The sequence below is a fragment of the Ricinus communis genome, chromosome 4 (genome assembly GCF_019578655.1).
Source record: "Ricinus communis isolate WT05 ecotype wild-type chromosome 4, ASM1957865v1, whole genome shotgun sequence".
NCBI lineage: Eukaryota > Viridiplantae > Streptophyta > Magnoliopsida > Malpighiales > Euphorbiaceae > Ricinus > Ricinus communis.
The window spans coordinates 25626178-25764171 of NC_063259.1; the positions used below are offsets into that span (position 1 = coordinate 25626178).

The window sequence follows — 137994 nt, forward strand, 5'->3', positions numbered from 1 at the left end:
TGGTTGTTCATCTGATACTTCTTGTATCATCTCAATTTCTGACAAATAAATTTCTGTCTTTCATTTTTTCCCTGTAGCAAATTTTTAAATTCACTTTCATCATGAATACAAGTGATAAAATTGTGCAATGATGATCTTAAACCTTCTCCAAAAGAAGACATTAAAAATAATATAAAAATAAGAAAAAAAAAGACGCTCTTTGTCATCAAGTCAACCATTGGTGTCGTGGATGCCACACTCCTCCCGGGTGTGGATCTGGAATCCACATGCTCATTTGTTCTCTCTCTCAAAATGTCCCACACCAATTAATACATATATGTCTTGTGATGATATTATACAATGAAATATAATATAATCTAGCCAATAGAATACAATATTGAGGCTTGAATTTTAAATATATTTATTATTAGTCGGTTGTTATTTTTATTTTTTCTTAAAAAGCTTAAATATCTTTTTTATTTTTAAATTCTTTTAGGAGGCTTAACTAATTTTAAATTACACATTAAGTATTTCTCTTTTATACTCTCTATAAAAAAGATAATTTGTGAATAAATTTAATTTTAATTGTAAATTTTTTATTATTTTTATAATTATGACATTGGTTTTAGGTTAACAAATTATAAAGTTACTATTTTTAGAACAAGACATATTATTATCTATAATGTCAAATATCAAATAGTTTTTTTAAAAAAATCAAAACTTATTTTTCTTTTATTTAAAATTTTATTTTATTTTTTTATTTTATCAAAAATTTGAAAAAATTTAATGATCATAGACTATATGAGAAAAATAATAAAGTATTTACTAATGTTAACAAATAAAAAAGACATCTTCAACCTTAAAAATATTAATTAACTTTAGAACTCTTCTATATTTATAAATGGATTTAAAGTTAGAGAATTGAGTTCTTATTTTTTTTTTAAAAAAGAAATAATATAATTAAATGAGACGAGATGTTAAGTAAATAATTTTATTTAGTTTTTTATAGAAAAAAATAAAAATGATACTTTTTAATTTCAAAATAATAATAAATTTTTTAATTCGTTCTAAATTACAATTGAATTTCTTTTCTTACTTATTATTTAAGTAGCTAACTATAAAAATAATTTTTATCAATTCTTACAAAAAAAATTGCGATAGTATTTAAAAAATAATAAAAATTAATTTTTTAAACGATTATATAAATTAGAAATAGATTATTTTTCTCCGATATTAGATTTAGATGGACGGTTGTAGCTGACGTGGCAAGAAAGTGTATGAAGCAGATGACATAAACATTGACAAGTAAAAAACCACAAAAATACAAAAGAAAATAAAAAGAGCGCGTGTCAACCTCGAGCGTATGGATTCAATGCATTGAAAAAGCATGTTCCCTCCACACGCTCTCCTGCGTACCGCTTGTTATACTCTCCCGCCACGCACACACATCACACACAAACCAATTAAACTGTTTTCTTTCTATCGACTTAACCCTAATTCTTTTTCTAATTTCCCATCAATCTCTCTCTATTTCATTTTTCTTCCATGATTTTATTCTTTTTCTTTCACCACTTTTTGTTTTTTAAAAAATTGATCTTTTTTCCTCAGTTCTTTGCTTAGCCTGGCCTACCCTTTTTGCCTTTGATTTTACAGGTAACCTTTCTTTGTAAAGATTCGATCTTTATTTATTCAATTGTCTTCTCTCTCCTTTCATTTTCTCAATTACGAATTTCGGGTTTTGCTTATTTGTGCTAATCTGTTTGGTTCTTGGGAAAAAAATGGGAGTGACATTATCTTCTATTGCCATTTTGTGCATTATTAGTTCTCGCTGCAACTTGTTTTTTATATCTTTTCTTTCTTCGATAATGAACTACTTAATTATGATAATTGCATTTGTTTCCATATTCATTACTTTAGTTTTAACTGCTTTTGTAGGTTTGATTTGTTTTTGGAAATTTTACCTGGAAATTCATGTGTTTGATTTTGGATATTTAATAGGTGGAGTTTTGGTTAGCAGATTTGAAGTTGATTCATTTGACATAAGCATGGCTTCTGACATTTCTCCATCTGCTTCTGATGATGTGAATGTAACAGTTGAGCCAACTAAAAGAAGGTCAGTGATTATAGAACCTTAAGTTTTGAGTTTGGAATACTTTTGCCAGCATTTCTGAATTTGCCTAAACTTTTTGCTGGATTATTTATTGATGATTGAAGTTGAATGGATGGTTAACAAATCTCAATATTACCATGAGGTGGGGGGCTTCTTTTGGAAGTTGTTGAGAAATTAGGAAATAGAAGGCGTGGGATTAATAAACCAGATGTGCACAGCAAACTCTGATTAATTTATGATATATAATCTTTGATTTATTATGACTATTTAATTAAAATAAGACGCCATTCTAGAAAACAGTGTTTTTGGGAATTCTGGATAAGCTAATCATGATTGATGCTATCATAGTGCCCATGCTCTCCATAGTTGATGAGTTGCTTTAGACTGGCTTAGATTATTGTGTCTGTAACTCATTTATGATTTCTTAATACCGTACGGGCCTATTAAACCAATGTTTAGCTTCAAAAATCCTCCAACGAGTCTTAAGGACAACCATTTTTTTTAAAATGCCAAAGCATGTAGGACCACTTGGATCCTATTTTGTTGGACTCCTTACTATCATATCCAAATTGTGGTGTGAGGTTCAACCTTGATATGTGTGATTACCTGAATTTCAGCATATGATATACTGTCTATTGGCCAATTTTGGAGCAATTGCCTGCAACATCCTTATGGTAGTAAATCACTTATTTGCTTAAAGTTTCCAGTCCACTTATGAATATGTTTCTTTTTGCCTGTTATAAAGTATCATAAAGTTATGCATGGCTGAGGATTATTAGTTGATTGTCATTATAACATAAGTGTACGTGTGATGCAGTTGTCCTGGTAAGAATAAAGGGAAAGTTCCCAAAAGAATACACAAGGCTGAGCGAGAGAAACTGAAGCGTGAGCAATTGAATGACCTCTTTCTTGACCTAGCCGATGCTCTTGGTAACTTTTGTTCTCTTGTGCGATTTTTGGTGCCATCATTTTTTATTTTAAATTTATGTAAAAGCCTGTCCGTGGTCATGGTCTTTTATTTTGGCAGACTAGAGTTCTGATTTTGTAGATTGTTGCATTATGTCTCACTGGAGGAATTTTCTTTAACAGATTTGACTCAGCCAAATAATGGGAAGGCTTCTATATTGTGCGAAGCTGCTAGACTGTTGAAGGACTTGTTTGGACAGATTGAGTGCCTCAAGAAGGAGAATGAATCTTTGTTATCTGAATCTCGCTATGTAAGGCTCTTCCCTCTGTGTAGTATTCTTCTCTAACTTAAGACATTGAAAGCAGAAATTAACCTAGTAAAATAGGACTCTGTGAACCAAAAGAGGTTGGTTAGTTTTTGATGCCTCGTTCTTGTCAATAACAATATAAACTGTGCAAACTATTACCAGGTAACCGTGGAAAAGAATGAGCTGAGGGAAGAAAACCTGGCCCTGGAAACTCAGATCGAGTCTCTGCAAGGTGAGCTGGAAGCAAAGGCAGTCCAATCAAAACCTGACCTGAATATGCCTCCTCCTGAACTCCATCATCCTGAATTGGCCCCACATTTTACTGGGGAGTCTCTCGGCTTGCCTGTGGCAGATGGTATACCGCAGCAAGCGCCAGCTGTCTTTGTTGTTCCACTCCATCCTAGTCTTCAAGCTTATCCAAGGACTACCACAAATGTGAGTAAACCACATGCTAGATACGCAACACCTGCAGATTCATGGCCATCCCAACTTCTTGAGGAGCAGTTAACAATCAGAAAGGAAGTTCAATGACGATAACTGTAACAGTTTGGATTGAGGCTTCCCTAGTGTGTAAACATTCTCATGTCTAGTAATTTATAATAGCCTTGTTCTTTATTGATTGGAAATTACCATTTTCTTATAGAGTTTGTATATTTCAGAGTGGATGTACTGGTAACACAGTTTAAAATGGCTGGTAGATTCTGAAATTTGGCCGCGGGTCATCCTAGGTGGTGGTGGGTGATCAATTTGAAAAGCTTTAGTTAGTTGGTAGGATGTTGATAGGTGAAACTTGGGCAAAATTTTGGGACAAATGTAGGAAGGAAAGTTGCTTTGAATTGTATGGTGAAATGGTAGAAAATGAATAATCCTGCACTTCATGTTCATACAGTGGTCATTTCAATTTTACTAGATATTTCAATGGATCATAAAATGGCTTACATTTTCATTTCAATATAAATTTTAAAGGTGTATACTACCCAAATTACTTCTCAACTTAATCATTAATGAAGTTGAACTTTTCCTGAACTTTGTTTTGTCCAATCCAACTGGTAGTGAAAGAATAATCACATTATTGTAATCTGTAAGTAAAAAGTAATATTTGATGCATCAATCATTTTTGCACTATAATTGCAACCTTATTTAACCACCTTTTTGTCTTCTTTTCTTTTTTTTCTTCTTTTTCCTTCTTCACTGCCACTCACCGCTGGTGCTGCTTTAAGAACTATCCAGAGGTGGCAAATTTGTAGTTATACAAAAGGAATGGTCTCTTTTAGAGATTCGACACCGTATATTGTACCCAATCCACTACATCAAGGAAATACTACCTTATATCAATGGTTGTGATCAACAACAATCTTAAAGAGGAATATTAATGAAACCTCCACGATGCACTAAATAAAAACCGGGCAGCTTTTCTATATTACTTCGGGGCTGTAATATGTAAGCTTCTAACTTAGCTGTCTGGTCTCTTCTCGCAACACACGGACATATTAGACACACTTCTCTTTGCCAAACCAGAAACCTCCCCTTTAGGAAAAAGGAAAAACAAAAAAAACACAGAAATAAGGAAAGAGTTAGAACTTATAAAAAAAACCCTAGCTAGCCAGGTACACTCTTGCTGCAAGTATTACGAGATTAAGAAAGAAGAGAAAGTGAGAGAGATGGGATCTGGTGCTGGAAGCTTTCTCAAGATTCTCCTTAAGAACTTTGATGTCCTTGCTGGGTGTGTTTCTCTTCTCTTCTTTTTTAGATTTTTACTGGTAATTTGCTTAAATACACACACATTTTTTTAACTTTGGGCTATTGAGATCAATAGATTTTATTTTCTTTACTCATAGAGACATGTTAGATACATTGAGTTGTTAATGGTGAAAATAACGGACCTTTCTTAGTAGTTCTTTTAATTGGATTTATTTCTTCATTTTGCAGGCCTGTGGTTAGTCTTGTTTATCCTCTGTAAGTACCCTTTTTATCCTTTGAATTATAGTAATTGTTGCACACCCTCTTGTTTCTTTGTTTCAGCAAGCTGTTTGGAATTAATTCGTTGGTTAAAGTTAGATACTTAAGATGTTTGCTTTAAATGTACGGGTTTGAAATTTGAAAAACATTTGATTTTGTTATAGTTAATTCGGATTTTCTTGGCAGATATGCCTCAATTAGGGCGATTGAGACCAAGTCTCCCATTGATGACCAGCAATGGCTTACTTATTGGGTCCTTTATTCTATGATTACATTATTCGAGCTCACCTTTGCCAAAGTCATAGAATGGTAAGAAGATTTTGTTTTACTATTTGGTCATATAACATACTCGTTTTCTGCTTATTTCATTTTTGCATTTATAAATACTTATATTGAAATGGGAATCGCATTGAATGATATTTTTGGCATATTTTGAACAGCTTTGGGAAGCTTAAATTTTTTCCCTTTAATGGTAGACTTTTTGAATATTTTTCCTTCCTCACTTTGACCGAAGATTTACAAAAAATTTCACTCTGTTCCTTTATCGTAATCAGGAACAGTAATAAGCATTTATGCACTCCCAGATTTAGCAATAGTTATCTTTTTGAGTCTGATAAGTGATCCTTTTTTTATTCTCCAACTTGTGGGAATTTTGGCTATTGAGCTAAACCATCTTAATTGTATATATCCTAATGTCACTCTTCTTATCTTGGTAGAGTTTAGTAGTAAGTTTATTTTGGTAATCTCTCTCGTCCTTGAAGGGCGGCACACAATTAATTCTGACATTGATGTTTGCTGCAAATAGTATCTAGTTTTTGTTGTGAACTGAAATTCTATAAATAGTCTGGAAGTTCAACTTTATAAGTTTCACCAAAGTACAAAAGCTTCATATGTTGATGAGGTATTATTTATTGAAACTATTTAAATTCTGCTAAAATTTTCTGCTGTACTGCAGGATACCAATCTGGTCATACGCAAAGCTCATTGTGACCTGCTGGTTGGTCATCCCATACTTCAGTGGTGCTGCATATGTTTATGAGCACTTTGTGAGGCCTCTCTTTGTTAACCCACAGCAAACCATTAACGTCTGGTACGTCCCAAGGAAGAAGGATATCTTCAGTAAGAAAGATGACATTCTAACTGCTGCAGAAAGATACATTGAGGAGAATGGGACTGAAGCATTTGAGAAGCTCATTCATAGGGTATGCAATCAATTACTAATAACTGGTCCTTTTCAGGCTTATTACTGATTTTTGCAGCCAACTGACTCTTAAGACTACTAATGAGAGGCTAATTGATTAAAAGGATCATAAACTTCACCCAACCTATAGTGAGACTAGATAATCTATTCATAATATGTGGCATATTAAGTATTGTAAAACAAGAGAAAAAATCTAATCCATAAATGTTGTTATTCACTGTTTCTCTTCCTCCTTGTTTACAGGCTGATAAGTCCAGGAGTAGCGGTTATGCAAACACCATCTTCGATGAAGGATTATAGATACTAAAGCTTGTAAAACTCAGTTTGCTCTTCTAAGAAGTTTCTAGTGGTCGCTTGAACCTGTAGTTTCTCTCTTTTTGTCTGATATGTGTTTGCAGTCTGAAGAATTTTGGGTGCTAATGTTATAGTATGTGATTATCATGTCATTCCTGGCGTCCATTCTTCATTATACCATGCGCATAACTTTCTCATAGAAGATGGTAGAAGTAAAAAGAACATGTTAAGCAAAGATGATATTGAGAAGTCCTCCATTGAATCCCATGGGATGGGAAAGACAGGTTCGGAAATGGCCGGATTAGCAGGAAAATGAATTCTTGGGAGGACATAACTCCTGAGCTTTGTACTTCAACCATTTATCTTCTGTAGATATCTGTGCCAAAAAAAAAATTGGGAGGGTATAAAAAGAAAAAGAAGAAAATTGCTATCTGCCCATCTATTCACTTACATTAAAGAAAAAGAAAAAGTTACAATAGTTGGAGACTAGTTTGCGATTATGAGCTTTCGTTGTTCTTCGTTTCTCACCTGCCCTTTCATAGAAAAGTTGCCCAATAATTGTCACTGCGTAATCCTCTTCCTAGCCATTTTGCTAGAGAAAAGCACAAGGGTCCCCGCCCCAGTAAACCATTAATGATTAATATTCAGTATTTCCTAATATGATGCAGTTATTTAAGAAAAATTAATTATAAAAGTCATTATACTTAAGAGCTACACTGTTATGAACTTACCTAATTTATTTTTTTCCTTTTCGTTTCATTTCATCTCCTCTGTATGCCATTAAGTTTGTAAACGTTCTCCTTTTTGTTAATTTGTCTGATTAAACTTATTCAATTAGTTTCAAAGAAAGTCTCATGAGTAACAACAGAAAATTTTTAGTGGCCCAGGGATAGATTCTTCCTCATTTTCCTTTCCTCTCATTTCTGCTCCTCTTTCCACCATTTCCAAACAAAGGGTAAGTCCCTAAGATTTACTGCATTTGATACTTGGGTTTCCTATATTCTTAAACATTCTACTTTTAGTTCCTGATTTAGATAGAAATTTGATCAACCCCAACTTTTATTAGTGGAAAATAAGCAACATGCGCCTGTTTTTTGTTTAAAATAAAATGTTGGTCAATTTATTTATATTCAACGAGCACCTCTAATTCTTTTACTTGCAAAAAGAAGAATTGAAGTGTTAGGTCATTTGCTTAAATTTAAAAAAAGAAAAAAGTGTTGGCTCACTTGCAAATGCAGGATGAAAAGTAATTACTTTTAAGAAGTACAGGGATCAAAGTGTCTATTTCTCTAATTTCAGGGACTTATTTATAATGTTCTCTTTTATCCTTTTCTTTCACGACAAACGACGAATCTGTTATCTACGTGGCGGGAAAGAATATGCAACTAACAGAAAACTATTTTGATAGCAATTTAAAGAAAAAACACGAACGCAGAGACAGAGCAGCGCACCTTAAGGCGCATGGTGTTGATCTTCAGGAGAAAAAAGAAAACGTTTAGTTCAATAAATAAGCAAAAGAATCGTAGATTAACAATTTTTGCTTTTTCCTTTTTGGCATTTCTGTTTCGCAATAGCAATGGTAGCAACTATGTTTACAATCATTAATCTGAGAGCAAAGTTGATCCTCGATTCATCCATAACCCATGACTAATCACGAGTCTTACCAAATGTTAGATCCCAATTAAGGTTTGCTTCATTTCTCTCCAAATCTTATGCAGATTTTTATGTTTAACAAGATGATCTATGCTCTGTTTCAATTACTTTTTCACGGTAACGACTGCTAGGTTCTTGTTTCATTGTTTGTGTTTGAATGACTGATTTATAGTAATATCTTGCTGACCTAAAGTGATTGTGAATTTTGATGGCTGATTATTGTTTATAATCCTATTTGATGTATTATTTTTCGAGTAACTAACATAGCATAAAATAACACTGACTTGGCCTTTTGTTTAAATGGCCAGGGCTTTGTACTTGATATTACTATTCTGCAATGTAAATAAATGGCTGATAATACCCTAAGGACTAGTTCTCCCGGTCGGGATATTCTGCAGGTAATGTTATTATCGTGTTCTTCTTTTTCTTTTTCATGAATATACAATTTATTAACACTTCAATCGTGTATGTATGTATGTATGAATATGCATATTAATCTCCTTATGCAGGCAATTACAGCTATTAAAAAGGGGGCATATCTGCTCAAGTATGGTCGCTGGGGGAAGCCAAAATTCTGTCCGTTTCGTCTTTCTAATGTGAGCAGTCTTGTGTGTATTCAAGGATGTATTACTTCTTTAAATTTTGTACAAGCCGCATCAAATAACAACATAAGCTGGATGCCGGGATCATCATGTATTCCAGTATATGTATATATTGAAGGGTATTATATTTTGATCCAGGATGAGAGATTTTTGATATGGTATGCTGGCAAACTGGAGAAGCAACTTAAACTAAGCCATGTTTCCAAGATTATGCCAGGACAACATACTGTGAGTTTATTTTCATTTTCTTTTCGGAGCGGGGCAATCTGTTAGAATTCAGTCATAGGAATTTACCTTTCAGTTTAGCACCTTTAAGAGTTAGGTTCCTGGAATCATTGAATTTGAAACTATTTTCAATAATGAAGCCATAGCACACGTCATTCTAATCACGAGTCCTGCACTTTATGAAGGTCTGCTACTTCTGAAACTTGATCGACTAGGTTCTTCCTATCTTGCATTGATATATAAAATCACAATGACCAAATCCTTTTCAGTGGTTCCTTAGTTAACCAAGTACTTTCGCCATTTTACATGGCTGTACAAGCAAAAAGAACCAGATGCGTGATTTTGTGGAAAAATCTGTTGACAAAAGTATTACTACTACGATATAATGTCTAGCAATCGACGTTAGTATTCAGTACTATTTGTGGTTTTGCAGGCAATTTTTCAGCGCTACCCTCAGCCTGAAAAGGAGTATCAGTCATTTTCTCTTATATACAGTAATAGATCCTTGGATGTGGTTAGTTATCATCTCTAGCTTTCGGGCAGAGACCTCTTTACAATGGAAGTATAGATTCCGTTCTTTTAAGTAATTTTAATCCATGTAATGTTTCTTTAATTTCTTCATTTACCATTAGACAGTATTTGGCAATATCAAAAATAATTATCTGCATTCTTTGAGCACCATGGGCAGATATGTAAGGACAAAGTTGAAGCTGAGGTGTGGATTGTTGCCCTCAGGGCTTTAATTTCACAGAATAGCTGCTGCAAACGGATAGGTGATCCACAAAGCGATGCCAATAGCCCAAGAAGCCATGCACGTAAAAGCTCTCTATCAAATGTATCATGTACTAGCAGCGATATAATCTATAAGGTCTTCTTGCCTCGATATTCATGAAAGTTGAATAGTTCATTATTTTTTCATTCTGACCTCATCTGACATGTTCTATTTATCACAGGATCCAGAGGACACCCATCCAATTCTGGTCCCTTATGAGACTTCCCCTCAGAATAGACTAGGAAAAGCTTTTTCTGAGGTCTTATCATTTACTGCAGCAGCAAAGGCTTACACTCAGGCTGAGTCAGTTGCCAGGTCGCTCAGCAACTTGTCATCTGGGATATCTGATGATGCAAATAGTCACAGTTCTGCAGTCGATGCATTTCGAAACAGTTCATCAAGTGCTGTGAGTTCATCAGGCTATGTATCTTCTCACGAAGATGTTGACGGTCCTGGTGATGTTTTATTTTTGGGGGAAGGAATCAGTAATTTGCCATTAGGTGGCAATATGTATGATGTCAAGAGTTCTCCTATAATGAGAATGGACGCACTTCTGCCAAAGGCATTGGACAGAATAGCAGCGCTAGATGCCCAAATTATTGCATGCGGTAGTAAGCATGCTGTGATTGTGACAAAACAGGGCCAGATCTTTAGTTGGGGTGAAAGTTCGGGCGGTAAACTTGGGCATGGAGCCGATGCTGATGTCTCCCAGCCAAAGGTCATTGATGCTTTAAGCGAATCAAACGTAGTATTAGTAGCTTGTGGGGAATTTCACACTTGCGCTGTAACAGTTTCAGGGAATCTTTATACTTGGGGTGATGATACTCATAATACTGGTTATCTTGGCCATGGTAGTGCAGTCAGTCACTGGATCCCCAGAGAAGTAATTGGTCAAATAGAGAGCGTGCGTATATCATTCGTCTCTTGTGGACCTTGGCACACAGCGGCTGTTTCATCACAAGGTAAGCTGTTTACATTTGGAGATGGAACTTTCGGTGCCCTGGGCCACGGAGATCGTAGTAGCACGAGTAAGCCTAGGGAAGTTGAGAGTTTGAAAGGCCTACGAACACTTAAAGTATCATGTGGTATCTGGCACACAGCAGCAGTTATTGATTTTATCAATGAGAGTGACAGACTCGATACTTCTCTTTCGGGAAAGCTTTTTACCTGGGGGGCTGGTGAAAGGGGCCAATTAGGACATGGTGATGAAGAACCTAGACTAGTTCCATCTTGTGTATCGATGCCAGCGGGCGTTTGTCAAGTTGCTTGTGCACATAGTATGACCATTGCTCTAACTGTACTGGGTCAAGTATATACTATGGGGGCTGCTGATTATGGACAACTTGGAAGTCCTTGTAGTGTTGGTAAGCTTCCCATTCATACTGATGGTGATATTAGAAATTGTCACATCAAACAGATAGCATGTGGTTCGCATCATGTTGTAGCTCTGAGTTCAAATGGTGACGTATATACTTGGGGAAAAGGTATAAATGGTCAATTAGGCCATGGAGACATCAAGGATAGACATACTCCTACACTTGTTAAAGCTTTGAAACATAAACAGGTGAAGAGTGTTGTATGTGGCTCTAATTTTACTGCTGTTATTTGTCCTCACAAATGCGTGTCTAGTGCTGATCAATCCATATGTTCTGGTTGTCATAATCCATTTAATTTCAGAAGAAAGCGTCATAACTGTTACAATTGTGGGCTACTCTTTTGTAAGGCATGCAGCAGTAAGAGATCTCTAAAAGCAGCTCTGGCACCTAACGTCAACAAGCCTTCTCGTGTGTGTGATGAATGTTTTGCCAAACTAACGACAGCCATGGAAGATGGACCAAAATTACAAGTTCCTAAAAGTTGTAGAGGAAGTCTACATTACAACTGTAAGGAAATAGCTGAGGCTGAGAGCATCACTTCTAATCCTTCTCATCAACACTGCAGGCTTTCCTCTCTTGATTCATTTAAACAGGCACTGAGGCAAAACTCCCAGCACAATAAGAAAGCAGAATCATGCCAGTGCCATGTCTCTCCAACCCAAATTGGAAGTTTGGAATGGGAACTGACATATGAATATGAAGATTTAGGGGAAATGTCTGCCTCTGATCCTGGATCAGGAATGCTTTCTCGAGCAACCTCACCTGTCTCAAGGAGGTCAAGTCAAGAGCATTCTTTGCGATCAGCTTCGTCTTTTAATAATTTTGCACATGCAGAACTTTTACCGGATAACTCAAAACAAAGAAATGAGAGCCTTAGCCAAGAAATATTGCTATTAAGGGGACAGGTGCGTTGAAGCATAATCATAGAAGAAAAAAAATACATATATATAAATTCCTCATGCATGAAAGTATTTAGGTCGGAAACGAAAATTTTCTACAATGTGGAAGTCCACGAATAATTCCTTTTCCAGAAAGAGCACAACGCTATTTACATGGTAGTACTATTCTTGCATGTCGATTAATTATCTTTAGTCTATTTTCTACTTCTATTATCTCAGACATAAATTCCCGAATCTATCTGGTGGAAATGTTGCCCACTGTAAGTGTAGATGAAAATATCATAGAATTTGTGTCCTTTAAGTTAACAAGCTATGGCAAATTCTCAGATACTTCGACCTGGGTGTATGCGTATTGCTGTGCATAAATATTTCTGTAGGTAGACGAATGCATATAATGTTGTAATCGTTTAATCCTATCCCAAATATTTGTTAACAATGAGAAAATTCAAAACTGCACCAACTTCATGGCTGCCAATTAGGTATTAGTGAAGCATAAGCACTTTGTTATTCTTATTTCAAAAAGGAATTCATATAGTTATTTCCATTACCTTAGAACTTAATGAAGTGTTGACTTGCCTCAGTAATGTTATTGAGTAGTCTCTGAACCATTGGGAGTATGTCGCTAAGCAATATCTAGATAAATTTATTTGTTTCTTCCATTTTCATGACATTTCCTTGGAAGCCCTTATTAATTGATAACTGTAACTCGCCTTCTAAAGGTGGCGCTTTATTCTGGTGGGTGAACTATTGATTTGCTAGGGATAATAGGATTAATGTAAATTGTTACAAAGCATCATAGTGAAAATTACTCGGTGTCTGCTTTCTGTGAATAAGAATTCAGACTCTTGCTTGTAACTCAGATTAATGGTGCCATACATTTGTCTAGCTACATTATGTAAGGTCATCAAATCAATTAGAAAATTCATGTACCAAAATTTCACATGTGATAAGTTACTGTAGACTTGTGCTCTGCATTCTACATATAAAGAAGCAACAGATTTCCTGTTCAATTGATTATTCTCAAATTCAAATTTGTAATGTGGGTATGTAGGTAGCGGATCTTACCCACAGATCCCGGGTGCTTGAAGCAGATATTGATAGAACATCAAGGCAGCTGAAAGAGGCAACTGAAACAGTAAAAAAAGAATCTGAGAAAAACAAGGTTGCGAAGGAAATAATTAGATCTCTAACTGCACAGGTGATATTTTCTAGTTGTTGTGTGTTTTATCGAAGTATAAACTTTATTTCTTTTTTAGAATTTGCACTTAACATAAAGTGTCAATTCCTGAATTTGTTTGTTGTTATTTTATGTCTGATCTAGTAAGCTAATACTGTTAAAGGGATCTAATAATTGTAAGTGGACCCTAACACAAGCAGGATGAGGCATAGAAGATATGCAAACCCAAATTCTAGGATTCATGTAGAGGTCTTGCAATGCAGATACACATGCATGTTTTATGTGAGTCACACAGAAAAAGTGAGCTCCAGTCCTTCTGATATGATATGAATTGGAGTTAGAAGTGCTATTTTGTTAGAGCATCCAACTAAAGCTAGCAGGTGTACAATGTTATTTGGATGAAAAATTTATAACTGAGATTCTAGGAAGATTCTACAGAGTGGAACGAGAATTGAAATATATGCTTGTTTCAGAAAAGTTCACTGAAATACCAGCACATATTAGGAAGTGCGAATATTGGGAATTTATGTTTTATATTCCATTTTCTTTTACTATTATTGTTTGGAGTACAGTGACTGATCCACAAATCACAATGTGTGCGCGTGTTTTTTTTAACAGTTAAAGGATATGCCCATAAGCATACCTGAACAGTGCGTTGAAAGCACAAAGCCAGGTTCATTTGTTGAAATGACGTCCATTTTCCTGAGCGGGGCCTCTAGGGAGAAACTTTCAACCAGCGCCACCTATTTGGAATATGAGTACAATGGCAAGCTAATAACACCAATTTGGAAAAGTAGAAGCAAGAAAAGATCTGCAAAATTAGAGACGGTAATGAAAGACAAGCCTAGCATGTATGTTATGCGACCCCCTTTGCCACAGGTTCAATTCAGGTACAGGTGGTATTCGATTCCTCTTCTCCTCTTATTCATTTATGTGTTCAGACATTTACATAAAATGGTGGGACATTAGATTAGAATGGTATGATAAAAGCACCATCATTCATATGGGATCTGAAATATATGAGGATTTCACCAGTATGCATGTATGTTCAATATGAATCCAACAAAGGGGGATATCTTCTATCTCTCTTATATTTGCTCACCTTGCTTTAGTTCCTTTTTCTCTTTTATTTCTTCTCTGATTGCTGCTGGTGTGAAATCGATAGAAGGGACCAGGACATCCAAGAATTCCTCTTCGGACGCATTAGATTGAGTTCACATTACATGCTTATAATATAACCTTGATGTAGTTCGTGAAAGAGGAATATCTAGATGGTCTGACTTCTCGTGCCACTATATAAAGTACCTTCTCTCATCTACACAAAATACTGTGGCATATCTTAATTATTCTCATCTTTTACCATTTCCTTAGAGTGAAATTAAGTTTTAGAAAGGGCAGATTGTTGATGAATGTTCAGGCCTTTAACTTGTACCCAGGAAATTAGACCGTCTAATTATATATAAGCATTCCTTATAATATATCAACATATCATTTTAAGATAGTCAAAGCATGACCATTCGTATGCTGTCATTGGTTTATCTTGGAAATTGCCACTTAGTGTTGTTAACATGCTGCTGGACATAGACTGAAAGTACTCAGTCACTGCTATGATGAAATCAAATTAACTGGTAGAAGTAAGAAATGATAGTGATCAATGCCATTCACAGTTTTCATAGTCTACATGGTTTTGAACCTGCTTCTTCTAGAGGAGTCATTATGAAGGTAGACCAGGGATTTGCTGCCAACATATGATAACTTGATATGGAGATGCTCGATTGTTATGGATTTAATTTTTGGTTGCTGTTTTTATGAAAACCTATTTACCCCATCAAATGTTTTTCTGCAGCTGAATTCTTTTCAGAAAGGTAAGAGGCAGAGAAAAGGAGTGAGCATTTACTATGAAGATATTCAAGTGACCGCAATATCATGAACATGAGATAGTTTCTTTCCTACTTGTGTCCGCAGAACGGGAAAACAAAAGAATCAGGTAACTGAGATTAAAGTTTTGCAACAGCTCACTCCTCGGACATTAGTTTTCAAAGTTCTTTCGGCTGACAGTTAAGCTGACAGCACGACTGATAGCATCCTTGCCAAGAACCAAATAAGTAGATATCCTTCTCTTTTTTCAGAGTAGATTTTTCATTGTTGTTTATTCATCTTCTGGTGTAGTATATAATATACTGTAATCTTACATATAAAGTTATTTTCGGGAAGTACAAGAAAAGCCCTTTTAAATTTAATATTTATTATGGCCAACTTTACTACTAGTTTTTCCAATTTGCAACTGTGGCCACAATTTGAGGAGCTAAATTTCTTTTGATATGTCACGTAAAATTTTTATTTTAATATAGATATTTATTTATTTTGATATATGTATTTATTTTTTACATATAAAATTTAAATTAACGTGTGATTTTATAAATTTTACTATCTTGATTAATAAGTTATATATATATATATTAATTTTTAAAACTTAAAATTTTTTGACATGTAATTATTAACATGTAGAATTTTTATTTTGATATGTGTACTTATCTTTGACACATGAGATTCAAGTTTATGTATAATTTTATAATTTTTTCTATTAACTTATTGATTAATAAAATATATTTCTAATTAAATACCAACTCTAATCCTAAAAAATAAAATATTAATTATATCTTAATATTATATTAACTAATAAATAATTTTCTAATCAAATAAAAATACTAATTTTATCATAAAAAATAGCATATTAATTATATTTTAATATTCTATTAACTAATATATCAGTTTTCTAATTAAATAATAATTTTAATTCTAGAAAATAACATCTAAAATTATATTTTAATATTATATTCAATAATAAAAATTAATTTTTTAATTATACAATAAATTCGTAATCCTAAAATAGTAATATCAATTATATTGATAGTATTAATTTATAATACTATAGTTAATTAATAAATATTTTTAAAATATTTTTATATTATTACACTAATAAGATTTTAAAATTTTAAAAAATTAAAAAAATATATTTAGAAATAGTTAGTTTGTTATTAATTTTAAAATATTATTAGTTAATATTAAATATTAAAAAATTGTATCAATCAACTTAATTTATAATCAAAATAATAATAACAGTAATGCAGCGTATGGATAAACGACTAGTTTCTAATTAAATACCGACTCTAATCCTAAAAATAAAATATTAATTATATTTTAATATTATATTAACTAATAAATAGTTTTCTAATCGAATAATGATACTAATTCTATTCTAAAAAATAACATATTAATTATATTTTAATATTATATTAACTAATAAATTAGTTATTTAATTGAATAATAACTCTAATTCTAGAAAATAATATCTAAAATAATATTTTTTATTATATTTAATAATAGATTAAATTTTTATTATGTAATAAATTTTTAATCCTAAAAATAGTAATATCAATTGTATTGATAGTATTAATTCATATAATATTAGAATTAATTATTAAGTATTTTTAAAATATTTTTATGTTATTAAACTAATACAATTTTAAAATTTAAAAAAAAATTAAAATAGTTAGTTTGCTTTTATTTTTAAAATATTAACTTAACTTTATAATAAAAAATAATAATAACCACCGCGTACGCACGGGTAAATGACTACTTCCAATTATTAAAGAAAATAGTAACTATTAGAATCGCTAATATTTGTTTAGAGGGCTATGAATTTGCAATTTACCGATTGCAATTTAATAAAATCCCATACATCAAACACATTGATAGAAAAATTAAGGAATGTTCTATAAAGTTGAGAACAACTCTCACTAGTTATGTGTTTTATCATGGGCACAATTGCTAACATATTCATTTATTATGTATTCAAGAGATGGCCTTTGCTTATATAAGGTCAAACAATGCCACTCCATAGCTTTAACAAACACCTTTCGTTTTCTTTGTTCTTTTATTAAATTGGAAACAAAATGCCAATGAGCCCTACGGTTTGTCGTGCATTTCTACCTGCTCCCAGGAACTGAAGCCATCACTGTTACATAGCTAAATCACAAGAGGAAGAGAAAATGCAAAGGCAAGTACCTTGCAACATTAATGGCACCTCAGAAAACATAGAATGAATGAAACGGCTTAAAAACTGGGAAATATATGCAAAGAAAAGAAAGGGAGCACCAGCAGACCCTATCGATAAGCAATTAGTCATTGCTTCAGTTCAAGATAACCTATCCGGGAGGTGCAAGAAAATAAAGGCTTACATTTATTTTCGTTAAAACAGTTTTAAGAGTCTAGTTGTGAAAGACCACTGGTACCCCCATGATAAATACAACCGAAAAGAGCTTGTTTAATAAGGCCCTGAGAGTGTCTTCCCCATTCTAAGCAAGCTATCCATTGCTAATCAACATTCAGGCTTCATTTTCAGCCTCAGTTTCACCGCTATTCATAGCTTGATATAAATATTCTTGAGCTTCTTCAAGTGCAGATTCCTTTGCATCTGCAGCATATAATATCTTCTTAATTGCCACTGCCATCTGCATGCATATAAACAAAAGCATAAATAAAATATTTAAGGACTTAACACCACCAGGTTAAATCACTAATCCTGTCTTTTCTCATTTATATCAATAAAGGTATCGCATTTGTCTTCAGAAATCATACCGGGATATCCTCCAATTCAGGAGTTTGACAGAGTAGTTCTATATCCCTTAACTTTGCAAAGTAAAAGTCTCTTTCTTTTTCCAAATGGTCCACAGAGAGCTTCAGGTCAGTGACCTATATGCAAAAATAAAATATTAGATCTCACAGCATTACATATCTTCACATTCTACAGGGCCCATAAAAGGGAAAACCATAACAAAATATGCAACTCAAACATTGGTGATGGAAATGTCATTGGTGAGAACAGAAAGATGAGTACAAAAATTGGCAGTAGAGAAAAATTTAAATAACATAGAAATCAAAGACAGCTACATCCCCTGGTACATAATCCTCATACATTAAGAAGAGATAATTTATGTGTCTTAGAGGCCACTTAGACACAAAAGCAAGGAATAATGAAACTCTGACCACTTTTCAGATTAAAGCTAGAAGAGAATTTAATGCTCCATACTTCCTTAGACAAAGTCTGAATCTCCACTGAAGAATTAGCTCCACCTGCCACAGTACTTCCCCTCCCTTGCTTTGGTCCTGTAGTAAATGAGCAGAACCAAACAGGAATCACGAGTTAAATAAAAATGCATGGCACAAGCACAATGTACAACATAGAAGAAGTTGTACATCACATACCAGACATTTTACTCAGGCCAACTGGCTCCCCAGAGTTGTGCATATTGTTTGATTGCAGTGATTTTGAGGTCTTCTGACAACCCTTTGAATTACGATCCTTTCCACCCTTAATTCTCCGTTCCACAGGATTATAGTTCCTATGATAACATAAAAATGCAAGAACATGGATTCAAGGTTAAGATAATATAAAGAACATTCAGGTCAAAGGATAAAACAAAATGAAAGAACAATGAAAAGGAAAGCAACACACTCATTCATGATGCCACCATTAACAGAATCACAGTATCGTTTCAGCCACTGTAAGAACTCTAAGTTGTCCAAAGGTCGTCCTTTAACAAGCTTGTTGACTTCAATATGCTGCCATATAGCCCAAAGTAAAGGAATGTTAATGCAAATATAGTTTCCCCCCAAATACTAAAATTAACTTCATCAAACCTATTTCCCAACTTGTTAAAGCGAGCTGAAAACTAACAGAAACAATCACTTAACATCTCAATACAAACAATCATCTCAATCTTATCCTCAGTCATACAGTTACTACAGAAGCACCAACACAAACAATAACATCGGCAGACATACCAAGAAACAAGACTTAGCTAACAAGATATAAACAGGCGAGTCATCTATAAATTTGTGAGCTAATATTTGATCAGCTAAAGCAACAAGGAGTCCTCCAGAGCTAATATTTGATCAGCTAAATGCTGGGCTGAGAGATGTAGCCCACTAGCACCATAAAATTATGAAATCACATAAAAGAAAATCCAAACTCCAAACAGTATCTAAGGATAGAGATTACATTCCCATCTTTGGTCAATCGTAAACTTCCTGTTGTGCATCCACTTATGAGTCCAAGGCTTTGCATGAGACATGAAACTGAGCAGTGAAAAGTTCACATATGAAATTATACAATACAAATCTATCTCAAATTTAAAAACAAAATTACTTTATCAATTTTCAACTTGTTGAATACATCCTGCAGAACCTTGTAATTTTGAATCATATCGTATTCCGTCTTCGCATCAAAGTTCACCTATGAATGATAAACGGCATTGATATCAAAGGTAAGCTATTGCACAATTTGAAACTTGATAGATAAGACAGGCGGGTATGAAAAATAAGAAGAAGACAAAATCTCGTCACCTTGTGCATAGGAACAACTCCCGGATAAGTCATATCCATCATCTGACACTGCACAGCACCAGATGCAGCCTAGCCAAGGGATTTGGACAAGAAAAGTCAAAAAGATCAGCAATTTAGAGTACTAAAAATGCGGAATAAAACATAACATCATGCAAAATCAATGTAAATGAAAAAAAAAAGATTGCAAGAGCTACAAAACTAGCCTTCATTTATCTGTAATGATAATATCCAGAGAACAGTATATTGACAACTGAACTCATATACGGCTTAGTACCAGTAAACAAAAACTCAACTACGCTTTAAATCCCAAACTAGTAGACAAGAGATTATCAGCAATTGAGCAGAGAATAGCTGTATAAATACACATAAAATCCAAGTTATCTGTAAAGCCAATCATCAAGAAGCATAACTGAAAGCTGCTTCAGATCCTTGTAATAAATTTAAATGTCCTTAAGGCTCAATTATGAGTCAAGGCATCATCAGCCTATTTATCCAAAAAATGGAACTGCAATACAAAGATTAAGGACATCGTAACATTGACTACAAGGTCCACCCTCATAAGGTTTAGAAATGGGATAATGGTTAACACATCTAGCAAAAAGGTCTTGGCACTTTTTATGCTTATGGAAATAATAATGAGATAATAGGGTACTTTAACTGTGATGATTTGTAAATAATTCCCTGCCAAATCAACTGAAAAGTACTATTAGTATTTTATTTTTTTAAATGAGTACGGGATCTTAACAAAAGAAATTCCTAATACACCAAAAGAGGTTATTCTATAAACCCAGTCGAAGATATGGCAAAGAGGCAAAAGCATCTACCCCATGATAATAAACTTCAAAGCTACGGAACAATTGCTATCAACACAGAAGTCGATACCATGTACCGTAGTCGCTAGCTTAAACTGAGCCAAGAAAAATGCACCACAAGCCATCAAATTTTTTTCTTTTTGAAAAGAGAATAGCAGAAAGCACGAAACGACATCAACATTGTAATAATAACAATCAATTTTATTTTTTAAATTTTCCTGCAACAGTTACAAGTCCATAATTTGACTAATTCTCATAGAAAAAACAACAAAATTAGGTAATAAAATGTAGCGCAAGGAAAGAAAAAAAAATCACAAAAAAAGAAAGAATTACATTCAGTCATTGCTAAAAAGGAGAAAAGAAAATTGAAAGAATAAAAACATAAAAATATGTTCAAAGGGGCTTCAATGGAAAATAGAAGCCCTATTTAGAGCATGATAAATATAAATTTCATTGTAAACACTTAAATTAAGAAACAGCCAAACTGCATTATACAATGCCATACCCAAATAAAAAATCCCTAAAACCAACTATAATCACGAGCAACAGTCTCTAAAACTGCATAAAAATCCAAAATCTAACACAAGAAAAAGAGTACCCATTACATTACACACCATAGAAGAGAGAGAGAGAGAGAGAGAGAAAGAGAGACACCATTTTTCTTAATAAAATAAAATAAAAATAGAAAGAAAAGGAACCTCTTCAATGCGAGAAAGATTGAGTTGAAGCCTATTGTTGATCCATGTTAATATCTCATTCCTTCCAACAAAATATGCACTATCCATCATCCCTATATTTGATGCCATTTCCTTTCTTCTTCTTTTCTTTGCTTCTCTATCTTTCTCTCTCTTCTCTTTCCTTTCAAAATCTAAAAATTCAAAAATTAGAAAAACCGAAAGTTTGTCTCTTTTAATAAGACTGAACTCAACAAGACAAAACTTTGAACAGAAAGAGAGAGAAAGAAGAAATGGGTATTATTAGAAATGTAAAATATTTAGATTCTCAGTGGAGAGGAAATGGGGATGGATTAACAAGCGAGGATGAGAGCTTGAAGTTAGGGATTTCGTAATTTGATTTTTGAAAATTGAATTTAAATGAGTTTGAATTTTTATTCTATAAAGTAAAGTACAAAACTGAAAATAAAAAACTTAGTATTACAATACAAGGGAAAGAAAATTAAAAATGAATGGATGATACAGAAAGAAAGGGACAAATGGAAGTAAATATGCTTTTGTTTGGTTGGCAACAACCCTCCCTTCTTTTTTAATTTCTTTTAATTAACGTTCCATTTTTAACTAATCTCGCCTAAAAGCTTTCAAAAAAACACTAGTCTTTCATAAAAATAAATTAATCCAACTCTATTGCCTTTTTCTCAAAGGAAAAAAATTAATTCATAATTTATTTAGTTATATTTTTTCTTATAAAATTTCTAACAAAATATAAATTCAAAATTTTCCTAATTTTTTTTTAAAAAGTCAACTAATTATTTATTATTTTTCTTTTTAAATCGAATTCCAACCGAAGCTTGAATATTATCAAAAGAAGCAATAATTTTATATATTATTATAGAATATATAAACTAAAAGCTATTATTATTAATTCTTTTATTATCTTTGTGATTTAATTATAATATTATTTAGAACTTTATTATATTATTAAAAGGTAAATAAAACTATTATTAGCAGGCTAAATATATTTTTTATTTTATTATATTATTTCAAATAATATAATTTAATAAAAATAAATTTTAATTATTAAAAATATTATAGTTAATTTTATTTATTTCTATAATTAAAAATATTTATAAAAATTATTTTAAAAATTAAAAAATTACTGATTTTAAATTTTAAATATCATAATTATAGATACATAATTATTTAATTATTAAATATACTTATAAATTAATAATATTTATTATATAAAGATTATTTATGTAAAATTAATTTAAAATAAATTATTATTAATAAATTTTAATAAAAATAACGGCTAAATGAATTAATTATGAGCTAATAAAAAAGTGTTAGATTAAAATTAATGGGAGTAATTAGCCACCGATCTTTAACATATGTCATTTGAAATTCTTAAACTGAACATTCTTTTAAAAATATTAAACTTATAAGTACTTTTTCTTTTTATCATCTTCGAAGCTATTCTTACACTGGCTAATTGACAGGATAAAATAGATTAAAATATAGGTAGAATATATGGAACTGGAAATACCAGTAGCATGAGAGAGAGAGAGAGAGGTGGCAACGTATTAAAAATGATGCATTAAATAAAAGATTATAAAAAGAAAAGAAAAGAAAAAAGAATATTAATTACTCCATATATTGTGGTAAGTAATGCAAAGGAAATGTGACCTGTAAAATTGAGGGTATGTTGGAGAAGGGACCTCTGTGTATTGCGGTTGGGATGTCCATAAGGGACAAGTAAAGCATACCATCGTGTATAGTTTTTTTTTTTTTTTTTTTTTGTTTTGTTATTATCCATGTGAACTGATTCCATTATTTATCTGCGGCCATGGAATCCGATCCATTGTTATTAAGATCAGATGAAGAAATCTAAGCTTCCGAAAGGAAAGATAAAAAAGAGGCAGCACTTTGGTCTCTTTTCATCATCTAATGGAAGCTCATTTCACCTGTTTTTTATAATTATCAAAATATCTCTTTTATTACAAACCCTAAAATTCCAATAATTTAAATTCTATTTACTTTCATTCTTAGCTTAGCTATTATTTTAGAGCGAGCAGTAACGTCAATATTAAAAGGAAAATCAAGACATAAGACTAATTAACTATTTTTTGGCTTCTCATTTTCGGTAGATAATGTTATTTTTGGAAAATCATGGTGCAATTGCTGCTTCATGATATCTGTCACTGAAATAAGACACCAAATTTAGAAAGGTCTTTGTTTTGGGCCGATTATCCAGTCCACAACTTAAATGAAATGGGCTTTTCTCTTAGTTGATGGACTGGGACTCAAACATATCCCGTAAGAACCAATAAGTAAATTACGAAACTAGGACTTTAAAATTAGGGTTTTAGGGTTACCTTCCTTTATAAACTCTCATTTTGAAGACTGGAAAAACCTAGTGTAACACGCAGAGAGAGAGAGCAAAATCTCTGTGTAGAGAAAACGGCCCCGTTTTAGCAGAGCCATGGTGCACGTCTCCTTCTATCGCAACTGTAACCTTTCTATCTTCCTCTCTATTTATGTATATGTATGTTTATGTAATTAGTTATAGCTATTGTCGTATTGACTCCTGTTATTTTAGTGAAGAATTTAGCGTGGAATTGTTGTATGTTTATCCATTTGTTATAAAGTATTGGTTTTTAATGTTTGATCCACAAGTATTTGCTTGTAGCTTGATGGCTCCTTTTTTTCCTTTTTTTTTTTTTCCTCTTTTGTTCTTTTGCTGACGGGTATGCTGTCCGTTTGGTGAGAAAAATGTGGAAAATAAATGGAATGGATGTGTCATCTTTAGATTTGGTGTATCTTGACTGCTTTTGATTTAATACTAGGTTAACATTGGTTATGATCTTTGATCTTCTGTGTCAAGGTCAGTGAAAGACAATAACAGTGAAATGGGTTTTCTCAGTCATATAAATATCGGGGTTTGGGGTCTGGGGTTTTTGTGCTAATGTGATCAAATTTCGTTAGACAATTCAAGAAGCCTAATTAAGCAATTTTGGTGATTTCTAGCCTTTTATTTTCAGCTTAACAGTGCACTACGCCCCTTGTAGGGTGGCAAAAATAATCTACGTATTATATCTGCTAATGCTTGTTTAATTTGGTAATTGATTTTGTGTTTATGCAATTTCTGTATAAATTTAGATGGAAAGACATTTAAGAAGCCCCGTCGTCCATATGAGAAGGAGCGATTGGATGCAGAGCTGAAGCTGGTGGGAGAGTATGGTCTGCGTTGCAAGAGAGAGCTTTGGAGGGTTCAGTATGCTTTGAGTCGTATCCGTAATGCTGCTAGAATGCTTTTGACTCTTGATGAGAAGAACCCACGCCGGATCTTTGAGGGTGAGGCCCTTCTTCGAAGAATGAACCGCTATGGCCTTCTCGAAGAGAGCCAGAACAAGCTTGATTATGTGTTGGCCTTGACTGTGGAGAACTTTCTTGAGCGCCGCCTGCAGACACTTGTATTCAAGTCTGGTATGGCAAAGTCCATCCACCATGCTAGAGTCCTTATCAGACAGAGGCATATCAGGTGAGCCTAAATACTTGGATCCTAAAATAGAAAAAAAAATCCTTAATTTATTGATGTTTGCCATTTATTTGCTGAGTTTCATAATTTTGCAATGTAAGGAGGTTGCACTGAGCTAAACTAAAGTTCTTGTTATGCTTTAAAATTGCGAGCAGAGTCATTATTTTATCTGGCAAAATCCGTATGGGTATCTTAAAAAAATAGGATTTGACCAATGATGATGTATTTCTGTATTATGTGGTGAAAGCACTGTGTTGGCGGGTCTGAAACTTTGAATATGGTGATTATATATAGTTACTAATTACAGTGGCTTAAAAAGGAGCAGTCTTACATGACTGGTGGCATGATATGAGGCTTCATTCTTAAAACAGCTTGCCAAGGGCTTTCTTATGTACCCATTATTGGAACTTTGATATAGCTTTTGTTGATTGTTATGAGCACAATCATGCCATGTTTAGAATGAAGTAGTGGGATTTCATGACTTTTGAAGTTGATAATTAGCTGTTCATTTTTTCTAATTTTGAAAAAAGTTTTTATTCTAATGCACTGAGGGCTTACCATTGAGCTAGGCCTTTTTTCTTGCCATTTTTGGTTATGTTTCTAGTCATTCTTGTATTCTGCCAATGAAAGAAGACATGGATGCCTTGTCTGGAAAGTTTTCTTGTTCTAAGTTGGTAACTAGTTGAATTTGGTTCACAAGTATTTTTATCTATTCTTTCAAGTTTGCTCGGAGATGATATGTTCTTATGTAAGGGGATGTAGTTTGAGTTTGTGTATATTGAGGATTTTTATATTCAAATTCCTTTAATTTGAAAAATATGAGGATTGTTATGTTAGTGTATTTATTCTGGACCTATCAGAATGTCAAAATATATTTTACCCAACATTCAACCAGTGTGCTCCCAGAAGTGCTGATGTTTTAAAACATGTTCTGAGAATATTTTTTCTGGTCCTAGCAGAACATCAAAACATGTCAATGGACCTATTCATCAGTGTGCTGTCATTAGTGCTGATGTTTTTCGACATGTTCTGTAAATTGTTTTCTCCGCCTTGTGATGATGGCGATTTAAATAATACGCTTGAACTTTTGGGATGCAGGGTGGGAAGGCAGGTGGTGAACATCCCATCTTTCATGGTGAGGATTGATTCACAGAAGCACATTGACTTCTCATTGACAAGTCCATTCGGTGGTGGGCGTCCTGGAAGAGTGAAGAGAAGGAACCAGAGGGCAGCTAGCAAGAAGGCTTCTGGTGGAGATGGAGATGAAGAGGATGAAGAGTGAGCCATGAGTTGAAGAAAACAAAAAAACTGTTGCTAGTAGAACTCCTGCTGTTGTCTCATCTAGTTTTGTTGTCACCCTTTCTGAGGCTAGGTTTCTTAAAAAAATTACTGCAGTAATGTTTTGTTTTCTGAACATTGATATTGTGTTTGTTTTATGATGCATTTGTGTATCTATGACTTTTTGCTGAGGATATAATTTTTGCTCCAAATGGCAACACAACTGGTTAAATATTATCTTTTACCCCGGATGTTTTCTTGAGTAGATCTTTCCTTGGATGTAACAAACCAAGCCGGTGTGCGTGCATGAGACGGTCTTCTTTAGGCCTGAACAACCCATCATTATCCTAGTTGGCCACGGTGATTGCTTCATTAGTCTTTTCATGTTAGAAACTGGAGTTGTAAGAAGGGATTTTGGCTTAAGCTTAATTTTTTCTGTAACTAATCGGATTAAAAACTCTTTATGTATTACGGTATTACCAGTTTAATAATTAATGAGCGGGAGTAAGAATTGTAGTACATCTGCTGTATCAAATGTAATGTCTAAGTTCATATTCGATGAATCATTCAATATCTATAGAAAAAGTTAGAAGACAGAGGTTGGCCTGCACCTAGCTCTCTTTTTGGGCTACCATGTCTTCTTTAGGCTTGAGTTCTTCATTTAGAGGTCATTAGATTGATGTTTTTTTGACATAAATTTGAAATCATAAAAGCTTTTTAAAATAAAAGAGAGCTAAAACGAATGAATAGATATGCGATTTCAAACTGGGCTTTAAAGAACTTAGATGAAGTAAGGCTTCTTTCCTGCCACTTTCCTTCAGTTTTTTATTGAAGTAAAATGTTTGAGCTGATGGCAGGGTTCTAAAGTCTAAATCCGCGTCCATTAAACCGACAGCAAAAGCTTGAGACTTGGTCTAATCAATCAATCTGGGCAGAAACCATTTCTTGTCTTCTACTCAAAAACATCTCTGCCATAAAATATCATCCACCAAAAAGTAAAAACCTGAATTCCAACCCTTTAACCATGGAATCCATTAACATTCTCAAAGGTTATGACAAAGTAGATTCCAATCTTGAAAATCAAAACCCACATCCACATCTACATCCCCACCATTCCAATTCCACCAAAAAACCCATAATCATCACCCTCACAATCTCAGCTATCCTCCTCTTAACTCTCATCATCACTCCTACGCTTGCTGCCTTGATCCACGAATCCAACACTGAGCCTCCTGAGTCTATCCCGCAATCCAACTCGGCCGAGTCAATCAGAACTATCTGCAACCTAACTCGGTATCCAACATCCTGCTTCACCAGCATATCCTCTCTTAACGTCTCAATAAAACCTGACCCAGAAGCCATTTTCAACCTCTCTCTTCAAGTCTCCATTCAAGAGCTCAAAAACGTCTCTACCCTTCTCAAAACTCTCAATGATGTTAACTCTCAGGCTGCTATTAATGACTGTTCGAGTCAATTTGATGATGCATTGGGCAAACTCGGCGATTCTTTATTGGCAATGAAAGTTGGTCCTGGAGAGAAAGCGTTGACTTTGGAGAAGATCAATGATATCCAGACTTGGATCAGTGCTGCTATGACTGATCAGCAGACTTGTATCGATGGGTTAGAGGAGATGGAATCAGTGGTTCTTGACGAAGTGAAGGCTAAGATGGTCAATTGTAATCAGTTCTTGAGCAACAGCTTGGCTATTATTGCTAAAATGCAGAGCCTTCTTGAAATGTTTGATCTCAAATTGCATTGACTTTGTTTTTCTGTGTGTTTGCAATGTTGAAGATTTGTGTTCCTCTTACCAATTCTATAATATAATATATATATATATATATATATATATATATATATTTTTTTTTTTTTTTTTTTTTTTTTTTTCTGCTGTGTGCATATGTAATGTTGTGATACATATTTGTGTAAATAAATAAGTTAATACATTTTTGTTGTTGGAGTTATGAATGATAAAGTTTGTATCAAAAACTGTATGTCTCTAATTAATGTTTAAAGTTATGGTCCTGGATAGAGTTTGATTATTCGGCTTTATAATTAAATCGAATTCATCATTTGTTCTGTGCTTCTTCAGTTGCTTGAACCAGAAACTTATAAAGATTGAAACTTGAGCCTGAATATGCCTATAAGAAGAATTCAAAATGGCAGAATTGTCTCAAACTCTCAGCTATAGCGGTTTAGTTTCTTTGGGAACTCAAAAATCGGAAGGAAATTTCTGACCAAAGCAGCCCATTTGCGCAAGGGCATAAAGTTTTATTCTGTTTCTTTGATGAGAAACTCTCATCTACTTTAAAAACTCGCATTTCATTACACCCTGAAACCGGTGATGGAGTTCAAAGTTAAAACACTTTTCAACTTTCACCAATTATGAGGATGAGCTAGCTAGCAAATAGCCATGCTTCCTTTCTTTCTTTTCAGGAGGTAATTGCTATGCATTTCCTTGTAGAACCATGTGATTTTTTCTTTTTGGGGACAAATACCTGGGATTATTTTGTCAGATAAGAGCAAAAAGAACTATAGCTCTTTAAAAATATGAGGCATAGCAGACCTTCCCATGTTACTCGCCATATCTGCTTTTTAGAAGATGTAAGTTTTTTTTGCTTATTATCAACTAATGAATTACATGGTGTATGTTGCAAAAAAGCCACACTCCAAAAAGTTTGTCAAACCAGAAAGTAGATATTTCTATTTTCTCTTCTTTTTTTTTTTTTTTTTTATAGCATAGACAGTAAAAGATTTACAGCCTCTTGAGTAGACTTGTTCAGGGCTCGATGCCTGTCCGACCGGTCCAGGCTAGGGTTAAGAGTCTCAAAGGATTTTCCTCTTGGGGTGACCAGAACCCCGAGGATGCTGCTGTTTTTTTCTTTTTTGGAGAGGCTTGAACATATACTGTCTAAATTATACAAGACAAGTAACCTGACCTGAACCAAAAAAAAAAAGAAGGGCCCAAGCCTAAATATAACAGATTTTCAGTTCGCTACTCATGAGTTCCAAGTATGAGAGGGTTGACGTCCAGGTGATCTCAAACTCTCATTTCAGACACTGTTGCTTGGTCAATAAAAGTTAGGACAAATTATTGCCTGCAAATATTGAGACTATTACACAAGTTGGTGATAAAATCTAAATAGAATATATGTAGTAAATGATGGCTTCCCAACTTGAACCAGACATTACCATTTGTTTAATCACCAACCAACCCCTTCAATTCCTGCCCTTAAGCTAATGAATAGAAATTTAAAAATAAAATAAAATCTAAGATAGACAAAACCCATAATTGAATATTATAAATCCTGTAATGTACTAACCACAGCCAGATCCTATTTGTCTTTTGTTAGTAGGTAAACATAATTAAATGTTTTAGTATGGGACCAAATACCAATAATTAGTAGAAGAATGTTGTTCTTAGTTAAAGACAAGTCATCAGTGAGAAGAATGAGACAGATGTATACTAGAATTTGGATTATAAGCATATTTTGCTATAGAAATAGAGGAAGATACATGCTGGCATCATGAATTCTAATAGATGGGTATTGAGAGAATTTCTATCACTGCTGTAGATTACTTCTAAGAGTTTCTATATCAACATCAGCGATGTTGAATGAATCCAACAGTTGAGATAGTTTTTCACTTAAATCATCCGCCTCACTTTGTAGACTCCTGATATAGCTGCATGTCTCCTGCAAGATTTTTGATACTGATACCTGCAATCAAGTACAAAATCCCTGCTCAGATATTAAAAAGGAAGCTGCAGAAGTCTTTTCTACTGCATGCATATATGATATCTTCTGTTTTGCATTTCCAATTAGCATTTGACATAAATATTTAGTTTCAAGAAACTTTAATGTTCAAATTTGTTCTTGCAGTTAGAACATGTAAAATTATCATGCTTGAATATTTTGACCATATTCTCTTCGATCATCGAGTATGTACGTAATGTTATTAACAAGGCTTTCATTTCTGTAATAAATGTAAAGTATGAAGCTAAAACCCATGCTAAGCTTTTTAAGGTAGTCTTAAAGAAGTGGGGAGAAAGAAAGAGAGAAAAAAAAGGAAAAAAAGGAAAAAAAGAAAAAAGAAAAGGGGGTTGAAAAAGACCAAAAGAAAAAGGAATATAGCCTATACCCTGGATGCCTGCCTTTGGTTAAGTTGAGGTAGTAATGCTTGTAGTTTCAAGACGAGATCATTGAGCTCATCTTGAGTAAACTTTGAGGCTGCTCCTGATCTTCTGCTAGACATTCTTGAATCTCTGATTCTTGCTTTCTTGCAGTAACTTGCTTAGTTGCTACTATCAAATAGGCAGTGAAGTTGCAATGGAAGGGAAGAGCAGCTTAAAAAGAGTTTGAGAAAGCATGTTGTGACACAAAGTTAGTTGGACAAATACATTAGTAAATTTAGACATGTATAAGTATGTCCCATTTGTCTCTCTTTTCTACACAACATGGGTCCATGATCAAGTAGTTAATTCTGCAAATTAAGTCTTGCAAAAAGATAATTGGCATATTAGCTTACTAGTTTAGTTGTGAAATCAATCCAAACACCTACCCTAATCATACACGTGTCTATATTAGCTGCATCTGTGCATTCTAATTATGGATGTTACTGTACTACCAAAATGATACTCTGTCTCTTGTTTGCCTAATAGGTCTTTTGAGGACATAGTCTGAACCAAACTTTTTTATCAATTGCCTTGCCCTGTCTCTCAAAAGTTCCTGTTCAGGGTTCAGTCCCTTTCTGTTTTGTCTATTACCTTTGCGTTGTCTCTTACAAAATCTTGTTCTTGATTCACTGCCCATCAACTGTATTTTAAGGTCTAGTTGAACCATCAAATCGAATTGCTTTAAAAAATATATAGAATCGAAGTGCCATTAACACAGAATAAATTGAAACACCTGAATATTTGTTTAGACTGAACACTGAAAAGATATAACCTAGGATAAGCTCTTTTCAACCCTAACCAACTTGGTAAATTACACTTTTCAGACTAATCCCACATGGATGGAAGTTAAGCAAACTACAACGACTAACAAGTAAGATTTAAGAGATAAGAATAAGAATCTTATGTTATGTCTGATTAGTATGGCTCAGGTATGTAGTTAGAGTGAGAATCTGATGAACCCGTATAGTAAAAGTAATACATGCAGAATGAAAATGGCAATTCAATAAACATGAGTAGGCCCAAGGTTACCATACATTACAAGCCAGAGTCACAGAGAAATATAACAAAGCAGTGGCTGCCCTTTAGATCCTTTACATAACAGCAACTATGGCGGTTAGCTAGACTACCAGAACAATCTTACAGAATCTGTATAGGTACTACCAATAGTCACAGTGACAAACAAAAGAAAGATTGGACTAGTGAGTCCAGATACGTACCCAGAAAGAAGAAGTGCCCAAATTTAACAGCAGGGTATTTGTCTCTACTATAATAACCAAAAAGCAATTCTCTTATAAATGCGATGCATGTTAAAGAGGCTCAAAGGTCTGGTCTGACGTGACTATGCATACGAGCGACTAAACTACACATTTAGGCTTGCAAATTTATATGCTACCTCAGATATTTATAATGAAAGGTCCATATTCGGATTTAGATTCAGATTCAGCCAACTGAATTCAGCTAAGAATATTTTTCCTTATTACTGTTTTATATTATGAGTCGTATTTTCATTTGTAATCCACTCTTAGTCGCCTATGTCATGAAATTATTAGTGCGCCAAGATGAATATGAAGTAGAACAGTAAAAAACTTTTATCAGGCGTGAGCAAGTGAGAAAGGGCTGAAAGTGGTCAGAGCCAATTATTAGGTATATTTGGCATCATCTACCAACCTCTTAATGTAGCCCCTAAATTTCCGGTTACCGACCCCATATGTTGTTTCAATCAGACGATGTGGCACTGCGATTGACACGAAGTTGCACATACGTCATAATACTACTGTTCCTGGATATAGTAAAAAGAATATCCAATTTCCTTCTATTTTTCTTTTTCTATAGCATTGATAATTCTAGTGGATCCTTTTAATTTTAATAATTTTTGTTAATGTAATTCAGTTTAATATTTGCTTTTGCCTGATCCAGTTGTTTCATTTGTAATTTTGGTTCAGTTCTAGAATTTAAAACAATTCAATTTATATTTATAAAAGGTTGATTGGATTTTGAACCGAAACCACCAAATACTAGTGTCAGTTCACAGTGATGCCAAACTGGCACTAAAAGAACTGGCCGAAATTATGAAAGCCTTCTTGATATGTGCAGTTCATCGTTCAACTACTGTCTTTATTTTTGGACCCAAAAACCTCACTTTCTCTTCTAGATCCTGAGCAGGAAGAAAGGTAGATCTTCTCTTCATAGATATGTTAGCTAATTAATGGCAGCCTTGTCTTTGCATTTATACGTATACTTCCCCAAGAAGAATCTTGACTGTAACTTTAAGCATTCACCAGGATCTATTCTTGTCGCCTTATCTCTGCTCAATTATGGCATCATTCAGCTGAGTACTTTTTGTCACTTCACCGTTGTTTATTGTTGTGACATATAGATGTCTAGAAGCTATAAACTCTTTTTGTGGCTGTGTATTACATCAAACATCGTGTTGGCATTTGGTTTAGAGACGTTTCGGATAAGATTATTATGAATTTTTCTATAGCAGGAAATTCCACATCTTAATACGTGGAATTGTTCTGGCATGCAAGCAACCGTACTGAATGCAGTGACTACTAAATCGTTAAACAATCGCACATCCAATAATTAGGACATCATTTTGCGTGTAAAGACAAAAGCACAGTGACATGGAATCTCATTTCAGATTTCCTGATTTTTCTTGTGGCGAGTTTGTTGAAGTCCAGGAAGCTAAAAGGGACACTGGGAATGCTGCCAATGAATATGAAGGGAGTACCGACATATGAAATGAAAGGCAGTGCCCAGAAAGTTACCGACACTTCTTGCACATGCACAAGCGTGTATTGGAACTTTCATTCCAAGTTACTGCCCAGTCAAAAGCCAGGGATATACTACTGGTTCTACGGTCTGGTTCATTTTCATCAAGTTCTAACCTGTTTCAGTTCAAGAGGGAGAGAAGTACGGATCGAATATTTAACTTTCTGCACTCCGAGAAAGGGACATTTGATTGCTAGCCACCAATTGGTCATTGTCTATCCACTCAGCTTTTGTATAGACACACATCCCCATACGCTGATGCTTCCAAAAAATGCATGCAGTAAAAATGTCGTAAGTTCACAGCTTTACTTGCAGCCTATCAGAACCAGAAAAATAAGTTTGAGCCTCGAGAGGCACAAGGATTAAGATTTTAACAACAAAATTTCATAACTATAACGTGTCATTATTTCCTGGCCTACTACAAGCAAGCATCAGAAAATAAGCTTCATTTTAGAGCTATCAGAAATTCTGATAATGAATATGGGAATCCTTATTTAGCAGTAAATCCAAACTATTTCTTCACAGTAAACTGAATAATTTTGTGTTATTGTATTATTTTCAGAAACAAATTGCTCAGACTATTAGCCCGAGTCGTGTACAACAAAAAATTTCTACAATTGCATCAATAGCCTGAACTAACCTCCCTGTTATGCTAACATACGGGCTGATGATGAAAAAGAAAAGTTTGATTTTGCAAAGTCCCTTAACTCATGAATACTCTACTGTTTAGTATCTTTGCAGCCTCAGCTACACTCAAATGCCTGATTCCATTCTCCTTCATCCATTTCTCTCCTCCTTCCAAACTATCAAGCTGCTCCTCCTCCATCTTTAACAACTTTAAACTGTCACTTATTTTAGGAAAGAACCCTTCAGGCCTCAAGCACCAAGTTCCAAAAACCCCGAACAAAACTTCCAAATCACGACCAAACCTTTCAATACCAGAATCATGAAACTTCACATTGCTCAAAAGGACGCCATTAAAAAGCAAGTGATCCATCCCAGATGCCAAACTTCTCCATACACCAACAAAGTCTATCCCATTCAGATCTTGTTCCACTACTTTCATCTTTCCTTGTAAATAATCTAAAGCCCCTACTAAATTTTTGGACACCGTCCAACCTTCTTCCCCCTTCTCCTGCCACTGTCTCCTGTTTTTCATATAATCTCTACTCCTAGCATCAAATCCCCTCAAAACAACAACGGATATCTTCTCAACCCACTCTTTTTGAAAAGCCTCAAGCTTTCTAATTTCCTCGTCGAAAATGCCACTAAAATCTCCATCTATCGGTGCCTCGCTGTTGTCAATGTCATTAGTTGATATTCCTAGTTGATCACCATGATCAGATCCCATTTCGAGAAAAAAAAGGTCCTCGCACCATTCCTTCAAAACAGACTCAAAGTAGCGAGCAGCATTTAAGGAATTTGCGACTTTGATTACAGCATCATCATCTGTTAATGCAGTCAGTCCTTCAGCTTCTTGGCACCTTAGAAGAACACAATCAAGAAATCTTTGTAGAACAGGTGCACCAACCAATCTGAGAAACCTTGACCTCAGAGAGGTGCTAGGCAATGATCGACATCGATCAACCACCAATGATAAGTGCCAAATGAAGGCAGTGGAAACCATAGGAGATTTGTAATTTTCTGGGCCAGATAAAGGAGCAGCCCCTTGAATTTTTGTAGTCCAATTTCTCTCGTCATCTACCACAGGTTTTAGCTTCTCAAGCGTTTCACTAAGCTCTAGTTCTGTCCACAGATCAAGCCAGTCAGGTCGGTCACCAAAGACAGATAGAGAAGAAATCTTCTGCAAGTTCTCATCCATCTGAATGGTAAACATGATTCCAGAGTGTGATATCAGAGACTTAATTTGTTTATCAAAAGCAATCATCAAATCAACAAGATGGAGCAATGATATTCTAGCCTGCGATTGAACACCAGCGACACTCTCTTCACCCAGTTGACTGGCATATGTGGGGAATATCTCTTTTGCTAAGTAGATTGACAAAGAGGTTACCATAGCTGAAATCCACTCTTCTCTGCAACTATATCCTACTAGCCTTGCTTCATCAACCAGCGGCTGCAATAATTCGTCCATTGTGTCAACATAATCCTTTGTAATCTTATAAACAAGTGAAAAAATGAATTCTGGCTTATCAATCCACTTTGGAAAATGTCGTTGGCATGCAATTGATAGAGGATTCACAAGTTCTTCAATTGCCCAAAGTGACTGGTGCAGAGCAGCTTCCTTATAATGGCCCTCAAGTTGCCGATATTTTCTCCGCCTCAGCAACTCTTGCAACTGGCACAAGGCAAGAAAGTTTTCACAGTACAGATTTTTGAGGTCTCCTTGCATCGTAAAAAGAGGGTTGGGGACTTCAGTTGATTTCCCCGTATCAAGGTTTGAGGAAGTCAAGGTGGAAAGTGGTGGCGGCCATCCAAGCGAAGCAAGAAGGGCCCGATGATCTGCAATTGCTTGTGGTCTCAAAATGGCCAAAGCTCTATCTACTCTATGATCAACCGCTGATACAATATGTGTCCACTGCGGCCGTGTCTTAGTGATCAAAGTTAAAACATTCTCTGTTTCTCCAAGAGTTTCAATAGCAAGCACACGCATTTCCTGCAATTGGAAAAGATTATAATTGAAGATAAAGATACAGGTACAAAATCTAATTTGTTGCAGATAAATCAATCACACACACTTCTGAATTTCGTGTAGAGGAATGCTTCCGAAGATTTTTGTTCATAACAGAAGATACACCATCTTCAATATCACCAACTAAAGTGTCAAGCTTCAAAGCAGTCTCTGAAAAGGGGCAACAAAATAGTTAGAGAGAGCACAAAAAGTATTGATCAAGCAATTGGAAGCATGTTTGATGACTACTTTGAAGGATAAAGATGAAAAACTGTTGTTATATAAAGTAAATGAAAAAAACAAATGGAAGACAGAACTAGTCAATTTTCACCAGTGAGACACACACATGAACGCTAACTCCCGCACCTCATTTACATCTTGTGTCTAAATCACGTCTAAAAGAAAATATCCATTCATACCATCTTTGAAGATGTGATGCAATTTATGAACTGAAAAAAATCACGAGTTAAAAATTTTAATTTCTAATTCTCAAACTTTGATTTTTCTTTTTTTATATGTTCCACCAAATGCATTGTAATTTCCCAAACACTGAACGCTACTACTACTAATAATAATAATAACACTAACAACACAACAACAAGAACAATGATCGGAGTAGTAATAATAATAACATAGAGAAAGAAAAACAAGTTATACCGGCATAGGCTCGAACTGTTTCGAGTCTAGCCACCTCTTTTGCGAGCGCTGGCAGCTCCTCTCCTGATATCTGCCCTTTCCTCCTTTCTCCATCTTCTACTACATCCACAAAAATTTAATTCAACATTTTCAAATTGCTAAATGCAATTAAATAATAGAACAAAACTAATGACCTGAAGTAGAACCGCGAGCGGTGATCGAACCGAGATCTGTCAACTTGGAAGTGGTGTCTTTTACTAGGCCATGAATTTGATCGGAGAATGAAGCGTATGCAAGAAGACTCAATTCAAGCCTCGAATTCAAACTTATTAATGTTTTCTCTAATTCCATACACTGCGATTGCAGCTCCGACACCAGATTCGGCGCCGTTTTCAGATCCTGTGGAGTGTGAAGTCTTGCATTGAGGAGTGAGATGACTGATGTTGAGAGTGGAGGCAGAATATGGGTTATTGAGTCCATTTTTTATTTTTTCCTTGTCTTTCACGTCATTAGATTTCGGAGAAGTTCTGATCGAATTTTGTATGATTCAGTGAAGAAGGAGAATGTCGCATTAATTTTGCTTACAAGAGAGATGCTGTATCTGACTCGGCCGCAACATCCAACGGGTCGAGTTCGGGTTGATCAAGCCCGAGACTAATGTATAAATTATGGGCTTCATGGGAGATGGAACTTGTTGATGAGATTCAAATTGGGCTTATTTTGGAAACTAAACTTGGAATTCTTTCATAAATACGAAAGAATCCTTAAAAAATTGTTAAGAATATCATTTTATTGTAAAAATATTTTTTTAAAATTAGAAATTCTATTTTAAAAATAGATGGTGTATGTTAAATATATTTTCTTATATAATAATATTTGTTATTAGCAATTTAGTATATACTTTTATAATTTATAATATTGAATTATTTAGTATATGTCTGATATTCGTTTAATGATATTTGGTACATATAATTAATATCTAAAATTGGTATTTAGACTATTCCTTTTATATATATTTAATATATATTTAGTACTTAAAATTATATTTTAATATTTATTTTATATTTTAATATATAATTAATATAAACTTAATATATAATTAGTATTTGTAACATTTAAAATACATAATTAGTAATATACCTTTTACTATATGTTTCGAATATAACGGTATATATTTAGTATTTAAAATTATCATTTGATATTAAATTTATACTTTTAGTATTTGTATCATATATTTTATATCTAAGTATAAATTTAATATATTTCTGGTATGTTACACCCATATTTTTTATTATTATTATATTACTATATTTTATTTCAAATTGCTATTCTTTTAGTTTATTATTTTTCTATTTTTGACTTCATGACGAACCTTATTTTACCTACTTATATATACATATAGACTAATTAGTATGTTTTTGAATGAAATGGATAATTATTTGGAAAAGGTTATTCTTAAATTAATTGTCTTATTAAATAAGACTAAACTAAATCTATTATGTGTTGATTTTTTTAAGTATTTTGTTAAAGTGTTTTTAAGACCTAAAAATCACAATTAAAGTTTATAGACTCTTAATTATTTAAATTAGATAAAATAGCCATTAATTAATAAAATAGGGTTTTAATAATATTGGATTTATTTTATTTTGGGTATTAAAAGGTACTTTGATATAACATAAGAAATAGCTTTTTAGCCCCTCAACTCTCTCTCACTTCGCACAAACACTGGCTCTCACCCCTTTTCACTTGTCCATCGCCCTTATCGTCCTCGTTCAGTCTCAAACCACCAACTAACATCATCTTAGTTCACCTAGCTCATTGGTGATTGGAATTGCAACATTTCTTTTGCTAGAAAATCAAGTTTTGCAGAGATAGGCAGCGACACTTTCATTTTCAGGCAAAATCAACAATGTCGAGTCAAGACGCCACCACCAATTAACTCTCCAACCTTGAAAATGTCAATCTGAAATTAGTCAAATGTTACATCGTCGGAGATGATGAAAATAAATATTAAAAGAATGGAAGAGAAGAACTAAATAAGTAAAAAAGATTTTTAAAAAAAAAGTACAAATGAAATAGAAATACAATATAAATGTAAAAAAAGAAAGTATATAAAAGATATTATATATTTAAAAAAACAGCATTTAATGTAATCTCCTAATTAAACTTCAAAACTAGCCCAACATAGACCTAGAAATCAAACATGTAAATGAAACGTAACCATATTTATTACTTTTTCCGTCCACTTACATACAAATAAAAAAAATAAATAATTTTAAAATTAATATGATTAATTTCAATAATCTCTGAAATATTCTTATTATACTTTCTATAAAAGCTACAATTTTAAGAGATAAAATATAAAATTAATTCCATGCCACAATGTAGATATAAGTAAATAATGAATATAATTAATAATTACTTATTAAATAAACAATTAAAAAAAGTAGATTGTAATATGAAACTAATAAAAAAATGGCAACTATTTTGGAAGTATTATTTAGGCTTAATTTGTAAAAGAAAAGAAAAGAAAATATTGACTTCGTACCTTTTAGTTTGAGCTAGTGCTTGATCAAGTTAAAGTCTGACATTAATAACATCTCAAATTTGAGAGGAACATCATTAACAACAGCATCACTATCTCAGAATCCTTCTTCATCATCGTTCATCACCATCAAAATCAGAAACAGCAATGAATAAAAATCCTCATTTCACCAAATCTCAAGATACTATAAATCGAAGGCACTGTAAAATTCCCCGACAATTTTTTCGCACTGAATAACCTTAGGCGAAGGCTTCACCAATAAAATCTAAAAAGTAAAATTATGAGCAATTCGTAGAGTGCAGATTAGCTTGGCTTGCTGTATCCAAGTACAAACAATTAGAGCTCTAGAGCTAGCTCTGTGCCTGTGGAGCCTTTCTTCTCTCTGTAACTGTTCTGTACTTTCTAAAATGCAGAAAGAAAAAAGAAAAGAAAGGCAAGAGAGAGTTGGGATGGGTAATAATGCAAATGCAGAAGCCGTAAAGACACCCACGTGAGTAGCGTAATGGTTTAGCAGTGGCATTCCGCAGTCCAGCAGCCAGCCCCAGATTTTTCTTGGGATACAAATGTACTTTTTCCTTTTATCCAATAACTTGGGTGCAACAAAAGATCTCTGTTCAATTAAATTGTTTTGACTTTTGAAAGAAAGAAATACATGAAAAGTTGTTTGCGACTAACAGGACCAACTGTGTCTGCGTGCAGCAGATAGAAGCAAGTAGTACAGAGAGGAAAAAAAATAAAGGATTTTTCATGCAGCAAATTCAACTAAGTAAAATAGAAACAGACTAAAAGCAAGAACAGTATTGGAAATCACAAATACGAGCAGACACAAAACAAGGGAACAGCCTTTTTGGCACTTTGTCCTCTTATCGGGCACTAAACTCCGTCCCCAGTTCCCCACCATGCACATAAACCAACTTTTTCTGATGTCACAACAGAAGTACACAAGTTCAAGATTATAAATGTTCCATTGTTCATGACGTACAGGACAGTCGACAGCAAAACTCGCTATTTCAGACATTCTTGCCTGTTCTTTCTCCCATTTTCACCTTCTTTTTTGGTGTACAAATCCCAGCCGAAGTTTGATGGGATGGGATATTGGGATTAGTTACTTGGCTACTCTTATTCCACTTTCTTTTTCTACCAAGAAACAGATACAATCTAAATAATCAATGTCGAGCCCTCAGCTTTCTTTTCTGTACCACTCATTTCCAGCTCAACAATTCATTGCGGTTAAAATGGAAGCAGATGGAGAACTCGGCTCGACATATATAGTAATTCTTGACTAGAATTTGGCCCAATAGCTTCTTTTCTTGGCTGCAGAAAGATCATGATGTACGATAGGATTAATGCCCACTTCTCTTGTTCACCGACTAACTGCTGATTAAGTTGGTTTTTCAATCTGGCTTATATAGAAAACAGAAAAAGGAGCGCATTAATTAGCGAGTAAGCTAGGATATGAATGAGAAATTTAAACTTGATAGCAGACAACAGATGTGCCAAAACTAACATGTATTGCATTTGATAGTAATCTGAATAAGTTATAACATGGCATGTAAGGAAATGCAAAATTGTCGAAACATTGTAGACCAGCTGAGTCTTCTATATAGTATCTATCAGAAACCATGAAAAATATAGAAAAAAAAAATTGTTATTTGTTTGTGAATAGACAATTAATGTAACAGCAGAAACCCCCACTCATAGAGAGTTTCACACTCCATGAAGATAGGATAAGGTAGAAGAGAATCTAGGAAAAGCAAGAAGATAGCATAGCTTCCAACCAATAGTGTTAGAAAGATAAATACAATAAATCATATATACAAAAAATGGCACAAATTAAATAATGTAAACTTCAAGAAATAGATGCAGCAGGATAGCATGTACCATTTTAATAAAATATTGGAAAGAGAGCTTAGTTGAAGTACAAGAACAAATCATAAAAAGTTATGAGTTACGTAAACCGAAGCTTCTGACTTACGATTCTGCCCCAGCTATGTTTTATGCCAAAGAATTTGAAGCTTCCCTCAATGCAGGGCAACTGTAAGCACCTTGAAGCTTTCTGTTGACTAGTCAAAGGTCTTGTCGTACGCAAAAATAAACAAGCTGGCCCAAGCATGGTTAGAGTTGACCCCTGCATCACAAGTCTTGAGGTCAACAGGAAGGTTTGCAGGTGCTTAGCACCATCACCTGAAAAACTAGAACTGATTAGTTTGTGATTCTTGAAAGCTGATGTACTCCACCAGATTCAGAAACATCAGAAAGAATTAAATTCAAATTGAGATGCCTATTTTCAGCAATTTGTTCAGATAGAATGAAATGCTAGAAGTTTAATCATCACAAACGATTGCAGGTCATGCAATATTAAGTACCATACACATATGTATTTGTTCACATTTATCTATAATCTATTATAGTCATTAGCAACTTTCTCTTGAAGACAACTACATGCGCAATTTTGGGAGAGATAGGTGTTAGGATATTCATTCATATAGGAATCATAATTAGCATTTCTCTTGAAAACCGAAGAGTTGATATTTATGAAGACTATAAGACAATTATATGATGGATAAACATTTCATAAAAAAATTGAGACAACCTAAAACTGTAACGGTAATTTTATTGATCTGTGCAAGTTCTACACTATGCAACTTTTGAGAAGCTTTAATGGTAACTGAGCAGACGCTCTCTGACTGGAAAAGGTAAAGAAAGTACATGAAATAAACCAATTAAAAGTAAGAGGCGAAGTTATCCAACCTCTGTTTTAAACTGTACCTATACCTCTAAATTAAAACCTGAAATTATCCCAAAAAGGAAGGCAGAGATTACCCAATGTCCAGATTCCCATCTTTTGGAAACCTATGTTCCACATAGAGGACTCCGTGCTTTATACTTGGTGTTGATAAAACTGCACCTCAGCATCCCATCACAGCACAATTATACACGAAGCTCCCTGAAGGTTTCTTTGCAAGCAAATTCCACTTTGGGGGGCCTTCACCTGGAACCCAAGAGTTAAGCTCAATCATTCCCCCACCTAAAGTCCTAGGTCCACCTATAACAATTAGCCGATCACCACATGCCCTAAAGGCCAATCCCCAACCATTCATTGAAACTACATGTTCAGGCAGCCCGCCGAGTGCAATCCACAGATTCTTTCTTTTGTCATATTTTCTCACCTCCTTGTGTGCATAGTCAGCTGCATAAAGCTCATTATTTACAACTGCAACTAAAGGAGGTGCCTCAGCTGCAGCAGGTGTTTCATTTCTCCCCGTCCCTCCATTTCGTGCAGGGAACATATCAGGTATCACAAGCCATGTTTTTGTTGCCAAATCATACACCTCTCCACAGGTCAGCATCTTTGTATTACCTGTCCCAGTTCCACCAATAACATAAAATTTCCCATCCATAAATACTCCAGAACACATTTTCCTGGCTTTATGCATGCTTGGAATGGTAATCCATGTGTCGGTTTCCGAATTATAAAGTTCGGCTGAGCTCAAAATATTGCCACATGGATCACAACCGCCAGCTAGAATTGCAATTTCTCCCAGACTAGCGGACCCAAACAGGCATCGAGGTGTGTTCATCTTCATGCCGGATGTCCACGTGTTCGTTAAGATGCTATATTTGTAAATAACATGAGACTCAATTTCCTTCCCAAACACAAGCAGTTCCGTACCAACAGCCAAAGATTCCTTGTCCGAACACATGAAGCATTCATTGGAATTCATTCTTGGCAAATGCATCCATCGGCGGCGAATAGGATCAAAGGCCTCCCATTCAAGGAGGTTGCATGAGAAGTATACCCAATGCTCAACATAACCCATACCCCTCCTCAGCTTATACAGCAAACCGCTCCGAACTACAAACTGGAAGCTTTTGTTCAATGAAGCAATGTTGCCATAATCAGACCTTGAGCAATGAAGGAGACAGCTTATTGACAATTCTCGACCTAGTTCACTAATAAGTGAACTTGAATCTGACTTGTCCTCTGCTTGATCCTTATTATCTGCTTGATTAGCTTGCATGACAGAAAAACCCTGCAGGCCATCTGTTTGTTGCTGATTATGCCGTTGATCAGTTTGCACAACTGAAAGAACATGAATACCTGCCACTTGATGCTGATTATCGGTCTGATCAATTTGCACAACTGAAAGACCACTCAGACCTGCCACTTGATGGTGCTCTGGGTGATCAGATCGCACAATGGAAAGAACAAGCAGATTTTCCGCTTGTTGCTGATTAACTGGCTGATCAGTTTGCATAGCAGAAAGGCCACTCAAACCCACACCCATTGCTTGATGCTGACTGGATTGATCAGACTGCATAATAGAAAGAGCAGGCAGTCCCTCTGTTTGATTCTGATTATCTGGTTGATCAGTTTGCAAGGCAGGAAGAACTTCTAGACCTTCCATGTTTTCCTGTCTCTCCTTTGTGTCTAAAGGCCTAGCTGCCTTTCTTGATACAGCATCTTCATCTTCCATCCGGCGCTTGCTGGAGAGCTCAACAACACGCAAAGAATTGTAAATCCATTGGCTCTCTTGCTCACATGAGGCTGGTAATCCCCTTGAGGCGATATAAGATCCCTCCAACATGTTGCTGGAATTATTAAAGCACTCATTATGGAGAAAGAATGAAGAATTCATATATTTATGAGTGTAAACATCCAGCAAAATGGCGTGATCTTTAAAGGAAATAAATTAAATATCAACAACCATGTAATCATAGTGCATGCAAAAAGAGCTATTTTCATTCTGGGTAAAGCAATAAAGCAAGAAAAGGAATCGGAAAGAAAACTCAGAACTTTAAGACATCTATATTTTTCAAAAACCATGTATAAACACATAGGACGACTGTCAATCCAACCGTTTATTGATACAACAAATCATAAAATAAGCTTTCTACCAGCAATGAATTCTTGAGTAACAAGAACAATGAACAACCTAGCAAACATGAGCAAAATATTACATATCAAGAACTCTTTTAAAAAGAAAAAAGCCGCAAGTTCCATAAAAGAATAAGACAGTGAAAACAGCTACAAATGAGAAATGGCAAGTAAACAAAATCAGATCTATCAGATGTCAAAGAAACAAGAAATCTAATCAAAGGATTATCAAAAAAAGAAAAAGAGAGAGATTTATCAAAGAGTGAATACACACATACCAAACTTACAACCAAAATAATAACAGTTAAAACCATAATTCAATTCAACAAAAGAAGTTTTCCCTCTAAAAACAAGGAGCTAACTAAAACAAAGATCTCTGCCAACAAAAGAAAGACAGCAACACCAATTTGCGATAAACTCCATTCAAGGACAGTAAAACGGGAAAAAAAAAAAGAACCCAGAAAGCATAACAATTAATAATAAGCAAAAGAAGCAAAGATGAAGAGCGACAACGACACTGGCATTTTCAAAAGAAAGCAAAGAGAGAGAGAACTCACAAATTGAGTGAGCAAGAAAGAATGGAACTTTTAAGTGTTGTGAGAGAACAATTCTGTATAAGAATCAAAACCCAGTTGCAATTTTTTCTCTTTCTTGCTTTGGTTACTTTGGTTCTCACTCAGCTCACGCACGCACGCACGCACGCACACTCTTGTTTTTCTGGTTATATTCGCTGGCGAGAGAGAGAGAGAGTGTGTAATATACAGTATAAAATAATATAATAAAAATGGGGTTAATGGTAATGCTGTGCTGGGTTTATATCGTGGGCCTTTTATAGAGTCATAAAAAAGAAAAAATTATAATAATTTAACAGAAAGAGAAAGAAAAGGAATGCAAGTGTGGGGTCTACAACAGGAAGAAGAAGAATAAGGTTAGAGAGAGAATGAGTCGCCGGTTTGGGATTGCGGCCCCAAGGTGCTGAGAAACCGAAACCGCTAACGGCCGTTTTTGCACTGGCACGTGTTTCTATTTAAAAGCAATCTATCTAATTCCCCTTTTTTCTATTTCTTCTTTTCTTTTTTCTATTTTTTATTGTGTACATGCTTGTGTATGAGTTGGCTTTTTTCTTTTTCTTTTTTCAAAGAAAATTACTTTTTGAAATATGAAAGTAATGTTTTTTCTTTGAAAACAAAAGTAGTGGTTTTGGAAATAAAAGGATTGATTTTATATAATAAGAGTAGATAACAAAGTTATAAAATTGTGTAAGAAAATTGCATATCAAATAATATACGGATAATAATTTTATTCAAATTGAGATATAAGTTTATTATTCGATAAATTTATATTTTATCTAATGATTTTTTTAAAAAAAATATTATATTTGGAACTTTTTTTATATATTCCAAATTTAATTACTATTATATCACTATAACATCATTTAGCAGTATATTGTATCCATAACTCTATAACGATACTAATTATATTATTTTAATATTTTATTTTCATTATATACATGGTTAACGAATAATAAATTTTTTCACGTGTCAAATGAAATTATAGCTTATAAATACAGAAGTCGATTATATAATCATATCACTTTTTCGATTTTGTAGAGAGAATACAATGCATCTATAGCTAGACAGAGATCGATTAAAGTTTCCGACATCGGTTATCCATCGGAAGAATTTATAGGGTAAGTATATGACAGTGATAAACTCTTCTTTTTCTCTTTTCGATATTTAAAAATGAAAGTAAAATAAAGTGAGTGAGTTGATTTGAGCCGATCTTCTTATGCTTGGGTTAGCATCACTATTGCTATTCAAATTTTGTAAGTTGATGCAATTTTTCATTTGTCGAAATTGAAGAGAGACAATAATTGTGCCTTTGATTTTACATCTAAATAAAAAGTCTTTCTAGTTATCTAAATAAAATGAATAAATAATCTTCCTTTTTCAGTTAAATAATCTTACAAAAATAATTAACTTCCTCTTAAAATAGACGATTAGTTCCATTTGATGATTAATAACCATAATTTAATCCCAATTATAGTTTACTTTTTGAAATTATATTTTAGGAAACACAAAATGTTATAGGAACATTCTTCAAAAAATTTAGAAATAAGAAAGAAAATCAATAACTTAATGATTTAAATTAAAAAAAATGATTTTATTGAATTTTTAATTTAATTGCTTTTTTCAATATTCCCTGTTTAACTTTAATTGTCTTCTTTTCACCAAATCATTTGTTTTTTTGTCTTATGATTACAAAATCCAATGAAACCGTCAACTTGACATTTTCTCAAAATGAAATACAAATCCACATGTGTGTGATGTTATTAGTTTCGGATTTTGTTTCTTTGATTCCTTTGTCTCTTTGTGTTGATTTTCATATCCAATTTGGCTTCTCTTCTCTTTTCTTTTTCTTTTTCTTTTATCATTTTTTCTACTTTCACTTTATTTCTTTTCATTTCCCTCCTTATTAGGTTAGCATTTAATTCATTATCTCACCCCTGGATTCTCTTTCATTTTATTCCCTAAATTAGCACCAAAACCCTAAACTACTCTTCAATTCAAAGTCTTTAAGATGTGGGTTTGAGATTACTGTTGTTTGTTAAAAAAAGTAAATTTTTAAAATTACCGTAATACTATCTTATAAGTTATCAATTTTTTAAGAAAATATTTATTTTTTTATGAAATTAAATATCTCACCTAGTATTTTATTTATGTTTATAATATTTTTTATAATTCTTGATTTTTAAAATAAATATAAACCATCATAGGAAGAAAAGCATGTAATATTTTTTAAAAAGTTTTAAATTTAAATAATTTATCCTTAAACTATCATCATTAAGTAATTTTAACTTAGATACATAATTTAACTAAGGTTTAATGTTTTAAGTTAAAGTATATTATTAATACTAATAATTATTTAATAAATTAACTTTATTTAAAATTTTAATAAAATTAGAATTTTATTCAACTAATATTTATATATAAAATAAGACCCCTAATCTTTTGGATCCCTATTTACTTAGAGCCCTACGGTAGGTTTTAGTAGTCTACTATGCTTGGAGCGGATCCTGTATTCGCCCTTTTATTTTATGGCAGTGTACGATGTACATTTATCATAAATTAATGTAGAGATTAGTTCTAATTAATTGCTATTTTCAAATTTCTCATAGGGATGTGACTGATCATGGGTTTCTTGATGTGTAATCAGCCATAGAATTAGCCATGATTTATGAGATGTAAAAATAGTGAGACGTGGAATTAGCCTAACCAAAATAATTAATTGACTTTTGGTCCTTATAAACCTCTATAGCATTATCATGTTATAATGAAAATGACATTATTATTTTTATTTATTTAAGGAACTATAATAACAATTATAAGATATACTTTTAGCCTAACACAGATACATATGATATTATCTAAAATATGAAGAAAATTAGGGTTGGGTATTTTACAACACAGGGAAAGTGAAAAAGAAGAAAAAGGCACCATGATCATCATAATATAGAATGATAAGAGAGCATCATCTTCTTCCTCAGGTCAGGTGCACACCAAATGGCTAAGTGTTAATGTTTCTGCATGCAGAAGTCACTTTATGTTAGCTTATAAAGCGCCAAATGTCTTTGCAGCGGTAGCGAGGGGGGTTCAGGGCACGCGCAGGATTGCTATGGTGTGCTTCTGAAAACAGTGCCACCTGCGATAACAAATGTAAAACCAATCTGACAGCTAATCAGTGTTCAAAATTCATCAACAGGACATAGTGTACATGCATGCTTGCTTTGCCTTTCTTATTACTTCATTAAGCAGTTCCAAGTTGAATTTATCATTTACAGCAACCCAAAAAAAAAAAAAAAAAAAGTAGATAAAATTGCAAGACGGACATGGAAATGTATTTAATTATATAGGTTTTCTGCGATTGTAGAACAAAAATGGGCAAACAACTTGAATGGTTGGATATATAGGTTTTGGGGAATGCACTGAAAGGAATTCTTTTTTCTTTTCTCAGGAGTCAGGAGTAAGATTTCCAGGGAGAGTACCATTCTCTGTATGCAATCATTATGAAGCCACATCTACCAAGAATCTTATATGTGGGATGTGTGTGTCTATATATACACTCTTGCTAAACTGTAGATTCAAAGATAAAATCCGAATAGGATTAGTTATATTTCATGTAATATAATCGAGAGTTATTCTTCTAAGTTGATACGTTAAAAAGAAAATTGATTCCAGAGGAATTTTCAAATTAGATTTACATGCATGGTACATATACAGTAAATTATTTCTTAAATTCTATTATTGTGACATGAACTTAAAACAAATTGCTATACTAAAAGTTGTCGGATATGAATATCTTCTTTATTCAATTCTCCTTAATAACTTATACATAAAGTTTTTGTGAAAGCCAAAAGGAGGGTTGTATTGTACAAATTCAAATTTATGAATGTAACAACAAACTCCTTTGTACAGTTCAACACTTGATCAAAATTAGCCTGTTGCCCCTATTAGAAAGCAAACCACCATCATTAATTTATCTCTTTCCAAATGAATGGACCGCAGCTGAAACAGGCCCAAAGACTCCTACCCCCCTACCACTTCTGCATAACCTACTACTGACTTTTCTCCTCCAAAACAAAAAACAAAGCAGCAGCAGCATAGCCTCATCTTGCAAGCCGATAGGATTTTGCTCTAAGCAAGCCAGCAAAATTGCAGTTTACCCTTTTTATTATAGACGGGCTTCCGTTTATGGAGTTCATCTTTGGTTTTCAATGTCTGCCTGATAGCTGCGCTGTGATATGAAGCTGTGTGTGACCAAAGGATATGTTGAGGTCCCCGGGCAGGCCAAGCCATGCCATGGCACCTTTTCTTTGACAATTCTTATCATATTCCAAGTGCGTAGCAATAACATGCTAATTATGTGCCTCTCTTGCTATTTCAAAACAATTTTATCAGGTTCCTTCTTTTGAATCCTGAAATTATTTCTCACATATACTCTCAGCCTTCCAATATCATCCCCAAGATTAAGGAGAATCTGATTCCCACTCCTCCAGAGATCACGAATCGAATTAAGCTCCCCTACTAACTTCAGCTTCCTCAATCTTAATGGTTGGAAACATATCTCAGACGTTCCTTTCTCCATTCCCTAATTCACACAGCAAAGCCTACTTAATGTTGCTCCGGATACATACCAGTTTGCATTATGTGTGTGGCTTGATGCTCAACAGTTTGAGGTTATTTTATTTCTATGCACCTTGGCCAAAAGTGAGCTCTTTGTCACAAAAAAAGAAAAATCCACACTAAAGTAGCTAGCCTCATTCCCAACAGCTAGATTCTTATTACACCCAATCCTCCCTTGTCTTTGGAGCACAAACGTCCTCCCAAGCCACCACAGTACGTCTTGCTTTTAATTGCGATTCTTATAATAAAAGAAATTATCTATTTGCCTCAACCACCATGGCTTAATTTAAAAAAGAAAAACATCCCTTTCAGAGAGAAGCCAAAACCCGTAAATTTTCTCAAACAAAGTATATATATATCATCGTGTCTTTGATGGACAATAGATCAATCTTACTTAATAAAAAGAATTCCTATCTGGATAATGTAGACATGATGATGCATAGCAAACCCGTAGGAAACCATCATCTGATACTACGTTTTTGGCCAACAGATTCATAATTATTATTTATCTGTATAATCAAAGAATACATGCTGATATAAATTAATATACAAGTAAACCTTGTTGCTGTAATGGTAGATACTAACAACAAATTATCATACTTAATATACGTCTGGCTTTGATATGGTGCTAGCATACATAATTGTTGTGTGAAACTAGCTATTTAAATCACCAAAAGCAATGATGTTTCAGAAAATTAGCTAAGTTTATACCTATATGGTATATCCCATAAAATAAGAGAAAAATGAAAATAATAAAGAGAAAAGAGACTTTCTTATACATGCATTACTGAGAGAATTTTTTTTATACACTTGTGTTTGGCGATGGCTACTGTTAGCATCGGCTATGTGGTCATTGAGATTTCACTTTCCTACTCTCTGTAGCACTTATCCTCTAATCTAAACTGTCTAATACTAAGGGACCCGTCATCCAACTGTTTCATAACTCCTTCTCAGTCTTAAAGAAGTTAATTATTAATGTCGCCATGGCACCAATCCTCATTAATTAAATGTTCTTGTCTGGAAGTTGAACATCGTCAATTCAATCTAGACATATGATATGTGATGCTGGAACTATTAGAACTTAGAATCAAGTGTTGAGATCACTCCAGGCAAGTTTATGAGCAAGCCCAGATTCAAATTGCCTAAGAAATTGTAACTCTTATCAGAAAATGGGTAGATGTTGTGACCGATCCATGACAAATACATTCTACCTGGTGAAATACTGCTTCCTCTCTCTTTTAAAATATAGGAAGCCATTAAAGGTGCGATTTTCAAATAATATAGGCTCTCAAACAGTAATTGTTTTCAAATTTTATTCATAAGCGTCCCGGTTATCAATTATGAGCATTGCTAGGCACTCCAAAAACAAGACAACAGGGTTTTTCAAGCACATGGATTCTCTAACTAGTGTGTCCTGTAAGTTTACCAACACAAATCAGCCCTACGTGAGATTGGAATTTGATTCACTTACAATTGGACTCACATCGGGAATAATTTGAAGTGACTAGTGATTTGGGACAATTATGAATAAAATTGAAGGTAAACAATAGGACACTTAAGCAAGTTGGAAAGCATGCCTACAAGTACGCTGATGCCACCAAAAGGCGCTTCATATATTTAGTCAACAACTGCAACTGAGATATTCATTCTACAAAATACCTAAAATCACTCAATTTTCAACTCCTCTATGTTCAATTTTTTTTAATCTTTTTTATTAAGAAATTGATCTTAGTTTTCACAATAATATTGCCGGAGCACCATCGCTAACTCTCTGCTTTACGTATGTATACATAATCATGAATGACATATTACAGGATTATACATATATGTTTCTCTAGGATATTGTACTTATATATATATATGCCTGCACGTATTGAACGGTTGATAATCAGTTCAAACGAACCAAGCAACCATTGATGTGATAAAAATCTCGCAATATTACAATTAGAGGATATAGCTAGCTTAATATGGAGATTCCTAGCTAGAAGCATCAATTTGAAGTGCCCAGAATAGAAGAGTAGAAAGAGAAGGATGAACAAAGCCCATTTTTTGGATTTGAAGAGTACAGAAATCTGCACCCACAAGGAATATATGCACTCAAAAGAATAATAAGGGTTTAGAGTTTCTACCTGGCTTCATCTCATTTGAGCTTGATTTTATTTTTCTTTATGTTATATATATTTATGTGTTAGTTCCCCACTATATTGTCTTTTTAGAATTATTATAGAACTGGGATTTGGATTCAGAAGTTCCTTTCTGCGTAATAATAATAATCTGTCCCTTTTTAAAGTGTGAGGGAAAGTGATATTCCCCCCATGACGATATTATGGAGCTGCCTGCTTCCTTAAGCTTCTTGAGAATTTTGCATGCTCCTTTATGATTATGCCATTAATTACTTTGCTAATCTTTTTGTGCCAAATTCTCTAAACAGACAAAATCAGATCCACACTTAACATCTAATCTACTGGTGCTAATTAACAATAAAATCCATTAACCCATTTGAATGCTGTCATTCTTGCCTTTTGATGACCGTGTATTGCAACTTAAGTCTTAATTCTAAATAATTAATTAGTACTTATCACCTTCTAAATAATTTGCCCGCCCTAACTTCTTTACAGTTTTACATCCCACTTACATGGTCCCGAAGGGATGAGAAAAAGAAAGAAAAAGAAAATGGCTCCATCTTTTTGTTTTAGGATGCACGATCTCAAAGTAACAAAAGATTTTTATTTAAATTTACTGACCACATTCTTCTTTTTCATAGGCACCACTCTTAATTACTAGCAACCTACTTCCAATGTAAGTGACTTGGTAATTCAGAAAATCAGTTGAACTGATAACCGTTTGCATCAAATTGTTATTCGCACGTGTTGCTTGTGTGCTTTTAAAAGGAATTAAGCTTAATTGAGATTTTTTACCCACAATCAAGATAAGAGAACCGTGAGCTCAATACGTAATTTTCTGCTTCAAACAAAATATAAAAATGTCTTCTTCGATATTAAAAAAATCAACTATTGGCTTCTTCTTTTTGTTTTTTTTTTAATTTTGGTTTTACATACACTCTACTCTTCTATTCTTAAAATTATAATCTTTATAATTTTTTTGGCTTTCGATTTTAAGCTTTCAACTTCTAAAATTTATGCAAATTTCAATATTTTGTAAATATATTTATATTCATTTGAAATGACATTTCAATACAATTACATAAATTACTTGCAAAAACAACGGTAAAAATATTTAAAAAACTATAGTTTAAATCGTATGAAACTAAAGTTTATAACTGGAAAATCAATATTTTATATAGATTTTGTTATTGATGAATACATTACTTATTTTGTATGAAAAATATTATTCCTTTAAAATATTTTATATATGTATGATGAACTTCTTAATTATAACCTATGATTAATGAATCTTTGTTATATATTTGATGAACCTCAAGTGATATATCAATGAACATGTTGATTATAACCCATGAATAATAAATCTATATTATAAAACTGTGTTATATATTTGTTGAATTTCAAGTGATACTTTAATAAACCTGTTGTTATCGATAATGAACTCATTCATCATAACCCATGAATACAAGAATTATCTTTATGCATGTATGATAATGTTCATTACATAAAACTTTTATATTCATTTGTTAATGATATCAGGTTCATTGTACTACAAAATAAACTTATTTTATTTCAAAAATAAATTTATTTTAAAATTAATGAACAACATGGTGAACTTTTAGTTCATATATAATGAACTTAATGTGTTATCAAATGAATCTATTCCATTTCAAAAATAAAATTATTACTAAAATTATGAATAAAATAATGAACCTATTGTTCATATATAATGAACCGCTACAAAATAAACCTATTCAATTTTAGAAATATTACTGTTATCAAAATTATGAAAAAATGATGAACTTGTAATTCATATATAATGAACCATAATGTTCTATATAAGAAATCTATTATTTTTCCAGCAATGAAACTGTTATCATATTTTAAAAGAAGTGATTAAAACTTGTAAAATTTGAAGGTATGAAGGCTGGAAAAAGAATAAAGAATTTCGGCTCGTCAAAAATACATTTTCAGAATCTGCAAAAATATATTTTCAGAATTTGCAAATATGCATAATCTATGTATAAGAATAAAAAAGAAAAAAAAATAAATGAAGAACAATAATATTATGCAGCATGAAACAAAAAAGAGAAAAAAGAATAAAGATCAACAAATTGTAAAATATGACTTGAAGCTCTAAATCATGGAGAATCAAAAATAGAAAAGACAAAATTAAGGTAAATTACTGAAAGAAAATTTAAAATTTTATTTTAAATTGAAAATAATAGGCATATGATATTATATTTAAATTGAAACTCTCTCGTATTTATATTTTAAAATTTAGTTTTTTTATTTAAATAAAATGGTCGTGTTTTGAACACCGGGCGGTGCACGGTGTAGCGGGTCTAGGATATAATTTACCCTCCTCCTCGTGTAACACTTTCTTCTTTGTTGATCAGGGAGTCTTTTTTGGGTTCTTGAATTTGCCCATATGATGAAGGCCTGCCTACTGTTTGTGTTCTTTCAGTTATGAGAACCTGTTTTTTTTTTTCTTATTGAACACTAAGAAAGGACCATAAGAGCAGCTGTATAGCCATTAGGAGAGCCCATCAAATTGTTTTTTCTTTTTTCTTTTTTGGTTTGAGCCCATTCGAACTTTGATCACAACCATGCTGCTTAGGTTGATAGAAAAATTATACAATAAAGATGGTATTTTCCAACTCAAGAGTCCTAATTAATGTTCCACTAAAATAAAGACATCTCATAAATCATATAATGAGCCGGTAGTATTCAATGTAGGTTTTCTTTTTTCTTTTGAAACGTAAATATAAATAATTATTTGTAACATGTCAATATCTAATTAGTTTGTTATTGAAACTAAGTGTCTTAATTATATATATATGTATTTTTACATTCAGGTTTCTTCTAAAACATTAAAATAGCTATAATCTATTTATTTATTAATTTCCATATTAAGAGAGGCAAAGGAAGGAAATAAGAGAGATTCCATTATTTGTTAAATGGAGGTTTTAGTTCAGACCTTACCTTGTTTATGCAACACAAAAAGAATCCGTTCTTTTTGAAATTTCCACTGGGTGTTAATTTATATTGTTAATACACAAGGGGGAGAGAAGATCGAATGTTTCCATAATTGAGTCATTCCAATTGTTTGTTATCAACCCCTGAAAACCATCAAGCTCACAGGACCACAAATCCTGTCTGAAACTTGGCATATATTGCCAATTTGCAACATTTACACAAATCCAACTTGCAATTAGATTAACTCAAATCACATCAAATGATTGAGAAAAAAAATCAATTTTTTTCTTCTTCTTTTTCTGTTTTTTCTCAAATGGGGCAAACTTGTGATTATTTTTTCTTATTCCATGTTTAGTGCATAGTTTTCTGCAAATCCTTCTTACAGTACTCTGCCACATTTAATATACTTATTATCATTTTGCATCACTGAAAGGGTAATGAGATTGGTTGAGTTTGTTTAGAGTATCATATAACATTAACAATTGAATGCAAATTCTGGAACAAGTGGTTCCATAGGAGGTGTTATTTATATCAAAAGAATAACCAAATTGTAAGTCTGGCCATAGAAACAGTAAATATCAAATGTGGGTTTGAAATTCACATCCAGATGAAATAACATAAATATATATATATATATATATATATATATATATATATATATATATATATATTGTAAATGTTAATTTATAATTAAACTAATAGACAGCAAATGACAATAATTTCTTCTCTTAAAAAGAAAAGTGAGCGGCTCCAGTCATACCTAGAAACTTGGTCTCAAGAATTTCTTTTATTTAATGCATTTTGATGGGAATCAGATCAAGCCAAATTGTTTTTATTAAATACTTTAAAAAACTTGAATTAGATCTCTTCCCTCAATGCATGAAAGAAAGAGAAGATGCTGCTTCTGTGTACTGCACGTGCGCTGGTTTTTCCATCTCTTCAGTGCTCCTTTTTTAACTTCTTCAACGGTCAGATCTTTTTCTCCCTATAAACCTAGTATCCCCTATCATCTCTAGCCCCATCTTATTTTATTATATTATTATTTATTACACCTAACCTGCTTTAAATGGCTAATCATATATATTGATCATCATTAACATTAATTTTTAACTAATGATCATGTGAAATGAATACTTTTTTAAGGCCATTCTACTACATATCTAATATATTTACATTATTGTGTAATTAATAAATTAGCGTGTGTTTTCCACACATTTTTATTAAAACTTTTGTATTTTGATTGTTCCTCATAATATAAGAATCAATCTATTTTTCTTCATTTTGAATCCTTCAAATTTGATACGAATGATATGCTTCTGAGCACATTTATTTACAAAATGGGTCCTATATTAAATTATCGAAAGTGCTAAAATATCAAAGTTTCAACATTAATTATACTAAAATGTTTTGAAATCTTTTTCCAGTAAAACTTTGTCCTTTTTTTTTTCTCTATACAGCATGTGATTTTTATCGGATAGAAATAAATATATAATTAAAAATTATGATAAAAAAATTATTTCACTATTAACAAATAGATTAATTATGAATGATACAACTATTTTTTACTATAATTAATTATTATTATTGTACTATTTATTTTTGATAGTATAAATTTATAACTTTATAACTACTGTCAAATAAACTAATAACAACAGTTAAAGATGAAAATAGTTAAATTCCTGCAAAGCAATACTTTTTAATAATAAATTATATATTTTTATTATAATTTTTAATTATATATTTTTTATTATAATTTTTATTATTATTTCAATAGTTATATTTCCGTGTATGCAATTGGAATCTGGAGTGAGCACTACATTTTAGTTTAGTACTAATCTTTAGAACTGTGGACATGAGATTACATGACCGACCTGTCAAGAAACTAATTAAGTAAAAGAAAATCTCAGGGTGAGATGCAGTTGGGCAAGAAAAGATTGCATTTCTTGTCTATATATACAGTATACATGGGTGTGGATTTCCTGAGCCCTCGCAAATATTTTCATAACTGCATATCTGTTCTTGATTTGGTATGTTCTTCATTTTTATGGACATATACGGCTCCTTTACCATTGAAGCTCCATGCTTATGATTATTCTTCTGGTTCTGCATACTAATTATCCATCTAATTAATCCCTGCAGCATATTCATAGTTAAAAACTCTCAAGCAGCTTGCGGTACTAATCATTTGATTAATTAAGAAACTGGCCAAATTGGATGTGATTCTCGTTCGACTTTGTTACAAGTTGCTTGCTGCTTTTTTGTACATACATTGAACCTTGTTTTCTTTTCTTTTTCTAAATGGAGATATGTTCTTTTTTCTTTCGAAAACAAAATATGATCAGAAACGAATAAGTTACCCATACTTGGTGACTAATAGAAGATATTATGATCATCATACATATATATATGTATCTGAAAGAAGAACCTACCAAATACTTCCAGGGTATTGGATAAAAATGTTATAATTTTATATTTCAGCTACCTAGCTAGCTTTTTAGACTATATAATATATATAATATTAAGATTGATTTTTATGATACTGTATATAAATATATTGTTGACATCATCTTGAATTGCTAAATTTGTCTTCCTCTTGACCCCTCTCTCTCTCTTTATATGTACATACACACTTAACTCTTATCTATACACATATAAAGTTGTGCAGGAATCCTCATTACTAAGACGCACGTAGCTCAGTCCATTAATTAAACAGCTTTTTTAATTCATTCGGTCGGTGTAATTTGACGGTTAAAGCCTATTTAATTGTATATTAGATCCATAATAATGGCCCTTCTCACCGTCTGAAAATTATCTGGAAAGGGAATTAGATATTTTTACTGTAAAATATAAAAATAAGAATAATTAAATGTCTGCATACATTGGAATACTAAACAAATATTGGATGATTGTTAGTTATAAAAATAGGAAAATAGTACAAAAAGCATATGCTGAGAAGATCGCTGTATTTCTTGGAGTATGAGAAATTAAGTTGGTGATGATTAACATCGGTCGTCTTCTAGGCTTCTTCTTCAATTTTATACAGAAAGAAAACAGCCCACTGGATTTGAAAAGAAAGTTACAAGGAATTAAAAAAGCAAAACAACAAAGGGTTGCCTCGTGACTGAGAGCACAGTATTCGCTGTCCATTGGATCGAAGATCATGTGCTCCGAGATGTACGCTGATCATCCTCCTCCTCCTCCTCCTCCTCCTCCTCCGTTGTTGCTTTTGTTTATACATATTTAGCATTAATTTGATTCTGTTTTCATCAATCAGAGTACTGTCATTTGTTTTTGTTTGATATTTGTTTATATGTATATATTGAATCTTATTCCTTCATCATGCATACGTACCTGTGAATCAGCTACTTAAAATTAATGTCTCTCTCTCTCTCTATATATATAAAATATGTTGGCTCTTATTTTATTTTTTCTATATTTATTTTATTTTCTGTACCGAAAAATAAATTGCACTTTATGATTTTATTATATTCCTGTATAAAAATAAACTTAAAATCACCCAAAAGTTCTCATATATATATATATATATATATAGGCATTTTCTTGATTCTATAAACCTATCAATTTGGTAGGCGCGAAGATTTTGTAAGATGAGGAGGACTAATGCCAAAAATTAGGTTCTCCCCAATCAAGATGATTGCATGTAATGAATCAATGGAGGTTCTGTAAATGTCTTTTTGCTAAGTTTTAAAAATGAAACTGCATCTAATGAATCAACAGACATGTTCTTAACAAACCAGATGAGCACAGGAAATAATATGCACTCCACTCGAATTCAGTTCCTAAAGAATCACCGGATTATCAAGTTTAGAATAAAACAACTAAAAGAAATTACTTCAATTGATTTTGTGTTCAAGTTTTACATGTTCTTCTTCTTTTTAATGCTTCTATTTGAATGACAGACATTATTTTATTTTATTTATCTTTTCAACCAGTAAATGAATCGCAAACATTATGTTCAATATGAATGTCTAAACAATGGTTCAGAGCCCTAACTCCATTGCCAGGATTTTAACAGGAATGCTGGCTACGTCTTCCTGTCTAGATGTTTGATTTGCTAACTTCCATGTTTAATATTTTAGTAACAGATTATATATATAAATATCTGCAAGCCGGGCTTTAGTGCAACCGGTGAATTTACTCTTTTAATAACTTAAATCTCACAAATTCGAAGTATGAAAATAATTAGTTTATAAAATGGAAAACATTACACATTCCACCTATTTATATTTTACTAAATTATCTCTTAATATTTTTAAAAATAAATTAATTTTATAAATACATCATGAACCGGTAAGAATTATATTTATAAAAAATATAAAAAGAAAAATACATATGTGTGTGTGTGCTCATTCTTACTTTATTCTCATTCTAACTGAAAGGCAATTTATACCCATGTGAGCCTTATATATATATTAGCAAATATTGCAGTATTTATTAAAAGAATTTTTAAATTAGTTTAATTTGATAAAATTAATTATATATAATAATTATTATAATTATAATATTTATATTAATTAATTTATATGTTAGTATTAGCAATTCATAGTTCAAATTAAATCAATATAAATATAATAATATATATATTATTTAATTAATTTTATTTATAATAATTTATTCTATTTTGACCCAAATTTGGAAAATTTTAAACAAAGTGGCCATAGTAAATGAAAACACAGGAACATGCTTGGAAGACAATCTAATATATATATATCGAACAAGTACAGTGGAGGCGCATTATTTCAATTGTTAAATTCACCCTACCACATATACATATATATACTTGACTTGATATTTCTCTTTTTTTAGCAAAATGATGTGAAGGAATCACTTCATGGCCATTTTCTTTAATCAATATGACAAATTAAATTTCCTTTTTTTTTTTTTTTTTTAGAGATTCGGGTTTCACTTTATAACTGCCAATGACCTCAGAAAAATACTCAATATATAGTAAGGTAACAAATAGAAAAGTATAAAAAAACAATATTATAATATAAAATATGGATCTTTATTTGCGGAGGAACCGGGTGGGCGTAACGCTTGGGCCTCCGAGTTATAAACCACGTGCGGTGGTGTGCATATGCTTCGGACAAAGAACATGGTGTGTTGCTTTTAGCTTTCACCTCTTTGACCAGTCAAATTTATTTATGAACCTCTTACCAGTTTTGTTTGTGGCCTAAGCCTAAGTCTCTTTTCACATTCTCTTTTTATTACATGAGTTCGATTGAATATTAGATTATATTTTTTAAAATGTAAAAAAATTAATGATGAGATTTTAAATTTTTTATTATTGTTTGGTAGACCATCCGAAATTAGAAAGTATCAATTTTTTTATGAATAATATTTATTGGAGTTAGATTAAAAACAGATTTATAGAAAAACCTTATATTTCATATTTTATCTTACAATGTATTGGCTCAATTAAAAAATATATTTTTTTTGAAACGAGCAATGTTATTTTAAATAGTAGGTTTCAACATATAATTTTGGTTGAATAATTTTATTTTATTTTTTTTAAAAAAATTGGTTGTAAGTATATGTTGATTGATTTGCTTAATTTGCAAGTAATTGGAGAATGGACAGTTACCATTTGGTTTATCATAGATTAAGTCATTATTATGCAAATTAAACATCTTTTTTTCGCAATGGACATATTCAGGAAGATTGGGTACCATTCACCTAAAAAGATAGACACTTATTTTGAATTCTAATTGAGAATTTATCTAATAAAAATGGTGTTTGATAGCAGGATCGTAGTATCTGCCTAGATGCATATGACAATAAAAAAAAATGAATAAAGCTAAATTTTCACTAAAAAGAAATACTCAGAATATAACTCCAATATTTTATTCAGTAAAGGAGAAAAAAAACAGAATTAAGACTGTTGGGAGATAATAAAATAACATGGTATTGCGTGTAGAGGCTGACACACACACTTGTTAGCTCAAAACCAAGCACAGTAGCACTTCTCTCCCTCTCAGAAAAGCTTAGCTACAGGCATCAAAACTCTCCGACTAAGGGAACACAGACAGTATGGCGTATCTCTAGAAATCTCTCTCACACTCACATATACACAAGCACTGTCTCTGTCTCTCCAAAAACCCTATTTAAATAGCCCACTTCTTTCTCCCATGCAACTCTACTCCTCTCCACTCTCTCCAACACCCACTACTTGTGTTTTTGTGCTCTTTCTCTCTATTTCATTTTTATCTTCTTTACTTCAAACCATCAATCATCACTTCTTCCATAATCACCTGTCTCTCCCTCTTCTGTACTGCTCCCTTCTTTTAAGTTCTCCCTAGGTTGTTTTCTTTTTTTTTTTCTCCTTTCTTCTCCGAGCTTATCATATAGTTTTTTCCATTAATCTTTTATATATCGTTTATTTTATAAGATGTCTAGCAGAAGATCCCGATCAAGACCATCAGGAAGTTCGAGAATCACTGATGATCAGATCCTTGATCTTGTTTCCAAGTTACAACAGCTTCTTCCTGAGATTCGTAATAGGCGTTCTGACAAGGTTATAATACTGAACTTTTGTACTTGTCACTACTTACTCTATGTCTTCCAATCTTCCTCTTCTTTTAGGTCTTTGTTTCTAATTTCTTGCTTAACCTAAATTATTGAACTTTTTTATGTTAAGCTTTTCTTTTTAGATACTTCTCTTGTTAACTTGTGGAAAGAAACAAGAAAAGAAAACGAAGATTTGGAACCTCTAGTAATTAATATGTACTTCCTTTTAGTAGTACTCATTAGTGTGATCAAGAAAAGAAAGTCTAGGTTTACTCGTGAAGTATGTTCAGTTTATACCTAGTTAACTTCCCACTCAATCTTGCTGGAATCTTTCTGTATTTATCCATCAAGGACCAAAAGAAAAATTGAACTGAGAAAGGGAAAAGTGGACATGTCCCATGTATGTAGAAAGCACGAGGGGTGCAATTTTGTTACACTCAAGTTTCAAGAAGTTGTTTTAGGAATTTATCCTTTTTCAGCTTGGCTTTTGCATCAGTAGTTAAGATCTATGCATAATTCATGACGCTAAAATATTTGCAATTTTAATGTTTCACTTAATTCAATTTCATGGGGCAGGGCATAGACCAAAAGAATTAAAAAAAAAACTTAGTTAATTAAGTACCCAAGTCAAATTTTAAAACTTGTTTTGAATTGATTGTTTATACAGGTTTCAGCTGCGAAGGTGTTGCAGGAGACTTGCAACTATATCAGAAGCTTGCACAGAGAAGTTGATGATCTTAGCGAGCGGCTCTCAGAGCTATTGGCAACTACTGACACTGCCCAAGCTGCTATAATTAGGAATTTACTTATGCAATAGAGAGAGAATATAGTGAATAATTGTTAGTTAATTTTGCACTGCTTATGCGATCTTTTTACTTTTCTTAATGATCTTAATTTTCTAGGTTATTTTTAATCATTATTAATAGAGTACTGATGATCAATATGGGGTGCTTGTTTAATGATTAGAGAAATCCTTTTTCTTTCCTTCTTTCTTTGTTTGCAAACTTTAATGGTCAGATTGTCAGGCTGAGGAATATAATAAAAGGGTTAGCTAGGGCTTCCATTTTGCTGACATATGATGAACTTGCCAATTTCTACTCTCAGATTGGATCTACTAAGAATATTGGATGCGGATGAGACTTTATCAAGATAACTAGTAAAATATACAGACACTCTCTTATATATACCCCTTCTTAGGAAAATTGTACAAGGCACTTTATAAATTACTTAGTATACGTGATCAACTTTTGCATTAGAATATCTATATATATATATGTATTGGAGCATCTTGTCCATTGTGGGTGTGGGTAACCTGGATGCCAAACCACTAACTATACTAACCATTGCCTGCCCTCTACTGCCACTGCCCTCCACTGCACTCAGTTCCCAAAACAAAAGGTAGGCCATCTAGAAACCTATATATACACATAGAGAAAAGTACATTGAGGTACTCCTCTCCATATTTGTTGGGAGTATGGGTTATATTATATTCTGATCTTCTTCTTCTTCTTCTTCTTTGTTGGGAGTATGGGTACTTCTGCCTCATGCACTCAAAGCAACTACAAAAGCTGCAACGAGATAAGCAGCATTGACTTTGTCCTCCACTATATATATATATACAGGATCTTTAATTCAAAATATAATCAAACTATATATAGATAATTCACATGTACTAAAAATTATTTTGGGTATTATATGATTATGTGAGAAACATAAATTCAATTATTGACCTGAAAAACTAAAATCGAGATATTCATTATTCACTTGTAAAAGCTAGTTCATAAGAAATTTCTCGAAAATAAAGTTATATTATCTTAAAGAAAAAAAAAAATCAAATTATCTCATTATCAGTTTTGAAATTAATTGGTTCAAAACATAAATTGCTGCGACAATCAAATCAAGAAAATAGTTTCTCTAAAGATTAATTGGTTCAAAATACAGATTGCTGTGAGAACCAAATCAGGATAAGTTTCTCTAGTCTTAATGTTATTTGGTGTATGTGTAGACATACACCCTAGACAAACACTTTTCTTAAATCAATTGAATATCTAAAGGATTGGCGAAGTGTATCAAATGGAGCAAAGTTAAAGCTAAAAATAATGTACAAGCTTCAAAATCATTTAAGCCAGACCAGTATTCATGTCCCTAAATATATATCACAGATCAAATTGACTACTTTTGGATTTTAAATATTTATATCTTTCAGTTGCAGTAGAAAATCACCAACCATATTACATTACTAGGGAAAGAAAAGGTAAGAAAGAATTTTACTGAAATCAATATAATTTCTTCTTCTCTTATTGGTCTTCTTCCACAGTTACATAATTGATTTTCTATATGATCAGTGAAACTCATTCGGACAAGACAATTGATATATTTTTTCAACAAAAAAAAAAAGACAACTGATATTAATAAGATGAGATTTTTATCTAGACTTGGTGTATACTCTACAACTAATAGGAGACTGACACGTATGTATGAATGTTCTATATTTTGGTATTTAATGTTTTACACATACTTCATTATTTAAAACTAATAGATATATATCAATTATCTATCGATTTGGTATATAAATGAAAATATATACAAGCCTAAGCAAGAATTTTCCATTAATAAAACTATAAGTTTTAACTCACAGCATAGGGAAACAACAACAATTCAATCATTCAACTAGTAGATAGACAGTAATGTAATTTTCTATGGAAGAAAAAAAAAAAAAGTAGCAAGGATAAATTTTGTCTGAAATAGAAGTGCTTTTGTGCTCAGCCGGAACTATGTTGATGAATGAAGGGGCTATGGGCTCTTAGGATTCTTCTCAATGATAAAATTTTATATTAAATTTTAAAAATTAGTTAGCAATACACCATAAAAATATTTAAATTTATAGTTTTGCCCCTGTAATTTAATTAAATTTCAGTGATATATTTTAGTTATTTAATTTAAATTCTCATATATTACTAAATTTTATTCTATTCACCAAATTATTACTATTCCTTCCTTTATATTCTTTTTTATATATTTCTTATATTTTAGTTCCATATAAATTAATTTCTAGTTTTGTGTATGTTTGCACATCGAAACGTTTACGGTTAGGGTTGAGCACGGATCGTTCCAATTCAGTTATTTATAAATCACCAGTACTGTATTAAATCTCAATTCTTTTAAAATTTAAAGTATCAGTACCGTACCAAAAATAAATGGCACCATACTATATTGAATTAATTTTTTCAGTTCAATACAATTCGGTTTGATGCTATTTCGGTTTGATGCTATTTTCTTTTCTAACATTTAGAGAAAATATAATTTTAAATCTTACCTTTAATCAAATATGTTAAAAAAAATACGATTGACATACAATGAAACTAGTATAAAAATTGGAATTCAATAGAATTGCAATCACATTCTTGAACAACTTGCTTTACAATTTAATCCACTTGCAAATATAATAATTTAGTATTCAAATATAAACTATTAAACAATTCACTATTGCTAGCATAATGATATTTTGCAGATGACTTGCATTAAAATAAAAAAGTATATACTTTATATTGCACTAAAATAGAAGTCTAATTTTAAGTGTGAGAGATGCGGTTGGCTTAGGGTCTGTGAATTGAGAGCTTAATTATGAGAGAATAAGCCTATAAATTGAGATTTGAAATATGCGGCTGGCTTTAAGTGTGAGAGATGCGGTTGGCTTAGGGTATGTGAATTGAGAGCTTAATTATGAGAGAATAAGCCTATAAATTGAGATTTGAAATATGCGGCTGGCTGTTGTAGTAGATGGTATTAGTGAAAAAGAAATTAAAACTTAAGTATATAATAAATTAGTGATATACACTACAGAATAAATATTATATATATATATATATATATATATATATATATATATATGTTTTCTTATAGAATATAAAATATATAGTAATATAGTTAATATTTTTAGGTATTATTTATATAATATATATAATTATTAATAAATATATATAAAAATTTAATTCTACAGTTAGGTCCAGGTCAGTACAAAATGGCTTGATTTTGATACGGTTATGGTACAGTTATTACTAAAGAACTAATACCATACCGTGATAGTAAAATATTATTAGATCAGTTTAGTTTAGCTATAAATTTTTTTGATTATTTCGATTTTAATACTTTCGATGCAGTTATTTAGTTTAGACGGAAATTATTGAGATCCATGCGTAACCCTACTTATAATAGTAAAGACAAAATTGCTAGGTGGACCTAAAGCATGTGCGGTGTAGAATACTAGATTAGCAATTATATTATATTATATTATATTATATTATAATATAATATGTATCATTTATTTATTAAGTGGTATAATTATAAATTTGTTGACAGTTTATATTATCTAAAATAAATAAATAATATCAACTAGTAATCTATAATTAAAAAATAAAGTTATAGTGATAACCAAGGTGGTACCTTAGCAAAACCCTGTGTACAAGTGACTCTAAATTTTTTTTAATTCACGACTAGAGATAGAAGGAGGGCCTGGGATAAATGGATACAGCCTATGGGTACTAGGCCCAATCATCGCATTTTCACACGCATCTTCTCCCCAGTTATATGCAAATTCAATTTTGGGAGTTAAATTTCTTGAAAGATTATTATCAATTTGTCTTAGAATATTCTAATTTAAATTTGTAATATTTTTTTATCCTCATAGTTAATCCTAATACAGTTACTTTTTGAATTTTATTTTATTTTTAATTATTAATTTAAACGGTTATTATCTGAAATTATATACTTAATTAATAAGTACTTCTTTTTCTTAATCCTAATACATATTATTGATAATAATTTTATTATTAATTGTTAGTTTAAATTTTCATAAAAGATGTCTAAAGCTTTTATCTAAATAATTCTATTAAATTTAAAATTTTATTATTAGTAAGTTCTTTTCTTAATCGAAATTGCTTTAGAATTTTATTAATAAATAATTTAATTTATTAAATTAGTAAATCATAAAAATAAGCCATCCTAACACATCCTAATTCTAATTCCAACCTCTCATCTCACATTAAAAATTAATTGTACATATGATGTGTTTATATGAGCTTAAGTGTGCTACTATTAATATTTAGAAATTAACTTTTTAACCATATAAATAAGTCTAACCCTATCTCTAATGACCAGTTCTTTACTTTGCTAGAGCTTGTCTTATTTATTAAGCGAGGTTTTATTAATATTAATAAATAATATATATAGTTTTTATATACAGTAGACATATTTTAAATTTAACAACATATGTATTTTTTTAGTTGGATGAGATTAAATCTTGAACTTTGGCCATCATTTTTGAAATAATCTTACCTTTCACCTTATAATTGTATTGGCTGAAGCATCATTTGATCTGAAATAAAAGTAAACCCCTCTCTAATTGAAATTACTCTAATTTGTTCTTCTTCTTTTTTCCTCTTATTTGCTTTCATAAAATGCAAGAGTTTGAATACATTTCAAAAGCTTCAATAACCAAACTGCTAATATTTTTAAGTGTGTTAATTAATCAAGTAAATACCTGTTTAAATTTAGAAAAATGGAAGAGCTATGACTCCACAAAACTGCCAATGGGTATGTTAAAAATAATTAATTTTTTCTTAATCTTGATTAGTTTGTGGAAGTAAATTAACAAACAATCTAAACAATTGATTTGAGCACTACCCTTGTCTTACATCATGGAAATACACAAAACGATTAACTTAAGCCGCATGGTCAAAACTACCCTCCTTCAGCCTATTGCAAGTCCACATAAACACAAGTATGTCTTGGTCCTTTACACCAAAGTAATTTAAAAGGGCATTTTGGTCATAATAGCAACAGCGATGCTTCCCGCTTTTTTCGTAAAGTTTCTTATTATCGTTAGTTTGGTTTTAATCAGTTGTTCATCTAAAACCGTCTCTCTGCTTCATAAATTGTATCAAAATAATAATAAAATAATTAAGGGAAAGTCTCTTCTTATGTCTTCGTGTTCTTCTCTGCCTCGCTTCACTTAGAAGAAGAGAAGAACAGGAAGCATAGAGAAGAAAATGAGCCTTAGTCTCAGATTCTTTTACCACTATTAATTTAATTGGGTTTTCTTTGTCTGTTTGTTTGTTTCTTTCGTATATTGATTACTGAGCAAGAGAAAGGAGAGTCTTTTGATGGGGAATTGTTGCGGAGCCCGTAGGAATAAAAAGGAGGGACCCTTGGCCTATAAGAGCACCATTTCTGGTACCATTTCCGTTTCCATTTTGTTCTTCCGTTGATTCCATGCAATCTGTTCTCTTGTGTTTTTTCTTTTTTTCCCAAGAATTCTATTTATTTGCGATTCCTCTGTCCAGTTTTAGACTTCGGATTTTATTGAAAGAAACTGCTTATTCTCATTGCTAATTTTACATTCAAGTCATGCTTCCGATGGATAATGGCCTTTTCTAGTCTCTAGTTATTATGGGCTTGTACCACCTGATGATTGCTTCTTCTGATTTCCATATTTCTTCATTATGATATGCCACTGTAGTGTCCTGCTAATTTTGACAGATTTGATTGCCATTAGTTGGTTGTTATGGTAGAATCCTGTTGCTGATATTGTTAGTAAATAGTCACATGAAGCTTCTTTCATAATGCCACCGAAAATGGAATTATTTATACATAGAATGCAGATTGTGCTCTGCAGGAAAATGTTAGACAACTGAAGGATTCAGTCCCCCTTAATCCCGTCCTTATGGTTTTCCTGAGCTTAGACTCCTTTCTTTTTTCTGAACTTTCGAACTCCTTTTCTTTTCTCTCATCTCTTTGCCAGTGTACATGTAGTAATTACCGACAATTGATCTAGTAGTTTATATTACTTCACAATAATTTGTTCATAGTTTTGTGGTATTTTTATATTGTCAGTGGCACCCATATATACTAAAAGACAAGAATGTCTACCATAGATAGCATCGACACAAATCAATTATTGTTTAATTAATAAAATACAAGAATTCACTAATTTAGCTCCATTCTGATCAATCTTTTTGCCCTTGGTTATAATTCGTTAATCAACTTATTCACAACACTTCAAGTATTTTAATGATCTCATAAATGAAGTTTGAATGTTCTACCAGAAATCTTCACTTCCATGCAATTCTTGTTCTCCTTTAATATAAAGTGTCTCAACTCTCAATCAATGCTTGGAAAGGAGGAACTCATTTCTACTAATAGATACATAATTAAGGGTATTTTTCAGTTTATGTATAATTTTGTGCATACCTTGTTAAATCAATTTGCTCTATGACCAAATAATAGTGAACACTTCAGGGTGATGACACTCACACCTTGTGTTCTATGCATATATACATACATTGCATATATGTAGGTGTACTCATTTTTCAACTTGTCTATCCTGCTATCTTTGTTTATATTTCTGCTGATGGAAAAATTAGGATCTATATCTACCTCTGATGCAGAAATGGTTGCATCTATATCTACCTTCAGTCACATTATTGAACTCTTTCTATTGCAGGAACTGCCAGTGTTTATGATAAACACTTGCGTTATTCAGCTCTTTCTAGTCCAAAAGTTTTGGCAGATTTCGAAAAGAAAATAGTTACAAGTCCCCCCCCCTCCAAGATTTGAAGGGCACCTAAAGTCATCCCTACATTTGAAAGCCTTCAAGCTTAGTGACCTGAAGTATGCCACCAGAAGTTTCGATCCTGAGGGTTTTATTGGAGAAGGAGGATTTGGTGCTGTTTACAAGGGGTGGATAGATGAGCACATCCTTGGTGCTGCAAGGTCTGGGCAGGGGATGGTTGTTGCTGTCAAGAAACTTAAACCAGATGCTCTTCAGGGTCACAAGGAGTGGGTGGTGGGTTACTTGTTTTGTTAGCAAGTGCTTCACTATCACTTTAAATATTTGGGTAGCTCCATTTATTGTTGCCTCTTGGTTGCAGTCTGAGGTCTATTTTCTTGGTCAACTTCATCATCCCAATCTTGTCAAACTTATTGGATACTGCCTGGAAGGGGAACACCGGCTTTTGGTCTATGAGTATATGTCAAAAGGCAGCCTGGAGAATCATCTGTTTAAAAGTAATTACCTTTTTTTTTCTTAATATCCATATTCTAATTTTGATCAGCACTGACTAGTGTGAATAAGTAAGTTGGCAAACATTCTTCATGAAATGTACAAGCCCTGCAACAAAAACATTTTAACTTCTCAAATACACAGCTGTTTTATTTGCAGGAGAGGCTCAACCGCTGTCCTGGGATCTAAGGATCAAAATTGCCACAGATGCTGCTCGTGGGCTCTCCTTCCGCATGACTCTCAGCTGCAAATTATATATCGTGATTTCAAGGCATCTAACATCCTTTTAGACTCGGTAAGTAGTCAAAAGAAGAAAAAATTGCTACAATGATAGCAATCCCTCAGTACAGTGAGCAGATGGAATCAAGCTCAAAGGAGTGTAATGACATGCCTTGAAGAACTAGAAAGCTTAAGCTTAGTATATTGCCATTTGTAATTTGATCAAAATTCTGATTTACAGCCAGAAGTGAGAGGGTCAGAATTTATTAATGTGAGAAAGGGGAGAGAAAGAGAAGAAACAGTAGCCAAAGGATGTACTTGTTTCGAAACTCTCACCTCCTGCCCTTTCGTTTCTAAACTATTCCTCAATTTCTTTTAATAGTTCCATAACTCATCTTGATTTTCTTTAGCTTAGTGTTTCACAACTTTCCTGAATTGTGATGTATCCAGGAACATAATGCAAAACTTTCAGACTTTGGCTTGGCAAAAGCAGGCCCTACTGGTGATCACACTCATGTCTCGACTCAAGTTCTGGGTACTCAAGGCTATGCCGCCCCTGAATATATCGCTACAGGTTTGCTCGTCTGCTTTATTGTGTATATCTGTTTAGCATCCTTTTGTGGTCCTTTAACATCCCACCAGGAAATCCATGAACCTGAGTTCACTGATTAAAACACTTCTGCTGGTGAGCAGGTAGGCTAACTGCAAAATGTGATGTCTATAGCTTTGGAGTTGTGTTGCTGGAGTTGCTGACAGGACGCCGAGCTCTTGACAAAACAAAAGTTGGGATAGAAAAGAACCTAGTGGATTGGGCAAAACCCTATCTGGGTGATAGGCGCAAGCTCTTCCGGATTATGGATACAAAGTTGCAGGGCCAGTACCCTCAGAGAGGAGCTTTCATGGTTGCACTTCTTGCTTCACAGTGCATCGGTGAGGCTAAACTCCGGCCGTCAATGGCTGATGTTTTAACTACTTTAGAAGAACTCCCTTTTATCAAATATGGAAAAAGCCCCTCTCCATCAGAACAACAAATTTTATCTAGTCCTGCCTTCTGGTCTCCATCGACACTGAATGAACCTTCGCCTACCTAGAGGACCTCCACTGCCAACACATTAGAATTCTCCTATAAGTTAATACAAGCCCCATTGGATCTCCATTGCCGCTGCAAATGAATTCGCCGATGAGTATGAAATCAAAGGATCTCCATTGCCATCACATATTTGAAATTCCCGATGGAATGATAATCAGGATTCTTCCTCTTTAGCTACAGGTCATTGTAAATAGCTTTTTATTTTTCTGGGTCGGCCTTTTTCCTGGACTCGTTACACAGAAGACATCAACAGCCTCACCATCAATTTTGTTGTCTTGCTTATGGAAATTTTATATAGTTGTTATAGCAACATCGTTACACATTCTTGTTTCATGTACATGAAACTGACTTCAATTATTGTCCGAACAATAATGTAGGCTTTCTACTCTGCTGATTATTCCTGGTAAAAGATGCCCTAGTTTATACTCATGTGTAGCAGCAGTTTGAAGAGTGTTTCTGTGTTTTGTTTATAAGATTCGTGCTCTGATGCAGTGGGTGATGCTTAATGTTAACTATGCTGTCAGTTCTTTCATGCAGCTTATTTTGAATCACTGAGTTGTTCATTTAATTGATTCATGTGGTAGAGGAGAGAAAAAAAACATTCTTTTTATAAAAGTAAATTATCATATTTAAAAAAGTGACATATCTGACTCGAGACTTTAATTTCGAAAATAAATATCTAGCCACAAGACTAAAAACCGGTGGTCTAATTATATTGCTAGTAAAAGAATGATATATTATGTTTCTGTTTCACCAATTAGTTAATCATTCAACAACTGAAAGTCCATTAATCCTGTTTTTACTTGAAGATTATAATTTGAAGCAGGGACTTTGAAATTCTGATGGCAGAAGGTTTTACTGAAAACAATTGTTCTTATATTTGGTGTTTGGTTTGGTAGCCCACTCCTTTGATCAACCAAATATCTGTAAAACTCTTTAGAGGTTACAGAAGCTACCAAAAGAGCAAAGATTTATTTGGTATATTCACAAAGGGATAAACTTGAGGGATTTTATTGCCATCTTGTTAGGAGTGGGGGTGGGTATGAATATTTTATTTTATGTAATAATAAGGAATTGTTTTATGCATATATTATAAAATCAATTATTTATCTATTTATTGTCCAAACAGTTGCTATTATTTCAATTGTAAATATTTTTTTTTATTTTAAGAAATTAAAATTACATTTCTTTAATCAAAAAATTTATATACATAAAATTTGATCAATAATAAATTATGTACAGATAAACGTTTGATAAATAATATAATTAATCGTATAAGATCAAGTCCACTGTTTAGAATACTTTCCTAATAGAATTTTAATTTTTAGGATTCTTTCCCTTTTATTCTCATATTATTAATTAATAACTATATTTATAAATAAATGACAAAAATATAATTAATATAATATTTTTAAACTTAGAATCTTTATTTGATGAAAAAAGTGATTGATTAATTAGTTAATATATTTATTATATGTGTATAAATAATATTAAATAAATTTATTATCATTACTATGATTTATTAATTAATATATTAATTAGATATTTTAAAAAAAATCTAAAAGTAGTGATAAATAATGTATTTTCATATTACTCTACCCTATAAAACAAAAATAATTTAGTGGCAAAAAGAAAAAAAAAAAAAGAAAGTTTGTGTCATATATATATATATATATTACTAAGAATCCTAACTTTTCTACCATAGCGCAGGTTTGCATTAAAACGACGTCGTCAGAAGTTGTAGCTACTAATCAAAACTTCGTATTGACAGGAATCGACGAGCAACAGCAGGTACCTAAAAATTCATAAACGCCAGCTTCTCTTTCTTGTTCAGCTGTTGTGGTAGCGTCAATTTATGATTACTTGCAGGTGAAAGCAACCCCTAATTATCATTATTGTTTTTGTTTTTGTTCATTTTACACCGATCTTATTCTTTAAAATTTCAAATCATGTATTTATGGTATTTTAATCAAACTTAACTTGTTTGCAACTTTGATATATATGTTTGTTGATATAGATTGCTAAGTGGGAATTTTGATTGTTGAAAGGTGAGGGAAGAATGGTGTTAGTGTTAGCTCTCGGGGATTTACACATTCCCCATAGAGCATCTGATCTACCTGCAAAGTTTAAGTCAATGCTTGTTCCTGGCAAGATCCAACATATCATTTGCACTGGCAATCTTTCTATCAAAGTACGTTGCTTTTTATCTTTGGGTAATATGGGTTTCCCTCTTCTTCTTTTCTTCCTTTTCATTTTTTTTTTTGTTTTGCTGAATTTTCTTTTGTTATTATTTCCTATTTATTATTGTGAAAATAAGGCAGAAGATAGAATTGTTATTTGGGTTCTATTTTCTTTAATAAAAATAGAAGCAACTGAGCCTAATTGAAATGGTTCATAGATTTCTTGAAGACTGTAATACAAGTTCTAGAGGTGTTTTTCCCCCCCGGTTCAGTAGTAGAGTTTTTGCTAGCATTTTTGTTGTAAGGATCTGGCTCTCTTTTAGAGGCATATTTTGTTTTGTACTTTATGAAACTTGAAATGAGACTCTATTAAGTTAATGATGGTAATTCACCCCACCTTTAATAAGTCAAAGGTTTTAATATTGCTTATTCATGGCCTTGATTTGTTGTTTGAAGTTCTGAAATCTTCTAGAATGCATCACATTGGGAAGATAGAGATGCTATTTTTTGAACTTTTTTCTCTGCTTCTTCTTTAATTTTGAAATCTGCTCTTTTGCTTGTAATTCACAAGGGACACTGGCTCACAATTCACCTGAGTCTATATTGGGAATTGATTGCCTGTGCTTGAGTATGTTGATGCACTTCACATTTTTCAATATATTTGGTGACAGATTTTAGGTTTTCAGCATCTATTTTGAAGTTGAACGAATTTCTTAGTATTCTCTGGGTGCTGTGACTCATGCATGCTAATATGATAAGAGTTTCATATCTGCTGTATAATGGCGATGCATCCCGACCGAGTCTTAGAGTTATACCAAGGTTAAACTGGCTTCCTGCATTAGCTCTAGAAATCACATAAGATGTTCTACTTAGATTGTCTTGTTTTCTTGGTTGTGGGTGTCTGGAATCTGAAATTCTATCTTCACATGTACTAAATTTTCAGTTAATGCTGTTCCAATAGTTTCTGGCAATTTATCCCTCTCATGATGTGTGGGCAAGCAAAATGGCTGTGGAATCTCTACTCATGTAGGTAAAGCATTCCACAGGTCTTCTACAAATCATAGGTGCTATCTATTGAATTTAGATAAATATCTGCCCTAGTATGCCAATCCCATTTTGTCATGTTTAAACTCTAATAAACGTAGTGACATCTGATTTATCTAGCTTAGTGGTCATAACTGGCTTGCTTGATCTTTCTCTCATTAATATGGCTCATTGGTGTGACTATACTATATTAAGGAGATTGGATGACTCTTAGACAGCTCCGTTCAATCAAACAGTAGGCAGCAGGTATCCATCCCAATTTCTCACCTCAATTGACCCCTTCACTACAGTTTGACATCTGCTGATGCCTAGCTGATGCTATTAGTTTGATTTATATGACTTGAATTTGTTTGAACTATGGACCTTTTCTTTGGTGTAATTCTTCCTTGCTTGTCCTTGACTTTCTTCCGCTATCCCCTTTCTTATTTGATGTTTGCGTCATATATATTCAAAAGATTATCCTTGGGATGACACAGCTGGTGTGCTGGCCTGTCTTTAGTTTTCTGCTTACGAAGTCGCATGGGGTTTGTCTAATCATTATACACAAATGTAATTCAATAATAAACATTGAAGAAGTGCTTCCGTATAAATGACTAAAATATACTGCTCTGACTACATAATCTTCTAATGCATCCAGGAAGTTCATGACTACTTGAAGACCCTTTGTCCTGATTTGCATATTGCTCGAGGTGAATATGATGAAGAGACGCGATATCCAGAAACCAAAACACTTACTATTGGTCAATTTAAGTTGGGACTTTGCCATGGCCATCAGGTTGATTTTCTTCTTTCTCTGTCTTTTGCACCTTTGTAACATGGAAAGGAAATTTATACATTTTAACTTTTGGTGAGTCCAGACTATAGAGAACCCGTGAAGTTAGACTGGATTCTTGTAGTAACTTGGTTACCTGCTCTTGTGCATGCCAATTTAACCACCTTGTTCTCATTTGTTAGTCATGGCTTCATTATCATAATTTACCAAGCCATTATCATAATTTACCATTTCCTTTTTGTAAAAACAGTTTCTTATTTTCTTTTTTCTTTCTTTCCTTCATACTGTTTTTCATATTTCCTTGTCCTCTTTTTGTTCCTTTTTTATCTTCTAATTAGATTGAGCATATTATAGCTAGTCAGTGCTGCCACTATCTTTTTGTTCATTAATTCATAACTGCTAGTATTTAATATCAACCATCTTAGCTATCGTTCTTGATTTACATTTCTCATTGTTTAATGAAACTTTTGCAACTTACATGGATACAGCAATTTGTTGAGGGGTTGGATAAAATCATAAGAGGTCCCAACTTCAACACTGGATTATCAATGCTTAGTGTTGTGGATGAATGCATGCATATTCCAATGAAAAATGCATGTGTTTTCCCATTCTACTAGTCACTGATTTCTCTTTAGCTAACTTGTCACTTTACAAACAAAAGAAAACATATTTGTCTTTAGCTATTGTGTGTTTAATAATCCACCTGTTCAGAAGGGCTATACATCTACTACCCTTGTTTGTGGCACTTGGAGCCAATGCAATGGAACTTCACTATCTGCATTGCTTTTATAGTTATCACTCTGCTAAGGCAACAGATTATGAAGCGCGCTCATTTTTTATTTGAAGGAAACGATGCACTATCTCCTACCAAGAATTTGGTCTGGTGGATTGTTTTCCAAGTTCTTTTACATTTTATTTAATTCTGATCATTTATCAATGGGCTTGATTTGTTTTAAAGGTTGTTCCATGGGGGGACTTGGACTCACTAGCAATGCTCCAGAGGCAGCTGGATGTAGACATACTTGTGACAGGTCATACCCACCAGTTCACAGCTTACAAACACGAGGGCGGGGTTGTTATAAATCCAGGGTCTGCAACTGGTGCCTATAGTAGCATTACCTACGATGTAAATCCTAGCTTTGTCCTCATGGACATCGATGGCCTACGTGTTGTGGTGTACGTATATGAGCTCATTGATGGAGAGGTTAAGGTTGACAAGATTGATTTCAAGAAGGCAAGTGCCACGACTCACTCTGCACATTGAAGATGCAGCTTACCAGCTTTGGGTTTGTAATCTGTGTGATCCACTATGTGTTTATGTTTTGAGTGGTGGAAGCAGCTTACTGATCGACTATAGTATTAATTTCTAGAATTTCTTTTTATTGTCCCCATAGAATTCATGTTCTTCTTTCCCTGCCTCTGAATTGTTAAAGCATTTGTATTTTTTTAATTAGATAAATGTGAATTTGAGTGGAAATTATGGTTTTGGAGCAAGTGCTTTTGTAAGAAGCCACTTCTGTTTCAGTTCTTGGAACATTTAAGACAGTACAGATTCCTGCAACAGTAACTGTTTCAGTTCTTTGAACATTTAGACGGGACGGATTTCTTCAATAGAAACTGCATCAGTACTTTGAGCAGTGGATTGGGAATTGTTAAGCTATTTTGAATAGAAATCAGGTGAAAAGAAATTAAAAATTGCTCATCTTTTAGTTTTCCCATAATATTAAAAACATGAACAGATACCAAAATTAAGACTAGCAAACATGATTTTATATATGTAGTAATTTCAAAAGATAAAATTCATCGAGGAATTGAAAAAGAAAAGTTAATTAAACAAACATATAGTAATAAGTAATTCCAAAATATACAATTCATAAAAAAAATGCAACAGAGTTGAGCAAACATATACTAGTTAGGAATTTCAAACTGCTGACTGTTAATAGATTCGTCATAATTGCAATTAGATAACCCATTGCCTTGAGTCATAAGATCTAACCCACACAAATCAACTTGAATATATTACATCTTATAAACCCTAACCCTAGAGGAGTTGTAAATTTCCTATACAGGCAACTATAATCACTGAAAAAAAAAACAAATGAATAAAAATGGGCAACTACTGAACTAATAGTATCAATATATGCCCTAAACAATCCTATATCTACGCAATGGACAAACACCGTTTGTCTTAAGCCAATCACGAATACACCGATCATGATAAACATGCGTGCAAGGCAATCTGGTGGCGCTAGAGCCGATCATGAATTGCTGTAAACAAACTACACAGTGAGGCTGCAGCAAATCAATACCAGTATCAGGACGCACTTTCTCCAGAGCCTTGATGGATGAATTACTAGCGGGCCTAGGTTTAAGGATTGATCAGGCACTGAGTTCAACGCTGAATCTTCATCAGCATCATAGTAGCAGCAGTAGTCGTCGTCATCCTCGTCAACATCTATACTTAACCCAACATTAATTTCAATCTTTAAACGCAAAACCTTACGACTCATGAGCCGATCAGGGGTCGCCATGCTACGTGCAGTATCTAATATCTTATCAATCATGGCTTCGTCTTCACGAACAGGAACATGCACCTCGAAGAATATCGTGAATATTTGCCGTAGATGACTCTCAATCATCATTTAAAACCATGTTATGCTTGACAAGGAAAGTCTATTGATCGGAGAAGTTGATAAACTTGGTAGATATTTCAAGGGCGAAGAAGTCCCATGGCGAGATATTGTCTTCTGGTTCAACAACGTTGTACAGTGGAGTTACATGGCAAGAGATTCTCCCGATTTCTGTTGATGAATTCATATTGAAGAAGGAGAAGAAGAAGAAGAAGAAGAAGGGAATGTTGATGTATTGAGCAGGGTCTGTTTTTTGCATAAAGGATTAAATGGCTAAAGTGTAGTTTAGATATAACCTATTTATAAGTGACAACTACAGTTAAGAGTTAAGAGTTTTAATCGAAGGCCACTTTGATGCATCCGAAATATGAAAGAACTTACTCTAGTAGCTATCTTACGAGCGCTCATATGCTCTTCATCATTATTATTTATATTTTTTAAGTTCTTTTCTCATATATTAAAAAATTTCGAGACGAAAATATTAAGAATTAAAATATTTTTTAATAATATTAATCTTTTTAATTTTTTTTAAAATGAATCTTATTGAAATTCTTTTATAAAGTCATAAATTCTATTAATTATTCGTACCAATTATCAAACTAAATTGTTTGAAATTGTACCAAATTGAGCCACTTTCAAAGTTTTTAAAAATAGTTATATGTATGATTTGTATATATTTAATTTTTATATTATTATATATTTAAATTCAGAATACAATTGAATGACATTCAATAATATATAAAATAAGTTTGAATTTTTAGCAGCTGTAGATTTTTATTTTAAAATAGTCATTATATTTAATTTTTAATCTTATTAATTATGTTTTATAAAAAGAACTTATGTGACAAATTAAATTTCATACGATCAAATTGAGAATGTTTAAGTGCTAAGTCTTTAAACATTAAAAAGATTTAATAAAAATAAATAATTCCTAATATGCATTAAATTAAATAATCAAGGTAATGCCCTATAATTAATAGGCGGTATTCTTAAACCTTAATTGTCTTGGATGTAATTCATGAAAGATCATCTGATAATCATTTCAAGGAACAGGAGGTAAAGTGCTCTGTAAGATTGCTTTCCTTCTCATATGCATTCCTTTCAATTCATTTTATCTCTGAGGCACATATTTACATAATATAACTTAGTTTCAATGCATAATTAGAATTAAATTCTTTAATTATTTTAATTTAAGCTTTTCTGATATTATGTAATTTTTTTTATTTTAAGATAAACTACATAATTTAGCTCAATTTATCAATTGATTAAAGTTGAATACACACTTACATGCTGTCGTTTTTTAATGGACTTTGATAAGACCTGAATATCTTTAAACATATGTTTAAGCTCGAACTTTTATATATAATTTTTCAATTGGGGGTCGAATTAATTGGGCAAGCTTTAAAAAAAAATAATTTCTAAAATTTCTAAAATTACTCCTAGAGAACTTCATTATTATTATTTTTCTTTTGTCTCTTTAATTAAAAAAAAAATCTTTGTCATAAAATTTGGTAGTTTGACTATCTATTTATTCATATATTAACTGTTTATGAAATTGAAATTAAATTAAAAAAAAAGTTGAAAGTGAAACTTTTTTGTATAATATAATCAATATCTTTCTCTTTTTTTCATTTACAAGAATAGTTTAATTAAGATTGTCCCCATTTTGATAGTATTTAATGTAGTTTCTTAATTACGATATTGTTAACTAATATAAAACTTATAATTTAGCACACTAATTTAGTTAAAATTATTATTAATCATTCACTTTATAACTAAATAAGTCCAAAATTTTAATGCATTTAACAAAAAAATTAAATAAAAATAAAAAAATCCTTAAATTTCTATTTATCTCATGTCATATACCGAATCATTTGCATTAAAAGAATTAGAACAGAAACTCTTTAAGTTTCCATTTGCAAATAAAAGAATAAAAGTCCCTGTTTGAGGATATCCCTAAACTTGAATTCGAGTCCAAAATCTCTGAATTCTTGAAGGGCACTCACCCCCAAGGTCCATTGCTCTAATCGGCTTTACCAAGTGATTAGGCTCACATTTTATTTAAAAGCGAGCTTAACCATTTTGATTAGTGGCATGTGCCAATTCTTTTTCATTGGATTGAGGTACAACATTGATGATATTTCACTGATTTGTCAATTTCAGATCGATGTTGTTTTCCCTTAATGAAGACTTGAAGATGCAAAATAAAGAAGGTGTTGATCTGCAAATTGGCTGTCAGTGCTTCCTGTTTTAGTTGCAGAGCTTTAGTACAAGTTGAAAGGGGGCACTTGCAAGTTGCACTATTGACTCATTGCTCCCTTTTTAATTTCTTTAATTGGTAGGTTATATTAGCCCCCATCAACTTTATTTTAGTTGTCCTATAAAATTTATGATATTGCCTGACTGAATTTTGTCGTATTGGTCCACTGATTAAATTTTCTGGACCATTATTAGTTAGGTAAGTTACTGGCAAGAAATAAAAACAACATTAGTCTTTCTTCTTCCCGTTTAATTGCACCATTAAGCAGAAAATTAACATTATAATTAAAAATTAATACATGCAGATGCAAAAGCATTTCACAAGCCAATACAAATGATCATCAATTCAATTTTCCTTTATTGACAGACAAAAATTTACTAAACTGATTTTAACAAGGCATTATTATTTGGCTAACATTATATAAATCAAACAATTAAGCAATTTCGAACCTGCACAATGGACAAAATCTGCTCTTTTGTAGCCAATTGATAATGCACTGCTTATGATAAACATGCAAACAAGGTAGCCGAGTCACCTCCGATCCGATCAAAAGCTCTTCCAAGCAAATTATACACTGTTGTTCTGTCGACCCATCAGCTTTAATTTTTTCCAAATTTTCCATTGATGGTTTACTCGCTGGCACGAACCGTATGGCAGAATAATCATCACTATCATCGTCATCAAGAAAACCAGGCGGAACATCAATCTCCACCTTCATATGCAACACTTTGCGATTTTTATATCGTTTATTAGTCGCCATTTGACGAGCAAAGCCCAGGATTCTGTCTAACATATAGGACTGAACAGGGACATTCATTTCAAGAAGGATTTGGATTATTGTTGACATGGATGTTTCTTGATTAAACAACCTCTCGCGTTCAACCAGGAACTCATTTTGGATCACGTCACAGTCCCCATTATAAAGATCTGATTCGTCTTCTTCTACCTCCATTAAAGAATCATCACGACGATGCATGAAGGTAACTGCAACATCAATATGGAACATAGGGCAAGAAAAAGACTCATCTTCAGCTTCAACGCTGTCTAGTGGAGTCACACGGCAACAAATCTCTTGATCTTCAATGCTTGACATGTCTAGAGATTGAAGTGCACTATAGTATTTTCAATAGCGAAGATTGAAAAGAGATGAAGCAGTTTGAGAAAGAAAAGACTTTCAGGCGGTGAATTAATTAGTGTTTTTCGAGGTTTCAGGATTGGTTTTGGGTTCTTAGCCCTAAAGGGAAGAAATGAACTTTTTATTTCACAAAATAAAAGTACCTTACTTAATTCAACTATATTTAAGTCACCAATCAAATCTTAATAAAGATTCTGAAACCTTTAATTAATTCAAGAATTCTTTTTATAGAAAAAAGGATTTCAAATATAACAAATATATTCCAAATTCAATTAGTCAAAAACCTCTTATTTTAGTCTCCTAATAGAAAGAGGATTTCAAATAAGGAATTGAATTAGGTTTATATACTCATTAACTTATAAATGAGAATGACTTGACTGCTACTTCTAATATACTGCATCTAAACACATATGGAATAATCAGGAAAAAGAAAATCCCTTATAAATAGCAAAGCTACCTAAAGCCATATAATTAGTTAGCTTTGTTCTCTTACACATTACAAGAAAAATATCTCTCTCTCTGCAAAATCTTCTTCTAGCTGCCGGTGTCATATATGTTCTTGTGCTCGTTCAACATGTCTATCAACACAACATATCAATGCGAGGCATGGCTTATTCATGAAGAAGATGAACAAATCAATCATTCTTTGCCATGTGAAGCAATTTTCTTGATCAAGATGTATTGCCAAATCATCCCATGTGATTCAACAGTGGAACAAGGTACAAACACTAGTACAATCTTTAAGGAGTTTCATGTTCAAAGAGACTACCTACTGCATAACACAACTTCTTGGTCTACCCTGTCCAGTATGCTTGCTGACATGAACATACCTATGTACGCTTATCCCATGTTGATGGTAAAAATTAAAGAATGTGCTCAAAATTGTAGAGACATGGAACGCAAGGTTATTCCTATGGTTGTGAAGCTTAGGATTATACATGCAGTGTCTGATATTGCTACAGTTTCTGATGAAGCTTTCTCAGAGTCTTTCAGTTCACAAAGGTTGACGTTTGTTGGGGCTAGTAAGTCCGCCATTGATGCATTGGAGACGGTTATAATTCAAAATTTTTCTAACCAATGTGTGATTTGCTTGGAAGATATTCAGATAGGAATTGAAGCTACTTGCTTGCCTTGTAAGCATATCTATCATGGAGGTTGCATCTCAAATTGGCTCAAGAACAGTAACTGTTGCCCACTTTGTAGATTTCAGATACCTAGTTGAGTTTTGATTTTGATTACTAGTGTAGTTGATATTCAATGTATAATAGTTTGCAGGAATTATATAAATTAGAAAAAAAAATTATTCTTTAATTACTAAATAAAGATTTATTAGTTAGCCATGATTATTATTTCAGAAGAGTGATGGTTGATCAAATCCCTGAAGTTGGGGTTGAATAAACTTTTACTATAAATAAAGAAAGTTTGTTGAAGTTGAGATTTTACCTAATATTGTGGGGAAAATCTTGGAATCTTTGCAAGCACCATTGATTGTCCCTTAACTGGTTAATGGTACAAGTCCAGTTTGGTACAAATTGTTGTTAGTTCATCACATCACCCTTACCCTTACATTAGTGTCTTTTAGGTCAAACTGAAAGTTAAAATCTTAAATTGACTAATCAATACAAATTTAAAGGTATAATTATTTCTTTAACCATAGAATATATTAGTTACTAAATTAGTTTGTAAGATAATGACTCCCTGACAACTTCATCATAATGGGCAACAAAGGTTTGGTGCAGATGCATTTGTTTTAGGGATAGCTTAAGATAAGTTTATAAATTCATTAAATAAATGGCATTTTCCATTATTATATGATTTATTTAATTGTAAAAGAAATATTAATTTTGTAAAATAAATTATATTATAGGTACATTAAATTTTATAATTTGAGAATAAATAATGAATGATTACCTCTACGTAATTTGTAAAAGAATGAAATCAGTTTTTTTTTTTTCATTATCTCTATGTAATTAATATTTATCTTTTAGTTCTTTTAAAGCTACATTTAATTTGAACTCCAATTCTATTTCAATTATTAGAAAAGATCGTCTTCTTATTTGAGATATTGTAATCTTATTTAATTAAAAATTATTATTTTTCTGAATTTATAAACTCTTTTAATAAAAATTATGTAATATTAGTACTTATTAATAATTTATTTTATTATTTATCAAAAATAATAAAAATAACTATTTTCTTTAAGTATCAATAAACTTTATTTTCTAAAAATTATGTTAATTTAACTTTAATAAATACTTTATCTTTCTATTTGTAAAAAATGCCAAATGTTAATTTTTTTTGAAGTATAACTGATTTTGACGAGATAAAAAGAATTTATGCTAATTTTTGAGTTTCATTTGTCTATATAATTAATTTTCATAAAATTCAAAGACTTTATTTAATGTATAATTATTTGATTTAATTAATATGAAAAAATTAACAGATGATAGTGCAAATTTTATTCTAAAACGGATAGATCCAAGTTTATTCACTAACATATTTATTATTCATAATTAAACTGGTAAGTAAAGTTAAAGATAAAAACAAAATTAAGTGTTAAAATATTGAATTTAGAATTTTATTTAAGAAAATAGAATTGAATTTATCAGAAGCCAAATGTTTTAACGAATGAAAGTGAAAAGAAGAACAGAAGAATTAACTTAGAGAAATTTTGTTATCATTCAGAGTCCAACTAGAATTCAACAATGGAAGAATGAAAATTTTCTAAAACTGACCACTGTGATAAGAGTATTTAAGATTTCTAAGAAAATAAGAAATTATTCATAATTAAAACTAAAAACACTAACTATGATCCACATTAAGAATCTCTCAACTAATGAGCAGTGAACCTATAAACCATAATATGCTCATAAGTCTCTCCTGGATTAACAATCTGTGATGGGAAATTAGGATGATTAACAGAATCAGGAAAACCTTGTGTCTCCAATGCAATTCCTGCATATCTCTTATAAACAGCTCCATCTTTTCCCTCAACATTATCCAACATATTACTCGTATAAAACTGCAATCCAGGTTTGTTGGTCCAGAGCTCCATTGTCCTTCCAGAAACACTGTCTTTCACCACAGCAGCCTTCTTCAGATGCCCAGGATTCAAATCCTGTAGCACATAGTTCATGTCATATCCATCAGGCAACTCTTTGAACCTGCTTCCAATTGTGCGGGGCTGCAAGAAATCATATGGTGTGCCTTCCATGGATTTGATTTCACCAGTTGGGATGAGATCTTTATCAACTGGAGTGATTTTCGATCCAAAGATTTGGATGGTGTGGGAGAAGATGTCACCGCTGTTATGCCCGCCAAGATTCCAGTAAGTGTGCAAGGCTATGTTCACTGGAGTAGGCTTGTCTTTGGGTTTGGCTATCATTTTCACACCCAATCTGTTTGTGCCAATTATAGAGTATGTAACTGATACAGAAAGATCACCAGGAAAACCTGTACATGAATTCCATTGTTAGCTAAAAATACGGAGCAACAGTGATATACATTCATCATTTTTTCTTATAAACAATTTTTATATACATGTTCTCAAATTAGAGATGGAATGTAAAGAGCATGTGTAGATACCTTGCTCGCCATCAAAGCTTTCATAGGTGAAAGTGATGTGGCTGTCTTTTCTGTAACTATAGACAGACCATACAACTTCACTGAAGCCCTTAGGGCCACCTAATAAAAAAAAAAAAACAGGGATTAATAGTTAATTACCTAAGCAAATTTTTTTTTTCTTTAATTAATTCGTTTGAAGAGAAAAAACAAAGATGGTAGCTAGAATTACCATGTAAAATGTTTACTTTATTATCATTAGGGACCAATTTGTAAAGAATTCCATCTAAAGTAAATTGAGCCTTTCCAATTCTGTTGGCAACACGTCCAACAATATTTCCGAAATAGGTCGTATCATTCTACAAAAAGAAAATGTATATTTGCAAGTGATCATAAGCTTGCCTCATTAGGAATATGGAAGCTAAACAAATATGAAAATACATAAACAACTTGCTCGAAAAGAAAGGGTGAAGAAAGACGTAAGGCAAACCTTATAGACATCAACGGAGTCAAACCCGAGAACAACATCAGCTAAATTCCCTGAAATAAAAACAACAAAAAAGTATTAGAAATTGATTAATTAGCAACGTATTTGATCTTTAAATACACACAAAGCTTGTGCAAACAAGAACACTTACACTTTAAATTCTTCATACTATAAAATATTAATCCATTTATGTACAATGAGCATCAAAGTTTCAATTTTAAATTATTTTATTTTGTCAAATAAGTCTTGCGAGAAATAGATTTTGTGTTTAAACTTTCCTATTCACATCCATCAGTAGCTTTTATGTTTGAAAGTAAGAAGATGGCTATGGCTATGTAATTCAAGATTATTCAGCCTATAATTAATTAAAGAATACAATACAAAAGAAAAAAAAATGATAAAAAAGAGAGAAGAAAACCATGTTTGTCAGGGAGAATAGCAGAAATCATGGAAGCACCAAAATTAGTGAACTTGATAGAGAAGTCTCCCCTCTTTAATTCGTAAACACCAACCTCTTCAGTCCCTCCTGCTCGACAGCCATTGTAATTATCAGCAACCAGCAAAGCAACCAAAAGAACACAACAAAAAGAAGATATCTTATTATTATTCCTAGCCATTGTAATTGTATTTGATTAAAACAGCTTAAAATGTCATTAAAAGAGGACCCTGGACTAAGCATATATGTGTGTATATATATATACAGATGATATAATAATTATAATTATGTAAAAAGAAAAGGGATTAAATTATATTATTAATTCAAGATAATGATATGTAGACAATCAAGGAAGAAAGGAAAAAAGATAGGGATTGGCATTTCGAAAACCAGCTAACTTGGCTACACGTGCTATTCTGTTATGATTTCATTATCATAATTATCTCTCTCAATCCTAAACAAAAACTTCTAGATTAGTGGCAACACCTCTCCAATTTATCCAACCCCGAAAATTGCTAATAATTTAAATAATGTTAATAATTATATTAAAAAAAAAAAGAGAATTGACTAATTTAACTAAAAAATATTTTTGAGTTAAAATATTTAAATTCTTTTAAGTTGGATTAGTACTGCATTATATGCAATTTCACTAATGCTTTCTCTATTTGAACTAATAATTAGATATATCTAATGTATGTAAAAGAGAAATAGATATAATTTAAGGTCATAAAAGACTCTTATAATTGAATATTACGATCAGTTAGAATGTTTGTAGAAAAAGAAATGGGGAAAGAGACATGATGAAAAGGGTTATGAAAACTTTTTAATAACACCATAATGTTTGGGGTTAAGTGTAACTAATTATGTGATTTTAACATTACTCCACTAGTTTCTATTAGAGAAGCATTTGAGCCCCTTCTTACATCATTCATATTTAGGACCTGTTTGATTAAACTATTAAATATGGACCTGTTTGTTTAAACTATTATCAATAGCTGATAACTGGATAATAGCTTGTTGATCCTGAATGTTAGTTATATGTTTATTCCATACTCCTAATACACCAAGTTTCATCTTTGAATTTTCTAAAGGTTTATTCCATACTAATTAGATGACTCCTACACAACTTTGAAGTGCTATGGCAATCATTCCAAACACAAAACCAGAAGAAAATCGACTTACAAAACAAAAAGAAATTGATTTTATACTTAAAAGAAATAATGTTTAGGCACCTTAATACAGATACAGATACAATAACTATAACATTCATATGGGATGTATACACATATTTGGGCTTTACAAGAATATCTGATCATTCAGTGCGTGTGCGCCAGTAGCCTAGTGGTTGCCTGCGTGCATGTGCCTTGTAAGTGTAAGAGATTAAAAGCTCAATTCCTAATTCTGTCCAAGTCCAACTGTATCATGACTCATGAAAGTACTGAGAATGGCTGCGCCTCATTAGCCACCTTGATGAAGACATCCTCCAAGGTGGTATCGGACAGACCCCAAGCGAAAACTGGGAATCTGCTTTTAACAGTCTCAACTGCGTGAAATACGTCTGCAATTCTGACCTCCTGTTTCGGCATCTCAAATTTCTGGGTTCCAGAAGTTTGATACGTCCTTATCGCATTAGGGGAGAGTTGCTGCACCATGTTCACAACCTCTTGCTCACTCTCCGCAGAGGTTGTCATTGTAAACACATAAGAACCCCCATATCTAGCCTTCAGCTGTAAGGTACCACATGAACAGATAACTGTAATCAAAAGCCACCTTTACAGTAATAATGCAAAAAGCACTGCCGTCAACGAAAAAAGTTACCTCCTTTGGGTTTCCTATGCACTGCAAACTGCCATCAACGAAGACTCCTAATCGATCACACAAGGCATCTGCCTCTTCCATTGAATGTGCTAATAACATGAAAAAGCATCATGTAAATGACATGGGCCACAGTTCCATCTATGCTGTTGGTAGTCTAGAAATAAACAGAAATTGTGTGGGTGGGGGGAGAGAAAAGATTACTCGTGAGAATAATTGCACGGCCTTGCTTTGCACGCTTCACTACATTCCATAAATTGCTTCTTGAAGCTGGATCTAGTCCAGTACTAGGTTCGTCCATATAGACAACCTTGCAAAATTTCCAATTGTAATAGCATAAAGTGCATTGAAAATTAATATCTGAAGGTTCATAAAACTAATTTTAGGAGATAACATACTTTGGGATCCCCAATCAGTGATATCGCAACACTAAGCCTCCTCTTCATACCTCCACTATATTTCCCAGCTTGTTTATCTGCAACCCCACCGTTAAACAGGTTGACACTCCTGAGAGATTCTTCCACGGCCTATGGTAACAGAAAGGTAAACAGAATAGTGAAACTAGATTTCTTATTACATTAAGCAGGACTAGCAAACTACACAATCAATGTCACTGCTGCTTTCCCATGTTGCTCTCTTCCTCTCCAACAATGAGCTACCACTGTGAATTACATCTGTATGATCTACAGGTTTAGCTCAAACTACTTCCTCATGTGTTGCCTAAAAAATGATTGTTATGACCTATTCTCCCTCTCTATGTTTACCTTCTCCGTAAACTAAAATTATAATCTCACCAATCATAATTTACCACAGAAAATTTTTATGTGTTGTGAGTAGGAGAAATCACAAGGAATATATAATCCAAATGAAGATCCCCTAGGCCCCTACAGCCACCATTTGCTAAGAAAAGCAAATCACCTCTCACATGACATTCTAAAAATGAAGATGAAAGATAAACATACTTGCGTCAAGGCAGGACCTCTTAAGTTCTTAAGTCTGCCATAAAATAGTAAGTGCTCCCTTCCTGTTAGAGTCTCCCAAAGCAGGCTAAAGTTTGTCCATAAAAACCAAAAATTATATTAGAAACGGTCTAGCTCTAAAGTTGAGGATGAAACCACTATGGAAGAACAGAAGATAAATTTAATCTTACTCATGCTGAGGGCATACGCCCATACTGGTATAAATCCAATCCATATGAGTCTGTATGTCCAAACCCTGGACATATGCTGCCCCCGAGGTTGGCTTTGTGAGACCAATCATCTAATCAGCAGAATAAACTCATGGGCATTACAGAAGGAAATCAATCAATATAAATTGATTTTAAAAGAAATTGTCAAAACCTACTAGTATATGTGCCTCAAATAGAATTTCTCACAATCAATTCAGGCTGTACTCTAGCAGTTATAAAGTACAAAGGAGAACCAACATAAGCACATGACTTGACTTGGACGTACAAGTAACCCCTTTATGTGAAATTGCTGGAAGAGATGATCATATTCCAGATCACCCTCCAATAGTTCTTTAGTGGGATCAACAATTCAGAAAGATAGGCATAGATAGCTAACACCTTTCCTAACATTTACCGGTTCCAGTACAGAATCAAAAAACTAAAATAAGGTAGGTGAGAAAAAGGAATTGTCATCATACTACTGTACACCCATCTCTCCCTGGTGATCTCTATAATTACGCATCTTAGAAAACCAAAGATCACTGTTATACTATTTATACTGACCATACTAATAAAAGAAGTCTTCCCTGCACCATTAGGACCAAGCATACCAAAGCACTCTCCTGGAGGCAAAGCAAGAGATAATCCTCTTACTGCCAGTTTCTCAGGGTTTCCATCCCTTCCTGGGTACACCTTTTTTAGGTTGTCACAAACAATTGCATGCGTTGTGTTGGGCTCGAGCAGTAACTGCTCCACCTTCTCCCTCTGCATTATTGAAAATTCCAAAAAAGAATAGTTATAAGATTCATGAATGACCATCCTAATTGATGCTAAATTTCTTGAAAAAGATCAAAGGAAAAATATTGATAGAGACATGATATAAACATCCAGCAAGGTTACTAATGCTACACAAACAGATTAAATACACACGAGCATCAACACTGGAAAGTTTATTGTTCTATAGACAAATAGAATTACTAGTGCTACCATGTCAAAAATGAATAGAAGAAGAGTGTCTAGTGTTGCCAAGTAAAAGGAAGAATGAAAGCCAGCCTATGAAATTCTCCTTTTTAGCCAAGAAATAATTATAATATCTTTTTGTTTATGCAACGTTTTCTAATTAATCATCCTGTAGTATATCTACAAAAGGATTAGAATGAAACAAATTACTGTTATAAGTGAATCAGAAGGAACATTTTTCTACACATAAATATCAGTGACAAAAGTAGAAATGAGGAAATCATTACCTCCTGAGTGACGTCAGGTTTATCCATATCAACAAAAACTTTAGATCCCTGCCTTCGCAAACTAGGCCTTCGAAAAGATATTGGGCGTTTCTTCCGAAAGTTTTGCAAGAAAAACAAAGGACTTTTGCTACTTCCTGATGATGAAACTTGATCGATATAAAATGCAACAAAAAGTCCCACTAACCACTCAATAGTCATGATAATTAAGACATCTTTCATTCCATTTTTTCCATCACTCAAATCTCCCCACCGCATCCCATCAGTCCCCATTGCATTCCCTGTGAAAGCATACTCTGAGAACTCATATAACCCACGATATAGTGTAAAACCAGGGTATAACTCCAACACAATGATCCAGCCTCCTGCAGAAAACAATATACGCGCCTCACAATGAGTGAATATGATAGCATATATAACCTATACAAACATTTAATGATGGACAACCTAAGGCAAGAACAGTTGGGAAATTAGGCTTTGTAAATTAATGAGAGTAGATTGTGTCAAGGAAAGCTACTGCAAGATTCTTAAATCCAATCAAATGATAATCACACAGCTAGTAGAACAATAAAACTAGTAGCAGAAAATTCAATTCTCCTATTCCACACTTCTAATAAAAGAAGAACGAAAATGGTTTCCTATTTTCAAAAGGTACTGCTTTACCAATAAGAACATAGAAAATTTGTGGAATGTCATACTTACTTGGAAATGATGAATCTTCAAGAAAATTCTGGAAAAGAAAGCCACCTAAGAGGCCAGTTCCAAAAACACATATGTACGCTACAACTGCAGTCACCAAAATTCAAACACAGCAAAATAAGAAAGCTAGCTAACTTCTTGAAAACTAATACTGGATACAAAATAGAAGAGAGAATACTGAACCTGTAGCAGTCTTGACATTTGAAAACAATGCAGCAACTAGAAAGGCGAAGGTAATTTGCAGGTTTATATAAATGAAATAAAACACAAACTGTATGCTGTAGTCATTCAGTCTGAAGAATTTTAATCCTGCAAGTTAACTGCATTAGTAATTTGGAGCAAATGCAAAAGAATAAAGCATAATGATGAGAAAATTACCTATTACTGAGCCAAATATCACAAAAACCAACACGTACAGCAAAGATATGGAAAGAAAATATGCATAAGAAATCATCCAATAAGGCCCATCACCAAGTCCATGCATCTTCATCATGATCCTCAGTTTTTGCTGTTTCTCATACACCAATGATGTCAGCACCACCTACATCAACGATAGTGGTATATTCAAACAAAATTTGCAATAAAATAGGACACCTCAAATATAAAGAAACTAACCGAAAATGGTTCACATGCTTACAGGGAATAGCTGTAGAATAACCCATGAAAAGAAGAGTGTGCCAAGCAGAGATGCAAGATCCACATTGATCTTGCTGGCAGCTTTAGGCATTTCTTTGACAAACTCGAGTAACATTTTTGTACCAGGACCCTGGAAGAACTGAAGGAAGGCATTTGACACCTGTGAGATATGAGTATTTGTTAGGGTCATACCAGAAAGCATATAAATAAGTTTAAATAAAAGGAAATAAAAAAAATGATTTTTTAAAACCATTGACAAGAATAACATGAAACCTAGAAAACAAGCAACTAATAACTCAAAATTTGAATTATTTAATATATTGCAGTCATAATTGGAACCTTATTCTTTTGAAGGGGGGGACTGACTTCACTACAATATGTGGTGCTAGCAGCAAAACTGCCAGTAAAGCAACCATGGTAAGAAAAGGTTACCAGATATAACATGGAGACGTTCTATCCAAAAAAGATGATAATTATGTCCCTTTAATTGACTACTGAGACATATGCCGGATCTCAATGCAAAGAACAGGTTGTTGTCATTAAAAAACTAGAAAAAAGAAACAATATAGAGTGAAATAATTCTATAAATATACTGAGAGAGAAAGAAATTGAAGAAGATCCAATAGAAACAAAAGGAATTTGAAAGAAGAACGGACAGATCAATCTCTATTCAAGTGTATTATTACAATCTTTGTCTACTTATGTTACAAAATTCTGGAAAAATATAAGAATTTCAAGAGTACCCTAGCTCTCAAGAATCAAACCAACAGGCCTAACGAAACCTAAATGACCAATTCATTATGTATACAAGTTCATAGTTCATACCAGATTCACTGCACGTGGAACCCGAACAAAATTAAATTGACCTTGAATCTCGCCGTCCCTGTAGGTTGAATTGTACCATATGCTCACATTAAAATTATTCCCGTTGGAGTTTAAGAAATCATAGGCTGCAGAAGATGGCACCGTTAGAAATTTCTAAAACATAATACTACTTCAGTGTTTCAGAAACAATATCTTTAAAATCAGGAAGGAAACCTGAAAGTATCTCATTGATCTTCCCTTCTAAATTCCCTCTACGATATCCTTTGTAGAGTTCTTCATTCACCTCAGAAGAACTATTGCGCCACAAGTTTAGACCTTGAACACAAGCTACCTCTGTATTTAAGAAAAGAAATGGGACACCAATTCAGAATGTTATATTAAAATGACTTAAACATACAGAACCAAGCAGGGTGGAGAATGGAGTATCTACAAAATAGTTATGTAGAACATGCAAATTTGTTCATTCAGCAAACAATTCACAGTTGTGTGACTTCAGAAAAGTAAAACAAGTCAGCACAGGTATAAGAAAAGGTAGAAAAATTTTGTTTGTCTTATCCTCAATAGTTGGTTTGATTTAAGCAGCATAAGTTGCATTGTACATATAACTACAGATATTACGTCAATCGTGCTCTTTTTGGGTGATTAATTAATACTTTTCTGAAATTTAATCACCGACTTGCATCGTACATATTACCACAGAAATTACACCAATCGTGCTCTTTTAGGTGATTAATTAATACCTTTCTGAAACTCAATGACTGACTGAACAGAAACAGAGAATGTGGAGTTTGATGTGCATTGACGCTGAACACTATACAGAGGAGAAGCCTCAAGGAACGCTGGATCAAGAAAATTATCTCGTTCTGGTTCTGTATCTGAACCCTGAAACATTGGAAATTCACTTTAGTAGCAAAACCTACTTGCAAAAAATTACAAATGATAAAAGTGAAGCCAAATAACTAGTGGAAGAATATGCAAAGGAAGAGGCAAAATGACTCACCAATACACTGTTGGCTACAATATCCACAACATTGGAAGAATTTAAAGTGAAAGCGCCTGGGAACATATTGCCAGCCAAAGCTGTACAGGAAAACAAATTCGCATATTAAAGTTCAATAAATTATTCATTTCCAATCTCCCAGTAAATAAGCCAAACATGATCTGGAGAACTGAAAATAAGCTGCAAACAAATGATGGTGGGAAACAAACACATGAATTAGGAGACATGCAAATACACACGCACAGAGACAGAGAGAGAGAGAGAGAGAGATACATTCTCCTAGTGATTGATTATTTCCGGTGACAAGTACAGTTACGGGACATGACCCTGTGCTCCTGCATGAATCATTTGGCAAGTCTGTAAACGGAATAACATCAGAACTGACGGCACGGTAGTGAGGAGCTGGAACTTGTAACAGGGGAGGCCACTGTGGGGGGCTTGGAATTGCACAAGTGGCTACTTGCTCCAGCGTTGAATATTGCAAACCACAAACTTTCTCCAATCTCCCATCTCCATCTGTATCAATATCAACACAGCCACACTTCCTACTAGGCTTGTTCAATTCTCTGTCGAGCAAATTTTGAGTGATCACAAGTAGGACGCAGAGGACAAATGGAAAGAAAATTAGCCGGCAATTTGTCTTAACATTTCGTTTCTGGAAGGAAAAGAAAAACGACAAGACAAAATGAATATCTTCATATTGCTTTCAAACTTCAATCAGGTTAGAACCAGAGCGAATAAGAAAAGAAAGGGGAGAAAAGGAAAAGAAGAGTCACTCGCCCCTCCACCACAATTCTAAACCCAACAGTAATATAAAAAACTAGCAAAACCCAGAAACAAAAAAAACATAAAGAATGAAAGCAATTTATCTCATTTTTAAATCAAAGAACCAACTGCACAAGTAATAAATAAATAAACAAAAAAAAAAAATTAAAGAGCAAATGCGATATGTAACTACGTAGAGAAAGAGAAATTGCAAGAAAAGAACCTGAAAAGTCAAGTTCTTCCTAAGCAAAGCATCAGCTTGATTCCAGAAAGTTGCTGGACCGTGTGATGATGTATCCTCCATGAGCCTACAGAACAACGACTTCAATTCAACCGTACCGTTGAGATTTTGCCGCCAAAAATGGAACAAAGCTTTCTTTTCTGTTTAACGTGTGTGTCAGTTACAGTTACAATGAACCAAAGCTTTCTTCTTTTGCTATTTTTGTTTATTTTGGCTATTCGCCTTTTCACTCTTCTCTTTCCATTTTGTGTTAGCAGCAGCACATTGGAAATCAAACAAATAAATCGCCAAGGTCCACCACTTTTATGCGCTTCTCTCGGCATCCTGTCGTAGCCTCGACATACCTATTCAAATTACTTATTTACCCTTTCAGAAAAAAAAAATGAAAATATTAAAGATTTTCAATACCGAAACTAGCCTCGGTTAAATGTCTGTAATGCCCTTGATGGGTTTCGATATTATTTATTGTCCCAAAAATGCCCTTCTGATTATTCTAAATACCAGAAATAGCCCTTTCACTATGGTTAGTACGTGTGGTCCTTAATCATACTCTATAATAAACAAATAAAAGTCAATAGCCCCATTCATACCGGTAACTTGCGCAATGGTATAAAGCAACTGCATTGAAGAAACGAAAGGCAATAGTTTATTAATAAATTTTTGTAGAGTGAAGTGTAATTTAGTAATTTGCACTTTCTTGTCAATTTCACTGCAGTTTCCTAGTAGCAGTGGCTATAATTGTTCAAGTATTCAAGAAAGAGTGAAAGCTTTGTTAGTGGACATGAAATTTAATAGAAATTGTGCAGTGTAAACTCGAATTTCTTCAATGAGTTGAATGTTGAAATTTGATAGACACAATTTTGCACATTAGATATATTTATGGACCATCACAGAATTCACAAATTATTTGTACGACCAGGAAATTATGGGAAGCAACTCGGCTGTTTCTCTTTTTCTTGGTTTCAGACGGACATAATTCCATAGTTTGAATATGCAAAAAAAAAAAAAAAAAAAAAAAAAACACTTTAGCACAATCCATACACCTTCAATTTTGATAATTTAGTAACTCAAATTTTTTACTTTTCAGTTAGCCTACTAAATATTTAAAAGTCTTACTTTCATAATTTTAGATGATTTTTAATTTTTAATTTATTTTACAGGTAAATTTTATTTTATAATAATATTAAAATACCTAAAAAAAGTTATATGTGGACATGTTAATAAAATTACAGATTAAAAAATGTCTAAATATAAAAGTAAAAATATAAATTGAAGTGTTTATCAAGTTAGATCTAAAATTAAGATGTTAAAGCAACCAAATAACAAAAAATTCAGGGGTTAAAATATACGTAGTCTAAAAAAAAAAAAAAAAGGTTAGCAACAACTGCATCTTTTAGTAGGGAGAAAAAACCTTATATGACAGCCACGTAAACAGGTTCAAAATTATGCCTCGAAAAGACAAAGCTGTCAGCTGCATACAAATTTCAGTTACTTCATCTATAATAAAATTGATTAGAAACGATGGATATGCATATTTATCCGACCATCATGAAAATATGTTCAATGGCTATGCATCATTTGCCACATTGATGAAGACATCCTCCAAGGTGGTATCAGACAAACCCCAGGCGAAAATGGGGAATCTGGTTTTCGCAATCTCAACTGCGTGAAATACATCAGCAATTCTGACCTCATGTTTTGGAATCTCAAACTTCTGAGTTCCAGAAGTGTGATATGTCCTTTCAGCATTAGGAGAGAGTCCTTGCACCATATTCACCACCTGTTGCTCGTGATCCGAAGATGTTGTCAATGTGAACAAATAAGATCCCCCATATCTAGCCTTCAGCTGTCATGCACCATGCCATCAGCAAATTACAGTGCAAGAAATTACACATCTTAAAACAGTAATAACGACAACAAGAAGTTCAGCTGCAAAGCCTCTTAGGTAGCTCAAGTGCTAGTCAATTGGGCAAGTATTGACGAGTATTCTGTCTTGCAATGGTATTCCATACCTCACACATCAATTTCAAAAAATAATATGCCTCCAATCAAAAACTAAAATGGAGAAATATTAGTACTCGCCACAAGCACAGGGATCCTGGCATAGAATACGTAAGCATTAAGTAGTAGGTGAACAAACAAGTACTTTTATCAAGCAAAGGAATCTCCATGCAAAAGAAGCATACAAGAATCTTAAGTACAAATCATCTTTAAATGAAGTTACCTCTTTTGCGTTTCCTATGCATCGGAAGCTGCCATCAACAAAAACTCCTAATCGATCACATAGAGCTTCTGCCTCTTCCATTGAATGTGCTGAAAGAATTAAAAAGGAACATTGATGACAAGGGGAGCAGTTTCTTACTATAATATTGCCAATCAAGATTAATTCCAGAAATTGAGTGAGATAGAGAGAGTACTGGTAAGAATAATTGCTCGATCTTGCTTCGCACGCTTAATGACGTTCCATAAATTTCTTCTTGTAGCTGGATCCAGTCCTGAGCTTGGTTCATCCATATAAACAACCTTGAAAATATTCCAAGAGTAATTATGACATTAATTGCATTTCATCAAAAGAATACAGCGGTGTATAAACATGTTCAGAACAACATACTTTGGGATTCCCAATGAGCGATATGGCAACACTAAGCCTCCTCTTCATTCCACCACTATATTTCCCAGCTTGTTTATCAGCAACCCCGCCATCAAATAGTTTGACGCTCTTGAGAGAATCTTGCACTGCCTGCAGAAATAAATGGTGAAACATAAAGAGAAAGGCAAACCCATCCATCAATCAGTACCAGCAAATTTGGTACCAAAGAATTCAAAATGTGCATGTTAATTTTAACTGAAAATCACCCTGCACTCTTAAAATCTAAAATGAAAGATGATAATAGCTTACTTGTTTCAGGACAGAACCTTTTAGGTTCTTCAGTCTGCCATAAAATAGCAAGTGCTCCCTTCCTGTTAAAGTTTCCCAGAGCAAGCTAAAATTGGTCCAGAAAAAGCAAACATATGATCATGAAAAGGTCTGCTTTCAAGTTGAAAATGAAAATGTATTCTGCGAAAGAACTAATAAGAGTTTTAGCTTACTCATGTTGTGGACATACACCGATGCTGGTATAAATCCTATCCATTTGAGTTCGTATGTCCAAACCCTGAATGTATGCTGTCCCCGAAGTTTGTTTTGTGAGCCCAACCATCTAATCCAGTGAATAAATGTCTTATATCAGCAGCATAACTACTAATGTGACTCTGATTTCACAAGCAGATGGCAAATAAATTTGTTTCATCAAGTAGACCTTCCCCAAATAAATTCATGAAGTATGTTATAGAAAAGCAAAGAAAATATAAAGGACAAAGGATAGACTGAGAATTAGTAAGACATGACTCCAAGTTGAAAGTGCCTCTTACATGCAAAAATGGAGAAATAAATACCTTCTATCGAAATTTATGCAGGACAATAAAGATCAAATTTTTAGCTAAATTTGCTCCTGAATGTTTACTGCTGCATTATATTACAGAACAATAAAGATGCAAATGCTCGCAGATCATGTTACACCCTAACCTACTCATCTCTTAAAAAGTTGTAAACAGTATCTCAACCATCCTTTGTAATAAAGAAAAATTCAAGGAATCAGATCACTAATGCGTCAGAAAACAAAAGGAGAGCAGTTTTTAAACTGACCATGCTGATGAAAGAGGTCTTCCCTGCACCATTGGGACCAAGCATACCAAAACATTCCCCCGGTGGCAAAGCAAGAGTTAATCCTCTCACTGCCATTTTGTCGGGGTTTCCATCCCTTCCTGGATACAACTTTTTCAGGTTGTCACAAATAATCAAATGAGATATGCTTGGCTCCAGAAGTAATTGTTCAACCTTCTCCCTCTGAAAAAGATAAAAAGAATAATGGAAAAAAAGAACCATGAAGAAAGGCTCGACTAAGAAGCTAAACAAGCACAAGCAGAGCTTTTTCAAGGTTTTTGAGGGTTTTATAAACTTTTCAAACCTTCAATCCCTGTTTGAGAAGGAAGTATTAATTAGAGAAAATCCACCAAATTGATGGGTTCAGGATGTTATACTTTAAAAAACTCTATTTTACCTTTTAAAACCTCTATTTACTATCCATACTTCCCAAATAAAGCAAAAACTCTAACCTTATAAAATTTTACGTCCATTTACTTTATAAATCCTTACTTTACATTCCTTTCAATTTTGCCAAGCATAGTGTAAACATCCAGCAAACAACTTTTAGGTTCCTCATCCAGTACATGTGAGAGCCTGACCAATCACAAAAAACTAGGTAGATGAGGAAACCTTACCTCCTGGCTGATGTCAGGTTTATCCATATCAATAAGAACTTTAGATCCCTGTCTTTGCAAATTAGGCTTCATAAAAGATGATTGACGCTTCTTTCCAAAGTTTTGCAAGAAAAATAGAGGACTTTTTATGCTTCCAGATGATAAAACTCGATCGATATAATACCCAACAAAAAGTACCGCCAACCACTCAACAAACATGATAATTAAGACTTCTCTCATCCCATTATCTTTGTCATTTAAATTTCCCCACTGCATCCCATTAATCCCTAATGCAATCCCCCGAGAAGAATATCGTGCTAACTCATATAAACCACGATATAGAGAGAAACCAGGGTATATCTCTAACACAATTATCAAGCCTCCTGCAAGAGATAAACCCCATACTGAATAAAGCTGGTGCAAAAGTACAAACATTTGAGAAACCTAAGGCAAGAATTGTGAACAAGACTAGAACAACAACAAAGGAGGCAGCACAGCAATATAAGAAAGCTATAGCCACAGCCAGTTTCTTAAATTCAACAGAGAATGAAACAAACACTTCAGTATTTACTGGCGTAAAATCTTAAATTACCACAATTGCCACAGTTTGCTTGGAAAACCAGTGAGAGAAGAAGAAGAAGAGAAGAAGAAGGAGGAGGAGGAAAAGATTTCCTATTTGAAAAAGCACTAAAAGAATTAGATGCATCATTTTCATGAAATCTTCTACTTACTCGGGAATGATGTCTGTTCCAGAAAATTTTGGAAAAGATAGCTAGCTAAAAGCCCAGTTCCATAAACGCATAAGTAGCCTACAACTGTGGACAATTTCAATCATAAGAGATAAAAGAAATCAGTTAAACTTCAAAAGTAAATATCAATCTATGAATAAATCAAACAGTTAACATAGAACCTGTAGCAGTCTTCACATATGAAAACAATGCAGCAAGCAGAAAGCCCATAGAAATTTGTAGGTTTATGTAGAGAAAATAGAACACAAATTGAATGCTGTAATCATTCATATAGAAAATTTTCAGGCCTGCATTTCAAGTGCATTAGTAACTAGAAGAAAAGGCAAAATTGGAAAATAATAAAATAAAAGCTTTAATGGTGACAGTATTACCTACAGATGAGCCAAAAATGACAAACACTAACATATATAGCAACGATATCACAAGAAAATATGCATAAGAAATCATCCAATAAGGTCCATCACCGAGCCCATGCATTTTCATCATGATCCTCACTTTTTGCTGTTTCTCATAAACCAGTGATATAAAGACCACCTACATCAAAATATAAATGATTATATTAGGTATATAGATGGCATAACCATGGTTGCTTACTCTTAACTTGTTGCATGAAACTAGGCTAAGCAGCAGATAACTCTTTTATCCCATGATATGAATCCATGATCTAAAGAATTTAGCATGGAAGAACAAGTAAGCAAGCTGGACTTTTAACCATAATGAACAAATATACGTCCCATTATGAAACAATTCTAACTCAATATATCCTGAAATATCTTTACACGTGCATTGAAAAGCTACTTTAGTAAATCTATATAAGTATTAGCATAAGAACTGAGGAATGGATTATCATTTCTGATTGATCCAGAAAGTAAAATCAGTTGCCAACCAATAAGAATAATGGGCTTAATTTAATTCTTCAACAGTGAGGTTGTCATTATCAAAATAAGGCTATCTTTAATATCCACTATTTATAACTCTATACTGAACTGATTAAGTAGCCATAATCCAGACACATTTTGAAAAAAAAATTAATCCTCTAAAGAGTTAACAGAACTCATGGTTTACATGCTTACAAGGAATAGCCGCAGAATAATCCATGTGAAGAAGAGCACACCAAGAAGAGACGAAACATCCAGGTAGGATTTGGTGGCAACTCTAGGCATTTCTTTGACAAACTCAAATAGCATTTTTGTACCAGAACCGTGCAAAAATTGAAGATAAGCGTTGGAGACCTATGAATATAAGATTATGATGTTCAGGGCTTATCACAGTATGTTATGACTGAAAGCAAACAAATAAGAAAAGCAGAAAAGGGAATAGAAAGGACTAAATTCTAGAACATGATTAATATGAGTGTAAAAAAACCTTGAAAGCAAGAATATAAATTAATTGAATAAAGGCTTGGATAGGTGGCAAGTTCTTAAGAATATTGTAACCATTAATATATCCCTATCCTTTCAAGGAAGAAAGACTCTGCATGGCAAAAGTGCTTTGCAAAGAATTTGAATATAAGCTCAAAATAAAAAATAGATATGACATTCAAAATTTTGCCACATAAGCATTTCGTAGTGCTGATATAATTCAATGTCATACTGCCAGTGATAATTTAAACAGCATGTTCAATAACGAGAGTCATAAAACATTGTTAAGAAGATCTCATCATGCTACAAAGATATAGGGACATGTACCAATAAAGGAGAGATACTCCTATACCATATTAAGATGATTTGCTAGCTACCTTTAAATTGACAGGTGAGAGATGTCTGAATTCTTTTGCATAAGAACATGAAAGTTCTCAAAAAAAATGTGTCATCAAGTAGGCCAAGAAAGAGTCGATAAAAGGAAGGATATAACAACTCAATATAGTAAACAGGAATAGAGAAGAAAAGAAAAGAATGATCATTCTAATATTTTAAAGGAGGCAACTTATGGTCGCTAAATCTAGAACACATAAGACAATTTCAGAACTCACTAGTAACCTTACAACTTGTTTTTCATTATTATTTTTTTTATTTTGGAATTTTGATCTCACAACAATTTTTAATGATACAACGACTCGCCATGTACTCAAAAATAAATTAAGATATGAAAGCTCCAAGGGTTTAAGTACAATATTCCAATTGTTCCCAAGCCTCAAACCAAAAAGGCCTAATTCATAGCACACATATAACCAGTAGGAATACTCAACTCATTAATACAAAACATACCAGATTCACTGAGCGTGCAACCCGAAACTCATAGCTTGGATCATACCAAATGCTCACATTAAAGATATTCCCATTGGAATTAAAGAAATCATATGCTGCAGAAAATGAAGTATCAGGAAGCCTTAGACAGTATACTGCTCCTAACACACAAAACAATTGCATCAAAATCTGAAAGGGGAACCTGCAAGTATATCATTTCCTTTGTATGTCTCTTCATTTATCTGAGAAGAACTATTGCGCCACAAATTCAGACCTTGAACACACTTTGCCTCTATTTTTCAGATAAAGAGCAAATAAATAAAAAGTTAGGATTTGCATGCAAAAATCTTTCATTCTTTCCAAAAAATAAAGGTGTTAATAGAGAGTCACTCAACAGCTGTTATGCTACATTTGTAAGTTTGCTCATCTAATTAACAACTATCCAAGGTTCCCAACTCAGAAAACCATGGTAAGCAGAGGAGAAGAAAAGTATAATAATGTACACTTGTGTCCTACTTCTAGAATATAAAATCCATCAAGAAGTAATCATACAATTAAGTTTAGATATCCCAAATGACAGAATTGGTTTATGACATTTTATGTTGAGTGGCTACATACTTTATTTTTGTTCTGATTTTATTTCATAGATTTTTAATTGGACACTGACAGGAGTAAATAAGATGCATGCATAAATATTGTCGGTTCTTCATGATACAAGAACCCAAAATTATCGAATACCACCAGCTTACACATCATCTCCATGTGCATTTCAAGACAAAATCCATCCATATGTTCACTTGCCAACAACATAATGCGTACTATACATTTTAACGCAAGCAATTCAGTTTTCTGAAAGGATCTTCTTGTAACTCAGAAAATAATACCTCTTCGAATTCCCATCTGATTAGGAATGGAAAAGGAGAAGGTTGAGTTCAAGTTACAGACAAATTTAACATAAAATAAATCATTCTCGTCGATAGCATCATCAAGAAACATATCTGATTGCTCAGAGGGAGAATCTGTACCCTGAAGCATTTTGGAAAAATTCACATTAGTAAGCAAAAGCCCGATATATATCTAACAAAAAAAACGTGTTAAGCAACCCAAATATTGAAAGGAAAGTTGCAACATATATGCAGATTTTTCTTTTTTTTTTGGAGGGAAACATATATGAAGATAATTAACAATAGCAAAACTAGAAAGAAAATTCTAGGCGACTCCGAGTATAATACAGCCAGCGATTAGATGACTGGCAAGAATGAAAGAATATGAAAACCTGTGATATGCCTTATCCGTTGTCTAAGTATAAAACACTTAGAATGCTTATTACTGTTTTTTTGGCAAGGTGCAGTTCACCGGGATTGCAGTTGGTAAAAAAAGTATAAAAAAAAAAAAAAAGAACTTACCAGCGCAATGTTGGCTAAACTATCCATAACGTTGGAAGAATCAACAGCAAAAGAACTTGTGAACATAATTTTTCCCACGTCTATACAATGAACAAATCCAAACAAAAAAAATAAAATCACATGTTAAAATTAATTTTTAAAAGAAAAGAAAAATTAAAAAAACATTAACAAAAACGAACACAAGGGAGAGAGAAAAGGTGCCCACTTTCCGCAAGAGACTGATTATTTCCAGTGAGTAACGTGATTACGGGACAGGACTCTTTGTCACTGCATGATTTAGCAGGGAGTTGTAACAAAGGAGGCCAGTGTTGGGGACTAGGAATCGGACAATTGCTTGATGTATCCATATTTGAGAAGTGTAAACCACAAATTTTCTTATTACAGCTTCCTTTTAGGTTATAATCCACACAAGCACAACCACAGTCCTTATTGTTTCCGCTACTGTTGTTGTTCACATATTTGTCTACTAAACCTTGCATAACAACAAGCAGTAAACAGAGTATAACTGGAAATATAATTAGGCGACAGTTCTCCATCCGCCGTCGTTTCTAGCCAGAGAAAAAAAGAAATCCAGTTAATCAAGTTTAATAAGCATCCCAGTTATCAAACATAAATTAATATTGAAATAGAGACAGACACCTGATAGATTAAATTCTTTCTACACAAAGCATCAGCCTGAGTCCAGAAACTAGATGCTTCAGCCATGGAGTTTTGAATGCACAATAACTATTAAGTTTTCCCGCCAATTTCTTTTTCCTTTTTTAAATCAGTGTAGCGTGAGAAATGGAGGCTCGATGAATAAAATACAGAAAAAGAATGCCGAAGGTCCACCATGTTGATACAATCGGTCATGCACACTCATGCCAGTAAGAGTGTTGAAAATGACCGATCTGCCCCTGCTTATCTCCTTAATTTTCGAGATTTGGTGAATTTATTTTGACGCGTCTGGCGACCGGGCATATGGAAAGTTGGCGACAGAATCTTGAAGAGTTTTCTATTGACCAAACTGCCCTTTTTGCTAAATGTCTTTAGTGCCCTCTACGCGTTTTGTATTAACTTCATTAACATATCCATATGTTTTAATAACTGTGAAGAGAACATAATCTGTGAGTAGAGGTTATTAAAAGTAATTGGACTGATTTGAAGTCAAAATTAAAAGAATAATGTTAAAAATAGATAGGTCTAAAATGTAATACGGAGGCCATTTTTATACTTTTCTTCTACCAGTATATAAACACAAATTTGAACTTCTGCAGCTACTGATTGCGACTTTCCTCGGCTAAAACAAATAGTGGTAGCGCTTTTGCTTGTAAATGCACTTTTTATTTTCTGAAATATAAGAGTGATTCTTTTTTAATTATTAATTAAAAGAAAAATAAATACAACCAAAATATATTTAAAGCTCATATCCTTTAATTGTATTATAAACCTTTTTTATTGATCTGCAACAGACCAAAAAAAAAGAAGAACAAACAAGGAAAAAAAAATAGAAAATAATGAGAGAGACAGCAGCTACTTATTTTGCTGTGCTTTCTTTTTTTAGATAGAATGAGAATTATTAAAAGTTTAAGGAGCAAGAAATCTCAAGATTGGAAAATATTTAATGGTGATACAAATATTGATCTTCCTTGTAGTTTCCTAGTAACTGCTTAAATTAGGGTCAAAACCTAAGCTCTTCCCCTCATAACCACAATACAGTGTTCAACTTTCATCAAGAATTATAAATTATTTCTTAAGGTCCAAGTAAACAAGAGTGGAGTCTTCAAGCATTAGAGCATGGGAACATATTTAAAATATTAGGTCTCAAGTACCTTATGGTTTAATATTAATTGTTTTATAGTTTATATATTGCATGGTGGGTAAGAGATGCATGAGGTATGAAACTGCTAAGAAGTTTTTTCTTGACATGTTGGAATGGCACATTAATTAAAGAAACAGGGGAAAGATTTGAAAACAAATTAAAAAGAAAAAAATGGAATCCTGTTGAAATAATACAGTTGGAAGAGCTGCTGATTTAGCAATTAACATTATAAAAGTGACTAAACCCTTTTAAAGCATATGTAGAAGAAGAATAAGTTTAACGTGGTGGGTTAGGTACAAGATAAGGATAATTACTGGGGCGGAAGTAACTGATACATCAGTATATCTTTCGAAGACTCCCTCAAAAATACTACGTAGAAGTGGAATTACAACATCCCTTAATCATCTTTATAGATCAATTCAAATTTGAACCGAGTAGATATTGTTTAAATATAAAATTGTCAGCAAATATCCGATAAGCTCAACAGACAACATGCAGCAGTCGAGTACCAACTTTAATAGAGATGTCCTATGATCAGGTAGCAGCAGCAGCAGCAGCAGTAGAATTGTCTTGGATAAAATTTACTGCAGCGTACAGTTCCTTGTCGTGAAAAGCTCTCACTTCCAACAGAACTCCTTTTACACTAATGACTCTTTAATAGTTTTTTTCTAATTTTTACTAGGACTCCTGTTAGTGTCAGCAACTGCTATCAGCATCCAATCATTGCTAATCTAACAGACCAATATCAAGGGGTATGGGGAGAAGATTGGTCGACTGGTGGCGATTGGATGAAATATAGAGTATACAGAAGCTCTATGAAAATCAATAAACCTACTGTATCACATTATCAGCCAGAGAAATCATGCTCATAACTCTCTTCTGTAATTTGGATCAAGTTGGGGCACAACCTCCTAAAGCCCTAACAGGTGCCCCAGCAGCCAGCATCCTAATCTAGATTGAGCATCATCAGAATCCTAAGTCAGATTCTAAACTACAACCAAGCCAAGCGGACTGCATGGCTAACCCATCAACGATGCCACAGAGCTCATCAGTTGCAGGATGAGAAGTGTCACCGACTAAGAACCTATGTACTTGATTTTCCAACTCTATCCAACTATATGCAGCTATTTTCTGCACTCTGTTATCCTTCATCAAGTTCCTCACCTTCAGAGCTTCCTGCCATCTACCCACACTGGCGTATATGTTTGAAAGTTGGACATAGTTTCCAGAATTCTCTGGCTCTAACTCCAGTAACTTCGTAACAGATAGCTCAGCAAGCTCAACATTCAAGTGGGTTCTGGAAGCACCTAATAAGGTTCCCCAGATCACAACATTAGGCTGAATTTCCATTCCACATATGAACTCATAGGCATCTTTTAGTCTCCCGAACCTACAATACAGGTCTACAATGCATGCATAATGTTCTATTTTTGGCAAAATTCCATAATCTGATTTCATGCTTTTGAAGAACTCTAGACCTAGTTCAATAAGACCTGCATGAGTGCAGGCTGTCAGTAAGCCAACAAAAGTTATATCATTTGGCTTTACATCAGCTTCTTTCATATTCCTATAAAGAGCAATTGCATCCTTTGCAAAGCCATTAACTGCTAGACCTACAATCATCGAGTTCCAAGTAACAATATCTTTTTGAGGCGTCTTTCCAAAAACTTCACGAGCTTTACTTATATTTCCACATTTTGAATACATACCCACTAGTGCAGAAGCGACATAGACATTTGAAGCCAAATCCTGGCTCTCTACATAGCTACCAATGTAGTTGCCCATTTCCACAGAGCCCAATTGTACACAAGCAGATAAAACACTAACAAGTGTGACATCATTAGGTTTAACTTTTTCTCTTCTCATGCATTCGAAAAGCTCTAAGGCCTCGTTTGATCTCCCATTTTGAGCATAGCCAGCAATCATAGCACTCCATGCAACAATATCTCTCTGGCCCATCCTATCGAACTCTTTCCGTGCGTCATCAACAGCCCCACATTTAACATACATCTCCAATATCGCTGTTGAAACAATCATATTCACACAGAGATTATTATCCTCAATATACTTCTTGATTCTCAATCCCATTTCCAAATCTCCAAGCTTAGCACATATCGAAAGTAAAGTCACCAAAGTAATTTCATTAGGAGAGATATCTTCAGCCTGCATCCTCTCGAAAGTCTTTAACCCCTCATTAAGATCCCCATTATGCGCGTAACAAGAAATCATGGCATTCCATGAAACAACAGTTCTCTCTGTCATTGAATCAAATAACCGCCTTGCAGCTATGACATCACCAGCCTTTGAGTACCCAGTAATCAAACAGTTATAACTAATCGGATCCTTAACCAAAATCCCGTCAAAAATTTTCCTTGCAGATCCCAACTCGCCAATCTTGGCATAAAAGTCCATCAAAGAAGTTTGAACATAAACATTACAATCAATGCCACAAATTACAATCAAAGAATGAACCTGTTTTCCTACATCGATAGCCAGCAAAGAAGAGCAGGCTTTGATAACAGGCGGACCCGTAAAACAACTCAACCGGGTGTCACTATGGTGCATTGAAAAAAATGTTTTCAATGCATCTTTATGCAAAGAGAGTTTAGAGTATGTAGAGATAAGAGAATTATAAAGAATTTGACCCGGTTGAGGAACTTGATCAAACAGTTGGCGGGCGTAGTCGATGTCAGATAAATTAAGAAGCTTTCTGACGAGAACTGTAGCGAGCGAGGGATGTTTGATGATTATGAGAGAGTGAATCTGTTTTAGTTGGTTTATCTGTAGCGGTGAATGAAGCAAAGTAATTAAAGTTCGCTCCATGTATGGGCGCAGACATGAAAATTGTGTAATTACGTTGAGAAAAGGGAGGTTAAGTAATGGCGGGAATTTCAACTTTAGCGATACTATATAACTGTATGAAACTTTGTCATTGTTCAAAAATCTTTTTTTTATTTAAAAAAAAAAGAAAAAACAATCTTTGTCTTTATAAACGTATCCACGTGGCGATAATCGTTGACTTATTAATGTCCATTTGATATTCACTCGTCATACACCACGTGTCCATTTAAATATAAACAGTCAGGTGAATGGTCAATACAACCATGAACAGTTCCAATAATAACGGTACAAACAAACAGGATTAGAAAAAGAAAAAAAGAAAAACTCACGGACGGTTCCCTGGGACATTTGAAGATCCCCTAGGATCATGTCTGGTTGGGTTTTCCAATCTAAGTGCGAATCTTGTTTTATATTACTTACAGTTTTATGAATATTTAGATTAAAGAATAAATTATATATTTATATTTAATAAGAGTTGTTAAAAAAATAATATTTATTTTGTAATTTAAATAAATTATTTTATATTTATCTATTTTATTTTTAATTTTTAATTTAATAACTTACTATGTAAAATAAATTTTAAAAATATTTTATCATTATTTGTATATTTTAGATAATTTTTTTTATTTTTATATGATATATATAATAAATTATTAAATTAAAAATTAGATAAATCAAATTAATAAAAGAATGATCGATTAAAAAAATCCGAAATGTGTTGGTAATATTTCTCTCGGATTGTTATTATTTATTATTTAAAAAGATCATATAAAATCAAAGTGGATATTTTCTAATTTAATGAGAGATTCTTTTCAGAAAACAATTTCTTTTTAACCCCGTCAAATGTAAAAACAGCAGGCCAGCGAGATGGAGCTATGTGAGCAACTGATTTTTGGATGGGTGTGTTTGTTTCTATACTGTTGTATGTTTCATTTAAGAGTTGTCTTTTTATTTTATTTTTTTTAAATATAGATATAGTTGGTTAGTATGTTAATTATTTTTATTTTTTATATAAACTATAATTTTAAAAAAATAAAATTTCGAATTTCAAACTCCAATATTAAGTGTTTGGCCACGAGAATAAAGGATGATAGTTGTCCTTTCATCATTCAAATATGATAAAATATAAACGGGCAAAAGTATTGACCAAGAAATAGAGCAACCTTAAGCTACAAGTAATTACAAAATCCCACTAAATATTTAATCATTTATTATTTTTGGCTAAATTTACTCAACTTTTGGCCTGCATCATTATCACTTTGACTCTTTCATTAAATTTTTGTATGACTACTTTGCCCTTCATTTATGCTGAGTAAATGACCAAATTTCCCTTTAAGTTGAAAGCAACTCAACACAAAAAAAAAAAAATGTTCTCTTTTCTTTTCTTTTAGGGTTGCAAGAATTTATTTTTCCACTCTTTCACGCATCCCATATACCAATTTGCCTTTTTTCCTTTTCATTTTTTTCTATTATGCATTTTATTGCGGCATATTATTATTATTATTATTATTACTTTCCCGTGAATAAAAAATAAAATTATTTGAATATCTTAATTGTGTTTTTATCATTAGGATAGGAAGTTTTCATTTAGAAATTTGGAACATTTGGTAGCAAATCCCAACAGATACACCTGCCTAATTTTGGGACGCGCAGTAGATTAATTAATCTCCCATTTATGGCATGTAATTAAAGTAACACCAAAAAGAGAAAAAAAGAGAAAAAAAGAAAATCAATAGTTCCATAAAATCAAGCAATGGCAAATCCCGTAATTTCAACAAAACCCAATCCCTAATTATATGCCAAACACTTTCCCCACTTTAACCCTGCCCTGCAATTTCCTTAAATGCAAACTTACCGAAATACCCTTACGCATTAACCAGTAACCAGAAACCGCGCTTTTTTTAAGCAAGCGTCGCAGCGAACAGAAAAGAGAAGCGAAAAAATAAAATTGAACTCGATAGAACAATGGAATTGCAGAGAGGAATTGCATTACTAAACCAGCAATTCAAATCACTGTTTTACAAGAACATAATACTATCATGGAGAAACAAGAGAGCAACGGTTATTCAACTGTTCTCGTCGTTGTTTTTCATTTTTCTGTTGTTTGGCATCGACAGAGCGACCGTCGCTACATCTTCCGACACGACCGAGTTCAAAACGATTCTGAGCCCTGACGCTCTTGTATCGCCGCCAATTCCTGATTGTAACGATAAGTTTTATATCAAGAAACCGTGTTTTGACTTTGTTTGGAGTGGAAACGACAGCGTTAGACTCACTCGTCTTGTTACTTCTATCATGAATAATAATCCTGGCAGGGTAATTCCGTCGCATAAGGTAATTACTGAAACTTTTGGTTTATGAGAAATGTGTTAAGTTGATGGTTAACGATTGTGCTTCTTTTTTTTTTTTGGCTACTATTTTATTGCTTTTGGCTTTTCACTTTTTGTTTATGGGAAAAAAGAAGTCTTTTTTTATTATTATTAGAAGTATCTAGTTTTTGTTCATTGAGGAAATTAAGGGAGAGTCAAAGTAAAATGAACTCTAAGTATGCTCTTAATTGCTAAGATAGCAGCTGCCTTTCCAAAAAAGTTTAATATTTTTAAAAAAATTCATTTCCTTATCCTCTTGCGGTAAAATAAAGAAACGAACACTGGTTTTTGAGTTTTTATATATAATATATTTAGTTATCTGAACTAGGCTGGTTATGATTTTGGTTTTAATTGTTAAAAATTCTTCTGGACTTATTTAGGTGAAGACAGAATTTGGGAAACTTAAAAACTAAATTTGATCTCATGGCATCAAGAGTTGTAACAGTTGTGTTTATGCAGGTTAAATCATTCAGAACAACCGATGATGTGGACGTTTGGCTTTTGAATAATCCTATGCAATGCCCAGGAGCTCTTCATTTCAAAGAAATAAATGCTACTATAATTAGCTATGGTATCCAGACTAATTCCACCCAAACAAGAGATCGTGGTCATTTTGAAGATCCTGTTTTCAAATTCCAAATCCCTCTTCAGATTGCAGCTGAACGTGAAATTGCTCGCTCGGTTATCGGAGGTGTGAAATTTTACTGGTTCGCAAAATTATGGAATGTAAAATGTGTCTCTTCCGTACATTTCAATAAATTTGTTATTCATTTTGCTCTTCAGATGCAAACTTTAGCTGGGTTGTTGGACTCAAGGAATACGCACACCCTGCAGAAGACAACTTCTCTACACTGGGTACAGTAGGACCAGCTTTCTTTCTCGCGTTTGTCATGTTTGGTTTTGTTATGCAAATTGGAAATTTGGTGGCAGAGAAAGAGCTCAAACTTCGCCAGGTCTGATTCTGTTATGGTACTATAATAGGATTATAATGATGGCTACACAACTCACTTTGTTTTTTTCATTTTCTAAAATCTCCTTCCTTCATCTGTGTTTAACAGAAACCTCCATTCCAGAGTTTAACGTGAAACCTTCAGAATGTCAAGCCTTAAACCATTAAGCTGTCCCAATGGGACCTAAAGTATTTATGTGCCCGACTTATTATTTTTCTTTTTTATTTGCTCGTACAGGCAATGAATTTAACAGGTCTTTATGACTCTGTGTATTGGTTGTCCTGGATCACATGGGAGGGAATACTTGCGCTAATTTCATCACTTCTCCTCATTCTTTTTGGAATGATGTTTCAGTTTGATTTTTTCAAGAAAAACAATTTTGCTGTTCTGTTTCTTGCCTTCTTTCTCTTCCAGCTCAATATGGTAAGACTACTCTCTTATTCCCTGCATGCCATTAATTTAGTTCATATTTATCCCTACTAACCCTTTTCTTTTCTTTTCTTACATTTGATGGTAGGTTAGTTTTGCCTTCATGTTGTCAACCTTTATTAGCAAGTCATCTTCAGCCACAACAGTTGGTTTCTCTGTATTTATTGTTGGCTTTTTTACTCAGGCAAGATTCCATACTAAGCATCATTATCTTAAGTCTTAAAAGCCAGACTTTCGTATTTACTACATGCTAATATTTTACAACTGCGTTATTTGTTCATGCATCATTGCATCAGCCTTTAGTTTAACTTTAGTCTTTTTCTAGTTAGATTACTGGATAGGACTAAGAGTCATCCATTCCAGTAAATTATTTGCTCACTTGTGGTCATTGCAGGTTGCAACTATAGCTGGATTCCCTTACGATTTGGATGTTTCTACAATTATTCAAAATATTTGGTCATTATTCCCACCCAATCTATTTGCAATAGCTGTGGATTCACTTTCCGAGGCAACCAACACCCCTGAAGATGTTGGGATTAGCTGGAGTAGAAGGAAAGAATGTGTATCAGAAGCCAGTGGTACAGACAAGTGTGTGATGTCAATTGTATGTAAACTTTTTGGCTCTCAGATTACACACAAACTAAACTCAAATTCTGATATGGAATGCTTATTACATACTTCTGAGTTCCGTTTACTTTTCCACTGTAGTTTTATTATCTTTTAATTTTTGTTGTGTTCATTACTGTTAAAGTTAAGCAGAATAATTGCCTTCAAGCTGATTGCAGTTGTTTGCTGTTGACAGAATGATGTTTACATATGGCTTGTGGCTACATTCTTTTTCTGGTTTGTTTTGGCAATCTACTTTGATAATATATTCCCAAATGCAAACGGTGTGAGAAAATCCCTATTTTACTTCTTAAAGCCTGGATATTGGACAGGGAAAGGTGGAAATAAGAGTGAAGGTACATTAGCTTTCAGTTCAAAGTGTTATTTCTTTTTGCTAGCTAACATGTTGACTGTTATTCTCCATCTTTCATAGAGGGTAGCATTTGTAGCTGCATGGGTTCTGTCCCACAACAAGATCATATTTCTCCAGAAGATGAGGACGTCCTTGAAGAGGAAAATACTGTAAAACAGGATGCAAGAGAAGTCACAGCCAATCCAAATGTTGCTGTTCAGGTACGTGGACTTATGAAGACATATGCTGGGACGACAAAGATTGGTTGTTGTAAATGCAAGAAGACTTCACCTTACCATGCTCTCAAGGTAGGATACATCAGTTCAACTCTAATATTATGTCAGATGAAGAATGTAAAGAAGCTTGTTATCTCTGTTCTGTTATTTTTTTAGCTCTTTCATCTTGTTTGGACACTGCTTTAAAAAAAAAAAAAAAAAAAACCACTACCGGCAGGGCTTATGGATGAACTTTGCAAAGGATCAGTTATTCTGTCTCCTTGGACCAAATGGTGCTGGAAAGACTACAGCAATCAACTGTTTAACTGGAATCACACCAGTGACTAGTGGAGATGGTAACATGCTCATTCATTTTCCTGGCTATCACTTGAAATTACATTAGAAACAGGTGTAAAATAAATGTATAATGTTATGAAATGACTTGTTAACAGCTCTGATATATGGAAATTCTGTTCGAAGTTCTGTTGGTATGTCAAACATTCGAAGAATCATAGGAGTTTGCCCTCAGGTGAAGTATCTCGGTGTATGCATGTATACCAGAGTGTTAATCTGCATGCACATGAGGATTTTGTTTATGCAGTTTTTTTGTCTATCTTAATTTTCGTTTTTATTTGTGCATATTAGCACTAATGTTGCATCTTTTCACAGTTTGACGTCCTTTGGGATGCATTGTCTGGCGAAGAGCACCTCCATCTCTTTGCTAATATTAAAGGCCTACCCCAATCTTTAATTGGTTCGGTATGTGCTAACTGCTAAGTAAACTTAAAAAAAATATCTTCTTAGTAGTTTCCTTGTAATGAAAGTTTGATGCTCCTATTATTTATAAATTCTGTTTTGGATAACCTTTTTTAACCCAGAGTGACTTTTGGATTATCCATTTTGTTAAGTGCAGGTTGTTGAGGAGTCATTAGCAAAGGTGCGTCTCACTGAGGCAGCTCGAGTGAGAACCAGGAGTTACAGTGGAGGAATGAGACGCCGGCTCAGTGTTGCAATAGCCCTTATTGGGGACCCAAAGTTGGTCATTCTTGATGAACCGGTATGAAGTATGGATTATTTTAAATAATACATGGAATTTTGATTTTAATGCATTATTATTCCTTTCTTAATTTTCAATTGTCAATATATAGACTACCGGGATGGATCCAATATCTAGAAGGCATGTCTGGGATATAATACAGAATGCAAAGAAAGGTCGTTCCATTGTTCTAACTACACATTCAATGGAAGAAGCTGACATTCTAAGTGATCGAATAGGAATTATGGCTAAGGGTAGACTTCGATGCATTGGAACCTCAATAAGATTGAAATCGAGATTTGGGACTGGTTTTGTCACTAATGTGAGTTTTATTGAAAGCGCTACTGGACGTTCTCCTGTAAACGGAATCGTACATCCTGAAAATCATCACGAGGACGTAAAGCAGTTCTTCAAGAATGTATGTTATATGAGTTTCTTAATTTAATAATCTATCTAACTCTGAGAGTGCTCACTTCTGATTTCTTTTGATCTATTGACAGCATTTAGATGTAACGCCAGTGGAGGAGACGAAGTCCTTCTTGACTTTTGTCATTCCTCATGATAGGGAGAGGCTTTTAAGGGTAAACATTATATTAAATTGCTACATTAATTTTTTGTATTACTCTAAGGGTCTTTATTATTTGAATGTGCCATGTGGGGACCACCTCCAAACTATAGGTAATTGCTTTCTTGATCAATGGAATTGTTAATGCATAGGTGATATAGTGGCAAATGGAAATTGTTAAAGCACATGATCTGTCCATATTTTCCACACATACATGTCCAAATTTCTCCTTGCTGGTTTATTAAACCACATGATTTGTTCTTCCTGTAGATTATGTTCCAGCACTTTTGAAGTATTTATTGCTGAAAAAGCTCAAATTTGCGTTGGTTTGTACTGTAAGAAAAAAATGTGTTTGCTTGCTTAAACCTGCCAACTTCACTTCTACAGACACCAATAAAGCAGTGATGTTGATCATATCCTCAGTATACTGTTTCCGTTCCAATAAAAATAACAAATGTAGCTAGCCTGAATCTTCTGTAATTGATTTTGATAACCTTGTAGCCAGTAAAACTTGTGTCGTGACATTTCTACCTTTTTCTTTCCTCATTTACGCTTTTTAACTTTTCTTTGGCATTCTAAATGTAAACAGAATTTTTTTGCGGATCTTCAAGATAAACAGTTACAATTTGGCATAGCAGACATCCAGATTGGTCTTACCACGCTAGAAGAAGTTTTTTTAAATATTGCAAGGCAAGCAGAGCTGGAAAGTGCGGCCGCTGAGGGGAGGTCCGTGACTTTGACCTTAACATCTGGACCTTCAGTTCAGGTAGGCCCAATTAGTTTCGCATTGTTTTTGGTAGATCAAGTTACGTAATCGGAAAAATAAAATCACTTATAATTTTACACTTTTTTGAGTTTCTTTTTTTTGCGTAAAATGAAATATGTAGATACCAGTTGGAGCTAGATTTGTTGGGATTCCAGGAACAGAATCTCCAGAAAATCCTAGAGGTATCATGGTTGAAGTTTACTGGGAGCAAGATGATACTGGTACTCTCTGCATTTCTGGTCACTCAGCTGAAATGCCAATACCCCCTAATGTTCGACCATTGATTTCTGCACCACCAACTTCCAATAGAAACTTCCTAGGCCGGAGGAGAGGACCAGTTAATGGAATTGTGATAGATCCGAATCAGACCAATGGTACTAGTTCTTAAATTACAGTTCCTTATAAACTTTATTTATCCTTTTATTCTGCACATCCGAATCACATTTGTTTCTCTATTTTCTCCCCTGCATTGTACAGTACTTGAATAGTTCAAAATATATCTTTAAATATATTGTTTATTTTTATCTTCAACATTGTCAGCTGTAATTTTATGATATTGGTATTTAGATAAGCGACACTGAAGAATAAGATCCTGTTTCAGAAAAGAAAAAAAAAAACATAAAGGAAGACTATTGTGTAAGCAAACAAAAAGATATGGTGTGAATATGCATTAGCATATATGATAAGTCTCCACAATTCATGACGAAGGCTGTGCATGTAGAGCTTCCCCGTTAGCAATTAAACAAAGAAAATTAAATGTTAAATGAAAAAAAGAAAAATGAAAGGTACATGGAAACCGAAAATGCAAACTAGTGCATGTAAATCTCAATACCAGTTAATTACATCAGGAGTAGAAACCTATAAAGCTGAAGGGGAAGATAAGAAAAGAAAATTACACTTTTATCAACATAAATCATGTGAAAACCAAGCAGAGTTTAGAATTAATGTATGAAAATTGTAGCACAAACAAATGTTCAAAACCTATGATGTACATTCACTCACAAACATCCACTGCAGGAAAATCTAGAAAGACTTGGAGCCAACACGCCCTTCAACTCAGTTTTTAGTTTTACATCATAATCTTACACAAAGACAACAAAAACTGCAGAAGAAATTGAACTCAGCTCCTTATGCTAACCCCTCGAAACCCACAAGGCTTGAAAAAATCACCTCCTCCACTCAACCTGGGCTGCCTTTGCTGCAAATCAAATTAATTGTCAACTTACATAGTATACTATACATAAGGTTCTTAAATTTGACAAAGTTAAATATATGCCCGTTTTCAAACAGAAAACAGATATCAAGACCAAATTTCCTGCTACTTGTTGAAAGTGAAGAGTTACTACCTGAACTTCCTCGAGATGGATATTTTAGATCACATGAACATAAAAGGAAAGAGAAGAAATAACAGCACATAAAATAATTTGATTAAAACTGCAGTTAAGTAGAATGTATTCAAGGCCAGCTGTTAGAAACCAACAAGATAACATTTCATACCATTTCCTTCTCTGGATGATACCACAGATCTGTCACTTTTATTCCCTGCTTTGCCACCAGAATGAACCATTCGCGTCCTTGGTGACTGTGAGCTGATTTTGCTATTCGTTGAAGATGGCAGAGAATGGCGCCTTGCAAGATTATTTTTCTCAGCTCCATCTTGGCTAAACCTCGGGGAACCTTGCGCTCTCAGCTTTGCCTTTGCAGATTCAGTTGCTGCCATATAGCTTGGGAGTGCTGGACTACTACTCTGTAACCCATTCTCTGCACGTTCTTGCTTTACTACACTAGAAGTTTTCCTGTTGGATTTATGGTTTTCATTGCTTGTTGGATCCTCATTATAGCTTAACACCCCATTCGTAATAGGAGTATTCTCATCTTCACCACCACTCTCTACTAATGGCTTTGATTCAACCACAGCTCGATCACCATCTATTTCTGATGCTTCATTTATTCCTAATGGTTCCAAAGTTATTTCTGCCTCTGTCGATTTGGACAAGCTCGAGGTTGGCTCAGTCTTCACCACATCAGGTAATTTGGTTGCTGTCAAGGTTGTTTCTTTCTTCACCTTCTCCCCGGGATTGTTCATAGTGTGTACCAGATGATTATCACCAGAACTGCCTGATACTTTTTCCGGACTTTGCTTTGGCTTCTCCATTTCAACTTCTGATTGAATAGAGTTCTCCAGTACAGGGTTATGAACCTTTCTCAAGTTACGTTTCACCTTTTCTAGCTCATTTTGTGGATTTTCCTGAGTGGTATCAGCTGGATGGCTCGAAACTTTTCTAAAATTGCGTTTGGGTTTCTCAATTTCGGATGTTGCTTGCACTGAAGTACTGTCAATATTTGCAGCAGGGACCCTCCGAACACTCCGCTTTGGCCTACCAGTTTCAGCTTCCAGCATTTGACCATTACCCTGCTTTCTTTGGGTCTTTGAATAAGAAATTTTCTTTGGTTGAGGAATTGGTTTCCAAAAGTGAGATGCTGACCAACGTTCTAACCAGCTGGGAACTGAATTTGGTTCCTCAGGTTCATGGCAGAGGCACAAAGGCATCACAGTCCGTGATGAAGCCACAAGCTGAAGAAACAAATTTAGCACATATTAAAAAACATTGCGAATAATATCAGTGTAATATTTTCTAATTCATACACCAAAATTGAATAGTCCCACCAAAAAATTAAAGGTTCTTTTAGAGGATTCCATGTTCATTTAATGGGCAGTATGGTTAAAAGGCTCTGGAAGCGCATGGAACCCAGTTACATGGCAAATGAAACCTTGGAAAAACATTTGAGTAAAGACATTCCCTTTGAATGGTACAAAAGATGCTGCGATCATGGAAACCGCATCTTCTCATGTCCATACAGAAATACATTTGAATAACCAGAGGTCTCCTAAATGGCAAACTTCAACTTGCTTTGATTATCATTTTGATCCTTATATTTCCAAAACTACAAAACCTAAAGCAGGAAATAAGAAACTAGTGAGGCCTCGAAATGAGCTGCTCAAAGGATTATGTGCATACTTATCATTGCACAAGAACATCAATATATCAGTCAGATAGAGCCCACATGCCGCTTGTTCTCTTTCCAAAGTGGCTTACTGTTCATAGAAATAAGCCACAAGTAATAAAGGAAAAGTACAATAGTCAACCCATTTAGTTCATTCTTCATAACTTACACATCATTGTGGTAATTTAGTTAACTGATTATCCAAAAGAAAGAAATACCAAGTATTCCCACAAGCTTGACAAGGCAATGACCATATACCTTGCGTACAAAAGCATTTGCTGATAGCCTTGCCCTTAGGATAGAAACGTTAACACCATGTGAATCCCCTTGCTTTCCCTCCTGATGGACAACATATATCAAACACAAATTAAATGGCGGACAAATTGAAATATGCAGAAATTAATTATTCTCACCATTGGATAAAGACATGCGTAATCAACGGGAAAAAAAGTGATACTATAGGTAAAACTTCTTTTGCACAAAAATAGTGAAACTTGAAGTTTCTGGCTTCAGCCAGGTGACAGCTTATCAAGGCATCTTTAGATCAGTGCAATCTTGATAAGGCAAACAACATAGTAAAAGAAGATAGATAAATAAATGGAACTTGGGATCTCTCTCACACACACAACCAGGGACTTTGACTCATAATAAGATTCTAGCTTCCAAACAACAATTTAGTAACAAAAGAACATTTATTGAGATATGCAAGAAGCAAAGTCACAAACTTCCAACTTATCTATTTGTGGGATAAGGCGTGAGAAGAGGTAAACAATATTGAACCATCCGACTCTTGTAGCATTGAGAAAGGCTCATACTTACAGTCACAAAGATACCTAAAAGTTTCCAGTGACTTGATGTATCATACAGTTAGTTTGTTTGCTGCATTAGTCAAGTTTAAGATATAAAGCAACCAATCCTAAGCTCTCCCATGACATATAGATCTCCAGAAAGTACCAGAATGCAATGAAAGTTAACTTCCACAATTTAACTGAAAGATCAAACTATCATTACAGGAGAAATTTGAATGAGGCATGGTGAGAAAAAAAAAAGTTCCAACTAACATATATGGATTAAGATAAGGCATGACTAACAATTGGTTATATGGGAGATTACTCAAGAACTTACCAGAGGCTTCACCACATTCCATTTTTTCTGAACCTCCTGCCCAATATCAGAATTCCTCACTTTGACCCCTCGAGCTAATGCCTGCAGCTTGACAACACCCAGAACACAGCATAAAGTGGCAACAGCTTGTCTCCTGACCAAGTGCCCTCGAATAAGAGCCTGGAGCCTTATTATGCCTTTAAGAGCCCGAAATGCCCGCCGAGCCTTAACATGATAAGCTTATATCAGTGCGTGTATGACCTTCGCTGTACAGAATATGGTATAGTTTCTCTTTTGAAAAGGTAAACACTAAATCTTTACGATTAGAATTTCAGTTAGCTAGGAGATCAACCTAATAATCATTTTGGCAGTTAGGAGGCATGAAATGTTTTAGTTGGTGCATGTACAAAAGTGTATTTTTTGTTGGGAGTACTGGAGCAGGGATTCCTAACAATGAATCCCATTTCCCAGTCCATAGGAGCACCATAATGGGATCAAATGACAAACAAACTAAAATATTGTTTTCCACTGTATGAAGAGCCAAAATTTAAAGAGGCAAGAATGTAGATGGCGTTTAAGACAAACAATTAGTGAACATGAACTTGTGTGGATTGCAAGGAGCATGCCTTTTGAAATATAAAAGATTTTGTTGCACGAGATGAGCAAACAGAAAGTATAATTATTAGTTTTACAAGTTGTGCATATGAAAGTGGCCCTAAGGATCCCAAAATTCAAGAAATAGACCTCTATCTTACCAAAGCGCTCGGCTACCAAAACCAAGAGAAGGAAACAAGATTTCGACGAGTCTGCTATAAATTGATAAACCTTCAACAATAATACTACTTCTAACAAGAGAAGATTACCAAATAGCCCCTAAATGCAGCTTGTGCCAATGTTGCAGCTTCCTCCAGCCTTCTTCTCTCATCATCAGACAATGCAACTTGGGGTGTAGATCCTTGAAAATTTGCATCTTGATTTTCTGGCAAAGATACACTCCCATTATGTGGTAAGTCAGCAGTCTCCTGGCTCTCAAGTTCTAAGTGCCTTTCAGAGCGAACAGTAGGAACTGGGATTGGATGTGAGATCACAGGAGCTGAAATAGCATCATCTTCTAATGCCTTGGCAGCAACCAATAACTGTTTCTCGTTTGCAGTTCTCTGTACATCAATGATTCATGATCAAAGTTAAAATCATATAATCTACACCTATTAATAACTTTTAATTGATGTACGGAGATTAATTGTTAAATTTATTAGAATAAGTCAGCAACCGTCATTGGGAATTTTCTTTAAAAGAAAATCTTTAAGAAAATCTACTTAATCTGCTAATATGTTGGCACTTAAGGTAAACAAAAAATAGAAGAACTAATAAATTACCTCTCTTCCTTTGGCAGAATGAGATTTGGAAGATTTCTTTCCAAATAATATAGTTTTGATCCATCTTCCTGGTGATTTGCCCATGCTGGATAATCAATAATCACCACACAAATCCAAACCCAAATTCCTGCATTCTTCCACATTTTTAACAACTCAAACATTTTAAACAAAATGAACGTAATAACACAATTCAGAATGTAAAAACACGTAAAGTGCTCCACTTGAATTCAAAGTTTTTGGTACTCAATCAAATACAATATGATTTTCATAAACCCAATTCTAATTAACAACGTTAATTCAAATTTGTAAGGCCAATTGATCAGAAAATGAATCCCAAACTTAAATACATTTTGCACATATTGTTTAATTAATCAGTTACTGAATTCATACCCAAATATTTCACTTAAAAAAAAAAAAAAATTCATTCGAAGTAAGACAGGAGTAACAATTAACAAAAACTCAAAAAAAAAGAAAAATAATTAATTGAAGATCCATAAGACAAAGATCTAAGAATGCTTAATTAATTTTAGAATAAATAGAATGAGCAAGCTATTAAAAATATAAAACAGACCAGATCTGTAACTTACTTGAATAATGTAACTGTTAAAAGCTCCAAATCTATCATTCCTGCGTCAAACACATTACCATTTAAAAAAAATTTATCGCAAAAAGAAGATTTTGTAGAGACAGAAAAAAAAAAAAAACATAATAATTTTTAGGTAAGTGAAGAAGGTGAAGAAAAAAATACAGAAATAATATAATTTATAAGAGAAAAGCGAGAGAGAGGACCATGAGAGAGTGCGCTTGTAAACTAAGGAAATGTTATGTGGTGATCTAAAGCGACATCAATTTTTGCTTTGCTTGCTCTCTCTGTTTACTCTTTCTGTACTGACACAGCTCTAACTAAAAGAAGAAAAAAAAAAAAAATAAGAAGCCAAATACTCGAAATTGAAAATATTGAAAAAAAATAACGGTTTTTAATCTTCTGTTCTTGTGTGCATTTTAATATTCAAAAGCTGCTCATATCCGCCACTAGCTTTTTCACAGTTTATCTTTAAAACGTCTTTTTATTTTTTCTTTTTATATTTTCTTTTTCTTTTAATCTCTTCACCTTACTCGTGAATTTCATTCGAATATGATATTCCTATTTACATTTAATATATTTTATAAGATTTTATATTTATTATATATTATAGTAAATAAATATAAATAATATATATATGTGTGAATTTTAATATACATTTACTTTATTATATATACTAATAAATTTTATATTTTTATATAATAATTATTTTTAATAAGATATATCATCAAAATTCTTACTATTTATTTTTATAATAATTGACTTCTAACATTATATGCACCTAAATTGAAGTCTTCTTTTTAATTATTTTATTGGATTAATAAATTTTTAAATCTATCACAAATTATTTTTAATTGTCTTTATGATTTATAAATTTTATTATTTTACTATTTTATTATATTCTTTAATTTTATATATGAATATAAATATGTTATTTTATTTAAAAATAATAAAATTTTATTATTAGAATATATTAATTATGATAATTATTATAGTTATTTTTGATAATATATAATTATCTTATATTTAAATAAGCCATGAATTTTTATTATATTTATTATTAATATTTACGATCGCATTTGGTTCTTTTATAAACATTATAATTAATATTTATATAAATATGTTACATGTTATCTTTTCATTGAAAATGACATAGCATAACTTTAAAAAAATTTATCACATGGAGGCTTATAAAAAATTTAGTATTTTTATATATATATTATAAATTATAATTTCTATTTTTATTTTTTAAAAAATAAATTATTTTATTAATTTTATTTATATAATATGATAAAAAATTAATATATATCATATTTATGGTTGTTATCATTTTACCTTACTTGATTTTTGCTATCATTTTATCTGACATAATCAAGTATTAAGTAAAAAAATTATTCATCAAACTTCTATTAATTATAAAATTCTTATAATTATAAATTTTATTTAATCTTAAATGTGTTACTTTTCTTACAAATATTTTTTGTTATATTTCTAAAATAATATAATATATCAATAAATACATTCAAAATTTTTTACCATATTTCACATTATGAATAAATAATACATGTATCTTAATTTAAATAAAATCCAAAATTTTGACTTTTTCATTTGTAATCTAAAATCATTATTATTATTATTATTTAAGAATGTAAATGTACATTTATCTTTTTCCAATCTAATAAAATGTAAAAGTACAAATTCGTCCCAAATGCATACTATATAGTTTGCAAGAAAAGAAAGCAGTCTATAGAAGACACGGGGAGCAGGAATCCAGAGAATCATAGCCGAAATTAAAAGCGGTTGTGCTGGGGGAGTACCAAAGTTTTAATTACTTCAGGAACAAGTGTCCAGCCTTCTTTATTCTGACGCACAACAGAATTACATATATACCCTTCCTACGGCTACTCTGTATTATCACACCCTCTAAAGAAGAGCGTGCAGTTCACCGAGTGTTAACCGACAAGCATGGGGGGGCGCGTGGAATTAAGGAGCAAGTTAGAGGCGGTGAAAAGAGGGATTTTGGTGCATGCCCGCAGCGTTGAGGTGGGGGTATGCGTGGTCGGGACCGGATTTAGTAAGAGGCAATTGCAAGCCCAACCGCCACTACCATACACGTAGAATAATAATCTCATTTACACATTTCTCGTCAAAAGATATTTTAAGCTGTTTAAAAGAAAAAAAAAAAAAAAAGAGAGATTATAAGCCATCAATATTAATAATTTCATTCAAATAACTTTTTTTCTTTGGATTAAGTCCAGCAATAAGTATATAATAACACGCAATACAGTGGATTTATAATTATTATTGAATAACATAATCTTGAATTTTAAATATTATACTGCACAATTATAAAAGTGAAAAATACTAAACAATAAATAATAAAAAAGAGTTATAGAACTTAGGATTTGTAATTGAAAATAATTATAATTTTCATTTGTGTGCTTGATATAAATAATTTTTATAAATTCATCTGTAAATTTATAATTTATATATATTTAATATAAATAAAAATCAATTTAAAGTTTCATTTCATTTAATCTTTGAAATCGGTTATAAGTTAAATGTTATCAAATTTAATAAAATTTTGGTACAAATTCTAAATCTTGTGAAATTGATTTTTTATGACTGAATTATCTTTGATTTAAATTTCTCTCTGTTTATTTATTAAACTCTAAATTAATTTCTAAATAATCTTTATATTTATAATGTCTCACAACAGATAAAAAAATAAATATAATATTAGCTATAATGTTTTAAATAATTATGTTCTTGTTCTAAATGTTTGCTTTACCTAGAAAAGAAAGGTGAAAGCTTTGCTTATAAAGAAAAATATGAAAACCAATAGATAAAGTAAACAATAAATAATATATATGTATATGATCAATGATTTAACATGTGTGCAATATTGCATCATAGCTAAAATAATAATAAAAAAGACCTAAAAGAAAACTACAAAATGAGTCTTTTTTGCATGAAGGGTGTTAGAGAATTAAGGCTAATAGTACATCAATATTAGTTCAATTCAAATGTATTAGCATGTATGTCCAAATCATATTATTAACCAAATTAAAACACAATAATAATATTTTTAAAAATATATAATAAAGTGATATGATCAATTTAAAGAATTCCCATTAAATTATATGGAATTAGACAATGTACAAAACTTCCTAATTTAAGAATCATTATTATTTTCTAAGAAAGAAAGAAATGAATCATCTCTAAAAAGCTGTCTTTTGTTAGCAATCAAGAGAGTGAGTGTCACATAGAAGACAATCTTTGTTGTACACTGTTTATCAATCAATTGCTTCAATATTGAGCAATGTATTTTTTTATTTTTTTTTTTTTGATTCCATCTTTGAGATTCCATTTATGTCTTTTCTAATTTAGGAATATATCTAAGCAACAAAATGATCATTTTCTGTCTTTCTTGCTTTTTGACAATGATATTTTAAATAAATAAAAAAAACTTTTATAAAGGAGGAGGAATATTAATAATTGTAATAATAATATAATAATAATGATACCTTAGTTTGAGAGGTAGTTCTGAAGGTGCTTTTTCTTTTTCTTTCTTTTTCTTCTGATTTTATGGTAATAATTGTAAATCCTCCACTCATATATATCATATTAAGTCATAAAATAATAGCATTTTTTACATGTAATTTGTATCCTCCTTCAGTATTTAGATAATTTATGGCAACGGAGACATAAATTTTTATTTTTATTTTTGATATTATGCTTTTCTAATATATTTTAAATACCAGTCAATAATAATTTTTTGATTTTTAAAAAAATATTTAAAATTGCAAGTACTTAAATTATTAAGTTTAAGTTAAATGTAAGTATAAATGGACCCAAAAATATAATATAACTACTTAAAATAAATTGAACTGAACTAAAAATAATTGATTATTATAGTGTATAGTATTGGTTTTTTAATGGTAACCAAAAGCCGAAGTTTTTATTTTAAACTTATGATCATTAGTTAATAAACTTACCTTTGAATGACATGCTTATTTTATTTGAAGATAGAAATCGTTTTTTTTTTTTAATAATTAAGAGATGGTCTGATTAAATAATAATAATAGGTTTAACAGTCCGAAAAAATACAGAGGAGATTGTGTTAGAATAGCATGCCACGCTCTTACCATCAACACATGGGCTTAAAGCCTAAACAAAAAATAAAATTAAAAAGATTTAATAAAATAGTTTCAAAATCTACTAAACTCGAAAAGATGGACATAAAAACCTACAATGGGTTAATTATACCGCTGGTACCAAACTTTTGCACTTTTTTCCAAATGGTACTAAACTTTCAATTTGTTTCTTTTTGGTACCACTCATATTATTTATGTATCTTCCGCCGGTACCAAAGAGGAATCCGACACTTATTTGCTGATGTGGCTGCCGAATTTTGAATTGATAACACACCACTTGCCACATCTGTTGCTGACTCAACAACTTAAGTCCTAGTCAGCAATTAACTAATTACTTTAAATTTGAGCTAAAAAATTGAGAGAAATTGTAATGAAATTGATTTCTTCCTATAAGCTAACCCAAAAGTAACCGTTAGTACCAAACCTCCAAAATCAACGCAAACCACTCGACTTCCACCTCAATTGTCAAGAATCTCTGAATCTTTTGTTTCTCGTCTCTGACCTTCTTCTTCGTACCTGGACTTTGCAACATTGTAGAACAATGACACTCGACTGGCGAGTAAGGGAGAAAGCCGAAGATCCACCACAATACTGTAAGTAGAAGCGGACCGATAGTTATTCTGTAGTTATTGAAAGCTATTTTGCATCTTTCATTGAGTAATGCATGTTGCATTTATTTGGAAGTTAACAATGCAGGGGCTAGGTTTCCCTAATTCCTTTTTAAAAATGCAAAGAATGTTGATGATGTTTGTTTATAAACACTGCTTGTGTGTGGTTGTTTCACATTTGTTTAATTAATTTATTTTGCAGTGCCTAATTCCGAATACTTCACTTTGTATTGGCATGATTATGGAGTTGATGTTAGAGGTGAACCTAAGCTATGGGATATAGGAGCTGTGGATTTTTGTAGTTTAGATAAGATATCCAGGATAGAAATTGATTCAATGGCTAGAGAGCTAGGTCTGAATCCTGAAATAAAGCTGATTATGTGGAAGGATCCTACAAAGAGTATAAGTGATGGGTTGAGAAGCCTTGAAACTGATAAGGATACTTTAGAAATGGCAATGGTTGTAGAGGGTTCTCAATTAATGCATATATTTAGTAGGGATAAGTGGGAAACAAAAGAAAAAGCTGGGGAAGAAGTTGGGGCAAAAGCTGGGGCAGAAGATGGGGAGGAGGCTGTGAAAAATAAGGATGATGGCAGCTGTAAGGATAGTGATGCAGATTCAGAGGACAGTGAGTTTGTGGACTCTGATTATGACCTGAGGGATGAAGATGCTGATGATGATGCCATGTTTGATGAGTTTGTTGATAAGGAGCTTGAGAGGGACAGACCATCTGGTTCTACAAGTGCTAGGCAACTTCTTTGAGGAGTTGTCCGAGAAAACAGATGCAACAGTTTATGGTCCATCGGATGAAGCCGGTGTCATGCTCCTCATCCGAACATGATGCGTAATCAAGGAAGCAGAGATGGCCTGTGTTTAATGAGGAGACTGACATGGCAAATCCCTGGTTCAAGATTGGAATGCTCTTCAGTTCCTTCAAACAATTCAAGGATGTTGTGAAGAGCTCGTCAATCAAAAGCAGAAACCAGGTTATATTTGGACTTAATACAAGGCAGAAATGCAAGGCAAAATGTAAGAAATGATGCCAGTTTTTCATTTGGGCCTACTTGCTAAACTCAGACAAACAAACAGTGCAGATAAAGTCAGCCAATTTCATCCACAACTATTCAAGAGAGGCATACAATAGGCATGTTAATGCCAATTGGATAGCTGAACAATATGTTGAAAGGTTCATAGTTGATCCCAGTTGGGCAATTCAAGGGATCATACAAGCTGTAAAAGAAGATTATGATATTGAAGTGTCCAGATTGAAAGCATGGAGAGCAAGAAATGCTGCTTTGACATTTATCAATGGTGATGAGACAAAACAACTTTCTAGCCTTCATGATTACAAGCTAGAACTCTTGAGAAGTAATCCAGGAAGCACAATAGTTTTTGGTTTGAATGAAGGTGTTTTTAACAGCATGTATGTGTGCTTTGCTGCATTGAGGGAAGGATTTAAGTTTTGTAGGCCTTTCATATCTTTGGATGGTTGTTGTGCAAAAAGAAAACAAGGAGAACTGTAAATGGTTTTTGGAGCTGCTGGCTCAAGATGTGGGGATAACAAACAGTTATCAATGGGTGTTTATGACTGATAGGCAGAAGGTAAATACTCTTCACAATTTGCTTTTCTATTCCTTCATATATTTTGGCATAATGGTATTAATTGTGTGTTGTTCTTTTGGAATATGGTCTTATTCCTGCCATTGAAGAACTATTCCCTAATTCTAAACATAGATTTTATGTTAGACATGTGCATAATAATTTTAGGAATAAATTTAATAGTCTAGGGTTAAAAGAACTTGTCTGGGGTGCTGCTAAGGCAAGTTATGTCCAGATTTTTCAAAGGATAATGGAGAAGTTTGCAGCAGCATCACATCATGGACATAACTACATGAATAACATCCCTCCTCATCACTAGTCTAGATCTCATTTTACGACTGATGCTAAGTGTGACATGTTGTTAAACAACTTATGTGAGTGTTTTAACTGTTTTATCTTAGATGCTAGAAGCAAGGGTGTGATAGCTATGAATGAGGTTATAAGAACAAAATTAATGAAGATGATACATAAGAACAGGGATGCTATGAAAAGAGTGGCATCTGCTTACTGCCCTAAGATATTGAAAAAGCTAGAAAAGAACAAAAAATTTTGCTGGATGTTTACAACAGAGTGGTCTGGAGGTGAGAAATTTCAAGTGGTTGGCCCAGGGGGACAGTTTGTAGTTGACAAACAAGAAATGACATGCAGATGTAGGAGGTGGGATCTAACTGGAATACCTTGTTATCATGTTGTATGTGCAATTTGGTATAACAATGAGAACCCTGAATTTTATATACATGACTTCTACAAGGTTGAAACATACCTAAAATGCTATAGCCATTTGATTAACCCAACCACCAGTAAAGAATTTTGGCCCAAGGCAACTGCCCCACCAGTCTTACCCCCTAAACCAATAAAACCTAGAAAAGGCAGACCTGCTAGAAAGAGAAGGTTAGAGGAAGAAGAGATGGAGGGTCTGATCAGAAATGCTAAGGTCACCAAGAAAGGCTCTGTGATGACATGAACAGTTTATGGTGCTAAGGGCCACAACAAGAGGTTTCATGGTGCTAGTGCTTCTACAATGAGGGAAAAACTGCCTGTAAGTATGCCATTCTTCTCATTTACTTATGCCTATAAGTATACCCAATTGGTACCAAACATTGGTAACTTATATCAAATTGGTACCAAACATTGGTAACTTATATCAAATTGGTACTAAACATTAGTAACTTATATCCAATTGGTACCAAACATTGGTAACTTATATCAAATTGATACCAAACATTGGTTACTTATATCCAATTGGTATATAATACCCCTTTAATTTCTTTCTTTCTTATTGTAGGTGAAGAAGAAGACAAAAAAACAGAAAAAGGAAAATGAATCAAATGCTGCAACTACTGCTGCACAAAATATAGATGACCAACCTGATAATGTAGCTCCTACAGATACAGCTCCTTTAGGGACAACTTCAACATTTGATAATTTATCACCGCTAATACCATTGTCACAGGTAAGTAATACGTCACTTATAATATTTATTCAGTAATGTCAACTGTTTGCTAACTTGAGACTTTATTATACAGTTATTCAATGTACCACCATCAACAAAAGAATCAGAAAAACCTTCAATTCACTCTACTACATCACCTTCAAAACCTACCACCAAGAAGAGTAAAAGCATTAATAATTTGTTGAGTGAGCTGCCACCAGATCTGGCCATTGGAAGACTTTCAGAAACATAGAAAGAAGGGGCTGAAGCTAAGGGAAAAAAGAATTTCAAACCCTCAGGGTTGTTGAGCAAAGATCTTGGGGCTGAAGGAGTTACCACAAGAACAAAACAAGACAAAGAAAAATAGAAGATTGATGGAAGTGTTTCAACAAAGAAGAGAGCTTGGGTGCTTCCAGGAAATGCAAAGAACAAATGAATTACAATTGAAAATCCTAAAAAATAACATTTATTTTGGTTGTTGTGTTGTTAATATGTTAATATATGTGTGGACCTAACATGTGGTCCTTTGACAGAATTTCGATTTTTGTAATGGCTTTTGACAGCCTTGGGTGTAGGGTTCATGTGGACAGAATTTCCACATCCATTTACTTTTTGTTTAAACATTTCATTATTTAAAGTAATCAACAGAGTATAATTATTTTCACTCAATTTGTCTGTTGCGAGGATTGCTCTATATAGGACATGTCTGTGCATATTTATCATAACAGTAACATTCAAATGAAGCAATATTAATCAACTACTGTAAAAACCAAATACTCATTTATCATTTCATTCATTCATCAGTAAATTACATAACTAACAGTAGTTGTAAATACTACTATTGTATCCAAACTACATCTTTAAGTAAAGCTATATCTTAAAAATAACAATCCATAACAGCCAAGCTTAGACAGGTCCATTCTGCACTTCATGCTCCTTCTTTCTTCTTTCATTTTCTGCAGCTTTGAATTTAGCAAATTAACCATTCTTGTAGTCATTCAGCAGCTCAGTTGTAAGGTTAGATTCACCACTGTCCATTTTTAAGTTAATAAAATGACAAATGAAGAATATGTACAAGAAGAAAGTTCTTCATTATAACTCAAAATATATCAATGTAAGCTAAGACAACATCTCCAAAACTTACTATAATAGAGCATAACCAAACTTGCACCCGGATTTCCTTTCTGTTCGAGAGACGAAGCTTCACTTTCAATTGTTTTTTGCAAAGCTTCAATTTCAGTTCGACAGACGAAGTCACCATGCATATATAGATCCAACACTAAACATATTGTAATCCAATACGACACGATAAAGAACAAGGAAGCTACAGAATCGATTATTATAGAAAGTAAATCAATCGATATAATAAAAACTAGATTTCATAATTTTGAAATTTTCCTGAATTAGGGTTTTTTATTTGGGGTTTAGGGTTATAAATTGAGAATAAAAACTAGATATTTTTAATTGCTGAGTTGGATAACTATTTGTTAAGTCAGCAACAGATGTAACAAATTGTGTGTTATCAATTCAAAATCCGGCAGCCACATCAGCAAATAAGTGTCGGATTCCTCTTTAGTACTGGGGAAGATACAGAAATAATAGGAGTGGTACCAAAAAGAAACAAATTGAAGGTTTGGTACCATTTGAAAAAAAGTGTGAAGGTTTGCTACCAGTGGTGCAATTAACCCACCTACAATATACTCGACTCTTTGGCCTACAGAGACTGAAAATATATGAATTGGTCCCTACACAAACCACATGTCGCCAAATACATTCTTCTACTTCTCTATAAAACACATTGACATGGGAGACAAGCAAATACTACCTCGGACTTTATATTACACCCAATCTCTTAAGGACTACCAGAGTGGGAACCCAAACACCAAAAAAGCAAGGCTCGAGACATTAACGCACATCAACCATAAACAAATCGGATAGGCGAATGAAGCTCGATGCACCATCGCTAGTGCAACCACTATCTTTTTTTTTTTTCTGAAACAGAGGAACAAACTTATAAGGCTGTCGATATGAAAAGAAACGACTTCCTTTATATTTCTATTGGTTCTCCAACAACTTCTATTCTCATACACTAACATTCGTCGAACAATGAAATCTTAAAAGAGTATGGCGAGCGCGAGAGCTGGACATAGCCGCACAATAAAGAAAAAACATTAGATCTAGAAATCAACAACAAGAAATCTCAAATACAACTTTCTCTTAAGAACCCTAGTTGCCCCTCCTTTTTTTCTTTTTCTTTTTTTATTCTTTATTAAAGTTTCATCTGGTGGCTTACCATTAGTCACTTTTAAATCGGCGGTGGTCCATTTTCTTCTCTTTTTGTTATTAATTAGTTTTAATAAATAAATACTGGTATTTTTTTAGGAGTATTATAATAATTTATTATGGGATTTTTGAGTTCTCCTTCTATAGGAGTTTTATAGTCATCCATTATAGAGGTGTTATATTATTCCTCTATGGGAATGATGAAGAAAAGAAATAAATCAAATCCAACATTCAAACCGCTCGGCTCATCAAAAAACATCTATAAAATTAATATGTGGCTTAGTTGTCATTGGGTGGAACATTCTTTCCGCATAATTGCAATTTACTGCTTTATCAATATAATTGATGATTGTTATAAATAAATTTATTTATTTATATTTTTTAATATTTAATATTTATTTTTATATTTTATATTAAAATATATTTATTAATTCTTATTAATAGAGTATCTATATATCTTTAAAATATATTTATCTATTTATATGAATAAGAGATTTGAAATAAAAGGGAAAATATCGTTCTTAGTCTATCTTTCTATTTTTATATTCGATTTCTTGCTCCTCAGCTAACTGTATTTTTACCTACTAATTTATTTGACAGTATTCATAACTCATATACAAAAGTAAAGTTAAATGAAAATTTGATATATATAATGTTCACATGCAATTATAACATATTCAAACTAAGATAGCATTAAATAATCTTATTGTATTTAGTTAAAAAAATTGATTAATTTTAGTTTAATATCATTTATATTTAATATAACAAGTTGTTTATCCGTGTATTGTATGACCGTTATTATTATTATTTTAATTATAAAATTAAATTTATATATACAATTTAATTAATTATTTAATATTTAATATTAATTTATAATAATTTTAAAATAATAGGAAATTAACTATTCTTATATATTTTTAATTTTTTAAAATTTTATTTATATCATTGCATTAATAAATATTTATTTATTAATATTAATTAATACTATTAATAAATTATTTTTAAAATATTTATTTATTAACTCTAATGTTATATAAATTAGTACTATCAATATAATTAATATTACTATTTTTAAATTAAAAATTAATTTATTAGTGAATATAATATTTAAAAATATTATTTTTATAATTAGAATTATTATTTCATTAGAAAACTAATTTATTAGTTAATATAATATTAATATATAATTAATATGCTATCTTTTAGAATAATTATTATCTAATTATAAAACTAATCATTATCTAATTAAAAAATTAGTTTATTAGTATTATGTTATTTCTTAGGATTACAATGAGTGTTTAATTAGGAATATAACTTATTAATCAATAAATTAATAGAAAAATCTATAAAATTACACATAAGCTTAAATCATGTGTGTCAAAAATAATATACATGTCAAAATAAAAATCTTACGTGTCAAAAATTAAGCACGCATGTCAAAAAAATTTCAGGTCTTATAAATTATATATATATATATATATATCGTATTCCATATTTTTTCGAAAGAGCCAAAATTGATTTTAATTTCTGCAACTTTTAAATACTTAAATTAAAGTAAACGTTGTGTTGTTTTACTCAATGATATGATAATATTTTTTATAAACTAAATACTAATCAGTAGTATTGTAACAATACTCTAATACCTATGATTTTAATTTTTATTAGAGATAATTTGGTAATTTTAAAATTTGATATGTGATTTTTAAAGGACAATTGATTTTATTTACATTCACGTTAGTTTTATTTAAACACTTATTTTCTATTTAGCGTGGAATTAATATTATATTAAATATTGATTTTATATACATACAAATAAATAAACAATAAAATAAACAGATAATTGGATCAATGGTATCATTGTAGCAACTTTTTGAAGAAGGCCTCATTTGCATTTTTTTCATCTTTTATTTTAAAAAAATAATAAAATAATAACATAACACAAAAATTGTTCTCTCCTCCTTCTTTTCTCTCCCTGCCACCCTCTTCTTCCGTTTTCCTCACTCCCTCCCATTTCCGACCATACCACATCGTTGCCAGCCACCTAACTTTCCTCCCCTCTTCCATTTCTCGTTGGTGACGTCACTCTCTCCCTCCTTTTTGTCGTTCCCCACCGCAGCAAGGAGGAAAAGTCGACTCATCCATTGTTCCTGCCGAAATAGCCTCTTGTCGACGTCTCTTCACCAATCTGATGCTGGAAACAGATTCTTGGACCCTAAAAAACCCAAGGCAACCCTTCCCTATTGCTTCCCTATTGCTTTTCCTTCGCCAACAGTAGTGGGTGAGCCTCACTGGAGTGAAATTTTTCAGCCTCGATCCAGTGACTTCCGGCGAGTTTCAGGCGAAGAAATTTGCATATTTAGACTCCCCATAACTCGGGCTTGCGTAGGCGTCTCTCGATTCGAAATCTGACACCGTTGGAGGTACCGGCTTTCAGACTCTGGTGTTTTTTGGACGCACAGAAGTTCGGATTTCTGCTCGGTATAATTTTATTTAGACTTTGAAAATTAATTTAGAATTATTAGAAAATATTTGGTTTATTAATTATTAGTTATAATTAATTAATTAAAATATTTAATTCATTAGTAGCATGATTCTAGAATTACTGTAGATTAATTATAAAAGGAGTTAATATTATGTTATGTAAATTGAGGTTGTGATTAATTAAATTAAATGTGAGGAAATAATTATGTGATTGTATCGGGAATAATATTATTATTTTTGCCGAACTGTTGATTTTGTATTATGATTTGAGTTGTATTACAGAGTCATAAAATAATGCAGTTTGGGTGGCCCAACTCCCGTTAAATAATTATGGAATATTTGAAGTGTTTCTCGCAGATTTTGGACCCGTTGTACGGGAGGTAAACGTCCATATTTTAGGGAAAGTTCTATCAAATTTTCATTAGAATTTTGAGTCAAAATCTCTTAGACAGTCTAATCTATGAGTTTCGGCCTATAAAAAATTATGAATATCTTATTAATTAAGTTATTTTCGTGAATAGATAACCCGTCCGTCCAGCCAGCTCTACCCAAGACGTAGATCCCTGTTTAGTCCCCTTTGTTTCGAAAGTTGTTTCTATTTCTACATCTGTTTCTTCCTCACTTTCCTCCCTTTCTTCCGTTTCTTCCGTTTCTTTCAGTTTCTTAGTAAAAATGGGTGACGGTATTCTGCCTAAAGAGTAGACGCAGGTAATAAATAAGAGAATACTAAAGATTCGAGCCATAGAATTTCTCAATTCTGACACAAGGTACTTATTAGATCGAAAAGTACATTAGATCTAATAGAATTATTTTGTTGTATATATATATATATATATATATATATATATATATATATACACACGATGATAATAATATACGTAATAATTATTAGTCGAAATTGCTATATAGAAAACTTTGCATGATACGTGTATAGAGGATATATGACTTTATTTCATAGTTCTGCGACGCTCCACAATCTGCTCCTTACTGGAAATTTTTTATTAATTCTTATTCTATATTTAATTAATTGATTTATAGATTTAAATTATTTATTTATTATTTATCCAATTGATTGATTTATAAATTTTATATTAGTTATTTATTATTCATCCAAATAATCATTTTATGGAATTAATTATCTATTTACTGTTTATTTAGTTAATTAAGTTTACATCTGCAAAATATGTGTTGTTCAATATTATTTAATAAGTTATTGAACAGTAGTTAAATTGCTTGCTATTTATATATCATTTTCTAAATTGTCGATATTATGATTTATATTGACTCGGGATGAAACGACAGTAAAACATGCTATTTGATGGGCTGCATCAAGACCTCGTGTGCACCGGTATTAAAAAAAAACAGGTAGCAAAAAAATATTTTTGGGATTTGTCCTGATTGAGTATGACTCTCTGGGTTGTAAGAATTTGATTGCCGGAGGAAAGGTCCATGGTCGAGCGTTGCTCTCTCGGCGCCGGCTATATCTGGAATCAAGTGATCAGGTTGGATTTAAGGATCCTAGTTGAGCTTCGCTTTCTAGGCATCAGCTCCATTGGAATAAGAGAGCCGCAAGGCTGCTAGTATTAGGGTTAGTGTTCTACTGAAGTATTTGTCCCTTATGAGTTAAAATTTATTTATTTTAAATTATGTTATAGCACGTACTTGTTATTTTATGATATTTCACATTATTTTATGAACCATTGCATGTGTATATTTATGGTTCTTTCCTCATGATGTATGATTTTAACTCACTTCTGATACTGAGAGTCTCAATTTTAAATTTTTCAAGTGATAGCTAGGTTCTCTGCCGACTTCTTTTGCAGCTCGACTTCTCTTTTCCCTTTGGGCTTATTGTAATTAAATCTTAATTTTTATATTTTAAATTATTTAAAATTCTAAACTCTCCATATCAATGTACTTAGTACCTTATATTTTAATTTATTCTATAAAAAATTATGAGATATTTGCTAGTAAGCTAGCTGGAGGATTAATTTAACTATGTGCGGATTTGTGAGTGAAATATTGATTTATTTTAACAGTATATAATCATATATATGTTATTTAGATCATTGGCTAATTAGATTTGTTATGGATTTTGGTGGCCTTAAGTCTACTCATTTACTAGCACCGATCACCGTCTCACGGATCGAATCGTGAGTACTAAAAAAAGTTAATCATAGTATAGTTATATATTTTAATCACATTTGCTTTGTATACGGCTTGTAATAAACGTACCAACTAAATTAAACATATCATGTAATTAAAGAAAAAAAGAAAAGGAAGAAAAGGAAAGAAAGAAAAAAGAACACTCAAGTACCATTTGACACTTGTACAAAATCATTGAAGTGATGATTATAAGAAGATAACATTATTAGATGAATAACACATGAACATAACACCCACTCTTACCCACTTCATCTACCATTGCCACAGCCAACCATGCTAACTGATTGTCATTTCACCATTATCAGATTTAGGTTGTACATTTGAAAGAACCCTCCACTTCTATTGCTTTTGTTTTAATTAACCATAACATTCATCATTAACTCACACTCACAACAATAATAACAGAAATTAAAATTTTTTTATAAAAGAATTGAGTTCAATGTTTTTATTTTTAATAAAATCTCGATATAAAATAGAGATAATTATTATTTAGTTTATATATTTTTTATATTATACCAATTATTCTTTAATATTTTATTTTAAAAATATTTTTTCATCATTTTATTTTAAAATTTTATACTAAAAATATTATCTATTAAAATTTTATTCAAATAACTATGATTAAGTTAGGCTTTATATTACTTAGCTATTAATTCTTGGTGCAATGTACAAATTGTCCCTTATAGTTTGTTTATCATATTAAACTATTTTTATCTTTCAATAAAACTATTATATCTTTATCTAAAGTCAAGACAATTAAAAGACTAAATTGATTAAAAAAAATTAATTTAATCTAAAAAATTAATTTTTTTTATCAAACTAAGGTAGCAAAAATAAATTTTAGTAATTTGTACGAAAACAATTAACTAATATTATTTTACTTACTCTAAGTTTTAACATAATTTAATTTTAATAAAATTTAAATATTTTGAAAATAATTATATTTAGAAAGATATTAAAAGTTCAGATAATTTAATTTTAAATTATTAAAGTAAAACAAATATTATTCCAATATTATAATTGTAACTTTAAGAGAAAGTTTAAGATCAAATTATATATTTTCATATCAATTTAGTTATTTAGTTATAAAAAGATTTTAAATGTTAAAAGATGTTAGTGCAATAAATAAAATATAAAGAATAATTTATCTATAGCACTAAAAATTAAGAAATAAATAACATAAAATTGAATCTATTTAATAATTGAAAAACTTTTTAATACAAGATTATAAATAAAAAATAAAAAAATATATTTTTAGATGTTACAAAAATAAATAATATAATATAAAAAATAAATAATAATCACCCGCAATTAAGTAAATATTTAACTGCTGAGCTATTGATTTCAAAAGAAAAAATAAAGAACCCCTGAGTTATTAACTCGACAGCTTTAAAAAATTAATGTAATATATAAAAATAAAAGGTAACATAGATTATGTAAGAATAGAAATCTCAAATTATATATTTGTATGTCCGCTCATTTTCAGTAATAATAATAATAATAATAATAATAATAATAATAATAATAATAATAGAGGGAGAAATAAAATGCAAGAGATATTTGTTTTCATGATTAATTAATTATATTGGTCATTCATTGCGATGATCCTTAGAGACACTACCGAGCCCAGTGCATAAATGCTGATGGTGGGTACGTGGCCCACTCCTTTTAATTAATCACAGCCCACCAAAAATCCAATGCAGATATGAGACAAAAACCCATCAGTAAATCAAGGGCCCAAAATAAACCACAGAGGACCCCTATCACTACTCCCTGTTCCAATCTCAACCGTCAAAAAAAGCAGTTCCAACTTTCTATCTTTAACGGCTCAAGATTTTGAATTTCAAATTTCGATTAATTGATCAATTTGAGCGTTTTAAACGGGTCCCGCATCTAAGGCGCCTCGCCGTTCAAACTTTTCTCATGAAGATCCTATCGCTGCTCGCCACGTGCCATACTTCGCCAAGTGGTACGTCTGGAGAGCGAGTAGAAACGGAGAGTGTGATAAATGTGAGAAGAAAGATTGAAATTTGAGTTGTTAAAATTTCCCGCTTAAATGACAGATGTCAAAAGAAAGAAACAGAACCAGTTTTTAAGTTGGTTGCTTACGAGGTTAAATTGAACCAAATCAACGACAATCTTTTATAAGATCATTTTTCTTCTCTGTGTTTTTGTCTCAAAACCGTCTCTCTCTCTCTCTTTCTCTCTCTCTCTCTGTATTTTGTGAATCTTTTGATTAAAGAGAAGGATTTTTAGTTATGGAAGAGACAATGAAAGAGCCTACGCCTGCTGCTGCTGCTCTTGGTATAGTTACTCTGCTTGTCTCATGTTTTGCTTGTTTCTAACTTGTTTTGCTTTGGGATTTGTCGTTTGCTAATTCTTTAGGTTTTCTTTTTCTTTTTGGAATTTTTAGGGAAATCGAAATTAAGGTATCCTTTGAGATCGGCGACGAAGCTGAAAGAGGAGAAGACACCTATCGCTGAATCGTCAACTTCTTCTGCTTCCAAGAGGTTATTTGTTTTCTTGTTCTACATGTAGTCGCTTCAAATAAAAGATTCAAATTCAATTTATGTGTGTTTATATTTGAGAAGCAAGTTAATCTTGCGGTAAAAGGAATTATATGCTTATATTGTTGGATATAAATCTCGGGAAATTGAATTGAGAAGCAAGTCATTGATCTCATGGTTTAGTTGCATCGTTTAAATCATTTTAGCAAACAGTTATCTTTATTTTAATTTGACGCGATGAAATTTTACTCCATTATATGTGTTTTGCGAATGCAGGGTCTCTAGGGAGAATTTTGTGGCATTTTTTGCGAATTATAGATTATAAATAATTAATTTAGAGACTCTCTTTTTTCTATCTATCAAAATCCCATTTGGATCTTGTTTAAATTCTGATAAACAATTCATTGCTGTCTATATGCATTTTCCAATCATCCTGTCAGTTAATTCTTCTGGATGCCTTGATTGCCATGGCCAACAATTGGGAGAGTCCTATGCATAGTTCTGTTCTAAGTTCATCTTTGCATTTATATTAAATGCATCTCTAACTTTAACATTTCTTTAGTATTAGTTTTAAATTTCCTTTATTTTTGGTACAATCTATCTACCAAAGCTGAATTCTGAATTTCTTTTCTTTTTTCTTTTCAATAAAAAAAACTTCAGGGCAAGGTCTGTGCCTAGTGTAAGTAGAAGCATGGGTGTTCTTGATCTTCCTGGCAAGGAAAAATCATCTGCTAAGCCACCCAGAAGGTTGTCTGTTCCTATCAAGTCTGGGGTTGCTGCAACTGCAAAACCACTTGGGACAATCACCCCTATATCTGAGGCTAGAGCAAAGAGGTCTACTAATGGTCAAGGGAAAAGTGAGACACCTCTTTCTGATGTTTCTAGAACTTCCAGCCGAAAGAAGTTCAACGCCCTGGCTTCATCTTCTTATTGGTTATCACAAATTAAGCTTTCTGAATCTGCTGCCAAGCACACGATCTCGCTTGGGTTTTTCAAGCTTGCTTTAGAAGCTGGATGTGAGGTATGCTGATTCCTGTCATTTATATTCTTGTGGTTTTCTTTGCATTTCTCCTGATAGACAACTATTTGGTCTAGCCATCATAATATCTATGTATTCTGTTCTACGATTGGATGTGTTGATATTTGATGTTGTTTGTGTGCTGATTTGCTGTCAAAATGTAATCAAATCAGCCTCTTCAACGTATGCGGGATGAGCTTAAATCATATGTTCGTC

The 137994-nt window shown here is 32.8% G+C and overlaps 22 protein-coding genes and 1 long non-coding RNA gene across 32 annotated transcripts in view; 13 read left to right on the forward strand and 10 right to left on the reverse strand.

Moving 5' to 3' along the window:
• The window catches only part of LOC8277404, a 5015-nt gene extending 4947 nt beyond the window's left edge, over positions 1–68 (forward strand). For both annotated transcript variants that reach the window (XM_002511516.3, XM_025159055.2), the window contains exon 10: positions 1–68. This exon is cut by the window's left edge and continues 321 nt beyond it. The gene's annotated coding sequence lies outside the window, so the exon portion shown is untranslated.
• A 1367-nt stretch (positions 69–1435) lies between these two features.
• LOC8277403 (transcription factor bHLH47) lies at positions 1436–4187 on the forward strand. 2 transcript variants are annotated; one of them, XM_015723093.3, is made up of 5 exons: positions 1436–1632; positions 1978–2092; positions 2907–3019; positions 3179–3306; positions 3466–4187. In XM_015723093.3, the coding sequence occupies exons 2-5, from the start codon at positions 2025–2027 to the stop codon at positions 3832–3834; spliced, it is 678 nt and encodes a 225-aa protein (XP_015578579.1). In that variant the 5' UTR covers positions 1436–1632; positions 1978–2024; the 3' UTR covers positions 3835–4187. The 2 variants fall into 2 exon arrangements, with proteins under 2 accessions (XP_015578579.1, XP_002511561.1); XM_002511515.4 differs by lacking the exon at positions 1436–1632 and having other exon boundaries at positions 1701–2092.
• Positions 4188–4648: 461 nt separating this feature from the next.
• Positions 4649–6909, forward strand: LOC8277402 (HVA22-like protein a). Its single transcript, XM_002511514.4, has 5 exons — positions 4649–5026; positions 5233–5259; positions 5449–5571; positions 6218–6464; positions 6707–6909. The coding sequence occupies exons 1-5, from the start codon at positions 4965–4967 to the stop codon at positions 6761–6763; spliced, it is 516 nt and encodes a 171-aa protein (XP_002511560.1). The 5' UTR covers positions 4649–4964; the 3' UTR covers positions 6764–6909.
• A 1291-nt stretch (positions 6910–8200) lies between these two features.
• LOC8277401 (PH, RCC1 and FYVE domains-containing protein 1) lies at positions 8201–15674 on the forward strand. 2 transcript variants are annotated; one of them, XM_015723137.3, is made up of 10 exons: positions 8201–8443; positions 8719–8808; positions 8920–9006; positions 9151–9240; positions 9671–9751; positions 9926–10105; positions 10191–12290; positions 13336–13482; positions 14080–14357; positions 15308–15674. In XM_015723137.3, exons 2-10 carry the CDS (start codon positions 8758–8760, stop codon positions 15309–15311), a joined length of 3018 nt encoding a protein of 1005 aa, XP_015578623.1. In that variant the 5' UTR covers positions 8201–8443; positions 8719–8757; the 3' UTR covers positions 15312–15674. The 2 variants fall into 2 exon arrangements, with proteins under 2 accessions (XP_015578623.1, XP_015578628.1); XM_015723142.3 differs by having other exon boundaries at positions 14080–14351.
• A 1890-nt stretch (positions 15675–17564) lies between these two features.
• Positions 17565–21844, reverse strand: LOC8277400 (microtubule-associated protein RP/EB family member 1B). The gene is made up of 8 exons (XM_015726788.3): positions 21380–21844; positions 19870–19938; positions 19673–19759; positions 18980–19086; positions 18730–18866; positions 18554–18630; positions 18103–18216; positions 17565–17975 (listed from the first exon to the last, which is right to left on the reverse strand). The coding sequence occupies exons 1-8, from the start codon at positions 21485–21487 to the stop codon at positions 17850–17852; spliced, it is 825 nt and encodes a 274-aa protein (XP_015582274.1). The 5' UTR covers positions 21488–21844; the 3' UTR covers positions 17565–17849.
• Positions 21845–23705: 1861 nt separating this feature from the next.
• On the forward strand, positions 23706–26415 carry LOC8277399 (40S ribosomal protein S9-2). Its single transcript, XM_002511511.3, has 3 exons — positions 23706–23865; positions 24515–24896; positions 25992–26415. The coding sequence occupies exons 1-3, from the start codon at positions 23838–23840 to the stop codon at positions 26173–26175; spliced, it is 594 nt and encodes a 197-aa protein (XP_002511557.1). The 5' UTR covers positions 23706–23837; the 3' UTR covers positions 26176–26415.
• Positions 26416–26919: 504 nt separating this feature from the next.
• Positions 26920–28193, forward strand: LOC8277398 (putative pectinesterase/pectinesterase inhibitor 26). The gene has a single exon (XM_002511510.4). It carries the CDS (start codon positions 27196–27198, stop codon positions 27928–27930), a length of 735 nt encoding a protein of 244 aa, XP_002511556.2. The 5' UTR covers positions 26920–27195; the 3' UTR covers positions 27931–28193.
• A 1429-nt stretch (positions 28194–29622) lies between these two features.
• On the reverse strand, positions 29623–30539 carry LOC112536377 (transcription factor PRE4). The gene is made up of 2 exons (XM_025159068.2): positions 30309–30539; positions 29623–29887 (listed from the first exon to the last, which is right to left on the reverse strand). The coding sequence occupies exons 1-2, from the start codon at positions 30420–30422 to the stop codon at positions 29732–29734; spliced, it is 270 nt and encodes an 89-aa protein (XP_025014836.1). The 5' UTR covers positions 30423–30539; the 3' UTR covers positions 29623–29731.
• Positions 30540–33642: 3103 nt separating this feature from the next.
• On the reverse strand, positions 33643–37011 carry LOC8277396 (RINT1-like protein MAG2). Of its 2 annotated transcripts, none has more exons than XM_002511508.4 (4): positions 36580–37011; positions 36407–36502; positions 35817–35920; positions 33643–35734 (listed from the first exon to the last, which is right to left on the reverse strand). In XM_002511508.4, exons 1-4 carry the CDS (start codon positions 36863–36865, stop codon positions 33821–33823), a joined length of 2400 nt encoding a protein of 799 aa, XP_002511554.1. In that variant the 5' UTR covers positions 36866–37011; the 3' UTR covers positions 33643–33820. The 2 variants fall into 2 exon arrangements, with proteins under 2 accessions (XP_002511554.1, XP_015581924.1); XM_015726438.3 differs by having other exon boundaries at positions 36407–36505.
• Positions 37012–39539: 2528 nt separating this feature from the next.
• Positions 39540–45003, reverse strand: LOC8277395 (F-box/kelch-repeat protein At1g74510). Of its 3 annotated transcripts, none has more exons than XR_007215524.1 (4): positions 44367–44996; positions 41754–43523; positions 40906–41114; positions 39540–40329 (listed from the first exon to the last, which is right to left on the reverse strand). XR_007215524.1 is itself a non-coding variant. In XM_048373024.1 (2 exons), exon 2 carries the CDS (start codon positions 43517–43519, stop codon positions 41840–41842), a length of 1680 nt encoding a protein of 559 aa, XP_048228981.1. In that variant the 5' UTR covers positions 43520–43523; positions 44367–45003; the 3' UTR covers positions 41525–41839. The 3 variants fall into 3 exon arrangements, 1 of the variants encoding a protein (XP_048228981.1); XR_007215525.1 differs by having other exon boundaries at positions 39540–40333; XM_048373024.1 differs by lacking the exons at positions 39540–40329; positions 40906–41114 and having other exon boundaries at positions 41525–43523; positions 44367–45003.
• A 421-nt stretch (positions 45004–45424) lies between these two features.
• LOC107261836 lies at positions 45425–47570 on the forward strand. The gene is made up of 2 exons (XR_001535746.2): positions 45425–45499; positions 47357–47570. It is a non-coding gene; the product is annotated as an uncharacterized LOC107261836 (long non-coding RNA).
• A 12200-nt stretch (positions 47571–59770) lies between these two features.
• Positions 59771–61612, forward strand: LOC8277393 (transcription factor PRE6). The gene is made up of 2 exons (XM_002511505.4): positions 59771–60629; positions 61290–61612. Exons 1-2 carry the CDS (start codon positions 60504–60506, stop codon positions 61437–61439), a joined length of 276 nt encoding a protein of 91 aa, XP_002511551.1. The 5' UTR covers positions 59771–60503; the 3' UTR covers positions 61440–61612.
• A 4932-nt stretch (positions 61613–66544) lies between these two features.
• Positions 66545–70450, forward strand: LOC8277392 (probable serine/threonine-protein kinase PBL3). The gene is given in 7 exon segments (XM_025158317.2): positions 66545–66853; positions 68124–68465; positions 68551–68686; positions 68841–68909; positions 68912–68976; positions 69351–69474; positions 69594–70450. Coding segments are annotated over 6 exon segments (852 nt in total). The 5' UTR covers positions 66545–66853; positions 68124–68405; the 3' UTR covers positions 69992–70450.
• A 1199-nt stretch (positions 70451–71649) lies between these two features.
• Positions 71650–75480, forward strand: LOC8277391 (vacuolar protein sorting-associated protein 29). Of its 3 annotated transcripts, none has more exons than XM_015726702.3 (4): positions 71650–71781; positions 72039–72181; positions 73852–73989; positions 74945–75480. In XM_015726702.3, the coding sequence occupies exons 2-4, from the start codon at positions 72050–72052 to the stop codon at positions 75248–75250; spliced, it is 576 nt and encodes a 191-aa protein (XP_015582188.1). In that variant the 5' UTR covers positions 71650–71781; positions 72039–72049; the 3' UTR covers positions 75251–75480. The 3 variants fall into 3 exon arrangements, with proteins under 3 accessions (XP_015582188.1, XP_002511549.1, XP_015582192.1); XM_002511503.4 differs by having other exon boundaries at positions 71675–71859; XM_015726706.3 differs by having other exon boundaries at positions 71712–71859; positions 72008–72181.
• Positions 75481–79210: 3730 nt separating this feature from the next.
• Positions 79211–80101, reverse strand: LOC8277389 (E3 ubiquitin-protein ligase RNF181). Its single transcript, XM_002511501.2, has one exon. The coding sequence runs from the start codon at positions 79967–79969 to the stop codon at positions 79310–79312; it is 660 nt and encodes a 219-aa protein (XP_002511547.2). The 5' UTR covers positions 79970–80101; the 3' UTR covers positions 79211–79309.
• Positions 80102–80470: 369 nt separating this feature from the next.
• On the forward strand, positions 80471–81293 carry LOC8277388 (E3 ubiquitin-protein ligase hrd-1). Its single transcript, XM_002511500.2, has one exon. It carries the CDS (start codon positions 80565–80567, stop codon positions 81231–81233), a length of 669 nt encoding a protein of 222 aa, XP_002511546.2. The 5' UTR covers positions 80471–80564; the 3' UTR covers positions 81234–81293.
• A 1476-nt stretch (positions 81294–82769) lies between these two features.
• On the reverse strand, positions 82770–84739 carry LOC8277387 (galactose mutarotase). The gene is made up of 5 exons (XM_002511499.3): positions 84478–84739; positions 84063–84112; positions 83805–83931; positions 83597–83695; positions 82770–83464 (listed from the first exon to the last, which is right to left on the reverse strand). Exons 1-5 carry the CDS (start codon positions 84674–84676, stop codon positions 82845–82847), a joined length of 1095 nt encoding a protein of 364 aa, XP_002511545.2. The 5' UTR covers positions 84677–84739; the 3' UTR covers positions 82770–82844.
• Positions 84740–85673: 934 nt separating this feature from the next.
• Positions 85674–93177, reverse strand: LOC8277386 (ABC transporter A family member 7). Its single transcript, XM_015724027.3, has 18 exons — positions 92871–93177; positions 92156–92537; positions 91883–91962; positions 91623–91764; positions 91096–91215; positions 90883–91007; positions 90059–90217; positions 89800–89962; positions 89605–89730; positions 89425–89508; positions 88726–89087; positions 88043–88243; positions 87461–87570; positions 87273–87357; positions 86709–86837; positions 86515–86620; positions 86314–86402; positions 85674–86222 (listed from the first exon to the last, which is right to left on the reverse strand). Exons 1-18 carry the CDS (start codon positions 92949–92951, stop codon positions 85923–85925), a joined length of 2844 nt encoding a protein of 947 aa, XP_015579513.2. The 5' UTR covers positions 92952–93177; the 3' UTR covers positions 85674–85922.
• Positions 93178–94252: 1075 nt separating this feature from the next.
• Positions 94253–102447, reverse strand: LOC8277385 (ABC transporter A family member 7). Its single transcript, XM_002511497.3, has 18 exons — positions 102168–102447; positions 101734–102076; positions 101529–101608; positions 101007–101148; positions 100325–100414; positions 100144–100238; positions 99010–99168; positions 98308–98470; positions 98098–98223; positions 97919–98002; positions 97209–97570; positions 96574–96774; positions 95979–96088; positions 95788–95872; positions 95500–95628; positions 95306–95411; positions 95113–95201; positions 94253–94734 (listed from the first exon to the last, which is right to left on the reverse strand). Exons 1-18 carry the CDS (start codon positions 102231–102233, stop codon positions 94456–94458), a joined length of 2709 nt encoding a protein of 902 aa, XP_002511543.2. The 5' UTR covers positions 102234–102447; the 3' UTR covers positions 94253–94455.
• A 1053-nt stretch (positions 102448–103500) lies between these two features.
• LOC8277384 (pentatricopeptide repeat-containing protein At1g08070, chloroplastic) lies at positions 103501–106543 on the reverse strand. The gene has a single exon (XM_015722936.3). It carries the CDS (start codon positions 106150–106152, stop codon positions 104296–104298), a length of 1857 nt encoding a protein of 618 aa, XP_015578422.1. The 5' UTR covers positions 106153–106543; the 3' UTR covers positions 103501–104295.
• Positions 106544–108058: 1515 nt separating this feature from the next.
• On the forward strand, positions 108059–113989 carry LOC8277383 (ABC transporter A family member 2). The gene is made up of 16 exons (XM_048372686.1): positions 108059–108504; positions 108999–109230; positions 109323–109492; positions 109727–109912; positions 110007–110102; positions 110313–110522; positions 110721–110880; positions 110958–111184; positions 111330–111447; positions 111544–111620; positions 111761–111850; positions 112005–112148; positions 112240–112545; positions 112628–112708; positions 113282–113458; positions 113580–113989. The coding sequence occupies exons 1-16, from the start codon at positions 108136–108138 to the stop codon at positions 113844–113846; spliced, it is 2910 nt and encodes a 969-aa protein (XP_048228643.1). The 5' UTR covers positions 108059–108135; the 3' UTR covers positions 113847–113989.
• Positions 113990–114374: 385 nt separating this feature from the next.
• On the reverse strand, positions 114375–119887 carry LOC8277382 (protein IQ-DOMAIN 30). Of its 2 annotated transcripts, none has more exons than XM_002511494.4 (8): positions 119734–119887; positions 119532–119571; positions 118945–119071; positions 118432–118725; positions 117590–117793; positions 116723–116803; positions 114956–116033; positions 114375–114656 (listed from the first exon to the last, which is right to left on the reverse strand). In XM_002511494.4, the coding sequence occupies exons 3-8, from the start codon at positions 119026–119028 to the stop codon at positions 114625–114627; spliced, it is 1773 nt and encodes a 590-aa protein (XP_002511540.1). In that variant the 5' UTR covers positions 119029–119071; positions 119532–119571; positions 119734–119887; the 3' UTR covers positions 114375–114624. The 2 variants fall into 2 exon arrangements, with proteins under 2 accessions (XP_002511540.1, XP_015579531.1); XM_015724045.3 differs by having other exon boundaries at positions 118945–119078.
• Positions 119888–136373: 16486 nt separating this feature from the next.
• LOC8277381 overlaps positions 136374–137994 on the forward strand; it is a 2675-nt gene continuing 1054 nt past the window's right edge. Inside the window, exons 1-4 of the mRNA XM_002511493.4 lie at positions 136374–136557; positions 136667–136763; positions 137421–137781; positions 137952–137994. The exon at positions 137952–137994 is cut by the window's right edge and continues 426 nt beyond it. Of these exons, the coding sequence (XP_002511539.1) occupies positions 136512–136557; positions 136667–136763; positions 137421–137781; positions 137952–137994 (547 nt within the window). The 5' untranslated portion in view covers positions 136374–136511. The remainder of the gene's footprint in view (positions 136558–136666; positions 136764–137420; positions 137782–137951) is intronic.

Excerpts from the sequence above, each read along its gene's own strand:
- LOC8277403 (XM_002511515.4), top strand. The coding sequence starts at position 1,758 with ATGGGAGTGACATTATCTTCTATTGCCATTTTGTGCATTATTAGTTCT. Across the intron at positions 3,020-3,178 it reads TGACCTAGCCGATGCTCTTG|ATTTGACTCAGCCAAATAAT; the intron begins GTAACTTTTGTT and ends TTTCTTTAACAG. Across the intron at positions 3,307-3,465 it reads TGTTATCTGAATCTCGCTAT|GTAACCGTGGAAAAGAATGA; the intron begins GTAAGGCTCTTC and ends AACTATTACCAG.
- LOC8277402 (XM_002511514.4), top strand. The coding sequence starts at position 4,965 with ATGGGATCTGGTGCTGGAAGCTTTCTCAAGATTCTCCTTAAGAACTTT. Across the intron at positions 5,027-5,232 it reads AACTTTGATGTCCTTGCTGG|GCCTGTGGTTAGTCTTGTTT; the intron begins GTGTGTTTCTCT and ends TTCATTTTGCAG. Across the intron at positions 5,572-6,217 it reads TTTGCCAAAGTCATAGAATG|GATACCAATCTGGTCATACG; the intron begins GTAAGAAGATTT and ends GCTGTACTGCAG.
- LOC8277401 (XM_015723137.3), top strand. The coding sequence starts at position 8,758 with ATGGCTGATAATACCCTAAGGACTAGTTCTCCCGGTCGGGATATTCTG. Across the intron at positions 12,291-13,335 it reads TATTGCTATTAAGGGGACAG|GTAGCGGATCTTACCCACAG; the intron begins GTGCGTTGAAGC and ends GTGGGTATGTAG. Across the intron at positions 13,483-14,079 it reads TTAGATCTCTAACTGCACAG|TTAAAGGATATGCCCATAAG; the intron begins GTGATATTTTCT and ends TTTTTTTAACAG.
- LOC8277400 (XM_015726788.3), bottom strand. The coding sequence starts at position 21,487 with ATGGCATCAAATATAGGGATGATGGATAGTGCATATTTTGTTGGAAGG. Across the intron at positions 19,087-19,672 it reads ACAAGTTGAAAATTGATAAA|CATATTGAAGTCAACAAGCT; the intron begins GTAATTTTGTTT and ends GCTATATGGCAG. Across the intron at positions 17,976-18,102 it reads CTGAATTGGAGGATATCCCG|ATGGCAGTGGCAATTAAGAA; the intron begins GTATGATTTCTG and ends ATATGCATGCAG.
- LOC8277399 (XM_002511511.3), top strand. The coding sequence starts at position 23,838 with ATGGTGCACGTCTCCTTCTATCGCAACT. Across the intron at positions 23,866-24,514 it reads CGTCTCCTTCTATCGCAACT|ATGGAAAGACATTTAAGAAG; the intron begins GTAACCTTTCTA and ends GTATAAATTTAG. Across the intron at positions 24,897-25,991 it reads ATCAGACAGAGGCATATCAG|GGTGGGAAGGCAGGTGGTGA; the intron begins GTGAGCCTAAAT and ends TTTGGGATGCAG.
- LOC8277398 (XM_002511510.4), top strand. The coding sequence starts at position 27,196 with ATGGAATCCATTAACATTCTCAAAGGTTATGACAAAGTAGATTCCAAT.
- LOC112536377 (XM_025159068.2), bottom strand. The coding sequence starts at position 30,422 with ATGTCTAGCAGAAGATCAGGAGCAGCCTCAAAGTTTACTCAAGATGAG. Across the intron at positions 29,888-30,308 it reads ACCAAAGGCAGGCATCCAGG|GTATCAGTATCAAAAATCTT; the intron begins GTATAGGCTATA and ends ACTTGATTGCAG.
- LOC8277396 (XM_015726438.3), bottom strand. The coding sequence starts at position 36,865 with ATGGACTCAATAACCCATATTCTGCCTCCACTCTCAACATCAGTCATC. Across the intron at positions 36,506-36,579 it reads CGCTCGCGGTTCTACTTCAG|TAGAAGATGGAGAAAGGAGG; the intron begins GTCATTAGTTTT and ends TTGTGGATGTAG. Across the intron at positions 35,735-35,816 it reads CCTCTACACGAAATTCAGAA|GAAATGCGTGTGCTTGCTAT; the intron begins GTGTGTGTGATT and ends TTCCAATTGCAG.
- LOC8277395 (XM_048373024.1), bottom strand. The coding sequence starts at position 43,519 with ATGTTGGAGGGATCTTATATCGCCTCAAGGGGATTACCAGCCTCATGT.
- LOC8277393 (XM_002511505.4), top strand. The coding sequence starts at position 60,504 with ATGTCTAGCAGAAGATCCCGATCAAGACCATCAGGAAGTTCGAGAATC. Across the intron at positions 60,630-61,289 it reads GTAATAGGCGTTCTGACAAG|GTTTCAGCTGCGAAGGTGTT; the intron begins GTTATAATACTG and ends TTGTTTATACAG.
- LOC8277391 (XM_015726702.3), top strand. The coding sequence starts at position 72,050 with ATGGTGTTAGTGTTAGCTCTCGGGGATTTACACATTCCCCATAGAGCA. Across the intron at positions 72,182-73,851 it reads CTGGCAATCTTTCTATCAAA|GAAGTTCATGACTACTTGAA; the intron begins GTACGTTGCTTT and ends TAATGCATCCAG. Across the intron at positions 73,990-74,944 it reads GACTTTGCCATGGCCATCAG|GTTGTTCCATGGGGGGACTT; the intron begins GTTGATTTTCTT and ends TTTGTTTTAAAG.
- LOC8277389 (XM_002511501.2), bottom strand. The coding sequence starts at position 79,969 with ATGTCAAGCATTGAAGATCAAGAGATTTGTTGCCGTGTGACTCCACTA.
- LOC8277388 (XM_002511500.2), top strand. The coding sequence starts at position 80,565 with ATGTTCTTGTGCTCGTTCAACATGTCTATCAACACAACATATCAATGC.
- LOC8277387 (XM_002511499.3), bottom strand. The coding sequence starts at position 84,676 with ATGGCTAGGAATAATAATAAGATATCTTCTTTTTGTTGTGTTCTTTTG. Across the intron at positions 83,932-84,062 it reads ACTCCGTTGATGTCTATAAG|AATGATACGACCTATTTCGG; the intron begins GTTTGCCTTACG and ends TTCTTTTTGTAG. Across the intron at positions 83,696-83,804 it reads TAAAGTAAACATTTTACATG|GTGGCCCTAAGGGCTTCAGT; the intron begins GTAATTCTAGCT and ends TTTTTTTATTAG.
- LOC8277386 (XM_015724027.3), bottom strand. The coding sequence starts at position 92,951 with ATGGAGGATACATCATCACACGGTCCAGCAACTTTCTGGAATCAAGCT. Across the intron at positions 91,765-91,882 it reads TTGTAGCCAACAGTGTATTG|GGTTCAGATACAGAACCAGA; the intron begins GTGAGTCATTTT and ends CCAATGTTTCAG. Across the intron at positions 89,088-89,424 it reads TGAAGATTCATCATTTCCAA|GAGGCTGGATCATTGTGTTG; the intron begins GTAAGTATGACA and ends TGTTTTCTGCAG.
- LOC8277385 (XM_002511497.3), bottom strand. The coding sequence starts at position 102,233 with ATGGCTGAAGCATCTAGTTTCTGGACTCAGGCTGATGCTTTGTGTAGA. Across the intron at positions 95,873-95,978 it reads GGTGTATGTCCACAACATGA|CTTGCTCTGGGAAACTTTAA; the intron begins GTAAGCTAAAAC and ends GACCAATTTTAG. Across the intron at positions 95,412-95,499 it reads CGCTCATTGGGAATCCCAAA|GTTGTTTATATGGATGAACC; the intron begins GTATGTTGTTCT and ends AATATTTTCAAG.
- LOC8277384 (XM_015722936.3), bottom strand. The coding sequence starts at position 106,152 with ATGGAGCGAACTTTAATTACTTTGCTTCATTCACCGCTACAGATAAAC.
- LOC8277383 (XM_048372686.1), top strand. The coding sequence starts at position 108,136 with ATGGAATTGCAGAGAGGAATTGCATTACTAAACCAGCAATTCAAATCA. Across the intron at positions 108,505-108,998 it reads GGGTAATTCCGTCGCATAAG|GTTAAATCATTCAGAACAAC; the intron begins GTAATTACTGAA and ends GTGTTTATGCAG. Across the intron at positions 112,709-113,281 it reads ATAGGGAGAGGCTTTTAAGG|AATTTTTTTGCGGATCTTCA; the intron begins GTAAACATTATA and ends AAATGTAAACAG.
- LOC8277382 (XM_002511494.4), bottom strand. The coding sequence starts at position 119,028 with ATGGGCAAATCACCAGGAAGATGGATCAAAACTATATTATTTGGAAAG. Across the intron at positions 118,726-118,944 it reads ATTCTGCCAAAGGAAGAGAG|AGAACTGCAAACGAGAAACA; the intron begins GTAATTTATTAG and ends ATTGATGTACAG. Across the intron at positions 116,034-116,722 it reads CAAATGCTTTTGTACGCAAG|CTTGTGGCTTCATCACGGAC; the intron begins GTATATGGTCAT and ends TTGTTTCTTCAG.